Source organism: Dermochelys coriacea, chromosome 1 (assembly GCF_009764565.3).
Source record: "Dermochelys coriacea isolate rDerCor1 chromosome 1, rDerCor1.pri.v4, whole genome shotgun sequence".
NCBI lineage: Eukaryota > Metazoa > Chordata > Testudines > Dermochelyidae > Dermochelys > Dermochelys coriacea.
The window spans coordinates 199,063,212-199,187,084 of record NC_050068.2 but is presented as its reverse complement, the minus strand read 5'-3'; the positions used below and the strand labels follow the sequence as shown (position 1 = coordinate 199,187,084).

At 44.6% G+C, this 123,873-nt stretch overlaps 2 protein-coding genes and 15 non-coding genes across 21 annotated transcripts; 14 read left to right on the top strand and 3 right to left on the bottom strand.

Moving 5' to 3' along the window:
• Nucleotides 1–5,712: 5,712 nt before the first annotated feature.
• On the top strand, nt 5,713–43,124 carry TTF2 (transcription termination factor 2). Of its 5 annotated transcripts, none has more exons than XM_038422319.2 (23): nt 5,713–5,939; nt 6,275–6,386; nt 7,495–7,581; nt 9,761–9,827; nt 10,425–11,459; nt 12,694–12,823; nt 13,637–13,837; nt 15,450–15,607; nt 18,017–18,098; nt 18,426–18,542; nt 20,779–20,929; nt 21,185–21,290; nt 22,338–22,528; nt 23,600–23,753; nt 26,088–26,179; nt 28,857–28,942; nt 29,681–29,808; nt 33,904–34,074; nt 35,329–35,387; nt 37,381–37,534; nt 39,957–40,039; nt 41,974–42,048; nt 42,748–43,124. In XM_038422319.2, exons 1-23 carry the CDS (start codon nt 5,912–5,914, stop codon nt 42,890–42,892), a joined length of 3,612 nt encoding a protein of 1,203 aa, XP_038278247.1. In that variant the 5' UTR covers nt 5,713–5,911; the 3' UTR covers nt 42,893–43,124. The 5 variants fall into 5 exon arrangements, with proteins under 5 accessions (XP_038278247.1, XP_038278254.1, XP_038278221.1 ...); XM_038422293.2 differs by having other exon boundaries at nt 5,896–6,086; XM_038422301.2 differs by lacking the exon at nt 5,713–5,939 and adding an exon at nt 5,954–6,086 and having other exon boundaries at nt 18,429–18,542.
• Nucleotides 43,125–48,287: 5,163 nt separating this feature from the next.
• On the top strand, nt 48,288–48,370 carry TRNAL-CAG. Its single transcript has one exon. It is a non-coding gene; the product is annotated as a tRNA-Leu (tRNA).
• A 2,599-nt stretch (nt 48,371–50,969) lies between these two features.
• TRNAS-AGA lies at nt 50,970–51,051 on the bottom strand. The gene has a single exon. It is a non-coding gene; the product is annotated as a tRNA-Ser (tRNA).
• Nucleotides 51,052–51,592: 541 nt separating this feature from the next.
• Nucleotides 51,593–51,666, top strand: TRNAI-AAU. Its single transcript has one exon. It is a non-coding gene; the product is annotated as a tRNA-Ile (tRNA).
• A 638-nt stretch (nt 51,667–52,304) lies between these two features.
• TRNAI-AAU lies at nt 52,305–52,378 on the bottom strand. The gene has a single exon. It is a non-coding gene; the product is annotated as a tRNA-Ile (tRNA).
• A 2,828-nt stretch (nt 52,379–55,206) lies between these two features.
• TRNAH-GUG lies at nt 55,207–55,278 on the top strand. Its single transcript has one exon. It is a non-coding gene; the product is annotated as a tRNA-His (tRNA).
• A 640-nt stretch (nt 55,279–55,918) lies between these two features.
• Nucleotides 55,919–55,990, top strand: TRNAD-GUC. Its single transcript has one exon. It is a non-coding gene; the product is annotated as a tRNA-Asp (tRNA).
• Nucleotides 55,991–56,484: 494 nt separating this feature from the next.
• On the top strand, nt 56,485–56,556 carry TRNAH-GUG. The gene has a single exon. It is a non-coding gene; the product is annotated as a tRNA-His (tRNA).
• A 640-nt stretch (nt 56,557–57,196) lies between these two features.
• Nucleotides 57,197–57,268, top strand: TRNAD-GUC. The gene has a single exon. It is a non-coding gene; the product is annotated as a tRNA-Asp (tRNA).
• A 494-nt stretch (nt 57,269–57,762) lies between these two features.
• On the top strand, nt 57,763–57,834 carry TRNAH-GUG. The gene has a single exon. It is a non-coding gene; the product is annotated as a tRNA-His (tRNA).
• A 639-nt stretch (nt 57,835–58,473) lies between these two features.
• TRNAD-GUC lies at nt 58,474–58,545 on the top strand. Its single transcript has one exon. It is a non-coding gene; the product is annotated as a tRNA-Asp (tRNA).
• Nucleotides 58,546–59,039: 494 nt separating this feature from the next.
• TRNAH-GUG lies at nt 59,040–59,111 on the top strand. The gene has a single exon. It is a non-coding gene; the product is annotated as a tRNA-His (tRNA).
• Nucleotides 59,112–59,750: 639 nt separating this feature from the next.
• Nucleotides 59,751–59,822, top strand: TRNAD-GUC. Its single transcript has one exon. It is a non-coding gene; the product is annotated as a tRNA-Asp (tRNA).
• A 494-nt stretch (nt 59,823–60,316) lies between these two features.
• TRNAH-GUG lies at nt 60,317–60,388 on the top strand. The gene has a single exon. It is a non-coding gene; the product is annotated as a tRNA-His (tRNA).
• Nucleotides 60,389–61,028: 640 nt separating this feature from the next.
• Nucleotides 61,029–61,100, top strand: TRNAD-GUC. The gene has a single exon. It is a non-coding gene; the product is annotated as a tRNA-Asp (tRNA).
• A 494-nt stretch (nt 61,101–61,594) lies between these two features.
• On the top strand, nt 61,595–61,666 carry TRNAH-GUG. The gene has a single exon. It is a non-coding gene; the product is annotated as a tRNA-His (tRNA).
• A 22,045-nt stretch (nt 61,667–83,711) lies between these two features.
• On the bottom strand, nt 83,712–99,518 carry CPOX (coproporphyrinogen oxidase). The gene is given in 8 exon segments (XM_038403187.1): nt 83,712–85,602; nt 86,304–86,408; nt 89,285–89,503; nt 93,334–93,475; nt 94,834–94,944; nt 96,138–96,281; nt 98,748–99,290; nt 99,293–99,518. Coding segments are annotated over 8 exon segments (1,563 nt in total). The 5' UTR covers nt 99,504–99,518; the 3' UTR covers nt 83,712–85,514.
• Nucleotides 99,519–123,873: the final 24,355 nt, after the last annotated feature.

The following is a 123,873-nucleotide window of genomic DNA, read 5'->3' as shown; positions in this document are numbered from 1 at the left end:
GCTGTAATGCAGGTCAGAGCCCAGACATTTTGCAATCTGGATGCGGCTCAGGTCTGGATCATCAGACTTGGGTCTGGAGAGTCTACCAGCATTATCTCACAATCTCCTGGGGCTGTGCTTCCAAGCCCTTCAGTTACAAAACTTGTCACTTACTTCCTAGGAACCGCAAACAATCTTCTTAAAAAGAAAAGGAGTACTTGTGGCACCTTAGAGACTAACAAATATATTAGAGCATAAGCTTTCGTGAGCTACAGCTCACTTCATCGGATGCATTTGGTGGAAAAAACAGAGGAGAGATTTATATACACACACACAGAGAACATGAAACAATGGGTTTATCATACACACTGTAAGGAGAGCATAAGCTTTCGTGAGCTACCGATGCATCCGATGAAGTGAGCTGTAGCTCACGAAAGCTTATGCTCTAATAAATTTGTTAGTCTCTAAGGTGCCACAAGTACTCCTTTTCTTTTTGCGAATACAGACTAACACGGCTGCTACTCTGAAAACTGTAAGGAGAGTGATCACTTAAGATAAGCCATCACCAGCAGCAGGGGGGGAAAGGAGGAAAACCTTTCATGGTGACAAGCAAGGTAGGCTAATTCCAGCAGTTAACAAGAATATCAGAGGAACAGTGGGGGGTGGGGTGGGAGGGAGAAATACCATGGGGAAATAGAAAAGGAGTACTTGTGGCACCTTAGAGACTAACAAATTTATTAGAGCATAAGCTTTCGTGAGCTACAGCGATGAAGTGAGCTGTAGCTCACGAAAGCTTATGCTCTAATAAATTTGTTAGTCTCTAAGGTGCCACAAGTACTCCTTTTCTTTTTGCGAATACAGACTAACACGGCTGCTACTCTGAAACATGGGGAAATAGTTTTACTTTGTGTAATGACTCATCCATTCCCAGTCTCTATTCAAGCCTAAGTTAATTGTATCCAGTTTGCAAATTAATTCCAATTCAGCAGTCTCTCGTTGGAGTCTGTTTTTGAAGCTTTTTTGTTGAAGTATAGCCACTCTTAGGTCTGTGATCGAGTGACCAGAGAGATTGAAGTGTTCTCCAACTGGTTTTTGAATGTTATAATTCTTGACGTCTGATTTGTGTCCATTCATTCTTTTACGTAGAGACTGTCCAGTTTGGCCAATGTACATGGCAGAGGGGCATTGCTGGCACATGATGGCATATATCACACGGCTGCTACTCTGAAAACAATCTTCTTGTTTTTGTTTTACCAGGAGGTCAAGTACAAGGTAAACAGCCCTACACACTCTCCAGGGGTTGACCTCAGTGAGTTTACCTCATGGTAAAACTAAAGTGCCTGGTTTTCACTGTTTTTTTTACCCTAGGATAGCTCACCTGTTAGTTACGCCAAGGTGACAAAAAATACACAGAGTTGAGGCACAGTGGCAAGGACCAGCATACAGGAAGGTCTGCTGTTGTTGCTGTTCATGCTGTACCTTATCTTTGCCAAGGCTTTCAGTCTGGCACCTCAGCAGTATGAAATGTACTTTAAAAATGCTTTATATGGTCAAAAATTATACTACATTTACATTTACACCACTAGCCATTACCTTCAGCCCCGAACTAAAACCTCTCCAACGCATCATCAAGGATCTACAACCTATCCTGAAGGACGACCCATCACTCTCACAGATCTTGGGAGACAGACCAGTCCTTGCTTACAGACAGCCCCCCAATCTGAAGCAAATACTCACCAGCAACCACACACCACACAACAGAACCACTAACCCAGGAACCTATCCTTGCAACAAAGCCCGTTGCGAACTCTGTCCACATATCTATTCAGGGGACACCATCATAGGCCTAATCACATCAGCTACACTATCAGAGGCTCGTTCACCTGCACATCTACCAATGTGATATATGCCATCATGTGCCAGCAATGCCCCTCTGCCATGTACATTGGTCAAACTGGACAGTCTCTACGTAAAAGAATGAATGGACACAAATCAGACGTCAAGAATTATAACATTCAAAAACCAGTTGGAGAACACTTCAATCTCTCTGGTCACTCGATCACAGACCTAAGAGTGGCTATACTTCAACAAAAAAGCTTCAAAAACAGACTCCAACGAGAGACTGCTGAATTGGAATTAATTTGCAAACTGGATACAATTAACTTAGGCTTGAATAGAGACTGGGAATGGATGAGTCATTACACAAAGTAAAACTATTTCCCCATGGTATTTCTCCCTCCCACCCCACCCCCCACTGTTCCTCTGATATTCTTAGGTTTCATCCGATGAAGTGAGCTGTAGCTCACGAAAGCTTATGCTCTAATAAATTTGTTAGTTTCTAAGGTGCCACAAGTACTCCTTTTCTTTTTCTGATATTCTTGTTAACTGCTGGAATTAGCCTACCTTGCTTGTCACCATGAAAGGTTTTCCTCCTTCCCCCCCTGCTGCTGGTGATGGCTTATCTTAAGTGATCACTCTCCTTACAGTGTGTATGATAAACCCATTGTTTCATGTTCTCTGTGTGTGTGTATATAAATCTCTCCTCTGTTTTTTCCACCAAATGCATCCGATGAAGTGAGCTGTAGCTCACGAAAGCTTATGCTCTAATAAATTTGTTAGTCTCTAAGGTGCCACAAGTACTCCTTTTCTTTTTGCGAATACAGACTAACACGGCTGCTACTCTGAAACCTGTCATTTATTTTATCTACTCTCATCTTTTGGCCCTGTTGCCACCAGCATTCTGCTTCTGGTTACTCCTGAATCCTAATTCTAGCTGAATCTGTGGGCAGGTCTATATTACAAATTTACATCAGGTACGTATAACTACCTCGCTCAGAGGTGTGAATTTTTCCGTGTGTTTTTGGGCAAATGACTTCACTCCTGTGCTTCAATTTCTTCATTTGTAAAATGAGGATAAAAATACTTAGCTCTCTACTTCAGAGAGTATTGTGAGAGTAAGGCTTGGTCTTCACTACAGAGTAAGGTCCACATAATGCAGCTTACATCAACCTAACTATGTCCGTGTACACACTACAGCTATGCTCCCGCCAATGTAAGTGCCCTATTACACAGACATAACTCCACCTCCACAAGAGGTATAGGGCTTATGTTGGTGTAGTTAGCGTGATGTAGTGTCCCCCTGGACACTGTCGGTTACTTACATCAGCTGTTGACTGTCATTCTTGTCAATTTCAAGGCTCCATACTGGAGCCGTGAAATTGACAAGAAAGTCAGGCTGTCAAGGGTGGGTTTCGGGCTCCAGCTCCAGCCTGGCTGCCCTCGCAGGTCCCAGTCAGCCTAACTTTGATACTTGGAAAAATACTGGAACAAATGTTTAAACAATCATTTTTAAGCCTCTAGAGGAAAAATAGGTTATAAGGAATAGCCAGCATGGATTTGTCAATAACAAAAATTACTCCAGACTAACCTGATTTCTTAACTTTGACAGGGTTACTGGCCTAGTGGATGGAGGGAAGCAGTAGACGTGATATATCTTGATTTTAGTAAGGCTTTTGACACAGTCCCCATGACATTCATGTAAGCAAACTAGGGAAATGTGGTCTAGATGAAATTGCTATAAGGTCAAAAAAGAACTAGATAAATTCATGGAGGATAGGTCCATCAATGGCTATTAGCCAGGATGGGCAGGGATGGTGTCCCTAGACTCTGTTTTCCAGAAGTTGGGAATGGGCAACGGGATGAATCACTTGATGATTACGTGTTCTGTTCATTCCCTCTGGGGCACCTGGCATTGGCCACTGGCGGAAGATAAATGCATCCGATGAAGTGAGCTGTAGCTCACGAAAGCTTATGCTCTAATAAATTTGTTAGTCTCTAAGGTGCCACAAGTACTCCTTTTCTTTTTGCGAATACAGACTAACACGGCTGCTACTCTGAAACCTGGCGGAAGATAGGATACTAGGCTAGGTGGACCTTTGGTCTGACCCAGTATGGCCTTTCTTATGTTCTTAAGGTCAGTGAAAAACTGGTTGAAAGACTGTACTCAAAGAGTAGCTATCAATGAACGGTTCACTGTCAAACTGGGAGTGCATATTTAGTAGGGTCCCACAGGGATCAATCCTGGGACCAGTACTATTCAATATTTTCATTGACTTCAATAATGGAGTGGAGAGCATGCTTACAAAATTTACAGATGACACCAAGCTGCAAGGGTGCAAGTACTTTGGAGGATAGGATTAGAACTCAAAATGATTTTCACAAATTGGAGAATTGGTCTGAATTCAACAAGATGAAATTCAATAAAGAGAAGTACAAAGTATTTTACTCAGGAAGGAAAAATCAAATAAACAACTACAAAATGGGAATAACTGGTTAGATAGTTGTATTGCTGAAAAGGATCTGGGGGATACAATAGATCACAAACTGAATATGCACCAACAATGTGATGCAGTTGCAAAAAAGACTAATATCATTCTGGAGTATATTAACAGGAGTGTTGCATGTAAGCCATGGGAGGTAATTGTCCTGATCTACTTGACAATGGTGAGGTCTCAGCTGTAGTACTGTGTCCAGTTCTAGGTGCTACACTTTAGGAAAGATTTGGACAAATTGGAGAAAGTCCAGAGGAGAGCAACAAAAGGTTTAGAAAACCTGATCTATGAGAAAAGGTTAAAAAAAACTGGGCATGTTTAGTCTTGAGAAAAGAAGACTGAGGGGGACCTGATAACAGTATTCAAATATAAAAGGAGTACTTGTGGCACCTTAGAGACTCACAAATTTATTAGAGCATAAGCTTTCGTGAGCTACAGCTCACTTCATCGGATGCATTAAATATCAGTTTGTTAGTCTCTAAGGTGCCACAAGTACTCCTTTTCTTTTTGCGAATACAGACTAACACGGCTGCTACTCTGAAACCAGTCTTCAAATATGTTACAGGCTGTTACAAAGAGGACAATGATTGACTGTTCTCCATCTCCACTGACAGTAGGAAAAGAAGTATTGGGCTTAATCTGCAGCTAGGGAAATTTAGGTTAGATATTAGGAAAAACTTTCTAAGTGTAAGGATGGTTAAGCTCTGGAACAGGCTTCCAAGGGAGGTTGTGGAGTCCCTGTCACTGGAGGGTTTTAAGACAAACACATGTGGGATGGTCTAGGTTTACTTAGTCCTGGCTAGTATGACCCGATGTCCTGATTTTATAGGGACAGTCCCAATGTTTGGGGCTTTGTCTTATATAGGAGGTGCCTATTGCCCACCACCCCGTCCCGATTTTTCACCCTTGCTATCTGGTCACCCTCGTCCTGCCTCTGCGCAAGGGGATGGATGGACGACATGACCTATTGAGGTCCCGTCCAGCCGTACAGTTCGGTGCCATTTCTAGCGAGAGTCGGGGGGAGTTGCCCGGTGCCCTGGGCCAAATATCCAGCCCTTCCCCGGGGCAGATCAGAAATGGGGCAGGCAGGCAGGCAAGGAGCACTGGACAAGGCCGGCGTGAGCACCTTGAGCTCCAGCTGTGTGCGGAGGGGGCCCCACGCGCTGGGGACTCGGGGGGGGGGGCGGGGAGCAGGTTTCTTCAGAGGGAAACACGCACGCGACCCGGCCCCGGGGTCGGCCGGGGCGCCCCACGGGGTGTGTAAGCGGGGGAGGACAAGGAGGACTTCTCGCCAGCTCTCATTGGTTGGCTTCCCACCAATGACCTGCCCCCTTAGCTTTGCCCGCCTCCTCCCCACCATTCGAAAGCTGCGTGCCCGCGCAGAGAGAGAGAGAGAGAGAGAGAGAGAAAGAGAGGGCGGTGCCCCGCTGCGATTGGCTGGCCATCCTCCCGCCTCGCTCCTATTGGCCACTGTGTCAGCGACGGGGCAGGATCAATATGTCGGATTGGCTGACTCCCAGAGCGGGGGCGGGGCCGATGGGACGCGTTTTCCGGAGACTCTGCCAGGGCCGGGGCCGCGCGGGGGCTTTGGTAGCCTGGGGATGGACGCGGTGCGGTGCGCGGGGCACGGTGAGGGGCGGAGCCGCCGTGACATGCCTGGGGGGCTGCGGGGTCCCCCGGGCCGGGCTTTTCTGAGGCGGCCTCCCTGGGCCCGGACTTTCTTTCTTCCCCCCTCCCCCCCAGAGCGGGGGTGTCTCTGGCGGCTCCCCACTCAGGGTGTGTGTTTGGGGAGGGGCGGTGTCCCTGGCGCTGGGTCCCCACGCTGGGCGTGGGGGAGTCTCCTGGGGGTGTCCCCGGGGCTGGAGGAGCGCCCTAGCCCCGGGTCTCAGAGTGGAGCGGATGCTGGGAGGCTGAGTCTTACAAGGCTGCTTTTCTCTCCCCCCCCCCTCCCCAACCCCCACCAGGGTCTCTCTGTTTCCTGAAAACAGGCGTCCGCGATGGGCCAAACAAAGGGAAAAGCTTCTACGTGTGCGGGGTCCAGGACCAGGCGCCCTGCGGATTCACCCTCCCTGCACAGTAGGTTTAGGGATGAGGAGGTTCCTGTTCTGCACACGCATCCCCCTATCCTCTGGGGTGATGCTGAGCTGTCACGGCACAGCCTGGGATGCGGTGTTGGATCCGCTCTCAGATTACATTATATCAATATTCATTACTAAGCAAAGGCAACTGCTGTATATGTGTTCTGAGGGGCATTGCAGTTTAAACATATAATCTGAGTGTGGAATGGATTTATGGGAAGGCAGAAACATCCTAATCCCCAGAGAGAGTCTGTAGAGTATCCTATTATTTATTGTTTTTATTATCATAGTTTCTTGGCGTTCTAGTCATAGGCCAGGACCCCATTGCACTAGCTGTGGTACAAACACAGATCAAAAAGATGGTCTCTGACCCAAAAAACTCACAGTCTAACACTAAGATAAGAGATACAGATAAGTGTGGGGGGGGAAACGAGATAATACTAGTGGGGGAACAATGAGATAATACTAGTCATCATGATAGGCAGCAGATTGATTGCACCAACTGATTAACATTTATCAACTTTTTTGTAGTCATGGTAAAGGAGTTGTGTCAGGATGTAAAATGTCAGCCTGTATCTCCAACTAGCCTGCACACCTTCAACTCGGATGCCCATATGCATCATATACACTCATCATGGGCTACAAAATACTGTGGTTTGTAGACGTAGCCATAGACCATCCTGCAGTTCACCCACAGATTAGCTAGTAATATCAATATCTTACCTCTTAATCTTTCTGTATAGAAACCAGAGATTCAATTGTCTCCCATCTTGACTACCCCTTTATAAATTATACCAAAATAATGCAGAAGACCTGGGTTAATAATGGGTGCAAGAAAACCAGTGTTTTTGTTTAAATAACATAAATGGCATTTTGTGTCTTAAGTACTGGAAACAGAGAGAAGGTATTAGCTCTTTTATTAATTTTAAGTGAATTGGGGACTGTTTGGGGAGCCCCAACAATGAGCTATTAGTTCTGTGAACCCGACCTCCTACATTTCTCTGAACAAAGGTCTTTGAGATCTTCCTCTAAGGATTTTGCCTTAAGCATTTGTTTCTGCTATTGCTCTTACTCAGGCAGTTCAAATCTTTTCCCCCCACCTTCAGACTTCCTGCTTCTTACTGCTTGATCCATGAGAAGTACATGGTGGAGCTGCAAGTTCTGATTCAGCAACAGGACAGAGAAGAATACAAGTAGGTTTGTCCAAAGAGAACATGTACAGCATGTAATTCCCATTAATTTGAAAAGTTAGGATAACTCTTCTTTCTTGTGGCAGCACAGCCTGATCACTGTCCTGCTTGGTGTATACCTTTCTGCAGGTTTGCATATTATTTTTCAAATATGGCAGGTTCCAGTTCCTAAGAGCATAGAATGTAAATAACTGGATTGAGGTGGGATGTCTTTGTTGTACTGAAATTGGAATCATTTTAAAACAGTATGACTCTTACAACGTTAAATTGTATATATCATTGGATGGATTGTATGTGCAGGACACTGCAAGGCCTACAAAAAGCAGCTCTCAACAAAATTCAGTTTCTACTGGCTAGACATAGTTTGTATAGATAGTACACAGTGATGTGATATAAGAATTTTATTGGCATGAGTTTGTGATGATCACATTAATCATGCGTGGTAAAGCCATTTCTGAGTTATCCAGATCATCAGAAATGAGTGCTGGTATAACTTTTATAGAGTGTTGTCATGTAGTCTCTGTATGACACACATATTACAGGAAAATCTATTTTAGGAACATTACAGAGATTTAAAAAAAATCATAGTACTATTTTTTGTATCCTTGTGCCTGTGAAGCTGTGTCTTGGTCAACATGAGTCAAAGGGGCTGGGCTCAGACAGAGAGAGAATTAATACTAATGTAAAACCTCTTTAAAAATGGTGTAAAATAGAAGCCTGTACATAAAAATGTCATAATTTAGTCTAGCTCTGGCCAGCCTAGGACTAAAAATGAGAGCCAGGTCCCACTAGAAAGGCTCAGATCTCCTCTTCAGTGATGTCAATATCCCATTTCTAGTCCTGCTCGGTCATTGGATATTGGACACTAAAGTTGTCACTGGCCCAAGATCATCGTAGGCCTCGGACAGGTATGGTTTTTGAGGGAAATTCTACAGTAGGGGTGGGGAGGAAACATTTGTTTGGCAGGTTAATGATGTTTGTTTGTTTTTGTTTTTTAGCATCAACTGAAGCTGCTCAGCAGTTGGAAATGTTAAAATAAATCCTGGGGCGTTGGATTATTGGGCAGGTGTTAGTTATGTGATAAATCACACAGATGTGTGATTATTAATCAGATGCTGCCCCAATTTGTCACATGGGCATTTCTGTCATATAGGTGATAGATGTATCTATATGTGAATGTATAGATACAAACTATATGCAAGTTAATGCTACTTGTAGTTTTGACATTGATTTAACATATTTTTGTTAACTGCTTGTGCACAGTCTCCTATGAGATGGGTATTACCCCTTTTTACGGCTAGGAAACTTGAGTTTAAGAAGTTAAGCGAGTAGGTGGTGGAATGGAACCCCATTTTCTGACTCCCAATGCCTTACTTGAAAAACTTAAATAAGGCTTTCTTATCATTGTTCTTCCATCTTTGATTCATTTATTCAATAACTTTCAAAATTTTGGCTCCTTTCATGTTAAGGACCAACTTATTCTATTCAGTGATCCAATTATTTACTAGTAACAATGTTATCATAAAAGGTTTTTCTTTGGTACAATTTGGTACAATTATTTATTTATATTTATATCCCACATAAGCTCTCAACATGTGTTCAATTAAAATTCACAATGATTAAATAGAAAACAGCTGCAATCCAGTAAAAGCATCTCACAGAGCTCTGTTTGTCAGCTACCAATTTAAAAAAGAAACCTCCCTCTTATTCCATAGCCAAACGCCTTCCTTTCCCCCTGCCCCCGGCTTCAAAGAAACGCATTGCACAGCCCATCTCTTAAAAGGCAAATAAATTTGGGCTTTGGTAAACCATGAGGGGTTTCCAAGACTTTGATCATAATCAGTGACTGAATCATGTTGAATGTTCTGTGTCACCACACCTTCAGTTTTTGTTTCAAGGCAAGAGAGGAACTATAAGCCGAGGAAATGAAGGTATCCAGAGGATTTTAATATTATAGAAAGCTATGCATTGGGCAGTTACTAAATTTGATCTCGTTCGTTTTTCCAAAGGTCTTGAGTGATATACTAAATGCAGACAAATCCCTGTAAAGTGCAGATCCAGAAACTCTGTCTGGGACACTGCTTGTGCAAATTAAATATTTAAAGATCCTCTGTGATGGAACATACTGCTATATGTGTTAAACTTGCTTTTGCAGCTCATGGTTTCTTTTATTGTCCACTAGGCTATACTATCGATGCCTTAAAAGTAAGATGGAAGGGAAGAGGTGGTGTGGGAGCATCCCATGGCAGGTACATGTGTGTCATTTATATTTAAGCTCTCTGCTGCTCACAGCATGCAATTGTTTACATTTGTTCACTATGTAACCTGTAGTTCAACCTGCGACAGACTATGGGTTCCAGCATGCAGTGCTCCATCTGGATTTCAGGTGACAAGCCGCTGCTCTTAAAATGAGATATTTCATGCGGGGGCCTCTCTTTACAGGCTTAGATAAAACTAACTGCCTCAGACCAAAGTACAAGGAGTACTCTGCGTTGTGGGCAACTTGGGTTCAGTATCCAGCTATGGTCTCTTCTCTTTTTTCTCCTATCCCCATTCCCAGAGCCTGCATCGTTGATGAGACATCCTGCTTAGTCCCTGAGGTGGGGCAGTGGGTGCAAGAAGTCAGCTTTATGCTTCTCATTAGTGCCTTCTACAGCCAGGCACTTACTAGTATTTGAACAGAAGGATGGCGGCTCTGACGCAGCCTAGCTGGAGTTATGGGAAGGGTGATATTCCCAGAATCTGATCTTTCTTGAGTGGGTTATGGCATGGTTGAGGATGTGGATGGGGTAATATTCTTTCCTAATTCATGTTCTAAAGAATAACTTTATTTGAATATTTTGCAGGATTCCAAAGCCATCAAACCGCCAGTAGATGCAGAATCCCAGTATGCATCAGAGCTATTTCTTAATCCCAATGGTCAGCGAAATCCATTCAAAGTTCTAGACAAGAATTGTGAACTGTCCTCCTGGAAGCTACTTAATGAAGGCAACAGGGAAAAAAATACCATTGAAAGAGGGAAACAGAAGGAAAAGAGAGAGCAGGCATTAGATAAAAAGAAGGAGGAGAAACTGACATCTGAATCCCAGATGGGAAGAGAGCCTCCAGTGGGAATGAAGATTAAGAAAAAACAGTCTGGGGAGAAGAGGAGTGACACAGAACTCTGGGAGGGAGCTGGGACCAGAGCTAAATCAAGTCAGTCTGAGACTCAGAAAGAGAGAAACCTTTTTGGGGATAAACAAAAATACAGCACCAGTGGAGAGTCTGAGAAATCCTCTGAGCACATAGAGGAGGAGGCATGTGTGAATCCAGTGAAAGATGCCTTGCACAGAGAAAGGAAACTAAAGCCTTCATCCCCAAGCCTTGACTGCCAAAAAGCAAGCACTGAGCCACCGAGAGAGGAGCAGCTCAGAAAGGGAGACTCAAAAAGTGACAGGGGCAAAGGAATAGAAGTGAAGGTAGATGCTGGTGGGATGGCTAGAGAGAAGAATGTGACACCCAGAGAGTATGTGATTTCCCAGGAGGCTACAGGCTTGTCAATACCATCAGCATTGCTCCAAGTGCCCTCTGAAGGAGGCCCAGTGGCACAGCCAGCACCATCAAAGGCAGGAATAGAGCCAGCGGAGCGAAAATATGTGAATCAAAATACTAACAGTGATGAAGGTGAAGTTTTGTGTGTTTCTTCCAAGTCGGGCAAAGACCAACCTGATGGGTCAGTATTGGATTTGCAACAAGGGGAGGTTCGTGAGAGAACATCTGGGAAGAGTGAGCAAAGGATTTTCTCTTCTTCTTCAGGAGTTGCAACATCTTTGCAAAAGGAAGAAACCCTGGACACCAAAGCCCTTCAGAACCATCTTACAGTACAGCTGAAACAGAAGAAGGTTGTTGTTTCTATTATACACTTCACTTTTGCTCTTCCCAGTCTCGAGGCAGCTGTTTGCTCAGTCAGAACCAATAACTCCTACCGAGCAGTATACGTAAGGCAGTATTCTCTGGAGTACATAGAGAAAGGTGATCACTTCAGGCTTCTGAAAACTCAGGCTAGACACAAATCAGTTGGATCTATATACACTTAAAACACTGTGTGAGAGAACTTCATATCCTCTAGCTTGGGGGTACTTAGTATTTTCTTCTCTGAGGGCCATGTCAGCAACATAGTAGGAACATATGGGCTGCACCTTAGGCTGTGTCTACATAGGAGCTGAGGGAGCACTTTCCAGAGTGAGTAGACATGTGCTATCTTTGCTCGACCTAGAGTACTACAAACAGTCGTGTGGCTGCAGTGGGATGGGCGACAGCTAGGGCTAGTCCCGCAAATCCGTACCTGGGGTCAGGCAGGATTGTACTTGGGAGACTAGCCGGAGTGCTATTTGCAACTTTGCTTGAGAAGAGCTAGTACGCATCTGTCTGCCTACTTTGGAAAGCACCCAAAATTGCATCAAATGAAGGAGACTGCAGCCATGTTCACTTTTTAAAAGTGTGGTAATACTTTGGAAAAATGACTCTCTTTAAAAAGACATCATGGAGAATATTTATGATTCCAGCTTTGCACGCTTACTCTGGGATGGAGAAAACAAGATGTGTTCTTTCGCTTTTGTTCATAATTACTAATAATAAAGATCTGAAAACCTACAAATTCTGTTGATCCCGCATAAGTCAAAATAGAATTTAGATCTCGCTACTAGAACTATTGCTTCTGTTGGATAACATGGTGTAGAAAGGAGTAAAAATAATGAATAAAGAAAGCAATCTAGACTCAGTGCCTTGGAGAGCTGTTGAAATCTTTAGGCTATGCTGGTTGTGTGCCCCTTCTCATAATCTTAGGGAATCAGTGGTTCCTAATTCCCCTCCCCTAAAATGTAATAATAGTTAACTTATTTTCTGGTTAAAGACGCTCCAGAGATTGATATAATCCTTATATGAACTACGTTACGCTTACAAATATTTTGGAGATTGCAGAATTAGGTTAAAATATCTGACTTCCTAGAATGCAAGTCTTACCCTTTTTACTTCTGACCTTTTGACTGTCCTGCGTAGAGGAGACTGGTTGGAAGTAGTTGGGGGTGGATATCAGTACTGAGTAGATAAGACGTTGATTTTGGGTTTGTTTTTCAGAGCACTTTGGCGACAGTGAATGTTCAGGCCCTACCGGATAAAGGCAAAAGATTATTAAAGCAAGTGCAGGATTTGGAAGCTGCGCTTAGTGCTCTCAGCCTCTCAACAGCAGAAAGTGCAGAGGCGGCGGGTAAGAGGATTGGTCAGAATTTTGCCAAGTGGTGTGTCCGACTACAAGTGTGTATATAAAGTATAAGTTCATACATGGTGTGTTGCATATATAGAGCCATGGAAATGCTAGGAAGCTGGACACAGCATATTAATTGAAATACCTGAAAATGAATGAATGTATTAGTTGATTTTTTTCTTTAAAATTTTTTTTTTTTAAATAGAGAGGTGGTTTTCTCTAGTGACTTGAGCACATGACTGGACTCCAGAACTTCTGGATTCCTTTCCAGCTCTACCAGTAACTTGACTGTATGACTTAAGGCAAGTCATGTATGTTGCCTCTGTCTAACTGACCAGTATCCTAAGAGTTAACTTTTTCTCTCTGTTGAGAACCTTACTTTTTGTACAAGGTATTTCAATTATTTTGCCTCAGGTGTACAATGTACTAAACTTCATCTGCCATTTTGTGGCCAGATGTGGTTGAGCGGATACTTTTGGAGTTTCCTCACAATCCTTTATGCTAATTCACTAACCTAATTAACTGTATTAATCACCTGTGGATGAGATGGACCCTCTCAGATTCACTGGGCCATTTGTTCCTGGGCACTTGTACATGCTGAGAGTGTCAAGAAAGATAACCCCTTGTAACATGGACAGATCCTCTGGGAACAGAACTGAGACTCTCATGTCTCAAATACACCACTGAATGGTCCTTGTTAAGTGAAACCTTTTGGTCCCTTCCCACTGTGCCACACTTGAAATGTTGACCTAAAGCTGAGAGACTACGAAGTCCATTGCCAAGCGATTAACCTTGCATGTTTCCCTTCTCAAACAGGGAACAGTGTGAGTAGTGACAATCAGGAAGAATCTCTGTGCAACCCATTCAGCAGGACGATCACTGAACCATCCAAGACTGTGCATCTGAAAAACCCACAGCCATTCCAGGATCCTCTTGCTAAAACCTCTCTAGGATTGCATGGCTGCAGCTCAGCTCCCTCTCTGGGACCCAGTCAATACTACAGTAGTGTCTATGGAGGTAAGGTTGAGTGGGCAGCAAGAAACTAGGCCTACTTGCTAGCTATCAGTTGGCTTTTTTCAGATTAGGTACCATAATCAAGCAGCAGTTTGGAGGGAATCCTAAACTCTGTGGATGAGGAAGAGCTACTTACTCCAGTAAATTTTTAGTTGCTTTCTTCCATAGAATCTTAGTGTAGAGAAAAGTACAATAAGGTATCTTGAGGACTAAATCCTGATAGAAGGAATATCTGGGTACATTGGGGAGTCAGAAACTTTGCTTTATTTTGTTAGGTTGGTTTCTGGCAAGCTGCTGACATGGTCCTTCATTAAGCAGAGTGTAGATTCCAGTATGCTATTCTCCATGCTGAACCAAGTGGAGAACTCCGTAGGTGGGTGGGTTTGGTGACCTATAAGATGTATGAAAAAAGTTAGATCTATGTTGCCCATGGGGATTAGGTAGTGTGATCAGATACTAATTTCTTGCAGGGTGAATTGATTTAAATCAAGGTTATTTAAATCAGCAAGCCAGAAATCTTGATTTAAATAATCAGTTTTAATTTTGTTTTGCATTGTACTTTTTAGTTTTTCTAAAGAAAGGATTCTTATTGGTTGGTAACCATTAAAACATGTTTATTTGCAACTAAATATAGCTTTTACACTACACTTTGTCCTTTTTTTCTCTCTATATCTATACACATTTATTTAAGCATTTATATATCTTAATTTACATTTATTCAGATGTATAATTCATCATTTTTAATAAAAATGTAAAAATTAAGAATTTCTTATTTACTAGATTATGATTAATTTTACTTGTGATTTATGGTAAGCTCTGTTTGGATGGAAATTCAAATTCAGTCAAAAATACACAAAAGCATCATTTAATTTTTTTATTAAATAAAACTAAAATGTGGATACATAAGAAAAAAAAGTTAATCAAAAAGTTTATTAAAGCATGTTTTACATTTAAAACTGATTTATTAAACAAAGGAAGTATTATCTGTAGTTAGTAAATTGAACTGATTTGTTTCTGGTCACCGTGTCCTTCCAGATTTTAAAGCTAATAGATCTCATCCTCTAACACCTAGTTTTTATTCATGGATTGGAAGAATGGAAAACAAATGTTTCTGTTTTTTCAATGCCCAGTTGGCTTCTTAAGGTTTGAAGAACTAGTTGAATAAACTGAAATGAAGAAAATATTCTCTGTGCACCTGCTGACAAAAGCTGGTTTAGCACTTCAACAAACTTTGGCTCCAGTGCTTAGCCAGTAACTTCCACTAGTTCAATGGTTTGATTTTTTTTCTTTAAAACTTGGCAGCAGACATGTACTGCTTAATGTTTTTTGTATTTTATTTTTACATGATTTTAATAGATTTAAGCTTTAACCTATGTTGTCAATTTCACATTTAAATTTTTTAAAAATAAACCTCTATTTAACTTAAATTAAAAAAAATTTTATTTGTTAATTAAAAAAAATAAAACAATCAATTTTTATTCACGCTGATCCATGTTTGTTACTAGGGAGGTGCACTATGGTGTTTTCTGGGAGCCTGTAGCCTTTTAGCCTCTGAGCTTGTTAGTGGGAATTAGTGCTATAAACAATGCTCATTCACTATGCTGCCTTTTCCTAGCAAACGCCAGTGTGCAGGGACTGTATGGAGGCAGAATGACTGAAGATCGACTCAGGGCAGTGCACAGTGCCACAAGTGATGCCATTAACCATCTTCACAGATCTCTAGAATCCTGCCCCTCAGAGGAGACACTGGCTGAGGACCCATCTGGGTTGAAGGTGAGCCAGTAGCAAGAGAAAGCAGTACTCAATTTGATTCACAGTTTCATGTAATCTCCATTATGAAACATAATGTCAGGGATTATGCTATAAAATGGGCAATTCCAACGTATTACCTATTCCTAGACAAATGTACTGCCTTATGTATTCTGTTCCACTTAAGCCAAGAGGTGCATCAATAAAAAGCGGAGGTTTGTCCTTCACTTCTATCATTTTTTGTAGGAGGAGCAAACTGCAGTACCGTGAGTGACGTATGAATCTTCAGTTTTACCAGAAGACTTTTAGCATTCTGTCAGCTACATTGGAACCTTATCACTTTTCTTCTTCTCTAAGATTGTAAAGTCTTTGGGATAGAGGCTATGTCTATGTATATATTTACAGAGCACCTAGTACAATGGGGCTCTGATCCTGATTGGGTTCTCTGGATGCAGCTTTAGTCTAACTATGACATACAAAAACTATGCTGAAAGAATGTTATTTAGGATGTAAAGTCACTTACTTGACAGTTAGGAAATGCCAGATTAAGGTTGCCTGCACAACCATAATACATAATTGTGTGTATGCATTATGATACAGTTCTTAATACGTAATCACATATGGTTTTTTCCCCCACAGGAAAATAACTTGAGATGGTTTGAATAGTGAGTTTGGCACTAGTGAAAGATGTTAGGTGGACAGGCTTAGAGACTGAAGTTCTCTGTCTGTATGTGGCATGAGTAGTACAGTGCATTTCTCTTCACAGTTCTTCTACTACTCATTCTTCCTCTGATCATCATCTTAATTGTGATCCTCTGTGCTGGTCTCAGACACAGCTGTCCACTTCTTATTCTTTTTGTATGTACTCTAACCTACCATAGAATTTAGCCCAAGCTGTGTTGTAGATTAGAGCACTCCCTGTTGAATAACAGTGAAGGGGGGTAAGTACAGTTAGCTCCCAGATTTTGCAGCTATGTGCTGCAAAGCCTTTTAGCAATTCATAGTTTCATAGAGTTTAAAGATTGAAAAGATCATTAGATCATCTAATAGGACCTCCAGTATGTCTCAGGCCATTAAATTTCACCCAGTTACCTCTGTATTGAGCCCAAAGCATAACTTGGCTAAAGCACATCTTTCAGAAAGGCATCCAGCCTTTGAAGACTCCAAGAAATGGGAAACCCACCACTTCCCTTGGTAATTTGTTCCAGTGGCTAGTCACCCTCACTATTTTAAAAACTTGTGCCTTATTTCTAATTTGAATTTGTCTGGCTTCAGCTTCAAGCCGTTTGTTCTTGTTACACCTTTCTCTTCTAGAATAGAGAGCCCTTTAATATCTGGCATTTTTTCTCTGTGAAGGTACTTATATGCTGTAATCTATCTCAATCTTTTTGATAAGCTAATTTTTCAACATCCTCTTTTAAAATGTGGATATCAGACCTGTGTGCAGTATTCCAGTATCAGCGACACCAATAATGTATACAGAGATAAAATCACCCTCCTACTCACTACTCCCATGTTTATATAGCCAAAGATCACATTAGCCCTTTTTGACACAGTATTGCGCGAACCGAGTATGGGGAACCAAAAGAAAATCTGTCCCTGCTGGGCAGATTTAATTGTCATTCTTTAATGACATGAAGAACTACAGTGACAGCTACTCTATAAAAATGCTGATAGCTATGCCATTGCCAACTCTCTGCCACAATCAGATGGACTATTTCATTATTAAAAATAGCTTTTGCCTTACTCAAGTACAGAAATCAGTCCTATACAGTAGATAGTAGAGGAATACTAAGAGAATGAATAAATGGTCAAACTTGACCTCCTCCAGCATTATTAGGAGTTGATGGTTGCTAAATGTAGTTAGTCATGAAAAAATTCCTTTACTCTCAATAACATCTCAGATTTCCACTACAGGTCATATGATAAATTAGTTTGGTTATACAATAATATAACATACAGGGTCAGAAGTTGCATTATTTGCTAGACATGATTCCCAAGGATAAAAACTCAATTATTATTTTTTAAACTTTCCTACACTGGATAGATCTGTTTCTCAGACGGTGATCTCTTTCATAGTAAGATAAAGCTTTTAAAATGACATGCTCATAAAAGATCTTTCATATTTCTTTACAAATATTTTACCTTTAAACATTTCTTCCAGCTTGTGTGTGAAGTACTAGCACAAGTTAGTCTGTCTTATAACATTTATAGTGTCTTGCTATTGCAAAAAGTCTGATCTCAGAGTAACTAGTACCACTCTGAGATGTTTGTATTGGTTTGGAAAGAAAGCTGACAGACAAGTGCTGAGTGTGCAGTTGCACTAAAACAGAACTTGATTAATTGATCAACTTGGCATTGAGGACAGAAATGTCGGAGAGCAATGTCTCTGAACGGCAATTACACTTTACATTCTGTACTTAATCTTTTCAGATCCCATTGTTGCTGCATCAGAAGCAAGCACTTGCATGGCTACTCTGGAGGGAGAGTCAGAGACCCTGTGGAGGAGTTCTGGGTAAGTAACATAATAATGCAGTGTATCTATTTGGGGGTGTATTTTTCTGGCAAATATATGCCTTGTAATTAATTCTCCACCATGGTGGCAGTGGTGAAAGCGTATTTTAGTCAGGATCCATTTCTTTGAGAATCCTGGTTTCCTTGGCTCCCATCCAGATATGGGTCAGCAGCCCATAGCAAATCATAGCTTACAGTAGTAAGTTCTTCAAGATCAACAAATATCATACTATGTTACTTGTGAGTTTGAGATACTTCAGCATAGATTTGAGCTATGCAGACTCATTCCATGACGTAATCGTGACTTTCCTTCTTCTTTTTCTTTCAGCAGATGATATGGGCCTGGGGAAGACTCTAACAATGATTGCACTCATTCTGGCCCAGAAAAGGCTAGAGAAGGGGAAAGGAAAGGAGAAGAAATTAGAAATGTGGCTGTCGAAACACGGTATAGAACAATTATACTGCAAAACAATGCTGGTACTTCAAGTGTCTGGGCTCTCTAAAAGATGTGCACTCTGTGTGGGCAACATGCATTGTGGTACTTGGATGGTCCAAGTCTGACCCACAGTGTGATACAAAGTGACTGCCCTACACTTGGCTCTGGAGGTGCAGCCTGCAGAAAGCGTATGCTGGGATCATAGTACTCCACTCAATCAGGATAGAGATGTGAATGTTGGGATTTGTAGTCTGTCTCCATTTAGCCAGGATTAAGGCAGGTGCATACTACTACATTATGTGCAAGTAATATACAGTCTTGCCCTTGGATATGTATGCAGCTCCTTCTGAAGTCAGTGAGTTGCACATGAATATCAGAAGGCTACATTTTTCCCTTATGTTTGCCCCTGGGATTTCTGCAAGCTGTTAAATGTGCCCCTCAGTTGGGTGGAGTTTAGTAACTGTGTGTGGCCATAGTCTGCCCGCCTGCCCAGTATGTAGGAACTACAGGTCTTTCATAAATCTTCGTTGGATGTTATGCTATTTGGTTGGTCAAAGTCATAGCAAGATTGCTAAGGATGTGTCTATGAGAAATCCAAACACTGCTATAGAACTCATCTATTACCATTTACCCTTGGAGATATTCTTGGGATCCAAATGACTGTTCGTTTGTGAGGGTTTTTGTGTGTAATTCCCCGCCCCTCCTTGAATCTCAGTAAGGAGGATTCTGCCAGCACTATGTGGTACAGAGAACTAAAAACATCATTCCATCTCTGAGGATGAGGGAAAGAATCCCCTATGGCAGCAACGGGCAAACTATGGCCCGCGGGCCAGATCTGGCCCCTCAGGGCTTTGGATGCAGCCCACAGATTTGTCACTCCTGTGGTTCTGTGGGCCCCGCGCTGCTCCGGGAAGCGGCTGGCACCACATCCCTGTGGCCCCTGAGGCCACCTGCCCTGGCCTCGGTGCGGGCCGCTGCCGCCCCGGAGCTGCTCCAGGAAAGTGGTGCCAGGCTGGAGCCCACACCCCAAACCCCTTCTGCACCCCAACTCCCTGCCCTGAGCCCCCTGCCACACCTCATACCCCCACCTGCACCCTAGTCCCCTGCCCTGAGCCCCCTCCTGCACCCCTCCCTGCACTCCAACCCCTTGCCCTGAGCCCCCTGCCGCACCTCTCCTGCACCCCTGCCCTGAGCACACTCCCTCCCTGTACCACTACCCTGAGCCCCCTCCTGTGACCCAACCCCTTTCCCTGAGCTCCTTCCTGCACACCGCACTCCCTCCTGCACTCCAACCCCCTGCCCCAGCCCTACATTCAAGGCCCTGCAAGCAATTTCCCCACCCCGATGTGGCCCTTGGGCCAAAACTTTTGCCCACCCCTGCCGTATGGGTATTTAATCTATTCTTAGTTTTGAAGCATAGAAGCTAGGTAATGTTATGCATATCTTGTACTAAAGCAACTGGAGATTGCATATGTCCTCCTACAGTCTGGAAAAAAAAAACCCCAGCCCTTCAGACTTTTTCAAGTTCTGATTGCACTGGTGTATCCTGTATGCACATGTACACAGAACTGACTTGTATATGGAAACGTTAGTTGTTAATTTATTTTCTCAGAATGATGGCTCCATCCTCGTTTAATTTATGAGTTTTTTGTTGTTGTTGTTGTTCGTTTTTTATTCCTCCCAAAAATGTTACCAGGATTTTCTGTCTGTCTTAAGCAATCAGTATTTCTTTTTCCCAAAACAAAACTTAAATATTTGCATAGATGATTTTCATGAGATGTCACATTCTGGCTTTTTTTTTTTCTAGACTTTCAGCATGCTAAAACAGAAATAATTAAGTGTGATAACAAGGCACTTTTTAGTCTTTCAGTGCCTCATATTGAAATCCTTATTTATTATACTAGTAAGGCTTCATGCATGAAATTTGTTAATACAAAATAGCAACAAAAGAATGTCAAGTACATGAAAAATAAGCTGATCTTTAAAATATTTTGGTTTGCGTATGGTGTTTTTAATATTATACAGATTTTCTCCAAAATGTACAATTGCAGGAATACAATGAAGAACTGAAACACTTAAAAAAGACACATCTTGGTTTTGCAGAACCATGTGAATGGGAAAAGTGGGCCTGCTCCTCTAAATAGATGGAAGGTTTGGAAAGTCAAGGCAGCTGGTTGGGAAATCCCAATTGTACTCAAATGAGAAGATTCTGAAATCTCTTCCTTTTCTTGTCTTTCTATTTAAGATTCCTCTGTCATCCTCTCCCGAGGTACTTTAATTGTCTGTCCAGCATCCCTGATCCACCACTGGAAAAAGGAGGTTGAGAGACATGTAAGCAGTGGCAAACTGAGGGTCTGTCTGTACCATGGATCCAACCGGAACAAGCAAGTAGAGACGTAAGTGCAAAGCCATGGCAATTCTGCACAGGAGAAGCAAAGCGCTAAGCAGGAGGTTCATTGGCTGAGCTGTCTTGGGGAGAAGCCCCCAACAGTAGAACTGTAGGAGGCACAGGGAGTCAGGATTGATTGAAGCACTGGCTCTTACAGAACAGCATCCTACATGTTCATCCTTGAGTGTTGGTTTTGCTGCCTTGCAGAAAGGATTCCTGATGGGTCTCATTGCTGACAAGCATGTCTCTTCTTTTTGTACAGCCTCTCTGAATATGACATTGTTGTCACCACCTACCATCTTCTCTCCAAAGAAATTCCCACGAAGAAGGAAGAGGGAGAGGTCCCTGCTGAGGACCATGATGTGGGGGTGAGATGCATGCAGTTGACAAGGGGGCTGCTTTATACAGAGAGACTTAAAAATCATATTAGATTGAGAAGTTGTTCAACCTATTATTGTTACAAGAAACACTTAAGATTACTGAACGTGGAAAAATATTACTTTTTCTTTTTCAATCCTCTATTGCTGCGAGAGACTTATACAAACAGGAGAAACTGACTGGAGACAATCAAGTTGTCAAGTGCACAAAGTAAACAGAAAAAGTAGAGTATCTATCCTAAGCTTTGTTACAATAATCATGTTACTTTTAATAGTAGTAACTAACCAGGGCTTGGACTCCAGCCCAAGCCCAAATATCTGTCCACATTGCAGTTTTATAGACCTGCAGCCTGAGGCCCACGAGCTTGAGTCAGCTGACATGGACCAGCCGTGTGTGTTCTTGCAGTGTAGATATACACTAAAGTCAAAACTACTTTCAGTTGGCTGTATGGTACAGATGAAGTACACTTCAGTTCCCTGGGTGCATTTTGTATATGATATTAACTTTTATGCCTTACATCTGTATGCACAAGAGACCCAAATATGTCTCCTGCAGCCATTGGATCTCTGTATTTCCACACACTTGTAAATGTAAAATCTCCCCTCATGGATTAATGGGATGGGATTTATCTTTTGGGGTGCATTACATTTATCCTTTTGTCATAACCTGGCAAAATTCTGCTTGTCCAGAATGAATGTTTTTGGGTAGGATATTAAAATATGCATTTTTTTCATTATCCATAATCATGGTAAAGGACAGCCAAGGACACTTTGATCTGGGGCTAGTAGACTTTCTTGACAGTTTTGCAGAGCTACTTGACTGAAATAAGCAGCGGATGTTATAAAGGGGTGGAGAGAGACCCACAATAGAAGTGGTGACTGCTAAGACCTCTGCTCAGATTTGTGGGGACTTCCACCAGGGAAAGACTTCCTGCCAAAAAAAAAAAACCCTATCGACTTGTGGCTTTCCAGGATGTGGGTTTTTTTTCCCCCCAGCCTGATATAGAATTATAAATTCAAGCCTGCTTTCTCCTCCAGGATACATCATGTCCCTGCTCTCCTCTGCTCCGAGTAGCCTGGGCTCGGATTATACTGGATGAGGCCCACAATATCAAAAACCCCAAAGTTCAGACCTCTATAGCTGTGTGCAAACTGAGAGCCAGTGCCAGATGGGCTGTCACCGGGACGCCTATACAGAACAACCTGCTGGATATGTACTCATTGCTCAGGTGAGCTGACCACGTGGGAAACAATATAACCCTGGTAACCGTAGCTTTGTCTATGGGCATCGTCCAGTCATCTTAAACCAAAGATCCTGGTGTAGAGTAACTTTGCTAGTGGTGGGGATTCCCAATCCAGTTATTCTTTGGTAATTCAATACCACCAAGCAACTTATGGTAGTGCAGACTTCTCAGGTGAATGGATTTTGGCTAGGCCAGTAGTTTTACCTCAGTTCTTTGTATGGTATTAGATTCTACACCTGCAGATAAGGTGGTCCACAGCCTAGTTGCTCTGTATCCTGGGTCATTGACCTATTGCTTATAGTTTTGTTTCCATAATCAAGGGGGTTAGGTTAGTTATTAATCTATAGTATGTCCTTTATAGGAGAATTGAATTGATCATGGCATTGACTTTAATGAACAGCTGTGTTCACTCAATAGTCATTGTTTCTCTCCTGTGGCATTGCTAGGGCTTCATTAGAATGAGAGAGCATGTGCTTGTTACAATAGTTTCCAACAAATTAGTTATGAATTTAGATGGCTCTGCAAAAAGTGGCTCTAGTTGGGTCATAAGCGGGTTGAACACTTGTTTTTGATCACTGAGTTTAGCTTCAAGCTGGGTGATTGGAGGGGAACTTTTGCACAAACTTGAGATGAACAGATTGTTTGATTTTGAGAGATGGGAATTTGAAGCATTAAATGCGATGCCTTTTGGCAAATTCTTATGCTATTTTTCTTTTTGCCATCTTAAAAAAAATAATTAAAAAATGAGGTGTTCAGAGGTATACTAACTAAGAGGAGGTGATCCCTGGTGAACCAACAGTATGGCCCCCTAGCACATTGGGACCAAGATTTCTCGGATCATCAGGCAGTTTGTGTTTTAGTGTACAAAGATGTGTCAGTGCTAAGTCTGAATATAGATTCTGTTACTGTTGTGGGCTTTTGTTTGAGGGAATTTGATGTAAACAGAACACGAGGCTGTTTTGGATGGGAAGCAATTCGATTCTCTTCTGATCTTCTTGAGACTAACCAAAGAACTTCACTTAAACTGGCATTGTCTTTTCTGTCTTCTCCTGGTAGGTTTCTGCGTTGCTCTCCCTTTGATGAATTCAAGCTGTGGAAGAACCAGGTAGATAACAATACAAAGAAAGGGGGAGAGAGATTGAGTATCTTAACCAGGAGTCTCTTATTGCGGAGAACCAAGGACCAGTTGGACTCGACTGGCAAGCCCCTGGTAATGACCTCTCTTCTCTTCTGGGTGTGGGAATGGGATCTGTGCCCTCCATGTAGCAGTCAGATGGTAGTTTTTCATATATGGGCTTGTCACTCTGCAACTGGTTTTTCCCTTTGTTCTGCAGTTTAGGATGCAAGACCAGACCCTGTCATTCACCACAAGGAGGCTTGGCTTCCAATGGACTAAAAAGCTCATTATATATTGTTTGTTTTCTTAATGAAGTTAAACTTCCTGTCAATTAAAATATTCTACAGAGCAGAGAGTCAGTGAACTGAATTCTTACATCCAACAAATGGCCAGGTCAGAATGGTGAGCCTGGATACTCTGAGAAGAGAAATAATCAGGTATCAAATTTATCTTATTTAGGCTAGCCGTTCCTACTACTAGGATTTTAACAGCAATGAAATACCAAAGATGGCCTTCCATGGCTGCTTACAATTTAAGATAGCAATTGGTTTCCTCTAATGGATTATTTGGGGTATCTCAGCATACAGAATTTTTTTTAAATAAATGTATATATTTTATAAAAGGCTACATCTAGAAAGGTTGGGCAGCTAGCTTGTAGTATCTAATTGTGAACGGTGTACCAAGTAGCTGCTTTCTCAACCCAAGAAATTAGACATGCCCTAGTAAGCATGTAGCAATTGAAGCTTAGTTGCTTGCTTTGCCTTTTAATGCTGACTGATATAAACAGAGCATTTGACTTCCTTTTAAGCCTGAGTGCTAACCAAGCAGAGCTTAACAGCTCTCTAAAGAACCAGTTTGTACCATGATTGCTTTAGGATGATTAGGTTTAGCACAGAAAGAAGGGTGCCATTTCCTGAGATGTGTGCTACACTATGTTAACTCTTGGACTAAAAGCTGGGTCAAAATGCAGCAGCACGTTGTTGTTGGTCAGTGACTGGCAGGTGTGATCCTCTTTGGAACTGTAGAGCAGAGGAGAAACCCAGTAGTGAGTCTCAATATTCAAAGAGGAATACAAGGCATCTGATTTCTTTCCATGCAATATATTAGCAAATTAAACGTTTTATAGCTCAGTGTTATCAACTCTAGTGATTTTTGAGGTTTGTGATTTTTAGTGTTTTTCCTAAAGCCCCAGCTCCTGGAATCATGATATTGTATGAGAGTCTCAGCTTTAATTTAAAATAAGTAAGTTTCTGGCCCTCATGATTGCAGAGGAAAGCATGAAAATGTGAAGCAAGTATAACCTAAGGGATGAAAAACAGAAGGCTAATAAAAAGAACCCAACATTACGTTTTTAATCTTTTTTTATTTTGGTGGGGCTGGACTCAGTTTTTGAATGTTTGGGGTTGGCAATTGTGAGTTCATCCTAAACCTAGCTATTTGTTATGTGAAGAATGCCAGGGAACTTGGCATCTGGAGGGATGAACTGCAAGATGAACTACAAGCTGGTGGGAGAGGTTTTCAGCAATGGCGTTGGGGCTGGAGTTGGGTGGGACTGTTGCCTGAGGTGAGAAATGTTCAGTAATCTCTCTGGCATCTGCTTCCAGAATGATCACCTCATCTCAAGTTAGGCGTGTTCACTCTTAGCTGTTGAACCTGCAGGGAACGTGGCTGGGGTTGCATGTATGTGGGCTGTAGGGATGCCTATCCAATAGGATTTTTAAGTTTCAATGGACATAGTAGATGTTCCTTCTGTATATACATTCTCTAACTCTGCACAAACTACCTCTCTCCTTATCAGCCTTGCTTGTTAGCTACTGTGGCTCTGATGAGGAACCTGAGGGTGTTACTGTACCTGCAGATGCAGAGCCAACAGGGAGTGTTCTACATGGCTTAGCATCTTAATTTGAGTGACGGATTTTTTTTAATATTTTATTTTATTTTATTTTTTTTTAAAGATTCAAATCAGATGAGAAGCCTCATCCCATCCTTATCACATCCTACCCATTTAGGACCTGATGTGCTTGACCCATTTTAAATTATAGCGCCACCCTGTTAGGCCTGGTGATCCATGGCTTCTGCCACACGTCGGCTCATGGCTGCCATGTTGTGGTTATTGCTTGTCTCTTGAACGTTGTGGGGAGGATCACGGGAAACACTATTCTGTAGAAGGCCACAGGGGCTTCAGCATTTTATCCAAAGCAGTGTGAAAGATTTCCTCCCAGGGAGCTGAGCATGTTGCCTGCACAACATTCCTGGGCCATCTGGCCTGGGGAACAACAAGCTGTTTGATCTCTAAGACAGCAGAGTCTTGCATATGTTGTTCAGTGATGTTGGGTTCAATGAAGCTGAAGGAATCAGCAGTGATCATGGGGCTTTCTGAAATCTCTACACAGTAAATGGCTTACTCTGTTTGTTTTTTCTCTCTAGGTATCTCTGCCTGAGCGACGCACTCAGTTGCATCGGTTAAAACTCTCGGAAGATGAGCAGTCTGTGTACAATGTGCTCTTTGCAAGATCAAGGTATGAGTGTCTGAGAAGGAGGGAGGATGGCGACTTCCCATCCTTTCCAATTCTTGTTTTCATCTTACAGTGAAATCTTACTAAGTTAGGAGTTGACTGTCTGGGCAAATTCTGCTTTCCATATAATTTCTGGCTGTGTATATGCTAGACGCTTTTTGGATATCTCCTACCTTTGCACTCCCATCATTGCAGCTCCACCATTGTTGTAACAGTGGGATCACTAGTATAAACAGATCATTGGTGTTTTTACCACCATGTTAAACACTCCTAGAAGCAGCTCGCAATGATACAGTGGTTAAAAACTCCTATGACTGCCTGTGCCCTGTACTACCACTCTGAATGTTAGTGTAAAATGGTGAGAGATTTCTGTGACCTTACCCAGGGTACTGGACTGTTAGACAGCTGTGTCCCCCTCAGTTCTCCAGCCTGGGGTGCCTTTTACAATGCTTTGCTGTGAGAGCAGCCACTCCTGGCCAGCTCTCACACAGCCTCTAGCATGTAAACTATTCCCAGCTGAGTTATACGAGTGCTCTTAGCCAGCCACTCTGAACTATATTACAGAGTGACACCAGCAAATTTCCAGTCCCAGACTTGTTCCCAGACATGTGTGTCTTGTACTGCCCTGCTCTTTCCTTCTGGACAATACAAGCTCATATAAAGTTCATAATTTCATTAATAGAAAATAATATGCAAATACCTTATCTCAAATAGAGTTTCCTAAACACTTCAATCCAAACACACGGGTTTAGATAAAACAATAAAAAAAAGTTTATTAACTACAGAAAGCTAGATTTTAAGTGATTACAAGTAATGAGGCATGTAAGTCATAATTGGATACAAAGAAATAAAAGGTTAAATGCAAGCTAATACCTAACTTAACAAGCTAAGTGAATTTACAGCAAAAAGGTTTCTCTCAAACATGCAGACAGCAATCTGGCTAGATACCTCCAGCCAGGACCCCTCCCCCAATTCAGTTATGCTTTTGTCTTTCAAACATGGTTGATGCTGTGAGAGGAGAGAGGTGATTTGGGGCTTCTGTTATTCATTTTTATAACTTTTTTCCTCATTTTTAAACTGTTTCCATGGCTAACCCCAGCTGTTCCATTACCAAGAGGTAAATTTCTCACTCGCACCCTTCTTCCTGCCAAAGAATGGCCGCTTAATCAGGTGATAGTCCATTTGATTATCCTGACACCTGGTTGAGGTGCAGGCTACCCTTTTGTCTCTGGGGAACTAGTTTGAAGCTGTTTCCCTAAACTTGGAACATGTCTCAGTAAAGTCATACAGTAAAACATAACTTTACATACAATATTTCTACACATATTTTACAAGAACAGTAATGTTCAGCAGATTATGAGCTTTCAAATGATATCTCACAGGGCATACTTTGTCCAAGATTTGTCATAGTTTTTGTAAAAGTGGTGAACATCAGGGTACAGACTGTTACAATTTCCCAAAAGAATATAATGTAGACAAGCCTCTTGGACTTCCACAACTCTGCAGGTAACATCCTAGTCTTCTTCAGACTCTCTCTCCCAGACCCTTACTAGTTATCTGGATATCCTCCATCGTCCCACCTATTTTGGAGGACTTCTACCTTGTGACACCTCCACAAGCCTCCAAAGGATCTGTGTCTCAACAAGGCTAATTTTTCTCTGCCCATAGTCTTTATACTCATCAAATAGTTGAAGACTATGCTGTAGCTCCCCTGGCTTGTTGTTTACCCAAGCTATGAATACCCAGATTTTTAAATCTTTATTCAAGTCAGTCCCTCTGACCCCCTGATACTCTTTGTTGCCTTGGATGCTGTATTCATATGCTGTTGCACCAAAGAACTATATACAAGGGCGTTTCACCTCCTTGCATCGTGACAGGCTTCTGTGTACACAACCCAAATTTGCATTGGCACAAACCATTTTCTAACTTGCTGCCCACTATTGCCCCTACATCTTTCAGCATCACCACATTCCAGGTTTTTTCCCCTCCAGTTGGGTATTTTTCTCCAGATGCTTTCACTCATATTTTGCACAAAGCATTATCCATTGGGTCTTGCATTTCTAGGAAAATGAGGTTATTTGGGTATTTTTTGATGGTGAGAATTCTTCCTCCCATGCTCTCTAAAGTAGATCTCCATTCCAGCCTTACCTGTTTGCCTGAAACTCTGACACATGGGATTCCCTTGAAGGTGAATCACAAAATAATATTAACTAGAGACATGCTAAATTGCTTGCTGGTGAAGCTTATCTTGTTTCTCCTTCCTTACTCCAGTTTTCTTAGACCAGAGGTCCCCAAACCGTGGGGCACCGCCCCCAGGGGGGTGCAGAAGAACATTCAGGGGTGCAGCTGGGGCCTGGGCCAGCCTCCACAGGGGATGGGGAGGGAGCGCTCGCTGATCCTGGCTGCCGGCCGAGGCTCTGCTTCTGGCCCCGACTCCACCCAGCTGTGGCCACAGCCTCATGTCCTTACCCCTGTCTGCATTCTCCCCTCCTGGAGCTGTGGCCCTGCACCCAGCCCCAGCTCAGGAGGGGGGGGGGGTGGACACAGGTAAGGGGGCACCAGGTAAAAAGTTTGGGGACCATTGGCTTAGATTGAAACTGTTTGTGGGACACAGGTTGTGTCTAAATATTTATCTCTAATTTCTCCCTCGCATAACCCTGCTGTCTTTCATTTTTGCCAGGTCAACACTACAGTCCTATTTAAAGAGACAAGAAGAGCAGAAGAGTCATTGCAGAGAGTACTCTGGTGCTAACCCATTTGATAAAGGTTAGAATAGAGGACACAGAAATGTTCTGTGGGGAGTGGTTTTTTAAATTATTAGGAAATTCTCCCTTAAAATTAAGAGGGAGTACAGAGCGGAGAGGGGGAGCTATGATTCCTCAGTTCTCAGCACCTTGGGGGTCCTCTTTGGAAAACAGCTTGACTGCTGCCCTTGTGAAGATTGTTGCTGTAGAATATGCAGGGGGAAGGTTTGGTGTGCGTCTGCAAAGCCTTTTTCTGGCAGTGCTGTTGCCAGGCTCCCCTTTAAGGTATAGGGCTCTGTACGCTGCATATCTGTTTGCTCTGGGTAAGAAAGGAGGCGTGGTGCAAGTTACAAACAAAGTACTGGTGTGGCAGGTGGTGTTTTGAGCAATGTATTATAGTGGTTAGAACAGGGGACTGATTCAGGACTCCCAAGTCCTGTTCACATTATGTGGTGTTGGGCAAGTCACTTAACATATTTGGGCCTCAGTTTCCCCCTCTCTGAAATGGATATAATATCTGCTCAACATGGGTATTGAGGATTAATGAAAGGTTTAACAGAAGTACAAAGTGTTAGCATAATTTATGTAATCTCTTGCTTCTTGATGTCTTGTGTAGGAACATACCAAGCCTAGCAAAACACAAGTTTCGTGCTAAACTGCTGCAGTTTTACATTTCCTCTTGTTGAAATATGACTGGCTGGTAGAGCTGCTGTTCTGATATGCCTCTGAATGTTTTCTGTCTTTTCTTCCTTCCTAATAGTAGTACAAGAATTTGGAGCTAGTCAAAAGGATTCCCAAAGTGACTCTCGCGTCTCAAGTACTGTCCATGTCTTGTCCATGCTGTTGAGACTCCGCCAGTGCTGCTGCCATCTTTCCTTACTAAAAGTGGTAACTGTGCTGTCTTGTACTGTGATTAATGTGGTGTATAGAATGAATCGTGTATAGAAGGAGTTGTAGACCAAGCTGGATGAGCAAGCATCTTAGAGAGGTGATTATGAAGAAGCAGAAAGCATACAGGGAGTGGAAGATGGGAGGGATCAGCAAGGAAAGCTACCTAATTGAGGTCAGAAGATGTAGGGATAAAGTGAGAGAGGCTAAAAGTCGAGTAGAGTTGGACCTTGCAAAGGGAATTAAAACCAATAGTAAAAGGTTCTATAGCCATATAAATAAGAAGAAAACTAAGAAGGAAGAAGTGGGGCTGCTTAACACTGAGGATGGAGCGGAGGTTAAAGATAATCTAGGCATGGCCCAATATCTAAACAAATACTTTGCCTCAGTCTTTAATAAGGCTAAAGAGGATCTTGGGGATAATGGTAGCATGACAAATGGGAAGGAGGATACAGAGGTAGATATTACCATATCTGAGGTAGAAGCGAAACTGAAACAGCTTAATGGGACTAAATCGGGGGGCCCAGATAATCTTCATCCAAGAATATTAAAGGAATTGGCACCTGAAATTGCAAGCCCATTAGCAAGAATTTTTAATGAATCTGTAAACTCAGGAATAGTACCGAATGATTGGAGAATTGCTAATATAGTTCCTATTTTTAAGAAAGGAAAAAAAAGTGATCCGGGTAACTACAGGCCAGTTAGTTTGACATCTGTAGTATGCAAGGTCCTGGAAAAAATTTTGAAGGAGAAATTAGTTAAGGACATTGAAGTCAATGGTAAATGGGACAAAATACAACATGGTTTTACAAAAGGTAGATCGTGCCAAACCAATCTAATCTCCTTTTTTGAAAAAGTAACAGATTTTTTAGATAAAGGAAATGCAGTGGATCTAATTTACCTAGATTTCAGTAAGGCATTTGATACCGTGCCACATGGGGAATTATTAGTTAAATTGGAGAAGATGGGGATTAATATGAACATCAGAAGGTGGATAAGGAATTGGTTAAAGGGGAGACTGCAACGGGTCCTACTGAAAGGCGAACTGTCAGGTTGGAGGGAGGTTACCAGTGGAGTTCCTCAGGGATCGGTTTTGGAACCAATCTTATTTAATCTTTTTGTTACTGACCTTGGCACAAAAAGTGGGAGTGTGCTAATAAAGTTTGCAGATGATACAAAGCTGGGAGGTATTGCCAATTTGGAGAAGGATCGGGATATTATACAGGAGGATCTGGATGACCTTGTAAACTGGAGTAATAGTAATAGGATGAAATTTAATAGTGAGAAGTGTAAGGTTATGCATTTAGGGATTAATAACAAGAATTTTAGCTATAAGTTGGGGACGCATCAATTAGAAGTAACGGAAGAGGAGAAGGACCTTGGAGTATTGGTTGATCATAGGATGACTATGAGCTGCCAATGTGATATGGCTGTGAAAAAAGCTAAGGCGGTTTTGGGATGTATCAGGAGAGGCATTTCCAGTAGGGATAAGGAGGTTTTAGTACCGTTATACAAGGCACTGGTGAGACCTCACCTAGAATACTGTGTGCAGTTCTGGTCTCCCATGTTTAAAAAGGATGAATTCAAACTGGAGCAGGTACAGAGAAGGGCTACTAGGATGATCCAAGGAATGGAAAACTTGTCTTATGAAAGGAGACTTAAGGAGCTGGGCTTGTTTAGCCTAACTAAAAGAAGGTTGAGGGGAGATATGATTGCTCTCTATAAATATATCAGAGGGATAAATACCGGAGAGGGAGAGGAATTATTTCAGCTCAGCACCAATGTGGACACAAGAACAAATGGGTATAAACTGGCCACCAGGAAGTTTAGACTAGAAATCAGACGAAGGTTTTTAACCATCAGAGGAGTGAAGTTTTGGAATAACCTTCCAAGGGAAGCAGTGGGGGCAAAAGATCTATCTGGTTTTAAGATTCTACTCGATCAGTTTATGGAGGAGATGGTATGATGGGATAATGGGATTTTGGTAAGTAATTGATCTTTAAATATTCAGGGTAAATAGGCCAAATCCCCTGAGATGGGATATTAGATGGATGGGATCTGATTTACTATAGAAAACTCTTTCCTGGGTATCTGGCTGGTGAATCTTGTCCATGTGCTCAGGGTTTGGCTGATTGCCATGTTTGGGGTCGGGAGGGAGTTTTCCTCCAGGGCAGATTGGAGAGGCCCTGGAGGTTTTTTTGCCTTCCTTTGTAGCATGGGGCATGGTTGACTGGAGGGAGGCTTCTCTGCTCCCTCGAAGTTTTGAACCATGATTTGAGGACTTCAATAGCTCAGACATGGGTGAGGTTTTTCATAGGAGTGGGTGGGTGACATTCTGTGGCCTGCGCTGTGCAGGAGGTCGGACTAGATGATCAGAGTGGTCCTTTGTGACCTTAGTATCTATGAATCTATGAATCATTGTAGAAGCACTTGATTAGAGCACAGAGCAATTTTGGCTATACCTATCAGAGCTCTAATTCCTTGAATGGAACTTCCAAAGAACTTACAGGTACTAGAGGATGTTTATGTTGGTAACTCATTTGAGAGCATTCTTCCGTCTGAGGTCAGTCCAGTTCCCCATCATGGTTGACTGGGGGAAACCAGCATTTCTACATTAATTAATGCTCCTTTCTTGTTTGATGACTTACACAATTACAGAGGATTACAATGCAGACACTTACTATAACCTTGCAACATGGCATACAGATGTTATAAATAAGATGAATACATGCAGCATCCTATGAGCATTTCGTAATTCTAAACACGTTCTTATAAATCTAATGCCTATTTTAACAATACTAACACATAGGTGAGCCAGACTTGTTTCCAGCTATGCATTTGTCAGTGTTCAGTGAGGTGTAGGGGTCTTGCCATGAGCTGGCACCTGGTCTGCTAGTATCACAACAAACTTATAAAGTAAAGGAGAAGTGTGCTTTTTTGAACCAAACCAGTTTTTGCAGAATATTTGAAAGAAACCAGCAACAACCTAGTAGGAAACTTTTCCTGATGTTCAGCCCATACTTTTCCTTAAAATTTCTTTTATTTAAGCTTACAGGCCCCATGGTAAATTTTTCTCCATTCTTGCTGTTTACTTTGGCAAATATTTGTTGCCCTGTTGATGTGTCCTCTCTTCTCTCCTAGTCTTAGCCAGTTTAGTTGGCTGCTAAATTTTTTCCTTAAAGAAAATAAAATTATTAGTTTCTCTGAATCCACCTGCGTGTCTCTTTCTTGTATTGAGGTCCAAACACTGCACTGTAGAAGCAGTTTTACCAGAATCATATTAAGAGTCATATTGCCCAATCCATGACATGATCTTTTATTTGCTGTCCCCTACTACTCCCTTGGTCACTTACTGAAGCGTCATGCTTGTGAACGCCACAGTCCTTGAACTGGTCGGGGCATGTGGGCCTTCTGGTACTGGCATATATGCTAAATGAATTGGGGGCATTGCTTTAGAAATTCCTGGTACTAAAAAATTAATGGGTCTGCAATAGGCTGCATTAAAAAACTGGTTAAGCACTGAACATTGCCGATGTGGCCTCCACAACTGAGCATCTTGCCAAGAGGTCAGGCGCTGCACCTGACTTGTGTAATATGGAGTGGATTGCAACGTCTTTCGTGTTAGGCCATAATTTCTTGTGGTTCTCACCTTTCAGATTTAAGATAAAAGTGGCCGGCACAGGTTACATGGTAAAGTTCTGTAGGCCATACTTATGAGTTCCATTCCCAGGTCCAACACCACCCCCTTAAACATTGGACAAGTTTTCTCTTCTACCTCAATTTCCCCATCTGTAAAATGGAGCTAAAGCTTACCCATCTTATAGGGAGGCTTCAGGTGTGAAGCGCTATAGACTGTGCTTCTCCACCCTCTAAACTATGTATTTCAATGGTAATTTGGAACAGAGCATGGCTTTATCTCCTGATTATAAGAAGCAACTCCATCTTGTGGGCGTACAGCCCAGGGAGGAGAATGGTCCCTGAGGCAAGCTCAAGAAGTTCTGCTAATAGCACTCAGATGATGCTTTCTGGTTATCATCTGCTGGTGTGCATGTGGCTCTCATTCCTTATTATATCTTCTTCTTTACTCTTTTGCAGGCCCTGGATCAAGCTAACTTGAACAGTGAAGGCCTTTCTCTTTCCCTGGAAGAACACCTCAGTGCTTTAACGTTGTCTGAACTCCAAAGTCCCGACCCAAAATCTATCGTCTATCTCAATGGCAAGGCTTTCAGCATGGATCTCTTTGAAATCACCAGAGAAAGCACCAAAGTATGTTGGCTGTGGTTCTGTCACCTCTCTTGGGAGGCCTAGATTTCAGCATTTTCATAATTTGTTTTAAGTGAATTTTGGTAGCATGATATGTTTGCAGTTGCCTAGTTAAGTGGGTCAGCAGTTTGGGCATGAGTAGCTGACTGTACAGATGAACCTATTTCAGGGAGATTCCAACCTGTCAAACGACACAGGAGGCCTTAAGGGAAGAGTACCTCCAACAAAACCACCAGGACACACAGGATCTACCATGCTGGTGGACTCTCAGTGCCCATCTCAAACATTAGACCCTTGAGACAGTACAGAACTTCTTGGTCAAGGAAGGGAGCTGGCAGCAAAGTAGTTTCTAAAACCTTTAGATAACGGGTGGGAGAAGGGGAGCTTGGGTCCACACGGGAAGCTTGATTCCTACAAAACATGTTTGTAACTCTTGATTTCTTATGATGGTTTTTATGTCTTGAGGTCTTATTACTGTTACTGGATCAGACTTATCTAAAAAGTCACAGTAACTACAGTAAAAAGTTACAGAAACAAATTACAACTTGCATGCTTTAGCGGAGTTAAATTACCCTTTTGCAACATCCTAGAGTGAACACTTACATTTTTTTTTACTCCGTGTAACTTACCTCAGGGGTTCTCAACCAGGGATATGCATACCCATAGGGGTACACAGAGGTCTTCCAGGGGGTACATCAACTCATCTACGTATTGGCCTAGTTTTACAACAGGCTGCATAGAAAGCACTAGCAATGTCAGTACAAACTAAAATTTCATGCAGACAATCACTTGTTTATACACCATACACTGAAATGTCAGTACAATATTTACATTCCAATTGATTTATTTATTATTACATGGTAAAAATGAGAGAGTCAGCAATTTTTCAGTAATAGTGAGCTGTGACACTTGTATTTTTATGTCTGATTTTGTAAGTAGTTTAAGTGAGGTGAAACTTGGGGTACACAAGATAAATCAGACTCCTGAAAGAGTTTCAGTAGTCTGGAAAGATTGAGTGCCATTGCCTTACCTAAACCAATGTCTGTGAATTACTAACTCTTTAAAATAGCGCAAGTTTGTATATGAAGACAAAATCAGATTTGCAAAGCATCAGTTAACATCCCGTGTAGCTACCTCAGGCAGACAAGTGGGAGACCTCACTTAAGTCTGGATTCAGACTTTTCTGAGAATATCCAGTGGTAAAATGCAGGCTGCCTTCTGGCTCCACAGCAAGTCGACTAACTTCTTTTCCTGCAGCTATCGCATCTCTTGGCTGAACTGAAGACCATCCAAAGTCACTCGAAATCCCAGAAGAGGTAAGTGTGGTAATGCCTCTCTTTCTGGGGTGCATTTTTGTGGGCAGGAGGAAGAATGGGTAAGATGATCAGATACAAAAACCCCTCGGAAAGTGAAATGTGGACAGTATCACAACATTTCAAACTGTTGGCCGTGTGTGAAAGCGCGCAGAAAGCCAAAGAAGAGATTTGGAGGAGAGGAGACTTTGAACATGGTTGGGGAACTAGATGGATGTGAATTCAGGGTTAAAGCATGTGGAGAGTGTTTGAGGCGATCTGAAAACCAGATGGGCAATATTCTCCTGGGTATAATAGAATTATTTTGGTCATACCAAAGAATTTGGGAGAAGATACTTATAAAATTAAAAATTTTAATTTTTAAAAATTAAAAAAAAATTAATCATGGGATGGGGTAAATCTGTGCTTAAGGTCAGAATTTCCCAAACTTTTGAAAGCTGAGCCCCACTTCAGGAAAATGAAAACAATCCCACCCCACTTCAGCCTCGCTGTGTTGCTGAACTGCTACAAATCTTAACGTGCAAGTCTTTCATGGCCTTCCAGCCAGTCCGTCACACCTCCCAGGGAGACGTGTATCTCACTGTGGGAAATGGTGATTTAGGACGTGAGGCAAGGAGGTCTGGTGTGTGGGAGGACGCAAGACTGACATGGGGCGGGGCAGAATCTCTTTCAAATAAGCTATCTGATTCTCTCATGAGAGAGACCTCAGGGAGGAAGGAGCTCCCTGATCTATAATTTGTGGGAGATGATTTTCTTTTACATGAAGTGCCAGAGTGGGTATGGGTGGGAGATGGGAAGATTGATTCAGTTTAATCCCTAAGTGGTGCATGTAGGTGTTCAGATCCCACAGTGCTGCGTGCCTCCTAAGAACCTGATTAGAATAGAATGTAGGAACAATCATAACAGTTCTTCAGAAATATATATTTATATGCTGAGATTAGCACCTGTGCTTCTGAATACCCGACTGGTGCTCCGAAGAGCTGATATAAATCTCTAAATGCAGGATTTGGGCATCCTATTAAAAGGGTCACATATTTGAAAATACTGGAAAAACTCTTTGCAGTGGACTGTTCCAGAACCATTAATATTTGGTGCACGCTGGGGGGAAATCTCCAGACTATTCTGTGTCAGAACAGTCTTGTGGAAGGAGCTCTGACTGCAGTGAGAAACAGCTTGCTTAGTCTTCCTGCCTCAGAAGAAACACACTGTACTCAAATGGCCATTTGCTGGAGGTGAGATTGCCATTTAGTCACCCCTTGCTCTTTGGTCAGGTTGTTAGTAAAGAGGAATAGTCACTACCTGCTCCATCTGGAAACTGGTGCCTGATTTATTTATTTATTTATTTATTTATTTTTTGACAATTTGTGTGCAAAAAGCATACTCAGATGTATGAGGAAGAAATAGATTTGTGTATGCCGAAGTGCTTACTTGACTTCCAGGCACAACTGCCAGAATTGCACATGCAAATCAAGTGTCTGCTAGGTCTGATGATACAGTTCTGGATTTCTAGAATGCACAGCGGCCATCACTGCTCAGAATACCTCATCTCCATCTTGAATGTAAGCCACTTGTAGGATAAATTTCCAGACAAGATCAGATGAATCCAGAGTGTGCTTGTCTTGTAGGGAATACTGCAAAACTGCCTTCAAAAAAGCCTTTCCAGTGTAAGAATGACATGCAACAAGCACCTTTCTACCATTAAATCTCCCCCCCGCCCCCCCAAAACCAAATAAATCCAAAAACCTGACCTACCCTAAACAGAGTTTTGACCCCAAAAGGAAAGAGCCAGATTCCATGACGTCCCTCAAGGGACTTGGCTGTTGATTTTGGTGCGAAGCACTCCCATACTATGGTGACTGGCAGCAGTGTTAAACCCTAAGATAGAGAAGATAAACTGATTTAATTCACTCTTAATGTGTCGGGGGCAAGACACTACCATAGTAGGGTTGTTACAATATCTGATGCTTGTTTTGGACTCTCTGTTCTCTCTCTCCAGTGTCATTGTGTCTCAGTGGACTAGCATGTTGAAGATTGTGGCAGTGCACCTTGACCATCAAGGGCTGAAATATACTACAGTAGATGGCTCTGTCAATCCTAAACAAAGGATGGATTTGGTGGAAGAGTTCAACAACAATCCCAAAGGGCCTCGGGTATGAACTGGGATCAGGAAAGCTGTGTTCAATGCAGCTATTAATAGCTGGGGTAGTTACTTTTCTTTGATTGGATTTGTGGGCCAGATTCTATATCAGGCATCAAGATGTGTGTTCCTGGTGGGAGGGTGTAGGTGTAAAAGCCAGATGTCAGTAAACGGGAGCAGTTCTGGCACAGACACTATTTGGTGTTATGCTTGCTTTAATCTTCTATACTAAGAATGCCTGGCTCTCAGGCCAGTTAAAGGCTTGCTGGTACCCAATCATACCAAAGCCTCTGTTAACATTAAGCTGTATTGGCAAGATTGAGGGTGTGGGGGTTAGGCAATTCAGATCAGGCAGAAACTGTTCCTATCTTACCCCACTGCAGATTGATGACATAAAAGATGTATTGGGTCATACTCCTCCCATGATAGGATTGTTCCCTACAGCCTCTTCTCCAGCACATATGGTACTTCATGCAAAACCTCAGTTGTTCAGTCACCTACCACTGATTTATGGAAGGGAGAGGGGTATTAGGTTCACTTACAAACAGAGCCAAATGAACACTACAGTATTTATTAGACTTCACATGCCAACCCAAGTCTAAGGATAAGCATGCTAAGTCGGCAGGGGTGGGGGAGAATTCACACTTTACCTCTGTCTAAAATGGAGTGACCCAACTGAGACATTTGTAACTGGCTCATTCAGATTGGGCCAACATTTAGAAAAAATGTATCCAATGCCATGGCAGTTTGGAGATGAAGATTTCCATCTCATCTTTGACAGCTTCTGAAATTCTGTCTACTGGCACTTCAGCTGGCTGGGTAGTCGGAGTGCAGGTGGAACATTTCTCCGTGCACGGTTTTTTTTTCCTAAATGTTTTGGGGAGGTTTCTGCAATTCAAACTGGACTGGCTGTTCCCTCTAGAGTAAATCCCTCTAGAGTTCCCTCTAGAGTAAAGTAAGTGTTTGGAAGGGGCAAACACCACAGTGAATCTGATGACATTTTAACTAGTCTAAGGCCATGTCTGCACTACAGCCCTTACAGCAGCTGTGCTGCTGTAAGTTCTCCTGTGTAGCTGCTCTCTGCCAATGGGAGAGAGCTCTCCTGCTGGCATAATTAAATCACCTCCAACAAGCAGCGTTAGCTATGTCAGCAGGAGAGCGTCTCCCACTGACATAGCACTGTCCCCACTGGTGCTTTTGTCAGTGAAATGTATGTCAGTCAGGGGAATGTTTTTTCACACCCCTAATTGACAAACGTTTTACCCACAAAAGTGCTAGTAGAGACAGCCTTACTCATTGGAGGTTTGGGAGAGCCACAGGTTGATATCTGCAAAATGGATCTTTGCTCTTTCCAGTTTGTAACCTCAAACCAAGAGGCATTGGGTCCCCTGCTGGTGGAGATGTTAAAGCAGTGCAGGATACCAGCTTTCCTCAAACAAGCAGTTATTAGGTCCCGCAATCTAGCAGTCATCTCTTGATCTCTATCATCTGTGAACTGTTAGTGTCTTCAGTGAGATGAGTTAGAGGGGGTATTGATCGATTTCCTAGTGCACAGGAGATCCACACTGCCAAAACTCACAAAATGGATGGTAACTGAACTTCCTTCACACTTAGAGGTCATCCCTCCCAGTCAGGAGAAATATAGTGATGAATGGGGGAAGCCTGCCCTACTGTTGTCCAGGCTGTACAGTCTTCAAGATAGGTTCAGTCTCCAAGGTTGTCAATCCAATTTCTGGTGTACTAAACATACACAGACAAAGCAGTCGGTATAATCTTTGTCTTGAACCAAAATCTAGATTAAATGGGGCATTAACTTGTTTGTGAATGGACCCCTTAAAGCAGAGAGATTATTTTACCTTTATATTTGCACTGGTGCCACCCCTATTGGAATACTGTATCCAGTTCTGTTGCCCACAGTTCAAGAAGGAAGTTGATAAGTTGGAGAGAAGAGCCACAAAATTATTGAAGGATTAGAAAACATGTTTTATAGTGATAAACTCAAAGATCTCAATCTATTTAATTTAGTTTAACAAAAAGAAGGTTAAGGGGTGACTTGATTATATTTTATAAGTATCTACATGGGGAACAAATATTTAATGGACCCTTCAATGTAGGAGAAAAAGGTATAACAGGATCCAATGGCTGGAAGTTGAAGCTAGACAAATTCAGACCGGAAATAAGGTGTAAATTTTGAACAGTGAGAGTAATTAATCATTGGAACAATTTACCAAGGGTTGTGGTGGATTCTCCATCACTGACCATTTTTAAATCAAGATTGGATGTTTTTCTAAAAGATCTGCTCTAGGAATTATTTTGGGGACGTTCAATGGCCTGTGTTATACTGGAGGAGATGATCACAATGTTCTCTTCTGGCCTTGGAATAGATGAATCTATGAAAGTAACCTGTCTTTCTGTCTTATTATTCTTTGTTGAAGGTGATGTTGATCTCGCTCCTGGCTGGAGGCGTTGGCCTTAACTTAACTGGAGGAAACCACCTCTTCCTTCTTGACATGCACTGGTAAAGTGAGATGGAAACTTTGAGGGTAGACTGGCTCTTTACTTCAGCATGGGTAACATGAGTGCTTACAAATTGCATGAGAGAAGGATGTATCTGGTTGAATGGTAGAACACATGGTCCTACTTTTCCATCCCTGAAATTACTTGCCTGTCAAGGCAAAATGTTTTTAAAATGAAACTTTCAAGAATAATCCAACTCATGGCCAGTCTGACACCCACTACTGTGAAAAATGGCAGCAAAGCTCCACTTGGTAGCTAAAACAAACTATTAAAATGGATAAGAACAATACAGAGGATAAATGCTTAGTCTTTACCATGGAAACGATTAGAGAGGTGCCTACCCCAGAAGTAATCTGTTCTGAAAATAAAAAATATCTGAGGCTGGGGGGCTTGTTTTGGAACAAATTGATAAGTGATAGATTTAGAAAGCAGCCAGTCACCATGACTGGAGAGCATACCTCCAAGAGCGCTGTAGGAATGTGAGAATGGAGGATTGGAGCTACTAACGAAAATATGCCATCTTTCATATAGATCAGCTGCTTATATTGCAGGACTGTAGGGGAGCAGTCATTCTAAACTGTTAGTAGAATTATGGTTTGTATGATGGTAGTGCCCAAAGGCCCCAGTCATAAATCAGGGCTCCATTGTGTTAGCTGCTTTATAAATACAAGAGAGATGATCCTTGCCTAAGACTAGAGAAGACTTTTAAGGAACTTCGAAGAGATCTAATGAAGTGAAGTGAATGGTGACTCAATGGTAGATGAAAACTAATACTGACAAGTGCGAGGTAACATGCATTGGTACCAATAATTTGAACGATTCAGTCTTGTTGCAGGGTTCCAAAGTTGCTAACTGCTTGGGGGGAAAAGAACTAAGCTTGCCACATTGACATTTAATGAAAGTATGCAGCCAAATGTTAGGATGTATAAGGAGTAGAATGCAGAGCAACCCTAGGAATATTAAGTCTATTATGGAAGTCAGTGGTTCACCTTCCTCTGGAAGACTGTTCAGTTCTGTCCATCCCATCTCCAAAAAAAAAAAAAAAAAAGTGGGGGCTGGGGGATAGAGAAGAAATAGATGGGTTTCCGAGATAATTTACAGACTATGATGATGACAGTAGATACCTAGAGATAAAATAATTAGCGGCATAGAGAAAATCTTGTGTGGGGAGAGACTGGAAGGATTTGCACTCTTCAGTTTAGAGGGAAGAATGAGAGTGGATGCAGTAGAGAGAATCAAAACAAAGAATGGTATAGAGAAGGTAAATCAGCCTGTCCCATCTTACCCTCTCTCATAATACAAGAACAAAGGAGCAGTCAATGCAATTGAAAGACATTATATTTAAAAAAAACAAAAAAAAAACAGCCCCTTTTAATCTTCAGGATATAAGCCAACTACTAAGCAATAGGGGTAAGGAAGACCTTTCTGTCATAGGCAGGTTATATTTTAACTGTCCACTAGAGTTGGTCAAACAGAGGGATAAGTTTTTCATTAAAATATTATTGAAAAAATTGTCCCTTTTTTATATATATTAAAAAAAATCAAGATTTATAAATTTATAACCAGCCTTATTATTTATTATGCAATTTCTTGCACCTTCCTTTGAAGCACTTGGTACTGGCCATGGTCAGACAGAAAAACGTGACTAGATGGACCACTGGTCTGGTTTCTGGTCTAGCAATTCCTGTGTGTAATGCAAGCAGCAGTGGGGAAGGTGGTAGACCTTCAGCAGGGGCCCAGGGAGAATCTGATTTGCTGTGCATTGTCTGGTATTCAGAACAGTAAGGGAGCTTGGGAGGAGATCAGGTTCTTGTATAGAGGGAATAAGAAGCATAATAGGGAGGGGGACACATTAGCTGAGGATAAGGACGTGTCTTCATTGTTTCTAAGATTAACAAGCCACTAGACTGTCTGAGCAGTTTTCTTACCTTGCAGGAATCCTGCACTTGAAGACCAGGCGTGTGACCGCATATATCGGGTGGGGCAGAAGAATGATGTGGTGATACACAGGTCAGGGTCAGCTGTTCTAAACTCCTGAGTTAGCAGTGCACGTGACAGGCAGCAGCCTTAGAAAGCTTGGCTTCCATGAGGGGTGAGATGGGCTTGCTTTGATGTTTGTTTCTGAACTTCAGGGCTGTGCACAAGATAGAGAGGCCGTGTCATATGATTGTTTCTGGAATTTGCCTCCTGATTGCTGATCTGAAATTGATTTTCAACAAGTCAAAGCCCAATAGCCCAAAGCTCTTCCCCTTAATAGCTTGATGAATGCCTTGAGTCTCTCTCCACTGCTGAGTGCAATTCAGCCACCAGCCCGTTTGCTTTCATCAAGACATTCATTATAAGGACAAACAAATATAGTTCCATGTGTTTAATATGGTCTTCAAACTCTTGATTCCATATGGAGCCCTCTACTTTTGGAAACCCTTAATATCAATAAGAACGATGACTCAAGGAGGGATTGGTCAGGGACTCAGATTTCTTTCCTTATAATTAAAAAATTAAGTTTCAGATTACAAACCTATAAACGTTAGTAGGATAAATGGTGGTGGCTGCAGTGTGAGTCTGACATTGTTGGATGACGGGTGCTATAAAAATGATTTGCTCCCCTTTTCTTGAAAACTAGGCGAGTCACTGGAAGTTGAAAGGGGGTGGAAGCCTGAAATGCTGATGTTTCCAGAAATTAGGACGATGTTGTGCTTTGTGTTTTAGGTTTGTCTGTGAGGAGACAGTGGAAGAAAAGATTTCACAGCTCCAAACCAAGAAGAAAGATCTGGCTCAACAAGTGCTGTCGGGCACAGGAGACTCCGTCACCAAACTCACCCTGGCTGACCTCAAAATTCTCTTTGGCATCTAACTGCCTCTTACAGCAAAGAGCTTGGACACGATCCAGTGCCTGGAGGAAACCAGAGAGTTTTCATCAAAGGGCCTATATTTAAAGTAGCTAGTTCTTATGGGAGCAATAACTAGAATTGTTATAAAAACTGCTCCAGGAGGAGAAGCTACTGGATTTTTGAATTGTTTTGCATTCAAGTTAGAAGCAGTACACAGTAAAAAGCTAATAAAACTATACATAAATTGTTTTAATACTTCTGAGTCAAACTGATTCTCTTTAACTACAGTAACTCCTCACTTAAAGTTGTCCCGGTTAACAAACGTTGCTGATCAATTAGAGAACATGCTCGTTTAAAGTTGCGCAATGCTCCCTTATGTCGTCGTTTGGCAGCCGCCTGCTTTGTCCGTTGCAGCAAGCTGGTGGGGGCTTAGGGGAGCGGGGAGCTGATAGGGGGACTGCCAGCCCACCCTGGTTCTAAGTTCTCTGGGTGGCAGCCACCCAGCAGGTTATCAATTGCCGGCAGTTCAGCTGTCCCTCCCCGCATTGCCATGTGCTGCTCCTGCCTTCTGCCTTGGAGCTGCTCCCCGGAGCCTCCTGCTTGCTGTGGGTGGGTGGGGTGGGGAATGTCAGGATGTCCCCTTCCCCCCCTGCTCCTGCACCCCATTTACCGCATCTTCCATAGAGCAGGGGTGGCTCAGGATAGAGGGAGCTTCCTGGCAGCAGGTGCTATCTCAGCTTGCTGATCTACTTAACAAGGCAGTGTACTTAAAGGGGCAATATGCCACGCACACACCCCGCCCCCCCCCAGTGTCTCTGTCTGCCGTGCTGTCTTCCCTCCCTCCATTTGTGCTGCCTTGTAGAGTGTGAGGCTACATTAACAACAATGAGTTGACCCTTGAGGACTCAGCCAATTGCTAGTTCATCATTTAGCAGTAAGGCATTCCCTAGGTAATATTCCACCCTCTGACTTCACCATCTCAACCAAGCTTCACAAACATCATCGCTGTGTACCAGTATTAAATTGTTTAAAACTTGTACTGTGTGTGTGTGTAAATATTCTTTTGTCTGGAGAAAAAAATTTCCCTTGAACCTAACCCCCCCCATTTACATTAATTCTTATGGGGAAATTGATTAGCTTAACATCATTTTGCTTAAAGTCGCAATTTTCAGGATCATAACTACACTGTTAAGCGGGGAATTACTGTATCGAGAAATGTGTTTAAATGCTCAGCTTCCCCCCCAAAAATAGGACTAAAGAAGATTTTCTTTTTCCCCTTATTTGAATGAGAGAGAACTTGAGAGCAAATGGGACAGAAGAAGAGGGGAGCAAAAAGGAAAAGTGTGTGAGGTAGGAAAGAGCAAGAGGGTGGAGAAGAGGATGGGATGAATGGGAAGGAAGGAAATATGTTGTTTTTCAGAGAGAAATACCAAAAGGGAAAATGATAGAAATGGGTAGAATGGATCAAAAATGGAAGGAGAGGAGGGGAATAAAGCAATAGAAGAAATAAGTTTTAAAAAAACAATTTTTAGCTTAACAAATTTTATTTATATTCCTTTGTACTTCTCAAGCAGCTGTTTTATATCTAAGTGAGAGGTAGCTTCTCCTTCCTGCTAAAACACAATACATGTAAGTTGCAGGTGGCAGGAATTTTACCCCTTCCTTGGGTTTGTTATACTCATAAAAAGAAATCAAAATGAAATGCATACTCCAGACCAGGCCTTCTCCCCAGGCTTGGATTCTTGCAGGGTTCCTCCCTGAGGACTGATCAGCCTACATCCTAGGTCCTTCCCACTTTATAGTAGATGTAGTAATAAGCTACTTTCAATAAAGTATGTTTGCTGTCTGTTTTCTACTAGGATGTCATCTGCTAAATAGGGTTTTCAGGCAAACACTCCCAGCTTGTTATACTTGTTCTTCCTCTCCCACTCCCAAAGCCATGCACACAGCATACACTTCGATTTCCTCTCCACTGCACGTTTCCTTTGGGATTCAATTTCCAAAGATGCCTGCAGCCATCACTGCCACTTCTCGACAGGTGCCCTTACAGACTGAAGAATTCAGGAGATTTTTGTCTCCACTTTTACCAGAGACATAGTTTATTTCTCATACCATGTAATAAGGGTGTAATGCACAGGAGTGCTGGTATGAAACTGGGATTTCATTTCCTGTTCACACTCATCTCATATGGATGGGTCAAAGTGCTAAAAGATGAATACCGTCTCACATGAGAGTAGGCAATATCTATTGTCTCTAATGATCTCTGTTAGAAGCTGTGCCATTTCTGGAGTGTGTAGGTTGGCTTTGGCTCAAGTCCTTCTCTAGACCCTCAGATTTCTAGAGGATCAGCCTGTAGAATCCTCAGAACCTATGAGGTACTAGAAAAGACTACCTCCACACCTGTTCCCATATAATATGAGATTTGCAAAAAATTGCAGAGTTATTCCATCACACCCCAGAGCTAGAGAGGGGAAGGAGAGCTCAGTGGTGTGAGCATTGGCCTCCAAACCCAGGGTTGTGAGTTCAATCCTTGAGGGGGCCATTTACAGATCTGGGGTAAAAATTGGGGATTGGTCCTGCTTTGAGCAGGGGATTGGACTAAATGACCTCCTGAGGTCCCTTCCAACCCTGATATTCTATGATGGGAGCAAACACTTGTCAGTATTCACACACATTGACTGTGTGCCCATAGCTCCACTGATAGGGGAAGAGCTCTGACCTGTCTGTAGAATGGATGAGGGGTCGCTGTAGATTTAGAAATGTGCAAATGGCTTTATGACCCCTCCTTGTATAAAGATCCCTAAATCCCCTATAAGGAGCACAACACATCTCTTGTTTGACTTTTTCAGAGTCTTCAGGGAAATTTTTTCTATTTTTAAAATTACAAATGCTCTCCAGCAAAATGGGGAAAAAGGGATTAAAATCACAGAAACTTGGAAAGTCTGATTCTATTCCTGCCAATATAGGGTCACAATGGTGTATTCTCCAGGGTGAACTAAAAATGTCCCATCAGGGAGGTTCCATCCCTTTCCCTGGAGAGGGTATTAACTAGTCTAACTGGCCTCTCCTTTTAAAGGGACATTTCTGGATATACACACTATGCATTCTTTTGTTACACTGTATCCTGTTTGGATTGTCTGTTACCTTAACTGGGCTATTCTAAACACAGTGTGTGACGGCCCAGGGTGTACCTTGCTGGAAGCCTTGCAGGGCCTGAGCAGATCCTGCCACATCCCTCCTCTTTGAGGCCCCCTGCTGGAAGCCTTGCAGTCCTGCCATACCCCTCCTCAGAAAAAGGAGCAGTGAAGGTGGGTCCTTCAGGCCTGCCTAGAAAGGCTGCACGGAAGCAGGCTTAGGTAGAAGGAGCTGCTGGGCCTGAGCAGATCAGTTCCTGGCAGGGACCAGAAGAGTGAGGAAGGTGCTCCTTGCTGGAGCTCAAGGGATAACCAGAAGATGGGTCCTGGTGATGCTGGCATTCTGTGAGGAAGAACTTTAGCCCTGAGGTAAGAGTGAAGAGGAAGGGGCTATGTGGGAAGTGGCTCAGGGAATGCAGAAGCAGCAACAGAGTTAAAGGAAGCAGCACAGGCTAATATTTGTAGGGTCCCGGGGTGGGGACCCAGAATACTGAGCAGGCTCAGGTCCCTCCACCAGCCACTGGCAGGGTGGGCTAAGCGCCAAGAAGGGAATAAGACTTGTTTAGAGGCCCAAGTGCAGGCAGGACTTAAAGAATCTCTAGGGGGAATCTGGGGGCAGCGATCTAACCAGGGCAGACACAGACTTAAAGCTAGCCCCAAAGGGGCTGAGGCTTGAGCCTAGAGACTGGACTAAAGACAGTAACAAGGGCACAGGGACAGGCCCTTTTGGGCCTTTTACACCTTCATGTGTCTTGTTTATCCTATGTGTGAGTTAGGCAGGTCTTCAGTGGCTCAACCCTCCAGCTGACAAGGTTAGCAACTGGCAGGGGGAGTCATGAGCAGAAAGAGAGTGCAAGTTCACATCCAACTAACAGAAGGCGCCCAAGAGAGGTAAGTGCACCGCATCACGCAGTGTAAGAACGATATAAGTGCAGTATAATTCTAGTTATTTGTATCAAAGTGTATCTTTTCCTATTAGACATGTCAGGTCCTCACCTTCTCTTTGATAGAGGGCTCTGGCAAGTTTTTGGAAGAACAGAATGTGATGCCACATTAGGTGAAAAAAGCCTTCAGGTGCAGTCAGAGCTATGGTTGATATCTGTAGTTATCTTTTCCAAGATACCAAAGTCCTCCAGGAACAAGAGACTTGAGAATGTGATATTTCTTTATATTTCAGGTTAAAAAACAAGCAGGCAAAAGAAGCAGCCTTTGAATATCATTAAAGGAGCGGTAAAGCGTAAATAATGTTTGATGGGATTTGGCAATAAAGATCAAATATTAACTTTTTAGATTATTTCCTCAGTAATGGTCATAATAAAACAGGTTTTTGTGTTAGAGGCACAAAGGGTAGGAGCAAGATATTTATTTTCTAAAACTGTCACTAACACAAATGTCAGTCCATCTATAGGAGCCCTGGTGTTATCTAGATATTTTAATGAACAGGAGTGGAAAAATTATGAATGTGACCTTGCTTTCAATTTTTTACTATTACTTATAAAACAAAAGGCTGAATTAACTTCAGGTTTGAAATGCTCTGAGGGATGTGTTCAATTTTCTATCTACATTGTCAATAAGTGATCTCCTTCTGATAAAAATAAAAATAAATAAAATAAAAATTCTGATAATACTCCTCTGGAATCTTTTTCTGCAGTTAAGTAGAAATAATACAGAACACACTAGTCCATGCCAGGGCCACAATCACTAAAGGTCTTATGTAAACATTTCAAATCAGTACCAAATCTTATAGGAAATAAGAATTTGCAGGTGGAGATGACCAAATATGTGCCAGGAAGTGACTGGTTACTGTGTTTGAAGGATGAACTGAATCGCTGTTGCTCTGAATAGCAGAAAGTAGTCAATCTAGCCTAAAGAAGAAGTGCTTCCTAATTTCATTGAATGTTTCACATCCAAAGTATCTAAGTCCTGTGAGCTATAATCATGCCTGTAGGGTAGGGCAGTCAGCATGCCTGTATCTGTATCTGAGTGACAAAACCAACCCTAGTATCTTCCATACTAGGAACCCACAATAAACTGTCTTATGTTCATAAAGCGATACACATATACATTGTATGTTACTCCGGAAGACATATGGAAATGTGTGAGAGGAGAAGGCAGCAAGGTGGCAGCAGCACCCAGAAATCTGCCCTGCTAGAATTTACTCCTGAGGGAGGGTGCTTAGAAAAAAGTACAGAGATCATTCAGGAGCCTAAATGCTAAGAAAACTATAATTATCATGAACCGATTAAACATTTCCACCTGTAGAGCTGTCTTTTTTTTCACAGTTGTCAGGATGGCCGAGCGGTCTAAGGCGCTGCGTTCAGGTCGCAGTCTCCTCTGGAGGCGTGGGTTCGAATCCCACTTCTGACAGGATCATTCTCTTTTTCTTGAATTTGCTCTCTGAAGCAAAAATTTCAATTTATTCTAAGGTTTCAAATATTTTGACTATAGATTCTCTTTTTCTTGAATTTGCTCTCTGAAGCAAAAATCTCAATGTATTCTAAGGTTTCAAATATTTTGACTTTAGAAATCTGTCCCTCTAGAAATGCGATTTAATATTTTCCTCCACATTCTTTAAAATCTGCACATCAAGAGTCTTTGGCTGAAGGAACCTAGTTGGTGTAAAATAAGAAAAGTTGAAAAAGAGACAGAACTTTACTTCTACTTGTCTAGTCAACCTGAGCCAAGCAGGTGAGGTAGAATTTTAGGTTTCCCTAGCTCTCAGTTGGCGTTTTTATAACAGCAAAACTAGTAACTGTCTTCCTACAATGGCCAGTAAGGGTGTAGCTGGGCCACAGCTGAACCACTAGTATAGACAAAAAGAAAAGGAGTACTTGTGCACCTTAGAGACTAACACATTTATTTGAGCATAAGCTTTCGCGAGCTACAGATCACTTCATCGGATGCATTCAGTGCATCCAATGAAGTGAGCTGTAGCTCACGAAAGCTTATGCTCAAATAAATGTGTTAGTCTCTAAGGTGCCACAAGTACTCCTTTTCTTTTTGCGAATACAGACTAACACGGGTGCTACTCGGAAACCTGTCATAGTGCAGACAGTGCCCTGGGATTTTCACCAGTGACTCAGGCAAATCTGCTCATTGCTACCTATGTTGACCATTGGTACATCGATGGGCTGAACTATAGGTTCTCATTTTGCAAGGGCAGCTAAAGATGGTAGGACCAGCATGGAGAAAGTTGTCTCTGAGGGTATGTCTACCCAGCAGTCAGGAGGTGCAATTGCAGATCAGGTAAGTATGCCCGAACTAGCTTCTCAAATAACAGCAAATAGCAGTGCAGCCCTGGCAGCAGGGTTGTACTTGGAAGGGCAGCTTGTGCTAAATGTGTGATTTCTGCATTAAGGGTGGCTTGGGTGAAGTACTTCCTTAGGTATGTTTTAATCCTCCTGCCTATTAATTTCAGGGGGCCGCCCTGGGTTCTTGTGTTATGTGAAGTGAAAAATAACCCTTCCTGATTCACTTTCTCCTCGCCGTTCATGATTTAATAAAATAACAGAAAAGCCGCCGCAGATGGCATTGGGACACGACTCCTCATGCCAAGCAAACGTACCAGAAACCGCATTGCCCTCTTGAGAGCCGCCTATGGACGCGACGGGAGCGGGTGGGCGCACTCGAGTAGTTGTAGGGTGGCGCGAGGAGTGACCCCGTCGAGGGTTTCATCCCTGGACGCGTTTTGCATTATCCGGTTCCAGCAGGAAAGAAAATTCCATTTGCTTTTCATTTTGGAAAGCCCCAAACACAATTTCAGTCTCCTAGGTTCACAATCCGAGCTTCACCTCACATGCCTGTCTCGCCTGGTGCTTTAAGCTATGTATAGCCCGCTACGGAAGGAGGCAATAGGCACCGCTGGGCACGCCCCTGCTGCTGCCTTAAGGACAAAGCAAACCTTTGGCTAGGAGTCTAGATCGGAGAAACGTTAGCTCAGGAACTTTTGGCTGGTGCACAAATGATCATCAAGCGGTGAAAAAGCTCTTCGGTGTTTCGTTCTCTGGTTGCAGCTCAGGGTTTTGCTTGAGTGCCAGCGAACACCTGACTCTCCCAGCCGGGGTCAGGCCTGAAACCAGTGAAGTGAAGCAGCTCCCCGCTGTTGCTTTGCCTTTCCATTGATGAGAACAGCAGGCTGTGAGTGGGGCGAGTCTCAGCAGTCAGGGGCTGAGCCTTGCCTTTGTGCTTGTAGGGGGTTCTCCAGGCATTTGCAGACCAGAGGAAAAGAAGCAAGCTGGGGAACTGCTGCAGTTTGAACCCAAAATCTCCCGTTTATTAGACAGACCATTTAACCAGCTAAGCCAGAGTGCCTAGTGCTGACTATAGGGGCCACTAATTCCGATGGCCAAAGGATAAAAGCTGCTGAGCCCAAGACATTTACTGGTCTTTGCACGTGGCTTTTAATTCTCCCTGCCCTTCCAGTAACTCCTCATTCTGTCTGCAAATGCCATTTCTGGGCCGCAGAGCTGAGCTGAGGGGCAGGCAGGGGTTTTAAACCCCTAAGCCGCGAGGCGGGTGGGGTGATGGCTGCAAAGCAGCCAAAAGGGGAAAAAAAGGTGACATTGTTAAAGGAGAAAATCGGACAGAGAACTCAGGCTGCCAGCCGCCCCAGGGACTCGAAAGGCTGAATCCGAGGAGTTATACTTTCTACGAGCGCCTTGGGGATTCCCGGCGGAGCTCAGAACCTGCATGCAGCATCTGTTCTAGTGCCTCACATTCTTGCTTTTGTTTTCCATTGAATTTGTGGGCTTCCCTTTGCCATCTTTGGAGAGGTTAAATTAACACAATCCTCCCAACAGAGCTTCTCGCCAGGACTCTTTATTTTAGAGAGAAATTTTGTTGGTGTCATGAATGATACATTTATCATGAGGGTTTTGAGACGGGATCTAGAACCGCTTACTTCTGTGTCAAGGGCTGGAGGACATACAGCTACCGGTAGGAAAAATGGAATTCACTAAAGACTTGCCGTAGTCGGCAGGATTCGAACCTGCGCGGGGAGACCCCAATGGATTTCTAGTCCATCGCCTTAACCACTCGGCCACGACTACTTACTATGGAGAGTTAATGGGTTCTTTCTAGGTGATTAGCAGGCAATCTAAGGGCTAAATCCTAGTATTTTGGCCCCACCCCCAGGCTGTGTTACCCTACGAACATTGATGAAAATGCATCCGATGAAGTGAGCTGTAGCTCACGAAAGCTTATGCTCTAATAAATTTGTTAGTCTCTAAGGGGCCACAAGTACTGCTTTTCTTCGTACGAACGTTAAATGTCCTGCATTCTAAACACCCTGCACTAAGCTTTTCTCACAAACCCTTACAAGAAAATTGGGCCAGCTCCCGGTGTCAACCACCATTACTGTCCCCCAGCACTGTTGGTAACTAATTGCGCTCACTCAAGGCGTGTGGGCGTTCGTTTATTGCCTCACAAACATGGTCTCCAAAGCGTTATTTAAATGTTTGACGTTTCATAAGATGACCCAGAAAATCCCCACCTGAGGGCACAGATCCTTCAACCTTTGTCCTGGGGGAACGTGCCTGAGTCAGTGCTACTCTCCTGAACTACACACAGGGGAAGGCTGTCCATACGGCTGGCCGGTTAGCTCAGTTGGTTAGAGCGTGGTGCTAATAACGCCAAGGTCGCGGGTTCGAGCCCCGTACGGGCCACAGCTTTTGCGCTTCGGACGGAAGGAAGGCGAGCCTTTGCCTTTACCTTTGGCGACGGGAGGAAACAAGCATCTGCAGCGAACGAAAAGGCCGAAGGCAAACGTCTGCCCTCGCAAGTCAGCTCGATGCTATGGCTAAGCGGAGGAAGGCGTGAAAGCAGGAGCGAGAGCGCTCGCTCTGATCCCGTCTGGCCCCGCGGGAGGAGTTAGGAGTTCCCTGAAGCAGGCTCCGCTCTGGAAATCGTTCACCGACTTTCGCTCCCAGCAGCGTTTAGCCCCCAAAATCAACACTGCCTCTGCCAGCCGCGACTGGGACTCGGAGGGGAGAGGGGGTCACTGCACCTCCCGCGGGCTCCGGCAACACAGCCAGGGACCCTCCAGGTGTAGCGACGGGAAGGGGCTGAGCTGGCACCGCACATGCTGCCCTAGACCCTTCGTGAGCTGCGGCGCGGGCACGGCCAGGCCGGGGGGGCTGTAAGGGCAGCAGAGCGGGGAAAGGAGCCTTTACAGCGGCGTCTTGCAGCTCAAACGGCCGACGGTTCGGTTTGGCCTTTTCGTTCGCTGCAGATGCTTGTTTCCTCCCGTCGCCAAAGGTAAAGGCAAAGGCTCGCCTTCCTTCCGTCCGAAGCGCAAAAGCTGTGGCCCGTACGGGGCTCGAACCCGCGACCTTGGCGTTATTAGCACCACGCTCTAACCAACTGAGCTAACCGGCCAGCCATAGCAAGCGCGCTGTAGCTTTCCGCTGTGAAGAGCGCCACGCTAGCCCGGCGGCCTCGTCCTGCGGCATCACTTCGTCCCGCCAAAGCCGCTCTGTTAACCCTTTGAGGACAGGCTTTTGGCGGGAGAAGCAGACCTGCCCGCACAAGGGACAAGAGCTCGGCGCTCGGGGCTGATGGCAGGGGGGCGCGAGCTCCGAGCTCCACGCATAGCGGCTCCCAGGCGACCTCGCTTTTGAAAAGCTCCTCCTTGATTGGCTCCGAAAGCGCGCACGTCGGGTGTCTCCCGCGGGGTGCTTCTGGCCGACTGCTCTACGAAACGCCCTCCGGCGGAGCCCGGAGCACGACAGCCTGCGCCCGGCTCATGCCTTCCAGGCACGGGGCCCCAAGCCGGCCGGGCTTTCCGAAGAGCCGGGCGCTGACGTGTCGCGTGGGCGCCAGGGAGCCTGGAACGCCGGCAACGGGAAGGAGCGGAGCTCGCCCGAGCGCCTTTGCGAGGCGAGACGCCTGCACCCTGCAAGCAAGCGCAGCCTTGAGGCGGGGGGAGCGGACGGCTGCAGAGCGGGGAAAGGGGTCTCGTCACACGGTGCAGAGGCACAAACGGCATCCCTCCGAGTTGGCTAAAAGTAGCCGCTTCTACCAGGCCAATATGGCCTTTTGGCTCCCCGTCCGAACTTGCGACCACCTAGTCCGGGGCTATTGAATCCGGAGGGGTGGGGGTCAACGGCCACAATTTGCTGCCTCCTTGCCCACTTGCCATTTGATTTATTTGCCTATTGAGGCACGCCGCCTCATTGTGTGTGCGAATATGTATAAAGGGAGGTGAGCCTTGGGGGTACGAAGGGCAGACGTGATCCCAATGCGATACCATAGTGGCCCATTTCATTTGCAACTGATGTGTTTGATTATTGAGGTCCGCTGTCTAATTCTCTGTGCGAAGGGAGGTGAGACGCTGGGGTACAGCGCCCAGACCACACCCAGTCAAAGGGCTACTTCCCATGGTAGCAAATTGTGCCAAAAATGACCCCCAATCGATCAGTACTTGCTACCCGGGATGCTGCCCCCCCTCCAGTGAGAGCGAATTCGGAGGTTTGGGAGGACTTGGCAGAATTTGCTACCTCCCTTGCTAATTTCCGATTGCTATATTTGATGATTATTCAGGAGCGCGGTCTCATGTTGTGTGTGAGTATGTGTAAAGGGAGGTGAGACTTTTTCATCCCAGTCAACCCGCATGCCAACCCCTGCACTGGGAGAAATCTCCAGGGAGCTATTACATCCTCCTTTTTGCTGCCAGAGGCATCAAGAGCCTGATTAAGTGGATAAAGTCTCTTCCAGGGTGGCCTTAAAGCAACTGTATTCCACGACAGAAACCCGCTTTTGAAATCCTGATGATGAAGGAAATGCCATTATACCCCAAACCCCTCTATTGGCAAGCACAGCAGATGGCTCATCCCATGGGGTAACTATTACCCTGAGCTGAGCTCCCTGCAAAACTGAGCCCACCCATACTGTCCCCTTTGTGTTGTCACACCGGTGTCTTACCACACAAACTTCTCAATGCCCCCTTCCCCTCCCACTGTATCACTGACACAGGGACATTGAGGAAAGTCCCCGTCTTGCTCCTAACAGGCCCTACTGCGGTGTGTCCGGCACTTGGAAACTCCACTTCCTTGCCCCTGCTGCTGAGCGTTCCATGGGATATCGACATGCTAAAGTTGTTTGTAAGTCTGCTCACCTCCTAGCCCCCTCCACATGTCAGGGTGTGTCATGTTCCACATTGCGCGAAGGAATAAAGTAAATAAGAAAAAAACAGGACCAATGAAGAGGCTTGTGCTTAACTTAGGGTGCTGCTGTTGTTAGACGGAAAGTTGTTAAGACTGGTGAAAGAGCAAGGAGTGCTGTTGCATAGCGTGGATTATATACAGTGACATGGGCAAAGCAGGTCTCTTGGAATGAACACAAATTCAAAAAACAATCTCATTCCTCCTGAGTCCAGTGGTAAGAAACTATAATATTAGCAGCTGTACCTCATCATATAGACTGGTGCGGTGGGAGGGGCTCTGTAGCCCCCAAAGGCCACCTGCTGGGCAAGAGCATGCGAGGAGGGCCAGGGCTTTTCCCAGGCCTGTTGCTGCAGCCAAAGCCTATAGGAAGCTGACGAAAGCAAGGGGTGTTGTTGCCTGATGGAGCCCATGGTATGGGGTCCACTGCCTGTAGCTGATCCTTTGGTGCTCCGTGCAATGGCTACCTTTGCCCCCTTCCTCGTTACTATAGTGGTGAGTATCCCCACCTGTCACGTGGGAGACTGGGGTTCGATTCCCCGACGGGGAGGGTGGCCCCTTTTGAATGGGGGACAAAGAAATGCCGAGCCCGGCCAGCACATTCCTTGCCGCCTCCTTCTATGGCCACTTCCATTCACATCCCGCAGTGCTGATCTTCACCTCCAGAGAGACAATTACCTCGCAACGCCACCAATGCCTGCTTGCCCTAGCGAAAGCCTCTACATGGCCTTCCACCACTGGGCCCAACTTCAGGACCTGCACGTGGGGGCACGTTTCAGAATGGCAAAAGGAAATACGCTGGCCAGGGGCACGAGGACAATGGCCCAGCCAAACGGGGAGGGACCTGGTCAAGAGGTGGAGGAAGGGAGAAAAACGGACAGGCATCAGGCTGTCCTCCTGTCTTTTTTCCTTTTGTTACGATTTTACCTGTGACAGCAATGGGGAGACTTGAGAAATACCTGTGGCCGCGGGTGAGGTCGGTGGCCGCCCCGAAAGCGCAGAGCTGAGCATTTTCCGCTCAGCTGTAGCATCAGGCAGCAGCTGGCCGTGATCGTATAGTGGTTAGTACTCTGCGCCGTGGCCGCAGCAACCTCGGTTCGAATCCGAGTCACGGCATTTCTTTTTGGTAGGGGATACCTGGCCGCTCGCCCAGTGTCTCAGCCTGATGGGTGTCCCTTTCCAAAGAGAGCCAGCAGCTGGTCCCCAGTGTCTGCTTGGAAAGGAAAGTCCATGAGATGCATCCATGAGCAAAAGAGTAAGAGAATTCTTCCTGCGCGCAACTGTCCAAAAGCAACGTATTTCACTCCGGAAACCGCGGTGTTTCGTATGTCCGGCCAATGCGCATTGAAAGGAAGGATCTGTGGGCCTTAGAAGCTGCGGCCCTCCAGAGGCGCTTTAAAAGCCAAAGGGGCCATGGATGAGTTTGTGATTTGTGAGTTTGAGGAGTGCGTGATGTGTGGAAGGGGGAGGGTAGAAAGACCCGGTTGTGAGAGGAAAAAGGTGCTGAGCAGTTCGTCGTTGAGGGCAAGGTCCCAGGCAGGTGTTGTGGGTGGAGCTGTGTAGCCCCCAAAGGCCGCCTGCTGGGCAAGAGCATGCGAGGAAGGCCAGGGCTTTTCCCAGGCCTGTTGCTGCAGCCAAAGCCTATCGGAAGCTGATGAAAGCAAGGGGTGTTGTTGCCTGATGGAGCCCATGGTATGGGGTCCACTGCCTGTAGCTGATCCTTTGGTGCTCCGTGCAATGGCTATCTTTGCCCCTTTCCTCGTTAGTATAGTGGTGAGTATCCCCGCCTGTCACGCGGGAGACCGGGGTTCGATTCCCCGACGGGGAGGCTGGCCCCTTTTGAATGGGGGACCAAGAAATGCCGAGCCTGGCCAGCACAGTCCTCGCCGCCTCCTTCTATGGACACTTCTGTTCACACCCCGTAGTGCTGATTTTCACCTCCAGAGAGACAATTACCTCGCAAGGCCACCCATGCCTGCTTGCCCTAGCGAAAGCCTCTACATGGCCTTCTGCCACTGGGACCATCTTCAGGACCTGCACGTGGGGGCACGTTTCAGAATGGCAAAAAGAAATACGCTGGGCAGGGGCATGAGGACAATGGCGCAGCCAAACGGGGAGGGACCTGGTCAAGGGGTGGAGGAAGAGAGAAAAACGGATAGGCATCAGGCTGCCCTCCTGTCTTTTTTCCTTTTGTTACAATTTTACCTGTGACAGCAATGGGGAGACTTGAGAAATACCTGTGGCCGCGGGTGAGGTCGGTGGCCGCCCCGAAAGCGCAGAGCTGAGCATTTTCCGCTCAGCTGTAGCATCAGGCAGCAGCTGGCCGTGATCGTATAGTGGTTAGTACTCTGCGCCGTGGCCGCAGCAACCTCGGTTCGAATCCGAGTCACGGCATCTGTTTTTGGTGGGGGATACCGGGCCGCACATCCAGTGCCTCAGCCTCATGGGTGTCCCTTTCCAAAGAGAGCCAGCAGCTGGTCCCCAGTGTCTGCTTGGAAAGGAAAGTCCATGAGATACATCCATGAGCAAAAGAGTAAGAGAATTCTTCCTGCGCGTCACTGTCCAAAAGCAACGTATTCCACCCCGGAAACCGCGGTGTTTCGTATGTCCGGCCACTGCGCGTTGAAAGGAAGGATCTGTGGGCCTTAGAAGCTGCGGCCCTCCAGAGGCGCTTTAAAAGCCAAAAGGGCCATGGATGAGTTTGTGATTTGTGAGTTTGAGGAGTGCGTGATGTGTGGAAGGGGGAGGGTAGAAAGACCCAGTTGTGAGAGGAAAAAGGTGCTGAGCAGTTCGTCGTTGAGGGCAAGGTCTCAAGCAGATGTTGTGGGTGGAGCTGTGTAGCCCCCAAAGGCCGCCTGCTGGGCAAGAGCATGAGAGGAGGGCCAGGGCTTTTCCCAGGCCTGTTGCTTCAGCCAAAGCCTATAGGAAGCTGATGAAAGCAAGGGGTGTTGTTGCCTGATGGAGACAATGGTATGGTGTCCACTGCCTGTAGCTGATCCTTTGGTGCTCTGTGCAATGGCTATCTTTGCCCCTTTCCTCGTTAGTATAGTGGTGAGTATCCCCGCCTGTCACGCGGGAGACCGGGGTTCGATTCCCCGACGGGGAGGCTGGCCCCTTTTGAATGGGGGACCAAGAAATGCCGAGCCCGGCCAGCACATTCCTCGCCGTCTCCTTCTATGGATACTTCTGTTCACACCCCGTAGTGCTGATTTTCACCTCCAGAGAGACAATTACCTCGCAAGGCCACCCATGCCTGCTTGCCCTAGCGAAAGCCTCTACATGGCCTTCTGCCACTGGGACCATCTTCAGGACCTGCACGTGGGGGCACGTTTCAGAATGGCAAAAGGAAATACGCTGGGCAGGGGCATGAGGACAATGGCGCAGCCAAACGGGGAGGGACCTGGTCAAGGGGTGGAGGAAGAGAGAAAAACGGATAGGCATCAGGCTGCCCTCCTGTCTTTTTTCCTTTTGTTACAATTTTACCTGTGACAGCAATGGGGAGACTTGAGAAATACCTGTGGCCGCGGGTGAGGTCGGTGGCCGCCCCGAAAGCGCAGAGCTGAGCATTTTCCGCTCAGCTGTAGCATCAGGCAGCAGCTGGCCGTGATCGTATAGTGGTTAGTACTCTGCGCCGTGGCCGCAGCAACCTCGGTTCGAATCCGAGTCACGGCATCTGTTTTTGGTGGGGGATACCGGGCCGCACATCCAGTGCCTCAGCCTCATGGGTGTCCCTTTCCAAAGAGAGCCAGCAGCTGGTCCCCAGTGTCTGCTTGGAAAGGAAAGTCCATGAGATACATCCATGAGCAAAAGAGTAAGAGAATTCTTCCTGCGCGCCACTGTCCAAAAGCAACGTATTCCACCCCGGAAACCGCGGTGTTTCATATGTCCGGCCACTGCGCGTTGAAAGGAAGGATCTGTGGGCCTTAGAAGCTGCGGCCCTCCAGAGGCGCTTTAAAAGCCAAAAGGGCCAGGGATGAGTTTGTGATTTGTGAGTTTGAGGAGTGCATGATGTGTGGATGGCAGAGGGTAGAAAGACCCGGTTGTGAGAGGAAAAAGGTGCTGAGCAATTCATCGTTGAGAGCAAGGTCCCAGGCAGGTGTTGTGGGTGGAGCTGTGTAGACCCAAATGCCGCCTGCTGGGCAAGAGCATGCGAGGAAGGCCAGGGCTTTTCCCAGGCCTGTTGCTGCAGCCAAAGCCTATCGGAAGCTGATGAAAGCAAGGGGTGTTGTTGCCTGATGGAGCCCATGGTATGGGGTCCACTGCCTGTAGCTGATCCTTTGGTGCTCCGTGCAATGGCTATCTTTGCCCCTTTCCTCGTTAGTATAATGGTGAGTATCCCCGCCTGTCACGCGGGAGACCGGGGTTCGATTCCCTGACGGGGAGGGTGGCCCCTTTTGAATGGGGGATCAAGAAATGCCGAGCCCGGCCAGCACATTCCTCACCGCCTCCTTCTATGGACACTTCTGTTCACACCCCGTAGTACTGATTTTCACCTCCAGAGAGACAATTACCTCGCAAGGCCACCCATGCCTGCTTGCCCTAGCGAAAGCCTCTACTTGGCCTTCTGCCACTGGGACCATCTTCAGGACCTGCACGTGGGGGCACGTTTCAGAATGGCAAAAGGAAATACGCTGGCCAGGGGCATTAGGACAATGGCCCAGCCAAACGGGGAGGGACCTGGTCAAGGGGTGGAGGAAGAGAGAAAAACGGACAGGCATCAGGCTGCCCTCCTGTCTTTTTTCCTTTTGTTACAATTTTACCTATGACAGCAATGGGGAGACTTGAGAAATACCTGTGGCCGCGGGTGAGGTCGATGGCCGCCCTGAAAGCGCAGAGCTAAGCATTTTCTGCTCAGCTGTAGCATCAGGCAGCAGCTGGCCGTGATCGTATAGTGGTTAGTACTCTGCGCCGTGGCCGCAGCAACCTCGGTTCGAATCCGAGTCACGGCATCTCTTTTTGGTGGGGGATACCCGGCCGCACACCCAGTGTCTCAGCCTGATGGGTGTCCCTTTCCAAAGAGAGCCAGCAGCTAGTCCTCAGTGTCTGCTTGGAAAGGAAAGTCCATGAGATACATCCATGAGCAAAAGAGTAAGAGAATTCTTCCTGCGCACCACTGTCCAAAAGCAACGTATTCCACCCCGGAAACCGCGGTGTTTCGTATGTCCGGCCACTGCGCGTTGAAAGGAAGGATCTGTGGGCCTTAGAAGCTGCGGCCCTCCAGAGGCGCTTTAAAAGCCAAAAGGGCCAAGAATGAGTTTGTGATTTGTGAGTTTGAGAAGTGCGTGATGTGTGGAAGGCGGACGGTAGAAAGACCCGGGTGTGAGAGGAAAAAGGTGCTGAGCAATTCATCGTTGAGAGCAAGGTCCCAGGCATGTGTTGTGGGTGGAGCTGTGTAGACCCAAAGGCCGCCTGCTGGGCAAGAGCCTGCGAGGAAGGCAAGGGCTTTTCCCAGGCCTGTTGCTGCAGCCAAAGCCTATCGGAAGCTGACGAAAGCAAGGGGTGTTGTTGCCTGATGGAGCCCATGGTATGGTGTCCACTGCCTGTAGCTGATCCTTTGGTGCTCCGTGCAATGGCTACCTTTGCCCCTTTCCTCGTTAGTATAGTGGTGAGTATCCCCGCCTGTCACGCGGGAGACCGGGGTTCGATTCCCCGACGGGGAGGGTGGCCCCTTTTGAATGGGGGACCAAGAAATGCCGAGCCTGGCCAGCACATTCCTTGCCGCCTCCTTCTATGGACACTTCTGTTCACACCCCGTAGTGCTGATTTTCACCTCCAGAGAGACAATTACCTCACAAGGCCACCCATGCCTGCTTGCCCTAGCGAAAGCCTCTACATGGCCTTCTGCCACTGGGACCATCTTCAGGACCTGCACGTGGGGGCACGTTTCAGAATGGCAAAAAGAAATACGCTGGCCAGGGGCATGAGGACAATGGCGCAGCCAAACGGGGAGGGACCTGGTCAAGAGGTGGAGGAAGAGAGAAAAACGGACAGGCATCAGGCTGTCCTCCTGTCTTTTTTCCTTTTGTTACGATTTTACCTGTGACAGCAATGGGGAGACTTGAGAAATACCTGTGGCCGCGGGTGAGGTCGGTGGCCGCCCCGAAAGCGCAGAGCTGAGCATTTTCCGCTCAGCTGTAGCATCAGGCAGCAGCTGGCCGTGATCGTATAGTGGTTAGTACTCTGCGCCGTGGCCGCAGCAACCTCGGTTCGAATCCGAGTCACGGCATTTCTTTTTGGTAGGGGATACCTGGCCGCTCGCCCAGTGTCTCAGCCTGATGGGTGTCCCTTTCCAAAGAGAGCCAGCAGCTGGTCCCCAATGTCTGCTTGGAAAGGAAAGTCCATGAGATGCATCCATGAGCAAAAGAGTAAGAGAATTCTTCCTGCGCGCAACTGTCCAAAAGCAACGTATTTCACTCCGGAAACCGCGGTGTTTCGTATGTCCGGCCAATGCGCATTGAAAGGAAGGATCTGTGGGCCTTAGAAGCTGCGGCCCTCCAGAGGCGCTTTAAAAGCCAAAGGGGCCATGGATGAGTTTGTGATTTGTGAGTTTGAGGAGTGCGTGATGTGTGGAAGGGGGAGGGTAGAAAGACCCGGTTGTGAGAGGAAAAAGGTGCTGAGCAGTTCGTCGTTGAGGGCAAGGTCCCAGGCAGGTGTTGTGGGTGGAGCTGTGTAGCCCCCAAAGGCCGCCTGCTGGGCAAGAGCATGCGAGGAAGGCCAGGGCTTTTCCCAGGCCTGTTGCTGCAGCCAAAGCCTATCGGAAGCTGATGAAAGCAAGGGGTGTTGTTGCCTGATGGAGCCCATGGTATGGTGTCCACTGCCTGTAGCTGATCCTTTGGTGCTCCGTGCAATGGCTATCTTTGCCCCTTTCCTCGTTAGTATAGTGGTGAGTATCCCCGCCTGTCACGCGGGAGACCGGGGTTCGATTCCCCGACGGGGAGGGTGGCCCCTTTTGAATGGGGGACCAAGAAATGCCGAGCCTGGCCAGCACAGTCCTCGCCGCCTCCTTCTATGGACACTTCTGTTCACACCCCGTAGTGCTGATTTTCACCTCCAGAGAGACAATTACCTCGCAAGGGCACCCATGCCTGCTTGCCCTAGCGAAAGCCTCTACATGGCCTTCTGCCACTGGGACCATCTTCAGGACCTGCACGTGGGGGCACGTTTCAGAATGGCAAAAAGAAATACGCTGGCCAGGGGCATGAGGACAATGGCGCAGCCAAACGGGGAGGGACCTGGTCAAGGGGTGGAGGAAGAGAGAAAAACGGATAGGCATCAGGCTGCCCTCCTGTCTTTTTTCCTTTTGTTACAATTTTACCTGTGACAGCAATGGGGAGACTTGAGAAATACCTGTGGCCGCGGGTGAGGTCGGTGGCCGCTCCGAAAGCGCAGAGCTGAGCATTTTCCGCTCAGCTGTAGCATCAGGCAGCAGCTGGCCGTGATCGTATAGTGGTTAGTACTCTGCGCCGTGGCCGCAGCAACCTCGGTTCGAATCCGAGTCACGGCATCTCTTTTTGGTGGGGGATACCCGGCTGCACGTCCAGTGCCTTAGCCTCATGGGTGTCCCTTTCCAAAGAGAGCCAGCAGCTGGTCCCCAGTGTCTGCTTGGAAAGGAAAGTCCATGAGATACATCCATGAGCAAAAGAGTAAGAGAATTCTTCCTGCGCGCAACTGTCCAAAAGCAATGTATTCCACCCCGGAAACCGCAGTGTTTCGTATGTCCGGCCACTGTTCGTTGAAAGGAAGGATCTGTGGGCCTTAGAAGCTGCGGCCCTCCAGAGGCGCTTTAAAAGCCAAAAGGGCCAGGGATGAGTTTGTGATTTGTGAGTTTGAGGAGTGCGTGATGTGTGGAAGGCTGAGGGTAGAAATACCCGGGTGTGAGAGGAAAAAGATGCTGAGCAATTCATCTTTGAGAGCAAGGTCCCAGGCAAGTGTTGTGGGTGGAGCTGTGTAGACCCAAATGCCGCCTGCTGGGCAAGAGCATGCGAGGAAGGCCAGGGCTTTTCCCAGGCCTGTTGCTGCAGCCAAAGCCTATAGGAATCTGACGAAAGCAAGGGGTGTTGTTGCCTGATGGAGCCCATGGTATGGTGTCCACTGCCAGTAGCTGATCCTTTGGTGCTCCGTGCAATGGCTACCTTTGCCCTTTTCCTCGTTAGTATAGTGGTGAGTATTCCCACCTGCCACGCGGGAGACCGGGGTTTGATTCCCTGACGGGGTGGGTGGCCCCTTTTGAATGGGGGACAAAGAAATGCCGAGCCCGGCCAGCACATTCCTCGCCACCTCCTTCTATGGACACTTCTGTTCACACCCCGTGGTGCTGATTTTCACCTCCAGAGAGATAATTACCTCACAAGGCCACCCATGCCTGCTTGCCCTAGCGAAAGCCTCTACATGGCCTTCTGCCACTGGGACCATCTTCAGGACCTGCACATGGGGGCACGTTTCAGAATGGCAAAAGGAAATACGCTGGCTAGGGGTATGAGGATAATTGCCCAGAGTGATATTTGTGTGACTTTGAGGAGTGTCTGAAGTGTGGAAGCGGGAGGGTTGTCAGAGAAGAAGGTACCAAGCAACCCGTCACTGAGGGAAAGCTCCCAGGGAAAGGTGAAAAATTGGGAGAAAGGCTGCAGCCTCTGAGAGCGGTGAGATGAGTAGTTTTGTTCTGTATTCTGGATGGTGGCCATGAGTGCATAGTCATTAATACTCTTTGTTGTGTCCGTAGCAACCTTTAGTCGAATCTGAGGTATAGGCTCTCTTGATACATTTTGTGAGTGGATGCTTCTGAGAAGGAACAGGTCCTTTCTCCCATAGTGTAGCCTTGAGTCTCTATTTGGAAGGGTTACAAAGGATTTAGATACAAACATGTTCAGCTCTCTTACCAGATCTGAACTTCAGGGACTGAGTATGCAGATCTTCAGAACTTATCTCCAAGGAGGGTTCTAGCCTAGGTCAACATCAATAGGCCTTGGTGCTTATCTGGTAACTGATATGTTCGAAGACCTCAGAAATAATAACTAGTTTATTCTCAAAATCTGTTCTACAAATGGCAAAACTGAGGCACAAAATGGGAAAAGGAATCTCTGCAGGGCAAATAGGGAGGCAGTGGCAGATCTCTAGAACTCGAATCCAGGGTTTTCACTCCCACTAATGTGCTGTGACCACTTGGTCATGCTGCCTCTTCATTATGAAGGAAGAAATCAAAACAATTTTATGAACACAGGACAGAACCAGAACCCCTGGCCACTTCTCTGAGTTGTTATATTAAGTAATAGAGGTGTAGATTCGGTAGGCTTCCTCCACTATTCTCCTATGATCTTGTGGGGGTGTCCAGGTACAGCACAGGGGAGGAGGAGGTTATGCAAAAAATAATGAAAGAACATAGGGCTGGCCTACAGGATGTAGCTGGATGGCATATCTTCCTTGAGGTATACTGGAGATTGATACTTATACAGTTTTTTTTATAGTGCCCTGGTAATTGTCAGCTAAAAGGAGTAACTTCTTTCTCTGCACAATGAAACACTATAGACACTGGAAAGTGTGAACTCTTCTAATCAGCAAGGGACAGTACTGTGTAACGCACACACAAACACAATAGCAGATGCCACTCAGACTATCCATCCTAACATGATGTTGCAGCATTAGATGCAATACTGTAGAGGTGATGTTAAACTGAGCTCCCTTCAGCTAGGGAAGTGGTATTTGGTTTTCTACTTTGGTGATTGTTTGGGACAAATTTCACCCTCTGTGGGAAATGGGTTTTAATGCCTTAGCCAGGGTGAAGTGCAGAATGGCTGCAATATTGGACTGTATAGACTCTCAGTTAAGAAGTCATTCATTGTCCAATGCAACTCTGACCCATCTGCGTCAGAAGCAGTCCTTCTCCTAGCTGGAGATCAGGCTCTCTCTTCCTCATGTCTCCACAGGATGCACTCACCCACCTCCAGATGGTGTCCCCTGTTTCTGTAGGTGCAGGACCCATCAGTAATAACAACATTGCAGGAAGACCCTACTTGCTCGTAGCAGAAGGAAAGCTGGATTCAGACACATCAAACGCAGAGCTGGGGGAACATCCCTGGTTCAGGGACCAATGATGCATAGTTTGGTGCATAGCAATTTGATTCCTAGCAGCAGTTAAGTCATTGGCCGAGTTGTGCCTCCCCATCCCAGCGTTTGGAAAATATGGTACTCACTTTTCCCTCAGAGCCATTTGTTTTACTCTCTGTTTTATGTGTTTTGTTTTCTTCCTTCGAAGGCTGCGTGGATGCTGAGATTGACCAAACACACAGTCTGATATCAAAGAAAGGTCTGACAGCCCAGCTGATGTGCACACAAGCCTCTCGGTATAACAGCATGTTCTGGTCCTAGCAGTACGCAGGGCAGAGATTACAACTGTTCCCTTGCTTCTACTCTAAACAGCTGGGAAAGCCAACATTTTTAGCTGCTTCCAGGCTGACCAGCTACAGACTGAGCTCTTCAACTCAGATATCTCATCCAGGGAGTCAGAGGAGAGCATGAGGGGTAAGGACACCAAGTAAGGATTAGCCAGGGAAATGAAGCCTTCAGGAAGACAGGCTCCTCATGGGGATTTATGGTATGTCTGGATTAAGGTTTATTGGAATATGTATCTCCCAGGACTGGAAAAAAAAATGTCTAGGCTGCTTGTCTTTTTCCCATTATGAAGGTAGATGCTTAGTCACATTTCCACTCAGAGATCAGGGCGAAATGTGTGTCTTCCCAATGGTTCAGTAAAATTCTTTCTATGTGGTAAAGGGTATGAGGATACATTTTTAAAGAAAGGACGACACTGAGCATCCAATAAAGCACAAATATCTGCTGGTACTTGAAATCTCTTGTCTGCCCATCCTTGCAAAATAGTTTGTCTTAAGGTTTTCAGGACAACATCATTCTCAGTAGCTGCTTGAAATTTCTTCAATTTTTGTTTTGAAATAGGCAAATAAGACATCCTGAGATATATTGCAACATCAGCTTCCTCTGAACTTATTCCTGCACCATACAACTTTTATGCTTTGGATAAAGCATCAGCAACTGCTAACTCTTTCCCTGCGCTTTATCCAATTTCCTGTTAATATTAAGAAGTGTTAGCAACTGTCTTTGAATCCTTGGTGGAGAACTGTGCAAAGCTTTTCTGAAAATGGCCTCAAGAGGCTTGTGGCCTGTTTCCATAGCTACTTTTTTCCCTGTACATAAACTGATGAACCTGAGTACAGCTAAACACTATTGTCAACATTTATTTTCTTATTTGGGCATAGCTCTGTTGTGTAGTTGTTAGAGCTTTAGGGGCCTAAGAAACAGGAGCTCCATTTTGCAGCAATACAACACCTAATCTGGTAGAACTTGCATCCACTGATGCACTAACTGGTTCTTTGACATTAAAGTACTTCAGCATGGGTGCCCTTGTAAGCAATTATTTCAAGTCTTCATATGCCACCTCATGCCTTGGCATCCAGGCGAACTTGACATATTTTCCCAACAGTTGTCTTAAGTTGTTACTGTTGACATGTAGGGGATAAAATTGCCCAAGGTAAGTAACCATTCCAAGAAATCTTTGCAATTCGTCCTTGCTGGTTGGTGTGGCCATTTCAGTTATTGCAGAAATGTTTCAGTTGTCAGGTTTTAGACATTCTTTTGTCAAATGATGCCTCAAATATTTTATCTCTGTCAGAGCTAATTTGCATTTGCTCTTGTTCAGTCATAGGTTCCTTTCATGACACCTTTCTAGAATGCTCAAGGGCCTTTCATCGTGTTCTCATCTGGTATTTCTCCACACCAGCATGTCATCTATATAACATTCAGCACCTCTCAAACCTTCAGATGGCTGATGGATCACACTGGTACACTTAGGGAGCAGAACAGATGCCCAAAGGAAGTCTGGTGAACCTGTAACTGCCCATTGGGTGTTTTGTACATAGAGAGTCTAGAAATTTTGTCATCTAGCTGTATTTGCCAAAATCCACTACTGGCAATCAAGACAGTGAAAATTGCAGCTTTTGCTAACTTGCTGGTGATTTCTTCTACTGAAGGCAATTGAAAATGTTCCCTTCATATTGCTATATTCCTATGTCTTGGCTCCAAGCATACTCTTATTTCAGCTCAAACTGGTTTGTCTACAATTACTACAGACTTGACCAATTTTGTAGATTCTTGCATTTTTGTCATTATTTGCAACTGTTCCATGTGGTGCAATTCTTTTTCTACTTTGTACCTTAATGTCACTGGAACTTTTCTAGATGCATGAATTACAGGTGGTACTTGTGAGTTCATCTTTATGGTGTGCTTACCTGGAAAGCAGTTAAACCTTCAAATACCATCTTATATTCTTTAAATATATCCCCATGTCCTTCTGGTTCTTCCTTTACCGTACTCTTTGCACTAAGTTTAAACTTGTCACAGCCTATCCGCCCAGTATAGATTATGAGTCAGATTCTACTACCTGAAATTCCAGCAAATTTTATATCCCGATACACATAATCCAAGTTGCATTTACCACCTACTTGCAGTTTTTCTGCTGAATAGGTTATTGATACTCAAGATGTGAAGTGGTTTGGCCCTTAAAGTGCTGTATAATTTTACAGACATAACACTGGCCTGTGGTTGTGGATTGAAAAACTCATGGTTTTGTAATCATTAATGAGCAAATCCACATTCCACTCATGCTTGGGAAGCTCAGTACTCAGCATACTGAGGAACAGCTCTTATAAATGCTCATCTGCTTCTGTGAGGGTAAACATCTCTTTGCCATGGGACTCTTCCTTTCCAGAATTGCACATTTCGGGAAAATTATTGTGTTTGCCACATCTTCAGCATTCTTACCCACACGCATGGCAGTTCCTTATAGTATGGCTACGGCCACATTTCTAACAACCTTTAATTGCCTCTGACTGCTCTTTTTTAACTTATATTGATCTCAGGCTTTTATTAGCAGCAGGATGCCCTTCAGTCCATGACTGCTAGTCTGGGTGCTTACTAAAGGCAGATTTATGCTGCAATGTGTGCACATATTTTTCTGGTTCACCCAGCCCCTTTGATAGTGTTGCAGTCATTTCATCAGCATGACATATGTCCACAGCACATTCAAGGGTTAAATTAAGCTGTGTCTACACTACAGAGCTTTTAGCGACACGGCTGTGTTGCTACAGCTCTGCTGCTAAAAGTTGCGCTATGTACGGCTCTACTCACGACAAAAAACTTCCATCTCCAACGAGCGGTGTTTGCGTTGTCAGCAGGAGAGCACTCCTGCCGACAAAGCGTAGTTCACACTGGTGCTTGCCATCAGTAAAACTTTTGTCTTTCAGGGGATTTTTTTTTAACACCTCTGAAAGACAGAAGTTTTGTCATTCAATTGCCAATGTAGATCTAGCCTTAGTTTCCTTCAACAACCTAGCTTTCACTGAGAATGGCACAATACTACACACAACATGGTCTTTAATGAGCGATTCACACACTTCTCCAAATTTGCAAGATTATGCTGCCAGTTTTAATCAGTCACATATTGGTTTCTACTTTGCCCATCGGTCTGACTTCTGGTGAAAAATCGGTGCCTTTCACATGTGATATTTCTTTGAGGTGCACAGTATGCCTCCAACTTATTCTTTCAGACCTGTATTTTTCTTTCTCTGCCACATCTTCAAATTGAAAAGTATGAAACACCTATCTTGCTGCTTCCTCTGTCACATAAAGAAATAATGCTATTTGCAGCTGTTCATCTTTTTTGTCTGTGCCACTTGCAATGCTGTACTGCTCAAATCCTTGCTCCCACCTTCTCCTGTTTTCTGCTCAGTTTCCTTCAAACACTGAGTTTCTTGGAGGCTTTAGCTGCTCCATTTAAAAAAACCCCAACTCTTACCATTATAATATAAAAAAAGATGCTGAAGACTTTTTTAAGTAACAGTAAATATTTTATTTAACTTGCTGCTGAGAACTGTACAGAGTGGTGCTGGCCTGCCTGCCTGGCTCCAGTTCCAACTTGCAAGCAATATGCTTCCACTCGTAAGGCTTACTACATAATGATTCCCCCCATAAAACACCGGGTAACTTTGGTTTCTATGCCAAAGTTTCTACTACAGTAGAACCTGGACACTACGGTGCTAATAAGCGATGGTCACATAAACACCACCCTATATCGAAAACCTACTGACCGCTATTCCTACCTACATGCCTCTAGCTTTCATCCAGATCATACCACACGATCCATTGTCTACAGCCAAGCTCTACTATATAACCGCATTTGCTCCAACCCCTCAGACAGAGACAAACACCTACAAGATCTCTATCATGCATTCCTACAACTACAATACCCACCTGCTGAAGTGAAGAAACAGATTGACAGAGCCAGAAGAGTACCCAGAAGTCACCTACTACAGGACAGGCCCAACAAAGAAAATAACAGAACGCCACTAGCCATCACCTTCAGCCCCCAACTAAAACCTCTCCAACGCATCATCAAGGATCTACAACCTATCCTGAAGGACGACCCATCACTCTCACAGATCTTGGGAGACAGGCCAGTCCTTGCTTACAGACAGCCCCCCAATCTGAAGCAAATACTCACCAGCAACCACACACCACACAACAGAACCACCAACCCAGGAACCTATCCTTGCAACAAAGCCCGTTGCCAACTCTGTCCACATATCTATTCAGGGGACACCATCATAGGCCTAATCACATCAGCCACACTATCAGAGGCTCGTTCACCTGCGCATCTACCAATGTGATATATGCCATCATGTGCCAGCAATGCCCCTCTGCCATGTACATTGGTCAAACTGGACAGTCTCTACGTAAAAGAATGAATGGACACAAATCAGACGTCAAGAATTATAACACTTCAATCTCTCTGGTCACTCGATTACAGACCTAAGAGTGGCTATCCTTCAACAAAAAAGCTTCAAAAACAGACTCCAACGAGAGACTGCTGAATTGGAATTAATTTGCAAACTGGATACAATTAACTTAGGCTTGAATAGAGACTGGGAATGGATGAGTCATTAGACAAAGTAAAACTATTTCCCCATGTTATTTCTCCCCCCCACCCCACCCCCCACTGTTCCTCAGATATTCTTGTTAACTGCTGGAAATAACCTACCTTGCTTGTCACCATGAAATTGTCTCATTCCCCCCCCCCCCCCGCTGCTGGTGATGGCTTATCTTAAGTGATCACTCTCCTTACAGTACTTGTGGCACCTTAGAGACTAACAAATTTATTAGAGCATAAGCTTTCGTGAGCTACAGCTCACTTCATCAGATGCATTTGTGCATCTGATGAAGTGAGCTGTAGCTCACGAAAGCTTATGCTCTAATAAATTTGTTAGTCTCTAAGGTGCCACAAGTACTCCTTTCTTTTTGCGAATACAGACTAACACGGCTGCTACTCTGAAACCTCTCCTTACAGTGTGTATGATAAACCCATTGTTTCATGTTCTCTGTGTGTGTATATCAATCTCCCCTGTTTTTTCCACCAAATGCATCCGATGAAGTGAGCTGTAGCTCACGAAAGCTTATGTTCTAATAAATTTGTTAGTTTTTAAGGTGCCACAAGTACTCCTTTTCTTTTTACAAACATCTCGGGAATGGTGGTTGTCGGTAACTCTGAAATGTTCATAACTCAAAATGTTATGGTTCTTTCAAAAGTTTACAACTGAACATTGATTTAACATAGCTTTGAAACTTTACTGTGCAGAAGAAAAATGTGGCTTCTAACCATCTTAATTTAAATGAAGTAAGCACAGAAAGAGTTTCCTTGACTTGTTAAATCTTTTTTTAAAACATTCCCTTTTTTTTTTTAGTAGCTTACGTTTAACACAGTATTGTACTGTATTTGCTTTTTTTTTTTTTGGTCTTTGCTGCTGCCTGATTGTGTACTTCCAGTTCCAAATGAGATGTATGGTTGACTGGTCAGTTCATTATTCTGGTATTCGTAACTCTGGGGTTCTACTGTATCATTACAGTGGTGATCAGAAACCATTAGTTCAAATCATTAACTACAGATTAAAGCTTTATGACCATTAAACCACAAATTATCAACATCACATGTCAAAATATACAAAGTAAATAGCCTTAAATCAAATTCTAGTAAATTCTTAAGCAGCATATTTCTTTCTCTGCCTATCTGGAAATTTCAAATATTATTGATGGAAATATTTTTCATCAGTTTGTGTGCATGTGGTGAAATCAATATTTACTAACATTTACCAATAAATATTTAATCCTTCCAAGCCTAACTACAGACAGACTTCCTTTGTTTCATAAATCCATTAGTTTTAAATGCAAAACATGTTTTGAAAAACTTTGTTTCTTATCTATCCAGCACTTTTAAAGTAGTTTTATTTAATAATCTTTTAAAAAAATACTGGTTTTGTACATTTGTAATTGGGGTGACAGGGCACTACCAGCAGCACCCTGATCACTGCCATGGCTACAGTCTAAAGAAAGCTGCAGGCCCAGCTGGAGGATCCTTTTTATGGTGGGATTATGAGCACCTAGTGGTAATCATTGGCTAATAATGTAATTGGGAGGATATAAGTGGAAGGAACAGGAAGCAGATGGATGGCTTAGAAGGTGAGCCTGGACTGAGGAGTGAAGGCTATAGGGAAGCCTCCATTGCACTGTTACTTTGTAAGAAAAAAAAGAAATGCACACTTTGGTGAAAGATAACTCATGTGTGTTTGTGATCGTGAGACTACCCATGAATTGTCCAGGTGATGAAGTACAGTAGGTAGCAATTAAGGCACCCTGTGCCATGGGGGGGAGGGGCTTGTCAGCTGAGAAAAAGAGACGTGAGGGGGACCTGCACAAAGGCAGGAGATCTGGGCACAACAGATGAGATGCTGTGCTGGCCAGTGGAACAACAAAAGGGGATGCAGAAGACCCAGCAGGTGGAAAGACGAGCACTTCTGAGTTGGCAGATGGAGCAGCAGCGAACGTTGTAAGAGTTCATCAAGGAACCGGAAGCAATGGGGGGTCTCAGAGCGTGAGACTGGACTGAGGAATGAAGACTGTGCAGAAGACTCCTCTGGTGTAAACTTTCAGTGCATTGTGATACTTTCTAATGATGGAATAAATACACATATGATGAAAAAGCAACAACCTGGTGTGTGTGCTGTGCAAGGCCATACAAACTGGCCAGGCAGAGGAGTAAACTGGGGAGTGACAGAGGCGCCCTGTGACCATTGGAATTTGAATTTCCATTCAAATAGACTTTGCTGTAAATCTCAAATAAAATGAACCATCTAGTAAAGAAGAAATGCACCATTTGCTATTTTTGAATATATTAAAAATGTAAAATATAAGAATCTGAATAAATGTAAATTAAGCTACATAATTGCTTAAATAAATTGTATAGCTATTGTATATCCTCCTGGTTAGCAACAAGAAGTACCAAATGTAGTGTAAAAGCTATATTTAGTTGCAAATCTGTGTTTTTTAATGGTTACCAATTAATGAGAATCAACCTTTGCTTAAAAATAACTAAAAAGTACAAACATGATTAAAGTAAATGATTTTAATCAAGGTTTCTTGCTTGATGATTTAAAGCGTGCTTAAAATGGATTATTTAAATCACTGATTTAAATTAGGGCTGTCAAGTGATTAAAAAAATGTAATCGTGATAAAAAATGAATCACACTTAATATAGAATACAAAGTGTGCAGTGCTCACTTTATATTTATGTTTGATTACAAGTATTTGCACTGTAAAAAACAAAAGAAATAGTATTTTTCAATTCACCTAATACAAGTACTGTAGTGCAATCTCTTTATCATGAAAGTTGAACTTACAAATGTAGAATTATGTACAAAAAAAACCCTGCAAGTCCACTCAGCCCTACTTCTTGTTCAGCCAGAACAAACAAGTTTGTTTACATTTTCAGGAGGTAATGCTGCCCCTTCTTGTTTACAAATTCACCTGAAAGTGAGAACAGGCATTTGCATGGCACTGTTGAAGCTGACATTGCAAGATATTTACGCGCCAGAAGCACTAAAGATTCACATGTCTCTTCATGCTTCAACCACCATTCCAGGGGACATGCGTCCATGCTGATGACAGGTTCTGCTCGATAACAATACAGTAACTCCTCACTTAAAGTTGTCCCGGTTATTGTTGTTTCTTTGTTACAGTGCTGATCAATTAGGGAACATGCTCGTTTAAAGTTGTGCAATGCTCCACTCTTACGTTGTTTGGCTGCCTGCTTTCTCCACAGCTGGCAGCCTCCCTATGCCTCCCCCTCCCCACAGCCCCGCCAGACCTGGCAGATCAGTCTCTTCCTCCTCCTCTCCCACCTTCTGCCCATGGCAATCAGCTGGCTTGTGGTGTTTTGGAGGGAGGGGGGAGGAGCGAGGACTTGGCACGCAGGCTCCCCCTCCCTCCTCTGCCTCCAGAACGCGGCAAACCAGCTGATTGCCCCTAGCAGGACGCGGGGGGGGGAGCCTGCGCGCCAAGTCCTTGTTCCTCCCCCATCCCTCCTGCCTCCCAAACACAGAAAGCCAGCTGATTGCCCTGGGCAGGAGGGAGGGGCGCACCTCCCCCCTCCCCTGCCTCCTGCCGGTGGCAATCAGCTGGCTTGCGGCCTTTAGAAGGGAGGGGAGGGAGGGGAGAGGAGCGAGGATGCAGCAAGTAAAGGGGGAGGAGGTGGGGGGGAGAAGAGGTGGGTTAAGGGTGGGGGCTTGGCAGAAGAGGGGGGAATGGGCAGGCAGAGGGTTGAGCCCCCCCCCCGGTGCTTGCAGGGTAGGGGAAGCTGCCGCTGCTGTGCAACCTGCTTCTCCTAGCCTACAACATCTTCAGCCTGCTTGCCTGCCTCATCTCCAGTGCCAGTGGGCTGTGCCTGTGTAGGGTAAGGCAGGGGCACCTCCCAACTATAGTACTGTATGTACAGTATGTTTGTAAACACACAGCATGTGCCCACTACTTCCCCCCCCCCAGCGATTCACTATTGCTTTATGGCCCAATGGCCCTGCTCGGGAATAGGGCTCTACACCAAGTGCTTGTGAGGCCACCAGCTGCCTGCAAAGCAGCTGCGAGTGGTGCATAGCAGAGGCCCTGCCTTGCTGTCTTGCTACAGAATAAATAATGTTTTATCTGCTCCCATCCCTTCGCTGGAGGGAGGTAAGAACACCAGGGGCGGAAGCCAGCCCAAAGCAAGTTACAGAAATACTGTTCCAGTGCCTGCTTTGCTGTAGCAAGGGGGAGAAGCGGTGCAGAAATGCACAGAACCTGGACCTGCTCCCATGAAAGTCAGTGAAACCTTGCTTTTAGGTGGTAATGCTGCTGGAGACATGAAGATGAAACCTCTGACAGTGTACCAATCTGAAACACCACACGCTCTCAAGGGATTTTCAAAGGAACACCTTCCAGTCATTTGGAGATCCAATAAGAAGGTATGGATAACTGGAGCTATTTTTCAGAATGGCTGACTCTCCATGCTGTCCCTGCATGGAAGGAATACTGTGCCAAGGAAAAATCTTGATTTCAAGATTTTATTGCTTATTGATAATGCACCGGCTCATCCAATCAACATGGATGACCTGTGCGAAAACATCAAAGTTGTCTTTCTGCCACCTAACACCACATCACTCATCCAACCCATGGACCATGGAGCCATCACCGCATTTAAGGTGTATTATTTACACCGTACTTTCGACCAGCTCATCAGAGGCGCCGATGGGGAAGGCAAACCTAAGAGTCGGCAATTTTGGCGTGACTACAACACCCTGAAGTGCATCGATAACATCGGTGAGTCCTGGGCTGAAGTTACTCAGGCATGCATGAATGGTGTGTGGGAGAAGTTGTGGCCTGAAAGTGTCAATGACTTACAAGGATTTAAAGATGTTGTCCCCGCTATGAAGAAAGATATCCTCAGCTTGGCCAAGAAAGCAGGTTTTGATGAGATGGAAGAAGCCGACGTTCCACAACTTCTGCAATCACACAGAGAAGAGCTAACCAATGAAGATCTGATGCAACTAGAGGTGACAAAAGCAATGGAAGTAGAGGGTCAAGAAATAGAAGAAGAACCAACCCATCGAAATTTGACTGCCAAACGTCTTTCTGAAGCTTTCCAAATGATTGAAGCTGGCTTGCAAATCCTGAGTGATGACGATCCCGACAGGGAACGCAGCTCCAAAGTGATTAGGGAAGTTGGTCACCTAATGACTTGCTATAAAGAAATTTACCAAGAAAAAAAAAAAGGAAAGCAAAACAACAATCTCTAGATGTGTTTTTTCGAGTTCAGAAAGTTCAGCAAGAGGAGCAGCCGGACAATCCACCATCTTCCACTTTCCGACTCCACCACCTCAACCAAGCTTCATACTCAGCAATGATGATTGTAGTATCAAATTGCTTGTTTAAAATTGTTAAAAATGTATATAATACCTTTTGTCTGGCAAAAAAAAAATTTACCTGGAACCTAATCCCCCCATTTACATCAATTCTTATGGGGAAATTGGATTCGCTTAACATCATTTCACTTAAAGTCGCATTTTTCAGGAACATAACTACAATGTTAAGTGAGGAGTTACTGTACAAAGCTGTGCAGACCGACACATGTTCATTTTCATTATCTGAGTCAGATGCCATTAGCAGAAAGTTGATTTTCCTTTTTGGTGGTCTGGGTTCTGTAGTTTCTGCATCAGAGTGTTGCTCTTTTAAGACTTCTGGAAGCATGCTCCACATCTCGTCCCTCTCAGATTTTGGAAGTCACTTCAGATTCCTAAACCTTGGGTCGAGTGCTGTAGCTATCTTTAGAAATCTTTGTGTTTTGTCAAATCTGCAGTGAAAGTGTTCTTAAAATGAACAGCATGTGCTGGGTCATCATCTGAGACTACTATAACATGAAATATGTGGCAGAATGCAGGTAAAACAGAGCGGGGGACATACAGTTCTCCCCCAAGGAGTTCAGTCACAAATTTAATTAACACATTTTTTTTAATGAGCGTCATCAGCATGGAATCATGTCCTCTGGAATGGTGGCCAAAGCATGAAGAGGCATACGAATGTTTAGCATATCTGGCACATAAATACCTTGCAATGTGGGCTACAAAAGTGCCATGCAAATGCCTGTTCTCACTTTCAGGTGACATTGTAAATAAGAAGCAGGCAGCATTATCTCCTGTAAATGTAAACAAACTTGTTTGTCTTAGCGATTGGCTGAACAAGAAGTAGGACTGAGTGGACTTGTAGGCTCTGAAGTTTTACATTGTTTTATTTTTGAGTTCAGTTATATAACAAAAAAAATCTACATTTGTAAGTTGCACTTTTACAACAAAGAGTACTTGTATGAGGTGAATTGAAATATGCTATTTCTTTTGTTTATTATTTTTACAGTGCAAATATTTGTAATAAAAATATACACTGTGATTTCAGTTACAACACAGATTACAATATATATGAAAACGTAGAAAAACATCCAAAATATTTAATAAATTTCAATTGGTATTCTGTTGTTTAACAGTGTGATTAAAACTGCGATTAATCACAATTAATTTTTTTGAGTTAATCCTGTGAATGAACTGCGATTAATCGGCAGCCCTAATTTAAATAAATCCATGTTGGAAGAGGTAGAGTGAGCAGAAGAGAAAAGAAGGAAGGTTAGAGCACCTGAGAAGTGGGTGAGGGAGAGGGTGTGAGTGGAATGCATCTGCAGCAGAGCATATGCTCTCTGAGGTTTGCATCCTTTAGCTCAATGGTTTTCAAACTTTTTTTCTGGGGACCCGGTGCTCAGGTTAGGGGCAGCACAAGGAGCCCCGTGGCCTCCCCACCTAGGAGCCGGAAACTACTGCTGGTCACTTCCGGGGTGCAGCGCAGTGTCAGAACAGGTAGAGACTAGCCTGCCTTAGCCGGGCAGCACCGCCGACGGGACTTCTAACGGCCCCTGATCAGTGCTAGTAACAGTTCTGACCAGAGCCACCACGACCCAGTGCCTTACACTCCATGACCTGCAGTTTGAAAACTACTGATCTAACACACCACAAAATACTGAACAGATTCTAATGGACCTTAAACAGACTAGAGCAGTGTTTTTCAAACTGTGGGTTGCGACCCACTACTGGGTCGTGGCACGTCAGGCACTGGCTTGCCTTGCTCTGGTCAGCACCACCAACCGGGCCATTAGAAGTCCCATTGGTGGTGCTGCCCAGCTAAGGCAGGCTACTGCCTTCCTTTTCCAATACCGTGCTGCGCCCCCGAAGAGGCCAACAGCAGGTCCAGCTTCCAGGCAGGGGAGCCACAGGGTTCTGCACGCTGAGGGGCGGAGGTGAGCTGGGATAGGGGGGCGGGGCAGGGATCTTGGCTGCCAGTGGGTGCAGAGCACCCACCAATTTTTCCCAGTGGGTGCTCCAGCCCCGGAGCACCCATGGAGTCGGCGCCTATGACATATGACATTGTCGACGCCTATGACAATAACTATGCTCTTGAATGAACTCACACCAGAAAATGTTAAAAGGCAAAAAACACAACATCACCTGTGCGTGAACACTTTTCACAAAGTGATCACTCTATAGCCAATCTCTTAGTCCTCATTCTCAAAGGAAATCTGTACAACACTTTCAAAAGACGAACCTGCGAGCTTAAATTCATAATTCTGCTAGACACTAAAAATCATGGACTGAATAGAGACACTGGATTTATGATTTATTACAATAATCTGTAACCCACTTAACACCCCCTCCCAGCTGCCTTTGTCCGCTCCCAGCTGTGACAGAAGAGGTGTTAACGGGCCACTTCACCTTGAATGTTCCCTTGAAATATGTGTTAACTACTTATGCTAAACAATCTGTTCCACCTTGTTTTTTTTGCAAACTGGATACAATTAACTTAGGCTTGAATAGAGACTGGGAATGGATGAGTCATTACACAAAGTAAAACTATTTCCCCATGGTATTTCTCCCTCCCACCCCACCCCCCACTGTTCCTCTGATATTCTTGTTAACTGCTGGAATTAGCCTACCTGCTTGTCACCATGAAAGGTTTTCCTCCTTCCCCCCCCTGCTGTTGGTGATGGCTTATCTTAAGTGATCACTCTCCTTACAGTGTGTATGATAAACCCATTGTTTCATGTTCTCTGTGTGTGTGTATATAAATCTCTCCTCTGTTTTTTCCACCAAATGCATCCGATGAAGTGAGCTGTAGCTCACGAAAGCTTATGCTCTAATAAATTTGTTAGTCTCTAAGGTGCCACAAGTACTCCTTTTCTTTTTGCGAATACAGACTAACACGGCTGCTACTCTGAAACCTGTTCCACCTTGTATTTACCTGTGACCATCTGAGTAGGTTTTCCAGACCAGAAGAAGAGCTCTGCGTAAGCTTGAAAGCTTGTCTCTCTCATCAACAGAAGTTGGTCCAATACAAGATAGTACCTCACCCACCTTGTCTCAGCTAATAATGAAGGCATTTAAACTATCACTGTTGGCATTTGAGTCAGTGTCATTGAAATTAATGGGGTAGTTCACACCTCAGAGTTATTTTTTCAGGCTCTGTGCAAACTTAGGCAGAGGTCTCTACATTTATTATACTCCCTGTTCTGAAGGTTTTATTTTTCTCATCCATACCAGCCAGAGACTTAGTGCTTTTAAAATGAGATCAAAGACAGTAGGAGAGTTTTCAGAGTAGCAGCCATGTTAGTCTGTATTCGCAAAAAGAAAAGGAGGACTTGTGGCCCCTTAGAGACTAACAAATGTATTTGAGCATAAGCTTTCGTGAGCTACAGCTCACTTCATCAGATGCATTCCGATGAAGTGAGCTGTAGCTCATGAAAGCTTATGCTCAGATACATTTGTTAGTCTCTAAGGGGCCAGAAGTCCTTCTTTTCTTTTTTTAGTAGGAGAGTTGAGAACTCCCCACTCTGTCACTGCTGCTAGCCAGTCCTTTGCAGCCCCACGCTTTGGGAATGCTGTTTTAAAGTAAATATGTGGGGCTATATAGCTTCTATGAGGGGGTGGCATGCTTTTTAGCTTGTGTAGGCAGACCTAGTTGCACACACCAGGGGCTCCTTACACCCCTCCATTCCCCCCCGCAACTCCCGGTGTCCCACTCTCCCATCCCCCTCTTTCAGGGACTCCCCACTACTTCTCCCACTCTCCCCCCTAGCAGGTGTTGTGTACGCCCCTCTTCCCACATCAGGGTCCTCCATTCTTTTCCCCATGCCAGCAGCCCCACATGCACCCTCATTCCCACTTCCCTGCGTGCCCTCTAGTCCCCTCGTCCCCCCAGGACAGGGGTTCTGTGTGCCTTCACTCCTCTAAACCAGGGTCCTCCTATCTCCCCCCCCGCAACCACCAGAGGAATGTCCCCATTCGCCCATTCCAGTCACCCCCAGAGGTTCTGCCGGGGGTTGTGTGCCCCCTCTCCCCCCCGTCCCTCCACAGCAGGGTCCCCCATTCTCCCTACCTTGCCAGGTGCTCCAGGCGTCTCTCCACCTTTCTTCCCTCCCACAGTGGAAGGGAGGTGTGGCGAGCAGGCCAAGTAGGCCGCGATTGGGCTGAATGCCAGCCTCTCTATTTCCTGTTTGCACCGACCCTTCCCTCCTTGCTCTAATCCCCCTAATGGCCACCCTGAATAGTGGCTCTCACCGCACGTCACCCCCTTTCTGAGAAGGGAAGGGTGATCAAACCTCTATCCAAACTTTGCATGAAAGAACGACCTAGCGAAGGAATGCAATAGCAACACAAACCAAGACTCACCAGTGCCAGGGAGGCCAGGGTCGACTGCCTGAAACTTCAGCCTCCTTGTGCCAGCAGCATTGCCACCTCTGTTTTTTTACAAGCGACATGCTTTGGGCAGGGGCTGCAACGTGATGCTGGGAGAAGCTCCAGGCCTCTAAAACAAATTGGAGCCTTCCTGCTCCTCCCCTCCCTGCAGCACCCAGCTGGAAGTAGCAGAGAGGACTGAAGAAGAACCCCTGAAGCTGCCCACTCCAGCCTGGCAAGGGGGAAAAGGGACCCAGCTGCAACACCCAGCCTCGCAGGGTGCATGTGTGTGCTGATCCTGAGGAGGAACAGAGGTGAGGCTGGGAGTGTTAGGGGCCGGGCTGGGTGGGGGGCTGAACTGATAGCAGTGGGGGCAGAATTAATTGCTGATCAGGAAGTGGACAGCTGTGGGGGTTAGAGCTGCTGCAGAAGGGGTCAAAAATCATCTTACCCAATACCTCTGGGAGAGGGGACTACACTGATTGTCACACACACACTGGGAGGGATAGGGGGAGTTCAAAAATCCAAAGACGGACCAAAAAAATCCCACCATATAGTTTTTAAAAACCAAAAACTAATCATGATTTTATTGAGGTCCAGAGATTTTTGACCTTTTGAGGCTTGCAACAGTGGGACCTAGCTATTGGACCATGTTTCCTCTCTCCTAGCTGGAGATTTCCCAATCCTTAGGCTCTCTACCTAATCACCATCCACTCGCTGTTCTTTCAATCTCCCCCCACCCCACCCCTTTCCAGATCTGTCATTAAATCCTGATAGTTGGGTGCACGTCAGCCTCTCTTCTCTGTTCCCCCCAGGAAGAATCACAAACGTGGTCCTGCCCCAGCTGCATGAAGTGCAAGAAATGAGGTGCCCATCCCACAGGCAAGGTGCAGGGAGACTCTGGGCATTAATTTGTACAGACAACTTGCTAATATTGAAGGATTCAGATTTCAGAAAATGGAAGGCCAGGGCTGGATTTACACCTTAGGGCCCCTGGGCACAGGATCTTCAGTGCCCGCCCTGCCTACAGCTGACCTTTGTGTTGCATGCAGTTTTTGAGAGGTAAGGCGCCCCTAGAACACCAGCACCCCTAGCATGGGTGGCCGGTGACTCGGCCGTTGGGAGAAGCTAGTCCCCAGCCCCTCCCCTTGTGCCCAAGGCCCCTTCCCTCCTTTTCTACCCCCTCCTCTCCCCCACCCCACAGGAGCCAAGAACACCCCCACAGCGGCCCCCTTCCCAGCCCCAGCAGCTGCACGGCCCCAATGCCCCTGACCCCAGTGCAGCGAGTGGCATGGCTGCAGCTCCCCCACTGGCCCCGGTATGCTGGGCAGTGCGGCCGCAACACCCCCAGCCTCGGTGTGCCGGGTGGGCAACACGGCCTGAGCGTCAGCTGCCCCAAGCTCCACAGCCGGCCATCCAGCCCCAGCCAGCCTGGGCCAGAGCAAAACGCCAGGAATGGCAGGAGGGGATCTGGAGGCAGAGTGTGGGCAGGCCACGCCAGGCTGTTTGGGGAGGCACAGCCTCCCCCAGCCTACAATACTTGTCGCCCATGGCCTCTAGACACATGTCTACTGTGCCCAATTGGAAATCCAGCCCTGGGAAGGACTGAATATCTCTCCAGTCTCAGGGCCCAGCAATATGTCAGGGTTTTTGTCCATGTATCAGGCGGAAACCCCCGAAAGTTCCAGGCAGAATTGGAACCAAAAATCAAGAAACCCACTGAAATAGCTTTGCTCATGATGACAGCTTCTATAGGCTGTTTGAATTGAATTGCACCAGCTGAGAGTGAGCCTTGCTACTGTGCTGTCAGGGAGAGCTAAACTTTTTGTAAAGGTCAGGGGAAAGGAAGTAAGTACCATGGGCACTGGTGGGACTTGACCCCAGCACTTCCTGTTTATTAGGCAGGTGCCTTAACTAGCCACTCAACAGTGTGAAGAACTTCTAGAGCACTTGCATTATGGGCTCTAAAAGGGGTAAATGCTTTTGAATTCTGGAAACTGCCTTCAACTTTACATGTGCCTCTTATAGCCCTCCAAATAATGCATCATTGTGCCTTATACAGAAACTCAGCAACAGTAACACAATGGACAGTCTTTAGGGATGACATGAGGGACAGTTAGGAGTCTGAAGCTGCTGATTGAGTGAGTTACAGCATCCACAGTATTCAAAGGGAAAAAGCATGATGAAACTGATCTGGGGAAACACAGCCAATGCACTCAACCTTTGAACTGCTCCAGAGAGATGAGGAGGCAAAAGGCGTAGCTCTCTGGCTAGCCCGTTGTGGGTATTCCTGCCGAAGCTCACAGCAGTAGGTTCATGAGGACTGTTATAACCATCCAGATTTCCTTAGTGAAGGGATTTGGATTAACACAACAATCCCAGCAAAGTCTCTCTGATGGGGCTGGGTGACCCATTCTTTAGGGCTTGTCTACACTACTGCACAGGGGTCAATCTAAGATATGCAACTTCAGCTATCTGACACTCTCCTGTCTACTCCAGTACTCCCCCAGAATGAGAAGCACAAGCGGAGTCGATGGGAGCGCGCTCGGTGGTCCATTTATTGTGTCAATCGACCCCCGCTAGATTGATCACTGGCCACCGATCCGACAGGTAGTGTAGACAAGCCCTTAGATAAATTTGCTGATATCACTGATGATAAATTTCAGAGTAGCAGCCATGTTAGTCTATATTCGCAAAAAGAAAAGGAGTACTTGTGGCACCTTAGAGACTAACAAATGTATTAGAGCATAAGCTTTCGTGAGCTACAGCTCACTTCATCGGATGCATAAAGTTTCTTGAAAATTACATAGCAGCATGTGAAATGGCCTCTCTTTTGAAGCAAGGCCTCTAAACTGCTGGGTTGAAAATGGTTATGGGAAAAGCCAGGAGACGTGGGAATGGCTGCTTGTTTCTGTGGCTCGGGGGAAATAAATCTGCTGGTAGCAGAAATAAAACTAATTAGAACACACAAACTAGTAGAATTCAAACCTGTACCTTAACCCCTCTCAGCCATAACTATTTGGTACAAGCAGGTACTTGCTTCCTTCCTGCTGATGTCTCTGCAGCCTGATTCTTTCTGTGAAAAATACATCCATACTTTTCTTAGCTCTAGCTCTTACTAACCTGAGGCTACATTTCAGCAGATCAAGGAAGTCCCTGAAATTTCATCAAAATTCTCTTTTAGTTTGCTAATTTTAAATAGTCAAGACTAAAAATGTGGAATAAAATATTTAGGGGAAGGTGAGCTGCTGGCTACTTGGAGAGAATGTGGGGGTTTACAAGGAGGGAGGGAAACTGAGGAAATCAAATTAATTCTTCTTAATAATTCACTGAGTGATTGAAAAACTCAGATCTCTTCCCAGCTACCTGTCTCCTAGAGCAGCCTAGGAAATGCAGGGCCCCATGCTGGTAGATTGTGGCATTTTCTGTTCAGAGAATAGGGGACTTTCCTCATCTGTAATACTTGCTGGTTCCGTTTCCCTTTAATCAAAGAAATTAACAGGCTGCTCTTGCCTAATGCAATCCATGGAGTAAAATCCTGGAGTAATGGATAATTCTCTCCATAGTCAAGGCTGGGATGGAGCATTATCAGCAGTTTTATCCCCTCTAATTTCATATTAACTCAACTGATGGTCAACTATTTCTTCTGCACAGTTATGTCAGAGAAGAATTCACCCCCACAGTTTAGGGGTCCTTAAGTTGAACATTGGAAATATCAGAGGTTCTCTTTTGCTAAAGCTTCCTAATTTTAGCAAAGTGGGGGAAGTTGCATCTCAAGAAGAGATTGGTGCAGCAACTCTACCTTTAGCTCTCTGAAGGATGAAGCCTTGAATAATCTCTGGGAAGTGTGATAACCCAGGATCTCCTGTTTACTAAGCAGGGGCTTCTAGCGCTACCAGCTAGACCTTCTGACCTGGTATTCCATGGTAAATACTGCAAGCCCCAGATATTATTGAATGTTGATTGTGGCTGTTCAAAAAAAAAAAATGAAGAGTTAAGTTTTCATTATACTTAGTGCAAAGTCACATTGATAACACCTCACACAAATATCAATCTTGGTGCAGGGTCATGACAGTCAGGAACATTAAGATAAGTGGATGGAGAGGACTGATTCTGTGGAATAGATCACCCCAAAACAAAAAACATGGTGAACTTCATATAGGGGGAAAAAAAAATCAGCTAATGAAACCAACTTGTCCCAGAGAGAGCAAGGGAAGAATGTAGGGCAGATCTAGCCAATCTAGTCCTTGTGGTTACTGCCAAAGCTCAGAAACCCCCACTATCTAACATGCCTTGTTTTTGCTCCAGTTGCTGGGCTCCCCGCACTTAGGGCAATTAGATAGTATAATCTTCCCAGGAAAGCCTCCATCTAGAAGGGGCATCTTGTCTTAGAGTAATTTGCTCATAGCACTAGTTATGAAAATTAGACCTTCCTCCCTTTACAGCATCAGCCAATATGTAGCAAATCCTATACGTTTATTGCCAACCCCAAGTGATCAAAAAAAATGAGTCAGCTGCTAAATATCAGGAGTGGCATAAAAGTCACAGAAGTTGGGTTCTTTTTATTGGCATTCTGGTTTCTGAACCTTAGAATTACATTCTGTTCATGGTTTCAAGCTTTTCTCTGAAAGCAGAAAGCGGAGATTCTCCAGTAATCACTTGCCCCCAAGAGCCGGGGCTTTAAGAAAACCACCAAATATCATAAGCTTGATGATAAAATTGCAAGGGCTAACAGAGAACTCGACTTGTGCTTACCATGGCACTCGCACTCCTATTTGTGAATAGGATTAGAATAGATTGTTTAGTACACTAAAAAGTACCTGTGCTCTTTCACCATCAGAAACCAGTGACACCAACACATTTGCAGCTCTAGCCACTTTATTCAGTTTCACAGTAGTGTCAAATGACAAGTCAAATAGCAAACAGAAGAAAGCTGCAAACACCATCTTGCTAAAACAAAGAGGGCACATTTTTCAGATTTGGGTTTCTAAAAATAGCTTAAAAAAATGGCCTGATATTCAAAGATTCTGAGCACCTTTGAAAGTCAGTCCACTTGGGGTTTGCCCATTGATTTAATTTTAACTGAATTAGTAAACCAGGTTAACTAGTGCAAGTCTCTATGTGGACATTCATACCCGGTTTAAATTTGTCAGTGCAAACTAAGTTACTATAAGCAAGGTTGAAGTAAATATAATAGTGCCACACAAAGATACACCAGTTTAACTAAGTTGGTTTAAGATCAGACCTGTAGTTAAACAGGTGCAGCTTTGTTTAGACCAAACTACCTTAGATACCTGGACCTGGAAAGGGTGAGATTCTGTCACTTGTTCATACTGAGTAATGCCTTACTCTTCAAGTAGTCCCTCTGACATGAATGGAGTTACTCAAGGAGTAAGGTACTATTCCACATAATCAAGGGCTGGGGAGAGAGGGGGTTTGAATACATCCTGGATTTCAGTGCTTAACTTTAGACACCCACATTTAACAATGTTGGATGTTCTTCTGAGAGCGTAGCACGTCACAGCTTCCCACCTTTAGTAAGTGTTCTCTACAATCTTTGCCACCATCCCCTAAAGGCCTCAGATTCAGCAGCTAGTGAAGGACACTATCTCAGAAGTACATTCATGTAAATAAAACCTAGTGTAAAAATTAGTATATAGATGGATTTCCTCCTCTTTTGGGTCAGCACTTTGCTTAAACATATGTTTTGCTCTATTTTAATGGAAAGATGAATTTTAATACATCTTAGAGGATTTTTGATCTATAAAGCACATTGATAAAACACTTTTTACACTGCAGTCTTGATGGTTGGGATATGATTAAAGTAAAAACACCTTCCTTAAAATGTATGGCTTCACTATTTTGTCTGTGCAGTCTGTCTTTAACATAGCTCTACTTGGTAGGTCTGAATAAAGGCAAGGGAGCTAATCTTCCCTAGTTAGCCCAGAGTAAAATGTTTCGTACCTGCTTTCAGTGGATTTTTGATGTGTTTTTTAAAGTAACCACCACTCCATGGAATTGCATTTGTCTAATACATTTTTAGGAACGCAGGGCCAGATTTTAAAAAGTTATTTGGGTACCCAATCCAATTGTGTGCCTAACTCCCACTGAGGTCAATGGGAGTTAGGCACCAAAATACTTTTAAAAATCTGTCCCTTAGTGGAAAACTAACTGATATAAAGTATTTGAAACTGGATTTAAAAAGAGGTTTAATATGCACCAGAATAGAAACACTCATTTAACTATGAAACAAATAAGAACATTATTTTTAAAATGTTAAAATTTCCTGTGAATTTCCCAGCAGCAAGCAGTGTAATTTAGGGCACAATTCACCTTTAGCTTGGAAAACACTAATTCTTTAGGGGAACATTTTACAGTATATTATACCATTGTGTGTTTAGACAAATAGAAACAGTTACTGAACACATCGTTGGTCCTACTAATATCTCATGTACTCACCACAAGGCAACAGACAAAGATAAGCGTGCCAGCTAGTGAAACACTTCACCAACATGTAAGGATGACAAGTTTCAACATTTTTAAGGAACGTGATAAGAATATAAATCCAGACACTGAACTGCCAAGCAATGGCAGGTTGAGTGAAATGGTTGGTAAGACTTCATATTGTTTGCTTATAGTTGAGCATCCCCCTCATACTATTCATCAGTGCACCCAGTCTTTGGGATTGCGCAGGACTTCCAAGATTTCAGCTTCTCTGGACTCCTCTGGCGGCGTGTGCATGTATTGCCACCTGCGCACAACAAAGAGGGAATACAGCTATTAAAGTCTGGCTGGCTGGCTGGCCACCACTTGTCCAAAGCTGTGTTCTGACTGGATGTGGATGGCTGGGCCTTTCTGTGGCTGCATAGTCACGCACAACTGAAACTTCATCTCCAGTTAGGAATAGATATTCCTACGCCCATTATATTCAACGGATAAGGGGGGGAACCTTAGCTTTCAACTTCCCTCTTGCCCCAATACACCAAACTGCAGCATGTGGTCCTTTCTGCCACTGCTTAGCTCATTGTCTAGTGTCAAAGATAAATAAGGAGCTCTGCAGTAATCCAAGGTTAAAAATGAAGGTAAAATAGTCCACTGAGCAACAAGCTGCTGCTGAAATGGCAGGGAACCATAAAAGTGTATGGGGGGCTGTGGAAAAAATAGTTAAAGATATTCCAAACAGTAGAGAGTATTTAACCTTTTCCATTTTCTCATTCTTTTATTAAGAACTATTTTTCAGGTAGTGAAGGGAAGCAGTGTCCAAATACTTCAGCATATAAAATCAGTCCATCCCAGCAACAAGCTGGTTTCACAAAAGTAGGATTGGGGAGTGATATATGGTCTGCAGATATGTCTGAGGTACATTTCCTGCTGCCAATACCTGGCCAAGACTGGACAGCAGGAAAGAAAACAGTGATCTAGCATGTGAAAAACATGCAACTTTTCCCTTACCTGGCAGTCAGTGGCAGAGACATAAGAATGCTTTCAATCCTGGATCCTGGCGTTGCAAGGCCAAACTTTGTACCTCTATCATAAACAAGATTGAACTCCACATACCTGTGGGGGAATAACACAGACACAAAAAGTGTTAGCACAAAAACAAATTTATTGTCACATAGGTTGATGTTTGCAAGTAGCAGAAGGCTGCAAACAATAGTCTGTTTCAGTCTCCTTGACCCCGAAGACACCAGAACAAAGAGCACCAGTTTGGGGACCAGCTGTCCCACTGCAGCATATGTGTAGGAATGAATATGTACCCTTGTCCCCCTGTGAACAACAGGAAGCAGAGACTTTCACTGCACTCACAGGCATCACAAAACAAGAATGGGAGGTTTCCAAATAAGTCAAATGAATTCACTGTCAATTCAATGACTCAACAGTGAGCATCTACTCTATTCTTGAACAACTATTTGAGAGAATATTGGAACCAATCCTGCAAGCCACAGACTCAGTTCACTAATAAGCACAAAGGCAATGCACAATATGCTGTCTGGTTAAACTCTCAATAGAAACTCTTCACAGTTACAATCTGAAGCCATATTTTTGCCTCCTAAATAAGATACAAGATGGAGGCAGCAAAATCTTTAGCAAGGCTCCAGATGAAGTTTTCTAATGAAACAGCTACTTAATAAATTTACAGCCATCATGTTCTGGGCAACCTTTCTGTCCAAAGGGGCCACGTGCCCTTACAACACTGATCTTCCCAGCATGCAGTTCTTTACACAACAGGGGACATTTTCCAAAGGAGCTCATCCAGCTAGACTCCCTTTTGACTATTGTATGGATCTGTGGTGGCCCTGTCCTATAGCTAATAGGGAAAGGGTAAACAGTCTCCCTTTGAGAAAGACCTGCAGCTACTCAGCACTTATACAAGGATGCATAGGGCAGAGTCAGCTTCAGGGAATTATAAAATGCCCCGCATCCCCAGAACAGTGGCAGAGAGAGAGGCGCAGGGGATTTGGGAAAAGGAAGCTATATTGTCCAGTAACACCTGCCTCCCAACCCCACCCCAGCCCCCACTGCCAAAACTTGTCTGAACTCTGTCCAGGCTGTGCTGGGCTTGTCCTGCCAGAATTGCTGGGCTAAAACACCCACTCAAAATTCCAAGCATTGACCCCAAGAATGGCTATAGATAGAGATTTAAAAGGTAAAAGCTATATAAGACAAGAACTTCACTTTATGATTTAAAATACAGGAATGAGGTGCAAAAGTGGACACAACTCTTTTGTACAGAGTTAAGAAAGAAGGGAAGAAGGGAATTAAGATAAAACTTTAGTGGAAAGTATTCAAGACAGATTACAAAAAGCTCAATCCCCACCTAAATGCTAAAGCTCGGAGACACTTCCTGATGTACATGGTGTACTCCCTAAGTAGTGGGCAACATGCAGATTGGGACACCTGAAGCACTGTTGTGGCCCAGCTGTCTTTGTTATTGTTCTTTGCCTCAGCCCCTCAAATGGGAGAGTGCGAGGACCCTGCGTGGCACAAAAGCAGCCATTCTGCTTTCACTATCTTGCTCCAGCATTTACGGCACTGAAAAGAGCCCCTACAATTCAGAAGTGGCTATCTTAACAACCAGACACATTTAAGAGAGAGGGACAGCGAGGGAAAGGGCTCCTTATCTTCATGCAGAAGAGTGAAGATAACCTAGCGCAAGGCTCTGCAGGGAGATCAAACAGCAGCCTAGTAGGGCCTTGGCTGCAACCTAATGGAAACCCATTTTCCCACAACCCGCCAGAGATTGCCACAACCATTCTATGGGCCTGATCCTTTAATGCCCTGCTCATGTGAGTAGTCCCATTAAAGTAAGTGGGATTGCTCAGGTGAGTAAAGGCTGTAGGACAGGGACCTAAACTCAAATACAGTCTTATTCTTTTCTATATCTTCTATATTCCTTTACTGGTTCATTCACTTTCTTTGAAGAAAGGGAGGAAGCTGGACAATAAGAAATAGCAATACATGTTTTGAATAGAAATGGTGGAGTAAAAGGGTTGTTTTTCACCATGTAGAAGGAAGTAAGTACCACAGCAATTAATAATAGGATTACAGCTGACATTTACAGGGGATTCTCAGTCCCTTCAGATTTCTTATGCTACAGAGAATTTCTAAGTCAACAGAGAAGAAGTTTTGCCAGAGCAAGGTATTTAAGGAGTGCCATATAAGCAATAGCTCCTTTTCATTATGTATCTAGTGACAAAAGCCATTTGAAAGCCCACTACAGTATTATCCTGCAAGACATCTTGCCTCACTAAATTTCACTATTATAAAGATGGGCCTCTTCTAAGGTGAGAGAGAAATTAAAAAGGAAAGTTCTACATAAAGCACTTTATTACTTTTAAGAAATGCAGGAAATGGATGGCCAGATTTTTCCTACTCTGTATTCTTATTTACCATTGTCCCCATACTCACTTTATTACAGAACATTAAAACACAAGCACTATACCAGCAGGAATGGCCAATTTCCTCTTAGTTTAAAAACCTCATGTTTTAATAATAAGCATCATTGGCAGTGCTCAAGAGACTCTTTGAACTCTTGAGAGTTCCAAGGATTTCAGACTATGCAAAAGAAATCTCTTAAGGCAAAAAATACTTTATTCACTATGAAGAGTTCAATTTGTATTGGCAAAGAAGTATAGGACCCTATACTTCTAAAATGGAATTAGCCTGAAGACCTTGAAAAACAACCACCCTGAAAATCCTTCTTAAGTTGGTACAACTGCATTTTTTAGGTTTTCAAAATAAAACAAAAACAAAAAAACCCCATAACTTTGTGAATCTGCAAAGATTCAATGTGGGAATGTTACAAAAGAGTTCTTGGAAAAACTTTTCCAGACACATGCAAGTTTCCCTCGTGTCATGACATAGAGGAACCAGTCTCACTTTCTCCTCTTCCCCAACTCCACTATGTTACATTTTGTTTCTGCATTACTCACCTCCCTCTACGAAGCTGTTGCCACAACTTTTCCTCTGGTGTGAAAGAGTCATGGGAGTGTTTCTTCACAATGGGAACATAGCAAGGCACAATGGCTTTGGCACAACTCTGCACAAACTGAAATGCTTCTTCTTTTGAGGGAGAGTCCAGATCATCGAAGAATATGCCCCCAATCCCTCTTCGCTCTCCACGGTGCTTGATGTAAAAGTAATCATCACACCTGGAAGAAGCAACAACCAGATGTCAAGGCTAGTGCACTAAGTTCAGAGTAAAACAATCAAAACCCCAGACATTAGACTGGTGAAATGCAGATGAAAGGTCAAATCCTGCAAGATACTGAATGCCCTCTTCGCCCATTGACTTAAATGAAAGCTAAAGGTGCTCAGCACCATGTAGGACTAGGCTCTACATTAGCTGTCATTAAGGGTTAAATCATACTCTCAGTATAAAGAAGCATGAAACTGCTCATCTTGAAAAAAAAATCTGCTACTGCACATGTACGCACAAGCATAATAGCAGATTTTGAAATACGTGGCTATGTACGCAAACATTAGTCTTCCAGGGTATAAGTCCACACCTTTCACCTTACCAAGGAAACTGGGGGAAAGAAAAAAAAAAAAAAGTCTTACCAAGGTACATCTGACAGATCTCTGCAGCCCTTGTTTCCAGAACTGTATAAAAATTCATATTTTATTTTGTATAAGACTGCACACAAGTTTTTGCCATTTCACGTTCTCCCTAAAAAACCTCTCTCCTTTGCAATTTTACTAGTTCTTTTAAAAACACTTGAAAGATTCTCAAATTTTAGCAACATTTGCCCATGAAGGCAGGCCTAATTTCAAGTTTGAGACAGAATGAGAAAGTCTTAGTGTCAGGCTGTGCATTTTGAGACAAGAGGACAGCATTTCCTTTCCTGAGGGTTCCTCCAAGGAGATCCCGTCTCTCTCTCTCAGTACTAGAATCTCATAAGATCTGCCCAAAATGGCTGCTCTCAAGCAATAAAAACAAAAATATGTGGCCATACATGCATTGAGATGGAGGAGTTATTGTAAATTGAAAGACATTTCTCTTTTGCTGGGAGAATCAGCTTTTTATTCCAAGGTGGGTGCAGAGTGAAACTTGGGGAATGTCTACACTTACCTCTAGAGCGATTGATCCAGCAGGGGTTAATTTATTGTGTCTATTGAAGACGCGATAAATCGACCGCCGAGCGCTCTCCTGTCGACTCTGGTACTCCACCAGAGCAAGAGGCACAGGCAAAGTCGACGGGGGAGCGTCAGCTGTAAACCTACTGCAGTGAAGACACTGTGGTAAGTAGATCTAAGTACATCAACTTCAGCTACGTTATTCACATAGCTGAAGTTGTGTAATTTAGATTGATTCCCCCCCCCCCCCCCACACACACAATGTAGACCAGGCCTTAGAGAGTAGTGGGACAGTGTGTGAAACTCAACAGAAGAGCATAGAGTACAGTATAAACCTGATGAGACACTTAGGACAGAAATTAGCACAGCAAGTATAAGTGCGAGCTTTTCCATTTGAGAAAGTTGGGTTCGGGGCAGCATGTATGTCCCTAGACAACTGCTTCTTAAACCAAACAGTAGTGTTGGGCTGTTTGCATAGGAAGGAAGTGATTCATCTCCTCTCCTCATGGGAGGAGGAGTGTATTCCTCCCTGAAGCTGCCTTCTGAGTAAGGAACAAGGAAGTGCATGCTGATTCCACTAAATTCTCTCCTCCCCCCTGCATACATATACATCACTTGATAATGAGTAATGGTTGTACAGCCTTCCTTGTGGATATCTGTCAACGCTTTAAGCAGACATACCCCACACTACAGGCTATCCTCAACCTCTGTAGCTTGCTTGAATAGCTTTCTCATCTAGTAAAGGAACTGGAACAACCTGCACAGAAGCACTTAGATATAGCCTACTATACAAGAGATTCCTCGAAGATCATCATATAGACATTAACTAGCGTGCCTCCTAGATAACAGCAAAAATGAACTCACACCACCCACTTTATCTCTCATGCTCAGACAAAGGCTGGCAGCTTACAGAAAGAATTTATCCTTCCTCTGGATATCATAGCTTGTGGCAGATAAGACACTGGATGCAGAGCAGCAAGCAATCCATTATGCTTTAAGACTAAAGGGCGCCATCAGTTACGTCTTCCAAAGAAAGAGAGACAGTCAGTTTAAATCTACGTCTTTAAGTGATGCACAGCTGAACTTCCAATGCAGTTGTCATTGAAAGCTGCAGCTGTTTACAAAGCAGGATGTTCCCCTTGCATGCAGCAAAGACAAACTCCTTTCCCTCCTTGGCCCAAAAAAGCACCCTAATTAGTTCTGAGTAATATAATTTAGCCCAGTAATTGGCTACTTTGTCTGACAGCGAAGACACTGGGGTGGGATTTTCAAAAGTGCAGTGCTAGCCCAACTGATCCCACTGAAGTCAATAGGAGTTTTACTACAGATTTCCGTGAGAGCAGAGTTAAACTACCTCCGAGTTCTTTTGACAATTGCACCCGAGGGTCTTGCCCCAACGAGGAAGAGGAATTGTTTAGGAAGGGCTAACAAGGTACAGGATATCTGGGAGCGGAGGGATGAAAAGAGAAGTAAGTTTCTTAGCTTGAACCATAAATAAAATGTTTCTCACCAGAGAGCTCTGTGGAATAGTCTCCCAGGGGAAGGCATGAAAGCCCAGCTGCTTGACACATTCACAAAAGAGATTAAATCGGACAAGGCACTTTTGGTCTGCAATCCTCCATTGACAGGGAACAAACAAGGTAAACCAACAGGTCTTTTGCAGCACTGAATGTCTAAAATTAAGATGCCACATTGTGGCTCCTCACATCTAATACTATTTCATAAAAACTAGAAGAAAGTTGTCTACGGTTTTGCTTTCTGACATTCCCTCCTTCCTGTAGGCCTGCCAATAGCTGTATCTCCGGCTACTTTCCTCCATCCCTTCCTCCAAAAAAAAAAAATACAAAATAAATAAAAATATGCTTGAGTAGTGTTGTGTTACAAGGAGATATATAGATGGTCTTGTAATTAGGGCACTGGAATGAAGGTTTAGGTTTAATTGCTTAATATTTATAATGTGCTTTGAGATGCTCATATGGAAGGCAGTAGGCATGACTGAAAGGCATTGTTATCAATAAATAAAGCATTTGACAATTTCACTCATGTATAATTACAATTGGGAATGCTTTTGCAACAGAGGGTGAGTGTGTTCTTTAGAGTTATATCAGCTAAACCCTGCACAAGTTACATGTGTCAGACATTGTGCCATATTGTACAGTATTATTTATTAAGAGATAGGTTAGCAACAAGTAATATTATGAAAACAGAGCAGTTAAAAACATTATTAGTGCAAACAGTCCATATCATAGTAGAGAACTCTCTTTTCAATGAAGAGCAGCAAGCGAATTAGCTTGTGATTCTACAGCAGTGGCTCCCTTCAGAGGATCTCAGTTCTTTTCAGGGTGTAATAAGTTAACCCTTACCATCTATCTCACAGGGGCATTTATTATTTTCCTCCATTTTACCAATGGGAAAAAATGAGACACACAGATGTTAAGTTACTTGCCCAAGCTGACACAGGAGATCTGTGGCAGGGACAGGGATATGGGGTCACACAGCAACTCTGGAAAACAGGCTACAAATATCTACTTATGAGCCCAATTTTAGACGCTCAAATTTGAGATTTTTGTCCCACATGAATAATGGAGATCTCCAAGTGCTTTACAAACATATCGGGCCAAATTTTACCCATATACACATTGGCAGCTCCAGCAGAGGTTCCCTGGGAGCTGTTCATATACATCTCAGAGGGCAGAACATGGCCCTGATAAACCAGACTAATTATATACACCACTCTCAGATGCTTAACCAAGATTCCCAATAACTTTGTGAGGTGAGCGAATGACCAACTTAAAGCAACAGCATTAGCACGGCCTGTTGTGCGATACCTCTTCCTTCCCACAAATTAAAAAATATATATATCTAACCCAAAGTAAACAATTCAAGTACATCTCCCCACACATACCACTTCTTATACTTGGGGTACAGTTCTGGATTATGCTGATCACAAGCTTCCTTCAGAGTTTTGTGAAAATGAACAGCATCCTCTTCATTCAAGTAAGTTGGAGTCAGGTCTGTTCCACCACCAAACCACCACTGCTTAGTGCCTACAGAAGACAGACATGCAACAACTGCTTTATTTCCAAACATAAATCATATACAACGGTAGGTGTCAGATACCAACTAACAATTGCAACTACTTTCAAACATTAAATTCAAGAGTACCTAAAAGTAGACTGTAAATGCTTAGTTTAAACTAATATTATATGGGTGAAAATGACTCATGAATCCTGACAATATTAAATAAACCTCCAAGCAGTAAAGTTACTATATCACTTGCCCTGACTACTGCCCATTCTCATGTGGTATCAATTACACAAGGTTAGTCTTTTTTAGTTATTACCCTGAATGGGCTTACAAAAATATTTCTCTCGGGTTTGTAATGATAGTCAGGAGCCATTACAGTATATTAGTTTAAGTTAACCCTGCAGCAGGAAGATAGCAGGGAAACGAATCAATTCCTCTAAAAAGTTGTTTTGTAAATTGTGGTCCATGAACCACTGGTGACTGGTCACATGGTGTCGCTCCTCCTTGTGTTCTATTGATAAATTTAATTAAAATAAAAGTTAAAAATAACCTCAGTACTTTCCTAATATTAGTTCTGCCATGAAAGCAATTGATGTAGTCGCAACAAGGAAATTATGGGACAGGGAGGGGAGGGAAAATAGGTGGCATGATACTGAATGGAGAGGTGGTCTCCATGAGACACATTGCATTAAGATGAGGTCCACATCTGGAAACCCCTGCTCTACAAGGCAGTAAGTTTCCTCTATATCTATCTATCTCCAGGCAGATAAAAGTTAGGGCAGAAGAATTTTATATGAAATGAGGTTTATTTACAGAAGTGGCAGGAGGCAGAGCTTGTTTATATATATGTACAAGCTCTAATTCCTGCCATTTCTGTGAATAAACCTCATTTCATATAGAATTCTTCTGCCATGACTTATCTGTCTGGATATTTTAGAGTGCAGTGTCACATTTCAACATTTTCCATGCCCACGGTTTTTAAAACACAGAGAAGGACAAAATCAGTCTGGTCTGCAGTGATCAATCATGGAAAAGTATCTAGGAGATTACTGGCATTTATCCAAGTATTTATGTTTCATTGCAGTTTATTGACATAAACAATTATAACATGTACATTATATAACCACATTAGTCAGAAGCACTTTACAAACAGTAATTAAGTTGCAAAAACCTGCAAGATAGATACAACTATTTTACAGATGCATAAACAAAAGTTCAGAGGTTAAGTGACTTACTCAATGCTACACAACAAATTTGTGGCATAGCTGGAAACAGAATTAGAAGGGTTCGTAATCCTGTGCTTTACCCAGTAAGTCATGTTCCATCCTTAAAGTTTGACTCCATATTTGTACACACTCCAGACCATTATAAATCTTACCATCTGCTTCCTCAATTTCAAAGTATCTGTAGTTGAAGTGTATAGTTGGAACATGAGGATTCTTTGGATGGATAACAGAGCTTACACCCATGGCACAAAAAGGCAATTTACCTAGACAGCAACACATACATAAAAAGCAGTAGTTAAGAACAGGAACAATTTACATGCAGCACCTTTTATCCTGAAGGCGTCCAAACTATGGCTCCAATTCTGCAACTGGCTCTGCATGGTGCGTCATTGAAGTCAGCATGTCTACTAGACGGGTCTGACCACAGGAGCTAGCTGAAGAATCAAGATCTAATCTAGTGAATGCTGAAATGCAGTGCACAAGCACAATACCAGCTCTTGCAATTTTCTCCTCCAAACAAACAGCAACATTAGGAATTTGAGAAATGCAAAGCAAGCTCAAGTTATCAACAGTGAGCTGTCATTTATGAGTGTATTTATGGTCAGAAAAGAGACCGAAAAATAGCAGTGTAAATCCTTACCAGCTTGCTCCGGGTGCATCTTCCAAGTTATGCTGGCTTACTGCAGTGACAAAGAAGTATTACTAAGACCGCATGGAAACCAGGAGAAACTGGGTTCTACTCTGCCTTCTGTTTCAACAACAGAACAACTCAACAAGTTCTAATTGACTTGGGGGAGGGGAGGAGTTCCCTTTAGTTCCCTTGGAAAACCAGAAACCTAAATTGTACTTTTGTACTGGGGTTGTGTGTAATGGAACAAGATTTTTATTCATGAACAAATATGAGATGAAGGCACAATATGGAATACTATGGCATTTTTACTGGATCCTTTTTTGACTTGAACGACACTTCAGTGTTACTGCAAGGCTAATAGGAGCAAAGAGTTAAAAAAAAAAAATCTTCCGGCAAACATAACATGCCATCCTATTAATGAACGCTGTTTTCACCTTGAGGTTGTTTTAATAGTCCACATACCCTTTCCTCTTTAATCTGGATTTTGTAATTGCTCAAACAAATTTGCCTGCACCTCTTTTGTCCTCAAGATAGAGCAACAAGACAGGAGATGAAACTTATTTTGATATTCAAATCTTTGGAGATTTGAAAGCTTCCTAGGTGGGTGTTCATGTTTAGAACCTGTCAAGAATGCTATAGGAAGAGTTGAAGAGCACTGAGAAGAGAAACAATTTAATTCAGAAACGTGGCCTTCTTCAACATCTGTTTGAATAGGGTAAGGCAGTTTATAAAAACATAGATAAGAGAAGTCTGGACTTATTTGTCTTCAACACAATAATTCAGTAACACTGAAGATTCAATGAGGTTTTAAGTAGCATGTTTTACCATTTTTGGTCTTCATAGTTTTCCCTCTGCTTCTCATCTGTTGTACTGCTTCCTCAGAAAGATGCCCAGAAACTACAGAAACATTGACGCCTGCTTTCTCAAAGACGTTACCATCCTGGAGCACGCAACTGATACCACCACCACCTGTTAAACACAAGCCCAGGAAAGTTTTGGTCTCAGAAGCATCTTATCCTGCTAATTCTTAACACTGACTAATAGAGTACAGGTGACCATTAGATCTTCAAGAGCCATCTTGACTCCTTTGCTTACCTTGAATAACTACAAATGATGTTGATGATGATAAAATTATCTAGTTCTTTTACAAATCCACCTTTATTATTTGACAATCACCTCTTAAAGCAGTGAATTTTACAGGCTGACCGTAGATTGTGTGAAGTACCTAGAGAGCCCATATATTCTGTCACTGGAAACACAGACAAGTCTGGAGTTACTAGAACCTGGCTAGAAACAAAACTATAAACCAGAATCACTTGCAACTGTGAGTAGAAACAAACAGCCAGATTTTGACTTCAGATGTGCAGCAGAGTTTTTGCCATAAAAAACCCTCCCGATGACCCAAGTTACATAAGTGGCAAGACTAAACGGTCAGCTTAAGTACCATTAGTAGTCTCTTCTGAATCTGAATTTGTTTTAAGCAGTTCCACATCTCCAAAGTGAAACCAAAGACTGTAATTAATACCACACTTCATTCTCAGTCATTCATTGTCACTCATTAAGGGACACATTTTGTCAAAACTTCTCATTTTAAAATACTATGATTGCTCCAAATCATTTAGAAGCCTTGAAAAATCCATTCTCATTCTCCCACTTGTCAGCAGTAATAGTGAAATATTCCCTGGCAAGTACGGGGGCTTGTACAGAACTTAGTTTCATTTAAAACAAAAATCTAGGTCTTATGATTGTGAAGCCAATTTGTGAAACGTAAGGAGAATTCAGGAAGATTATACTTGACTTTCAGACAGCTTTTTTGCTTCCACAGCTATTCATAACTTTCCTAAGCAGCAGTAGTGTTTGAATAAGAAGGCTCCATTCAGATTCTCTGCTGCTATTCAGAACCCTGAATGGAATAACAAAACTGTCACAAACCATGACAGTTTCACACTTCATCAGATGAAGTGAGCTGTAGCTCACGAAAGCTTATGCTCTAATAAATTTGTTAGTCTCTAAGGTGCCACAAGTCCTCCTTTTCTTTTTGCGAATACAGATTAACACGGCTGCTACTCTGAAACCTGTCACTGCTGCTTGGGAAAGCAATGAGTAACCATATATGCAAGTACTGGAGTTGTTCAGGAGAAAGGGAGTAGGAAGAAAGGTTTCTTTTGAATCCTCCTTTCTTCCTACCCTCAACAGTCAGGAGGCTACTGAGAAGGCGTAAGTCTGGAGAGGGGGAAGAAAAAAAAAAAAAAGGATGGAAAAACAACAACTTCTTGCAATTAAAGGAAGAGGGATCTTCACATTTATCAGACATCTACTAATCAAAGGCAGATATAGAAGTTAGAGGTCCCCCCGTCAAGCAGGGTACATGGAAAGCATCCTGGTAGAAATCCCAGCAACCCTTCTCTTCCCTGGAGCTGGAGAGGACTGGGGGTAGAGCCAGATTTCTCACTAATACCTTTATTTTAGACTCACTGTTAGGGCCTAGCCTTCTTTTGTACAGTAGGTTGTTTTTCTACGTAGCATGCATGAGTCTGGTAAATTTTTCAAGCCTTAACCATTTATATCCTCCCTTTTAGAATGTGTGTGTGACTGTGAGAAATGCCCAGAATTTATGCCTTGGAAAGTAGAGGAAGAAATGTCATATCTACAAGAAAAGTATCATTATAAAACAGAATCTGTCCATACATCAAACAACTCTACCCTGCTTAGCAACAACTGAAGACTGTAATATTTTACAAGAGAGTTACTCAACTGCTTTTTGGCTTAACACAACACATTTTGTTTTACACTAGGCAGGAAGCGATTGCTTAATTGCTAGAGACACAAAGACCTGTTCCTTAGGAATTCCTTATTTATTTTCAGGGTGCAGCAGAGCTCTGATTTTGGAAAGGAAAGAGGCAAGAGGAAGGGTCAATCAGATACAACATTTCTCCACCAAATGCATCCGATGAAGTGAGCTGTAGCTCACGAAAGCTTATGCTCTAATAAATTTGTTAGTCTCTAAGGTGCCACAAGTACTCCTTTTCTTTTTGCGAACATTTCTCCAGATGATGCACACATGAGCATGCCTCCTTTTGGCACCCCTCTTTTTCTTTGAGCAGTGGTAATGTGATGGGCGGATCTGTTCCTGACCGATCAAATGATTAACACCGGGAGGATCCGCTTCCCACCCCGCTCATGTGCAGAAGAGAAACAATCCCCTCCGGTATCTTAGCGGTCGGGCACGATCTACCCAGGGTGAGGCTTCGCCGTGGGCTTGAGGTCTGATCGCCCACCTGTCAACTTGTTGTTATACCCGGAGTACGTGCGGCCGGGCACAGACACCCTGTAAGGATCCTCCGGTCCACCCACCGTGCGTGCAACTCACCCCCCAGGTGCGCGCAGCCAGACTCCCACTCCGGGCCCTGCACCCTCGCCCCCGCGGCTCGTCACCTTCTTTCCTCTCCCACCGGTCCACGGTGAAGGCGGCGCCGCGATCCACCTGGGCCAGGGCGCGGCACACCTGGCTCTGGGTCTCCATGATCAGCAACTCCATGCGGCCCCGCATATCCCGGCGCCGGCCCCGCAGCTCCCGCAGCCCGCTCACCGGCGGGGCCATGAAACCCCCGCAGCGCCGGGACAGCTCGTCCTCGTCCTCGTCCTCCGCCGCCTCCCGCGACACCATCTCCGCCCGCCGCACCAGCCCCAGCCCGGCCAGCGCCGCCGCGGCCCCCGCCAGCCCGGCCAGCAGCGAGCGCCGCCCGGGCCGGCCCCCAGCCCCGCCGCCCGGGAGGCCCCAGGTGCCGGAGGAGGAGCTGAGCCCCCTGCGGGAGGCGGCGCGGCCCCAGGGGCAGCATGGACGCAGCGCGCCCCGGGCGCCCCCAGCCCCACGCAGCAGCAGGGACATGGCAGCGGCAGCCGCAGCCTCGCGCCGCCGGAGCGAGCCAGCCAGCCAGCAGCGCTCCGAGCGCGGCATGCCGGGAAATGTAGTTCCAGCGCCGGCCGCTCCCGCCGCCCAGGGCGCGGCCCCGCACTACAGCTCCCAGCGGCGGCGGGGCACCCGAGAACGACGGGGCGGGGCCTCTCGCTCGCGCGCGACACGGGCCGAGGGGGTGGGCGCAGCGCCCGGCTGCAAGGGGCGTCTGAAGCTGGCGGGTGCTGCAGGGTTTGCAGCAGAGGGGCTGCGTAATAAGGCGCGTCCGGTGTCATCCCCAGGGGGGCGCCCCCTTTGTCCCCGGCAGCGGGGCTGCGGAGTGCAGTAATCCCCACGGAACCGCTTGGTGCCTAGGACGTGGGTGCAGGGCAGGGGGTCAATCCCCCAACTACCCGACGGTTGCGGCCCAAGGCAGGGCTGTTGTAGCGTTTACATTAATGACTATTGATCTCACCTGCGAGGTGACAACTGGTCCCCTGAAGACTTGGAGGCTGCGGAAAAGCGGCCCTTGAGATCAGATCCGGAGCATGCCCCCTGACCAAAACTGATGCTAGGCTAACTGAATGGCTCCTCCAACCCTCTGTGGGATAACACTCTCGGAAGTCCACAGCAGAGCTTTATAATGTATCTTACAAACAAATCAACTGATCAGAGAAAGCCGACTGTCAATGGCTGGTTTCAGAGTAGCAGCCGTGTTAGTCTGTATTCGCAAAAAGAAAAGGAGGACTTGTGGCACCTTAGCGACTAACAAATTTATTAGAGCATAAGCTTTCGTGAGCTACAGCTCACTTCATCGGATGCATTTGGTGGAAAAAACAGAGGGGAGATTGATATACGCACACAGAGAGCATGAAACAATGGGTTTATCATACACACTGTAAGGAGAGTGATCACTTAAGATAAGCCATCACCAGCAGCGGGAGGGGGGGGAGGAAAGGAGGAAAACCTTTCATGGTGACAAGCAAGGTAGGCTAATTCCAGCAGTTAACAAGAATATCTGAAAATAACAGAACGCCACTAGCCATCACCTTCAGCCCCCAACTAAAACCTCTCCAATGCATCATCAAGGATCTTCAACCTATCCTGAAGGACGACCCATCACTCTCACAGATCTTGGGAGACAGGCCAGTCCTTGCTTACAGACAGCCCCCCAATCTGAAGCAAATACTCACCAGCAACCACACACCACACAACAGAACCACTAACCCAGGAACCTATCCTTGCAACAAAGCCCGTTGCCAACTCTGTCCACACATCTATTCAGGGGATACCATCATAGGGCCTAATCACATCAGCCATACTATCAGAGGCTCGTTCACCTGCGCATCTACCAATGTGATATATCCCATCATGTGCCAGCAATGCCCCTCTGCCATGTACATTGGTCAAACTGGACAGTCTCTACGTAAAAGAATGAATGGACACAAATCAGACGTCAAGAATTATAACATTCAAAAACCAGTTGGAGAACACTTCAATCTCTCTGGTCACTCGATTACAGACCTAAGAGTGGCTATCCTTCAACAAAAAAGCTTCAAAAACAGACTCCGATGAGAGACTGCTGAATTGGAATTAATTTGCAAACTGGATACAATTAATTTAGGCTTGAATAGAGACTGGGAATGGATGAGTCATTAGACAAAGTAAAACTATTTCCCCATGTTATTTCTCCCCCCCCACCCCACCCCACCCCCCACTGTTCCTCAGATATTCTTGTTAACTGCTGGAAATAGCCAACCTTGCTTGTCACCATGAAAGGTTTTCCTCCTTTCCCCCCCTCCCCGCTGCTGGTAATGGCTTATCTTAAGTGATCACTCTCCTTACAGTGTGTATGATAAACCCATTGTTTCATGTTCTCTGTGTGCGTATATCAATCTCCCCTCTGTTTTTTCCACCAAATGCATCTGATGAAGTGAGCTGTAGCTCACGAAAGCTTATGCTTTAATAAATTTGTTAGTCTCTAAGGTGCCACAAGTCCTCCTTTTCTTTTTGTCAATGACTGTGAATGGTACTGATCTATCCTGGATGCTGAGAAAAGCAACTTTTTACTTGTTACTTTATTCAACTGTCCTGTGATTTCCCAGGCACAAGAATTTGGCTGCTAAAATACATAGTTTGTGTCAACCCAGTTTTAATAAAAGTAACTAGAGTTTTATGTCTCTGAGTTGCATCAAAAAAACTTCAAAGTAGATTTTGAATTCACTGAGAATTCGGATTACTTACTGTTGGCCTAACAATAACAAGTGCATCTACTGGAGCCCTGCACTGCTTTCTGGGTGAGCTTTGGTGGCCCAAAGAATTAGTTAATTGGGCTATGACTATATATTGTCATTATTATTATTTGTATTGAAGTAGTCTCTACAAACCATATTGTGCTAGACACCATACAAATATAGTGAGAGGCAGTCCCAGGCCTGAAGAGTTCACAATCCACATAGACAAGACAGAGGTGGAGTGACTTGCCCAAGGTGACACAGCAGATCCATGGCAGATCCAGGAATAGAACCATCCATGGTCTTCTGATGCCTCATCCAGTGCCCTATTCACTAGACACTGTATCTGTCGCACAGACTATTCAGTCACTACCATCTGCTGGTGTTTTTAATTTGAACCTCCAGAGATGATGTAATCAAGTATTTATTAAACTGTTAAGTTCACAGTTTACTAGCAAATTACTATTGTATATTAAATGCAAAAGAAACAAAAAATAACCCTGTTAATTTTGTTAAAGCTGCACAGATAAAAACCAGTCAAGAATGGAAAAATTAGTTTCAGTGGCATCTTGATAATGTTGTTTATTCTATGTAGTAATTTTAATAATAATGATCACATAGCACCTTTCATCATCTTCATTTTGCAGCTGAGGAAATGGAGGCACAGAGTTTAGTGACTTGACAGAACCAGGAATCGAAGGCAGGGATAGCTGGAGAGGCAAGAGGCAACATGAACTAACCGGGTGGGGACAGGGCTGGGAGACAGGAGACTAGTCTTTTTCAGGTGCTGCCATTGTTAAGGAAAAGTTAGTATATATAAAAAGAAAAGGAGTACTTGTGGCATCTTAGAGACTAACAAATATAGGCATCCGATGAAGTGAGCTGTAGCTCACGAAAGCTTATGCTCTAATAAATTTGTTAGTCTCTAAGGTGCCACAAGTACTCCTTTTCTTTTTGTGAATACAGACTAACACGGCTGCTACTCTGAAACCTTAGTATATATGACTCCCTTTTGGTTTGGGGCCCACCATTGTCTAAAAGCAAGCACATCATGCCCCAGGAGGAGTGTTCCTTAGACACTGCATTCCCGTGAAAACCCTCCCCCTTGTTTCCAGCCTGTCTCGACTCCTGGTTTCTGTTCTTTGTCTGTTCCTAACTCCCTGCCTCCTGGCCTTGTGATGTAGGCCTCCCATCCTGATAAGAAAGGTTACTGATTCATTGCTTTAGGACCATGTTGTGTAGTTGAAGCAATAGTTTAGCACGGGGAATGTACCTAGCAGGGATAGGTGGTCGATAAGGAAAGGGTTTGTCTATTGGCTAAGGTTTCCAATGCACGAGGGCAACATGCTTTGCTAAAAGGTATATAATCAATGTATAACCTGCATTCGGGGTCCCCTTCTGACTAGCAGGGGGGTACCACGCTCGAGCGTAATAAACTCAATAACTTTGGGAACTCTGCAGTTGTGGACTTTGTTCGTGTGCCTCAGCCTAGACTCGAACTGCGCATGACCTATCAGGTATAATTCGCAACAGTTCTTGGCGACCCAGATGGGATTCTGGGCTCGCTCTGATGAGCAAGACCGCACTCCTCCTCTCGGACAGCTCCAGCCGGGACAGGGTGAGTTCACCTTTGAGAACTCCGAGGAGTGGGAGTGTGAGCCATCGCTGAGGCGATAAGGTGGCACATTTGGTGTCCTTTTTGGTAGTCCATTATGGGTTCTGGGCAGAGTGTAAGTAAGGGGACCCCTTTGGCTGAAATTCTTAAGAATTGGAGGAATATTTCTGGTACCTATGGGTTAGGTAAAAACAAGGCTGTAATCTTGTGCAAGGTTGAGTGGCCAGCACTAACAACTCAAACACCTCTCGAATGGCCACCAGATGGGTCCTTTGCTGGGGAAAAATTAACAGCACTTAGGAAAAGGCTGGAGGACAAAGTTTCAGCCCAGATGTATTATTGGAATGTCTGGGACAACTGGGCTTATGCGCGTGCGAAAGGACGTTCTCTTTCCTCCTCTTCTTATTTATTTCAGGGGTCTCCAGCCCCGCTCTGTGCTATGCCTGCTTCTGCCCCTCCTCCGGCTTACCCTCAGCTTTCTGACTTATGCCCATCACCTCGTTGCTTGCCACCCCCCAACCCGTACAGGCCCACTATTGACCCGCTGGTTGCTCTGCAAGCCCCCCTCATTCAACAACCCCTTGTTAGCCATGGTACGGATGGCGGTGAACAGATAGTCTTCCCCCATGTTCACCGCCTCTTCGGCCCAGGCGATTTAGTAATATGGCAACAGCAGATGCCCCGCCTGCGTGACAATCCAGAGAAGGTTCTGCAAACTATTTGGTCTGTAATTACTGCGTTCAATCCTACATGAGGAGATGTTCAGGTAATTGTGGACACGCTTTTCACCCCTGATGAGAAATATTCCATTCTGGATGCCAATCGGCACTGGGCAGGGGAGGATAATACCCGGACTCCTTGGCCCCTGACTGATTCTGATTGGAATCCCAATATGGCCAACCAAATGGGCCTTTTAAAGGCTGGTAAAAACGGCCTTTTGGAGGCTATCTGCAAAGCTGGTAGTAAAACGGCTAATTGGTCTAAAATTCGTGAATGCCAGCAGGAGCTTAATGAGCACCCCTCCGCCTTTTTGGCTCGGTTGTCCAAACAGGTTCGTGTATATGGGGGCAGTATAAACCCTGAGGTGGAGGAAAACCGTCCTATGATGGTCTCCTTTTATGTCGATCAAGCAACATCAGATATAAAAAAGTATTTCTCTAAACATGTTCCCGACTGGCCGGGAAAGCCCTTACATGAAGTAGTGTGCCTGGCCACTTTTGTGTTCAATAGTAGAGATGAGGAAAAGGCAAAAGAAAACCATAAACAGAAGAAGGAAGAGGTTAGTATGCTGGCAGCAGCATTGCAGGTATCCTTTGGCAACCAGCCCTGGCAGGGTCGGGATGGTTCAGGAGGGAGGGGTCGTGGGCGAGGAACAGGTTGGGGAGGAGCATGGAATGGGGGAAGGAACGGGAACTGGAACTACTGCAAACAACCGGGACATTGGAAAAGAGAGTGCCCCCTGCTTCCCTGAGGGACTCCTTGGAAAAGTCAGGTAGAGACTAATTCTTCCTTTCCCCCTAACGCTCCCCAGGACCTTGTTGACCCCAGTGACTAGAGGCATAGATTTTGGGAACCTTGGGAGAGCTGGAATGGGATTTGGGGTTACAGTCGCAAATTTATCTAAAAATTGGGGAACAGCTTGTGCCTTTTTTAGTAGATACCGGTGCCACCCTCTCCATTTTAACTTTTGTTCCGGGCTCTCTTTCCGATACCAAAGTTTGGGTGCAGGGTATAGAGGGCAATCCATGCCCGGCTCCCCTATCCTACCCTGTCCCTGTTGAGCTTGGTTCTTTAAAGTTGTCACATAGATTTGTTGTAATGCCAGAGGGCCCCGCAAACCTTCTCAGGCAGGATGTGCTGAGCAAACTGGGGGCACACATATATTGCGCCCCCGAAGGGCTCTGCATGTCTGTCCCGGACTCGGCTGTTGCTTCTCTTATGGCATCGGTTACCCCATTCCTGATGTCCTCTCTGAATTGTCCAGTGTTCCACACAGTTTGTGGAGCACGACTTCTACCGATGTAGGCCTTAAATCAGCCGTTCCAGTTAGTCTGGAAACAAGGGACGGACCGTTTCTCTCTGTAAGACAATACCCCTTGCCGAGGGAGAGACGGAGGAGGGCATTTCACTTCTTACTGACAGCTATTTGACTCAGGGGGTTCTAGTCCACTGCAGTTAGCCCTGTAATACTCCCATTCTTCCTGTTAGGATGCCTAAACCGGGACAGGACGGGCATCCAGTCTATTGGTTTGATTTACGGGCTATAAATGGTTATGTTATAGCCCCCCATTCAGTTGTCCCTGATCCGAGCACCATTCTAACACTGATTTCTCAGTTGGCCACTTGTTTTACTGTCGTAGATTTGTGTGCGGCATTTTTCAGTATCCCTTTGCACCCCGATTCTCAATATTTGTTCGCGTTCTCCTGGAAGGGCCAGCAGCTAACGTGGAGACGTCTTCCCCAAGGGTTTTCAGGATCCCCCACTATTTTTTCCCGGATTCTCACTGAGGATTTAAAAGATATTGTCTTGCCTAGTTCGTCTGTCCTAGTTCAATATGTGAATGATTTGTTAATTGCTGCCTCTGATTATAATGCATATTTAATTGATTCTGTTGTTTTGCTTACTGCCCTAGCCAATAAGGGTCATCGTGCATCTCCATCTAAATTGCAGCTGTGCAAAAATCAGGTAATTTATTTAGGCTTTGTGATTCAGCCCGGAGAGCGTTTGCTCTCCCCTGACAGGGTGCAGGCAATTCGGGATTGCCCGTGCCTGGTTACAAAAAAGCAGTTATGGGCTTTCCTGGGGGCTGTGGAGTTCTGTCGACTCCTGGATAGTGGCCTTTGGGGAACTGGTCAAACCCCTAGTCCAGGCCACCCACAACATCGACCCCCGATCCTGTCTCCTGGACCCCGGAAATGGAAGCCGCTTTTGAATCCACCAAGAAGGCTCTGATCTCTGTGCCCGCCTTGGGATTCCCGGATTACGGTAAACCATTTTCTCTTTTAACTCACGAATACCTGGGGGTGGCCAGTGGCGTCCTTTTGCAATATCTGGGAGATCGCCCACGCCCCATAGCCTATTACTCAGTGCAGCTGGACCCTGTCGTTCGGGGCTCTGTCTCCTGTGTGCTATCCATTGCTGCTGCCGCTGTCATGGCTGAGCGGTCACGACCTATTGTTTTGGGGCATCCTCTGACTGTCTGGATCCCTCATGAGGTTGAGGTTCTCTTAAAACAACATTCTACACAGGCATTGTCTCCACAGCGGGCTCATAAATATGAACTAATCCTGTTGGCTGCTGACAACGTTACTTTACGCCGCTGCAACGTCCTCAATCCAGCCACGATGCTACCCCTCCTAGAGGACGGTACCCCTCACCGTGCATGTATGGATGTCGTTGCACAGGATGGTAAGCCTCGCCCAGATTTAGCTGACTCCCCTTTAACCAAGCCCGATTTACTCCTTTTCACTGATGAGTCCTAGTACTATTTAGATGGCCACCGGGTTTCAGACTATTCGGTTCCTCTCAGGCAGACGTTATCGAGGCTGCCCCCCTACCACCTTCCTTCAGCGCCCAGGGTGCAGAGTTATACGCGCTTAGCAGGGCTTGTTTGTTGTCTTCAGGAAGGATTGTTACTATTTACACAGACTCTAAGTACGCTTTTGGTGTTTGTCATGCTACGGGCCTGCTCTGGAAACAACGAGGATTTTAACCTCCTCAGGCACAAAAATTGCTAATGGCCCTCTAATTTCTGCCCTTTTGGATGTCATTCAGGCCCCTTGCCAGGTGGTGATGGTTCACTGTTATGCGCATAGACAGCCTAACACTTTTGTATCCCAGGGCAATGCATTAGCTGACTCAGCCGCGAAGGCTGCAGCTCTACAGCCCCTCCTGGTTTCGGCTTCCCTCCCCCTGGATACACCTTTCCTGCCTGCTGACTGGACGCTGTTATATGCTGACATATCCTCGGAGGAGCTTCGAGACTGGAAACGCTGGGAGGGATCCGAGGGCCCCGATAAGGTTTGGCGAATCGGGAACAAACCTATTCTCCCCCGCCGTTATCTACTCCCAGCTGCTTATTATTTTCATTCCTTGGGTCATGCTGGTATCCAGGGCACAGCAGCTGCTATACTAAAATCTTGGACGGTGCCCCATGTTTATCCAGCGGTGAAGCGGGCTCTCGGCTCCTGCCCTGCTTGCCTGGCCTTCTCTGCTAAGACTTGGCTCGATGCTGATTCGAAGCGGGGGAGACCCTGGGCAAACTTCCCATTTCAACACTTCCAGATAGACTATGCAGAAATGCCTAAAAGCTCAGGGTTTCACCACCTCCTTGTCATAGTGGATCAACTTTCCGGATGGCCTGAAGCAATACCAACCAGAAAGGCAGACGCAAGATTTGTGGTAAAGTTTTTAATGAAAGACATTGTACCCAGGTTTGGTGTCCCTGAAGTCATCGATTCAGATCAGGGCTCACACTTTACTGCAAAGATTTTGGAGGAATTGTACCGGTGCTTGGGGATTATCCAACAATTGCATACTCCGTACAACCCCCAGTCTGCAGGTCAGGTGGAACATGAACCGAACAGTAATGACAATGGTAACGAAGTTCTGTAAGGAGACCAGACTTAAGTGGCCAGATGCCTTGCCTATAGTCTTATGGCACATAAGACGAACACCATGCATGCCCCTAGGCCTGTCCCTGTTTGAGGTGTTGTTGGGGAGACCAGCTTTAGTCCAGGGAACTTATGTTCCTGCACATGCTAGCCTCTTGGATGGAGATGAAACTTTGGCCAGGTATGTTGCCAGACTGCAAAAAGAACTGACTGACAACCAGTCTGAAGCTCCATTGTTTCAAACTGTACCCTTAGGGTTACAGGTTCATTCTTTTAACCCAGGGGACTGGGTAATGGTAAAAAAGATCCCCGCACTGACCCCCTGGAGCCCTGGTGGGAGGGGCCATACCAGGTTCTGTTCTGCTTTAAAAGTTGCAGGTAAAGGTTCCTGGATCCATCATAGCTATGTTAAGTTGGCGCTGGGACCCCCACCTGACCCTGACAAGCCACTTCACGAATGAATGCCACTACCAACCCATGGACTGAGCTTTCCAGCTATTGGGACCTTTACAGCCCACCAGGACTTCTTGTGTTCCTGTTTTATTGGACTTACAGTGGTGGTAGTGGTTTTGGTACGGTACAGAGGAGGATGCTGACATTGGTATGGTTTGCCTGGGGGGTACTCTCCCTATTCCCAAGTCCAGTACAAGGATGGGAGGGCAATAGCTTCTTGAATTTAACCCGCGCTATAAAACGGGGTATGAATCGAACACAGTGTTGGATTTGTATTCATACCCCCACATATTTGGGTTAGGGGGTCCCGATGGTAGGGGTACCTATCTTTCTTAATCGAACACTCCAAGCTAAGCTATGAGCAAACACTACATTTAACTGGAATGTTACGATCCAAAGATGGTCTATTGATATGGTGGCCCAGGGTAATTATGCTTTATGTGTGTCACGACGTAAGGGCATGGAAAATACAGTTTTTGTGGGGAATTTTGTGGGGTGCAAGGACACCACCCAGATCAGCTCTGGTGTGGCAGGCCCCTCTACCTACTCCGTGGCCCCGTGGCCAGTCCCTGAGGGGTCTGGCTGGTATTGGTTATGCAATCACTCAGCCTATAAGGTTCTCCTGGCATGATGGTGTAGTACATGTACCTTAGGGGCTATAGTACCCGCCGTGACAGTACACCAGACCATGACCCAGGGAGAGATCCACAATCTAGTATGGAGAAACCGACCAAGTATTCCTTTAAACCCTCTTTCACAATGGCCCACAGGCTTTCACTCCTTTGTGCGTTGGTTTCTGCCATGGTTAGGAGTAAGCGAGCTAGAAAAAGCTATAGTTAACATTTCAGCTGCTTTGGATTAATGGCAAATGCTACTGCAGATGCCTTATCTGCCCTTCAAATTGAAGTAACTCAGTTATCCCAAACTACATTGCAAAACCGCCTAGCACTGGACTATCTCCTTACAAACCAGGGCGGGGTTTGTGCTCTGGTTAACTCAAGCTGTTGTGTATTTGTAAATCCACACCATAGGGTGGAAACTGACATCCACATCCTCATGCAGCAGGCAACCCTATTCCACCATGTCAGCCTCGACAATACCAGCGCTGGATTCCAGGAGGTCTGGAACCAGCTCACCTCATGGCTACCAGATGTGGGTGCTTGGGGACAGCATATTTTGTGTTTAATTCTTTTGGCTGTTGTTGCTTTTGCGTTATTTTTTGTATGCCTACAATGTTGTAGTATGTGCTGTTGGCAACTGCTAACCCTGCATCGCGGTTACTCAGCCCTGATATAGCTTACTGACATACAAAAGAAAAGGGGGGACTGTTAAGGAAAAGTTAGTATATATGACTCCGTTTTGGTTTGGGGCCCACCATTGTCTAAAAGCAAGCACATCATGCACCAGGAGGAGTAGATACTTAGATACTGCATTCCTGTGAAAACCCTCCCCCTTGTTTCCAGCCTGTTTCGACTCCCGGTTTCTCTTCTTTGTCTGTTCCTAACTCCCTGCCTCCTGGCCTTGTGATGTAGGCCTCCCATCCTGATAAGAAAGGTTACTGTTGCATTGCTTTAGGACAATGTTGTGTAGTTTAGTTTAGCACAGGGAATGTACCTAGCAGGGATTGGTGGTAGATAAGGAAAGGGTTTGTCTATTGGCTAAGATGCATGAGGGCAACATGCTTTGCTAAAAGATATATAATCTTTGTATAACCTGCATTCGGGGTCCCCTTGACTAGCAGGGGGGCACCACGCTTGAGCGTAATAAACTTAATATCTTTGGGAACTCTGCAGTTGTGGACTTCGTTTGTGTGCCTCAGCCTAGACTCAAACTGTGCGTGACATATCAGGTATAATTTGCAACACCACTGACTTCCTGTGTGACCGTAAGCGAGTCACTTTGCCTCTTTTCCAACTGTAGTCTGTTTTATCTATTTAGATTGCAAGTTCTTGGGGCAGGGAATGGCTCTGATGATGTGTATGTACAGTGCCCAGCACATGGGGCCTAGTATGTACTACAATAATGCAAATTATTAATATACATAAGATCTAATTTATTTTGGCATCTGTCCATTTGTTACTACTAAACATGGGGTTATGTTTCAAAATCCAATATTGTATTAATGATGTAACCACAAAAAAGGGTAAGAAAAACAAGGAAAGGCCATGTTTTTTGTTTGTTTGTTTGTTTTTTTACTCCTATAAGAAAAAAGCTGGAGAGACTAATGTTGAACTGATTGAACATGTTGATATAGTTCCACAGGGCCCTGGATTTCACTTGTGTCTCGCCTTCTGTTAATTTATCTTTTGTTTTGCTTTTCTTAATATCAGGAAAGGGCTGTGCTAGGGAGCTGTGAGTAACGAACCTAGATTCCACCAATATCATTGTAAGTTCTACCTGATACAGAAAAAAGTTAGGACTCTTCTTCTATAACCCTTGCTCACCTAAGTAACACTTTTCCATGCAAATAATCCCACTGAAGTCAACACAACTACTCATGTGGGCAAGGGCTGCTTGTTTGAGTAGAGGTTTCTTATTTTGTTTGGGCCTGTCAAGGTTCCTTTCCCACTCTGAACTCTAGGGTACAGATGTGGGGACCTGCAAGAAAACCCCCTAAGCTTATTTTTAACAGCTTAGATTAAACTTCCCCAAGGTACAAATTTATTACCCTTGTACTTTATTGCTGCCACTACCAAGCGTCTAACAGATATATAACCGGGAAAGAGCCCGTTTGGAAACATCTTTCCCCCCAAAATCCTCCCCAAACCCTACACCCCATTTCCTGGGGAAGGCTTGACAAAAATCCTCACCAACTTGCATAGGTGAACACAGACCCAAACCCTTGGATCTTAAGAACAATGAAAAAAGCAATCAGGTTCTTAAAAGAAGAATTTTAATAGAAGAAAAAGTAAAAGAATCACCTCTGTAAAATCAGGATGGTAAATACCTTACAGGGTAATCAGATTCAAAAATAGAGAATCCCTCTAGGCAAAACCTTAAATTACAAAAAGACACAAAACCAGGAATATACATTCCATCCAGCACAGCTATTTTATCAGCCATTTAAATAAAACAAAATCTAACGCATATCTAGCTAGATTACTTACTAAGTTCTAAGACTCCATTCCTGTTCTGTTCCCGGCAAAAACATCACACAGATAGAGAGAACCTTTGTTTCTCTCCCTCCTCTTCAGCTTTGAAAGTATCTTGTCTCCTCATTGGTCATTGTGGTCAGGTGCCAGCGAGGTTATCCTAGTTTCTTAACCCTTTATAGGTGAAAAGGTTTTTCTCTGGCCAGGAGGGATTTTAAAGGTGTTTACCCTTCCCTTTGTATTTATGACAGGGCCTAATCCTGCAAAAATGTATTCTTCTGAAAGATCCCATGGACTGCAAAGGGCCTATTCATACGGACATGTGCTTACAGGATTGATCTTTTTATTGTGAACTGGCAATATCATTCTATATAGAACATGACTTCTTATTTGAGAACACGTTTATTTAGCATATTTACAGGCCTGCTCCTGTTTAAATTAATGAGAATTCTTCCATTGACTTGAGTGGGAGCAGGAGGAAATCTTTTTATCTGTAAAGTTCAGGCACTGGATCAGAGGTAGGCAAACTATGGCCTGCAGGACCATCCTGCCCGGCCCCTGAGCTCCCGGCTAGGGAGGCTAGCCCCCGGCCCCTCTCTAGCTGTCCTCCCTCCCCCGCAGCCTCAGCGCACCACGCCTCCAGTACTCTGGCCCGCTGCTCCTGCCGGGCAGCGCGGTGGCATGGCTGGCTCCAGCTGGGCGGTCGTGCTGCAAGCTCCTGCTGCTCTGAGTGGCATGGTAAGGAAGCAGAGAGTGGGGGGGGGGTTGGATAAGGGGAGGGGAGTTCCGGGGGGCAGTCAGGAGACAGGGAGCAGGAGGCACTTGGATGAGGCAGAGGTTCTGGGGGGGCGGTCAGGGAATGGGGAATGGAGGGTTGGATAGACAGAGCCCCAGGGGGGGCCTGTCAGAGGGTGGATAGAGGTCGGGGCAATCAGGGGACAGGGAGCAGGGGGGGTTAGATGGGGGTGGGGTCCAGGGGGCGGTTAGAGACTGGGGGGGTCCCGGGAGGGGGTGATCAGGGAACAAGGAGTAGGGGGGAGGATTGGATGGGTCAGAGGTTCTGAGGGGGGCAGTCGGGGGCAGGAAGTGGGAGGGAGTGGATGGGGCCAGGGGCCAGGCTGTTTGGGGAGGCACAGCCTTCCCTGCCCGGCCCTCCATACAGTTTCACAACCCCGATGTGGCCCTCAGGCCAAAAAGTTTGCCCACCCCTGCACTGGATAGTTCTAACAGAACAAAAAGTTGGAACAGTAAGGGAATGGGTCAGTGTAGGGCCAAATGCCACACCCTCTTCAACACCTGCCACTGCCACACCTAATATCTCCATATATTTTAGAGGTTCATTTTATTACAGCTGAATACAGAAAAAGGAAAGTACATCTTGGCCTTGTTAGTAAAATGATAAATCCAGTGTACTGATTAGCTACTTTTTCAGCTGACTTGAAGTCAGAATGGGAAGCAACAACAATGATCAATTAGTACAATGAACTGACTAGCACAAAGACAAAAGACTTTAGTTAACAATAAAGCCACATTTTCCCCCAAGCAAACACGTAAGTGACAGTATAACAGTGCATAATGGTACTGGGCTAAACCGATCTACAAGAGTTTTGTTTTATTACAAATAAAACAGATTTGTTACCTGTACTTTTTAAAACATAAACCTATTGTTGTTTTCATCATTAATATGATATATCCATTGTTAGATGAGAACCATGAAAACACACATCTGGGCTGGGTGGGAACAACATATAAGAGCCAAATTAACATTTTTTCCCCTTGAACTTCTACTCGTGTCTGTTTTTTCATTGGGTCAATCATCCTAGTGAGCAGAGGCACCAATGTAGAGGCTTCTCAAGAGGACACTCTTGTTTGGTGATGTTCATTGGTGGAATAACCTCAGGGTCAGGGACAGCCCTAGACCAAATGGTGCCCAAGGAGAGGAGCGTCTTTGGCGCCCTCCCCCCCATTTGTTAAACTTTTGAATACTTTTTTTTTTATTGCATTTGTCCTTTATTAGTTGCTACTTATACTCTTTAAGTTGTAAAACACAAGCACGTGTTCATAATTACATAATAAAACAAAGTTCACAATATCATAGCTGGGCTCTCACTTCACTTCGTTCTTATATCTCATTGACTGACTGGTGGTTTCCTGCCCCTTATATACCCCCGAGGGCATGGCTGACCGTTCTAGGAGGTTCAAGGAAAATGAAATTCTCAGAAAGGCTGGAAGGTTCTATGAAATTCTACAAAGGTCCAGAACATTCTAGGAGATTAGTGAAAAATGACTCCACATATGGAATGCCTGAAACATGTTACTTCAAACATTCTGTTTTCCTTTTTGTTGCTAACAACACAAACAGCACCCTGAACCTGATGCCCCCAAAGTCTGGCTCCCCAGGTGGTCGCCTGGGTTGCCTGCCCCTAAATCCGGCCCTGCTCAGGGTTAATTCAATGAGGAATAAGCAGAGCTAGGTAGATATAGCCCAGGATTAGATGCTTTAGATGTTTGCACTGTTGAACAGACCCCACCATCAATTTCTTCATTGTAGAATGCTATCTGGGGGAATGTGCAAAATAGAATAGCCCACTTGGGGTGTATGGCTAAACTGCAATAAAACACTCGCTACTGGCCCATGTCAGCTGACTTGTGCTCTCAGGGCTTGGGCTGCAGTGCTATAAAATTGAACGTCTACACTGCAGTTTTAAAGCCCCACAGCCTGAGCCCCGTGAGCCTGAGTCAGCTGCCGCCGGCCAACCATGGGTGTTTTATTGCAGTGTACACATACCCTTGGAGCGCAATTCCTTCTCTTTTCCTTTACTCGTATGGCTCCATTCTTTAGCAGCAGAGAGTGCTGAGAAGCTGCTCAAACCATATGTTGAGGGAGGGGAAAAATCTCTGAAACATGCTCTGTCTTCTTGCTATCAATCATGGGACTTGATCCTACGGAATATTGTAGAGAAGAGTTGTTAGACAGCAGTCCTGAGGTGCTGATGGGATTATTGAAAGCAGTGCATTCTTACATTCCAGTATAGTAAGGTTAGGTGACGGGAATGGACATTGCAATCTGTCAGGTCAGCAAGAATCCTGTGCCAAGCCTGCATCATTAGGCACTAAGCAGCTGCCTGAGAGATACTGTTCTTTGGAATGCTTGGACACATTTCTGTGTCAAATGGTGACACTGAAGACTGCTGGAGCTTTCATTTTCTTCTCAAGTTTCACCTAGTAGCCAGTACTCCAGATTAGCAATAGAAGTAACTGAAAAAACTAAATCATTATTTATCATAATCATAAACTAAACTAGCATTCAATGGATTGGATTGGATTAAAATGCCTTTGCCCTAGTCATGCTCAATCACCAGCCTGCAATGCCCATGACCATACTACTAGCACCTAGTACAAAGGGGTCCTGATTCCTGAGTGGAGTTCCCAGGCATTACAATAATAATAAGATCTCAGTTCAATGAAGGTGTGAATGTCTGCTCACATTGCTGAGCATCCATGCATATTTCTCTGCACTATGTGGAAGTGCAAACACTGAGTGCTAGCAGTTTGGCCTTCTCTATGTTATGTTTTCCATACAGCAAGATCAAATCAGGTATTTTAGTCTGATGATTTATTGCTGATTAAAGAAAACAACATACAAAGATGGGACAAATATGCATCTCATTTTGTAGCAGCCATCCTGAATTGTTTGCAGACTGTTTACTTTGGTTATCATTATTCATTATACTAGATGAGCAACCTGCAGGATTGAACCCTTACGGACTTCTGTGAAGTTATTTCAGTATTAGATTGATTCTTAAACCAAGAAAAAAATCTTCTGTCATTTTAAGCACCAGGGAGATGACTGTTCTCAGGTCTTTTTCTATTAAATGTATTAGATTTTTCAGTGCATAGCCCAGCTAGGCCCTGTTTCCTTATCAGAGCCTCTGGGTGATATTGTTATACTAATGAATAAAGAAATAATAATAATATAAAATGTGCCCATCAAAATTCTCAAAGCACAATTGGAATAATTAACCCTTCTCTCTCCCCATAAAGGACAATATTACCAAAACCAATCTACCCAGTGGTCTAGATTCTATTGTGTCATTTTAATCTGGTATATGAAAATTTGAAAATACTGTTAATACTACTATTAGTGGACTCTTCTTTATGCCAAAACCTTCTGAAATCATTATGGACCTGATTTTTAAAGAAGTTTCACTACAACCACTAATTTTGCACCAACAATGATCACTGAAGATTATCACTGAAAAGGTATAATTGAAAACTCTTTTAAACTACTCTTACACTTTACAGGGTTCTAAATTAGTTGTATCAAACCAGGACAAGGACCCAGGCATCAATGAAAATCTCAACCTCTGCTCCATGTGCTACTGTGGTTAGAAAAAAAGCTAACAAGTGGTGTGCTCCAGTCCAGTGGGATAGCATGGGTTCATCATCATATTCAATTTCCACAGGAAAACTGCCACTGTTGTGTTGTCTCCTCCCTCCATTTGTGCTGCCTTGTACAGTGTGAGGCTACATTAACAACAATGTGTTAACCCTTGAGGACTCAACTGAGTGCTAGTTCATCCTTTAGCAGTAAGGCATCCCCTGGGAAATATCCCACCTTCTGACTTCACCACCTCAATCAAGCTTCACAATAATCCTTGCTGTGTACAGTATTAAATTTTTTGTTTAAAACTTATACTGTGTCTGTGTGTACACACCTCTACCCTGATATACCGTGACCCGATATAATACAAATTCAGATATAATGCAGTAAAGCAGCGCTCTGGGGGGGCGGGGTGGGGCTGTGTGCTCTGGGGGATCAGCGCGTCCGTGTGTCTGTCTCCAACACGCTGCTCTGAGCAGCATATTGGGGTGCTGGGCCAGGGCTGAGGGGCTGGATATGGGGCAGAGGGTCTTGTTGGGGGGAGGGGGTTGGATGGTTTGGAGGTTCTGGGGGTGGTCAGGGGACAGGGAATGGGGGTGTTGGATAGGGTGTGGGAGTCCCGGGGGGCCTGTCAGGGAGAGGGTGTATGGATAGGGGTTGGGGCAATCAGGGGACTGGGAGCAGGGGGGTTGGATGGGGTTGGGGTCTTGGGAGGGGTGGTTGGGGTGGCTGGGTCTCTGGAGTGGGTAGTTGGGACAAGGAGCAGGCGGGGTTGGATGGGTGGGGAGTTCTGAGGGGTCAGTTGGGGTGGAAAGTGACTATTAATAACAGAAATGCTTGAGGCCAAAGCAAGTTCGATATAACACGGTAAGATTTTTTTGGCTCCCGAGGATTGCATTATATCTGGGTAGAGGTGTATATAGTCTTTTTATCTGGTGAAAAAAATTTCCCTGGAAATAACCCCCACTACCTCTATTTACATTAATTCTTATGGGGCAATTGGATTTGCTTAACATCGTTTTGCTTTAAGTAGCATTTTTCAGGAACGTACCCACAATGTTAAGTGGGGCGTTGCTGTATAGGAACCAGGGTTAGTTTCTGTAGTTGGCCCTTCTGGAGTAGGGGGAGGCTGGTTGGCCTTGAGGGAAATGGCCTTGTTTGTTGGTATCCTGACAATATGAAACGGGATAAAAAGAACTGGAAGATGCTGAAATCTCAGCCCTGTATAGGAGGGAGTGAGGTGATGGTGGTATTTGTCTTCAGTCACTTGGTGAAGAAACGGGAACTGACATAAAATCTCAGGGGAGGCAGAAGACTTCTTGGTTTGCTACATGTGTTAATATTGGTGAAGGATGCTATTCAGAATGCTGATGGCCTGGAAGAGGCCAGACTCCAGAAGGGCTTGGCTGGGGGGGCCAAATGTCCCACTGCATGAGACTGATGATGATGCCACAAGGGGATGCACTAGGATTGTGAGTAATGACAATGCCATGAGTGAGGGGCTGCTTGGGGATGCCAGGTTGTTACAGAGGCCAATGAAGATTCCTCTTGAATGAGGTGGGTTCAGCTATCAGTGTTGGGGAGATGGCGAAAAAAGGAATATGGTTGAATAAATGAACAAATTTTGCTTGCATGAGAGAAGCACACTGATTTAACTTACTGTGACATTTAGATCAATTTAGTTAAACCAGTGCAATGGGCTGTGTGAACCCTAAATACTAAGTCAATTAGGAATTGACTTAAGATAACAGTAAAATGACACACTCAAACCAAAATTGGGATGTCAACATGGGTTTTCACAGGTTTCACTCAATTGGTTTAAAATCTGCCTTAAGTTAAACTTTCTCATGTTGACAAGGCCTGAAATACACTATTCCTTGCACTAGCGGAGTCTGGTGGTGGATGCCAGCCCATGCATATATTCAGTGCTATGAGTTGCATTTTATACTACCTCAGCTGGCAAAGGGTGTACAGGGTGCAGTTCACCTTGACCAAAGTACCCCATTTGAAAGCAGGAGGCCTATGGCTGTTTGGGAAACTTTAAAAATTATACCATGTGCTGCACCTAAAGGACAAATAGGTTCTGCAGTATGTGTCTTTTACACAGTTGATTCCTCTTGCTACTGGGAATAACATCTACTTTGTTCTATTTAGATAAAGCACATGAAGAGATTTGTATAACAGTGTGAAGTACTTCCATCTTATTGTAAACTCTGGACCTAAATATCTACCCTTGATTAGTGATTTTGTCCTCCTGCCTTACTTTGACTACCGTCAGTCTGTCCCACCTGCTGCTGTGGCCGAAGTACTCTTCTCCTACAACTCTGAGTCCCTCACTCTTCAAATACCTCCATAGGTTTTGGTCATATTTAAGCTCCTTGTCCTTCCCTACCTAGTTCTACAAGGCCATGAGTTTGCTCTGCCTGCTCTAGATCCCTGTTCTCACATCACCATCACGCTACATCTTCCCAATCCTCTTGCCTTCTCCTATTCTTCACCTTGTGCCTCCAACATGCTGGCCTCTATGCCAGGAACACTGTCCCTGTCCTCACCTATGAAGTGCCTTTTCTCTCCTCCTTTGAATCCCTCCTTAAAAACCCAACTCATTAAGTAAGCTTCTCCTGAATAATCCCCATGCCTGCCCTCTCCAGGGCTGCCCTGTGTGCTGTCTTGTACATGTTCTTGCCTAACTTAGATAGTGAGCACTTAACCGGGAATATCTGATCTGTGGTTGTAATGTGCCATGTAATTTTAATGTGCTACAGAAATGTTAGCCAAATGAACTACAGTATGTATCTGAAAGATCATATATTACAGTTGATGTTATTATTGCTATGACCATTAGAGGGCATGCAGACTCTACCAGTTCTGTTTAGCAAGCTGTGGAAAATAACTCATTAGCTGACATTTGAAAGAATGATTTTACTCAGACTAAAGTTATTGGTCCCAATCACAGGGTCTATCTGTAGCGAAGACCATGCTGACCTCAGGTAGGTGAAGGGGAGCTCCAAAAGGCAGCGCAAGACTTTGGTTTGCACTCTCCCAGGGCTGAAGCCACCATGTACCGCACTGCAAAGGCCTGATCCCTCTCATGTAGCTTAGGGGTGGGGGGAAATGAAACTTCAATCAAAGATCAGCACAGTACATGAGGCATACATCTATATCCGCTTTCTTCTGGACATGTTGACTGTGCCAGCTAGGTTTCCTATACTGAGGTACAAAAAAAAAAAACTGAGAAATTTGAACCACTTCATCTGGGACAGCTACCTCAAAGGCATGATCCTGGTAAAACACTGACAGGTGGCAACCCTAATGTGGTGTGTGGGTGTGTATACACATAGACAGTTGACATAATCACCACCAGAAAAGGCCACTTGAAGTGGAGTGATCCTTCTAGGCCTGACTCCACTGGTTCTACAGACAGACTACGCTGACTGGAAAACCAGCATTGTAGGGAAGTACAGAGATCTGAAAATAAGTGTGATCTAACACATTGCATCATATCCTTTGAGCCCCTCAGCCACATGCTATGCAATGTGACTGTGAGGAATGATTAAAAACAAGGGCAGGGCAAATACTGGTATCTTGTGATATGCTCAGATAACCCTGATAGGAGCCATAAAAGTACCTAGACAAGCTATTTGACAAATTACACTTTATTAAACTTAAAATGTGTTTTGTCAACCTGACAAATAACTGTCTCTAGTATTTAACCAGTTCTATCATAAAATACTGGGGAGGTGAGGGGAAGGGGACACCTAACTTATTTTATTTATTTATTTTTTGTAACCAAAGGTTACCTCCTGGAATAGGTTTAATTCCAGAATTAGGGATTAATTCTTAGAATTAGGGGACACTACAGGTCCCAAGGAAACGAAGCCTGAGCAATTGAGAGAGGATTATATAAATCTCCCCCACTGTATTTTCCACCGAATGCATCTGATGAAGTGAGCTGTAGCTCATGAAAGCTTATGCTCTAATAAATTTGTTAGTATCTAAGGTGTCACAAGTACTCTTTTATTTTTTTTTTAGACTAACTTTTTGTTAACTTCTTTAATTCAACTCACTAACAAAGAACAGGAAGAAAAGAACTTTGTTAAATTGGACTTCCTGGCACTTCAATTAAAAACTGGTCCACTTCTCTGGCTTCTCCTAGGAAATGTCTAACAGAGCCAGGGAATTCAGGACTCTACATTACTGTTACCCCCTAATAATAAAAGGGCCAACTCTATCAAATTCCTTCTGTCATGAAGTACCTTGATTGTGACCTCAAACTCCCTTGTCAGCAGATCAAGACACTTGATTCACACAGTATTCATTAGGGAAATTATTCTGTTTTAATATTGTTCAGGTATCCATTAAGGTTTGGCATGATGGAGCAAGCTGAATGACATTGGGGTAAATCATGTTTTTCAGTATGTGCTGGAGAGGGAAGTGACTGCCTTTTGGTGTGAGTTGTCAACATTATATAGGATTCAGAGTAGCAGCCATGTTGGTTTGTATCCGCAAAAAGAAAAGGAGTACTTGTGGCACCTTAGAGACTAACAAATTTATTTGAGCATAAGCTTTTGTGAGCTACAGCTCACTTCATCGGATGCATTCAGTGGAAAATACAGTGGGGAGATTTATATACACAGAGAACGTGAAACAATGGGTGTTACCATACACACTGTAACGAGAGTGATTAGGTAAGGTGAGCTATTACCAGCAGGAGAGCGGGGTGGGGCAGGGGGGACAGATGGACCTTTTGTAGTGACAATCAAGGTGGGCCATTTCCAGCAGTTGACAAGAACGTGTGAGGAACAGGTGGGTGCGGTGGGAGGGATAAACATGGGGAAATAGTTTTACTTTGTGTAATGACCCATCCACTCCCAGTCTTTATTCAAGCCTAAATTAATTGTATCCAGTTTGCAAATCAATTCCAATTCAGCAGTCTCTCGTTGGAGTCTGTTTCTGACGGGTTTTTTTGTTGAAGAATTGCCACTTTTAGGTCTGTAATCGAGTGACCAAAAAGATTGAAGTGTTCTCTGAGTGTTTTGAATGTTATAATTCTTGATGTCTGATTTGTGTCCCTTTTTATGTAGAGACTGTCCAGTTTGACCAATGTACATGGCAGAGGGGCATTGCTGGCACATGATGGCATCTATCACATTGGTAGATGTGCAGGTGAATGAGCCTCTGATAGTGTGGCTGATGTGATTAGGCCCTATGGTGGTGTCCCCTGAATAGATATGTGGGCACAGCTGGCAACGGGCTTTGTTGCAAGGATAGGTTCCTGGGTTAGTGGTTCTGTTGTGTGGTGTCTGGTTGCTGGAGAGTATTTGCTTCAGGTTGGGGGGCTGTCTGTAAACAAGGACTGGCCTGTCTCCCAAGATCTGTGAGTGATGGGTCATCCTTCAGGATAGGTTGTAGATCCTTGATGGCTGGAGAGGTTTTAGTTGGGGGCTGAAGGTGATGGCTAGTGGCGTTCTGTTATTTTCTTTGTTGGGCCTGTCCTGTAGTAGGTGACTTCTGGGTACTCTTCTGGCTCTGTCAATCTGTTTCTTCTCTTCAGCAGGTGGGTGTTGTAGTTGTAAGAATGCTTGATAGAGATTTTGTAGGTGTTTGTCTCTGTCTGAGGGGTTGGAGCAAATGCGGTTGTATCGTAGAGCTTGGCTGTAGACAATGGATGGTGTGGTCTGGATGAAAGCTGGAGGCATGTAGGTAGGCATAGCGTTCAGTAGGTTTCCAGTATAGGGTGGTGGTTATGTGACCATCACTTATTAGCACCGTAGTGTCCTAAATACTGTAGAATGGCAGTAACCAAAATGTCTGATGCATAGTATCAGTTCTCAACACAATGAGAGGAGACAATCATTTGTCTTCAGCAACATTGTGCTGACATAATCTATGCTGCCATTATAGGTTGTCATCAATAACAATGCTGATCTTGATCAGTTATACTAAACCAATATTGCTGTTTAAAACAGTCACATTTTAAATTTAAATAGCTACCTTTGCAAAGCATAACATGTTCAGTCTACTCATAGCAAAGAATCTCAACCATTTAACTTTGAATCTTTATTTTTTAAATACAGCAACCAGACCTACAAAGAAACATCGCACTAGAAAATATGTAATCATGCCACTTTTCTAAAATATCATTTAACCATACATTTGTCCACTATTAAATGCTACAGAAAATCCAAGCAATTTAATAAACTACATTTAGAGGATCAATTTCAAATACTTAACTCAAGACACACATTTCATACACTTTTTATATATTTCACTCCTGTTTAAAATGGAAACCCTCATGCAACCTTAATTCTAGTGGTGCTGCTACACTGAAGACCATGTTTTATTTTTATTTTTTTTGTTTTGTTTTCCCATCAGACTGCAAATTTAGTTCTTCTTTCACATTAAGTTAGATGCATCCCTCAAGTGTCCACATTATTTAGTGAAACACAATTGTCTTAAACTACAATTTGTCCAATCCCCAATATCAGGAAGGGAAGCACTACATTAGCAGTAGTTCCTCTTGAAACCACCTATCTTCCTGTTTCCAACAATAAGTAATGTGTGTCAAATTGAACAGATTTTGCAGTAAAGATGCTAGACAGCATGTTCCTTATCTTAATTACTTATTGCCAATAGCTAACTAATATGTAGAGTAGTTTCTCAAACTCTTTAAAGCTGAGCCCCCTCCTCCTCTTGAGGAAAATAATCCAACTGCAATCCCCCCACCACTCCCTGAAATCCCTGCCATGTGGTATTGAAGGCCTACACATCTAAATTTATATATCTTTCAACTAGTCCTTCAATTGCCTCCTCCTCCTCAACATCCTCTCCCCCACACACACTGAGGCATGCTTGCATAGCTCTTCACAAAATAGCACTTCCTCTCATTTATTAAATACTTTGAACAGTGAAATAGCTAACATGCCCTAATAAATGTTTAGTCTCTAAGGTGCCACAAGTACTCCGCATTCTTTTAGCTAACAGTGCTGACTTCTAAAGGATCTTCTGTGGCCTACGAGTTAGGACTCATAGTCATGAATGAGCCATTAATGCAGACACCACAGCAAAGTGAGGACAGCCACATGCATGGAATTAAGTGGCAGGCTGCAACTTTTATTAAACTTTAACACAGGGGAGGGGCACTCTCCTATACCAAGCATTTAATTGGTTCCAGTGTAGTCATTACAGGCTCTTCACCATAAAACACATAACTTTGGCTAGGCTCTCCTCAGCCTATCCTCTCCTACCCTCCCCTGGACTCAGTTCTTTGAGTCCTACCACTTCCTTCCCCAGTGAGGGTGCAGGAGGGTGGGGACCTCAGCCCACAAGGCCTTCACAAGATCTGACTTCTGCCCATGAAGGCCACAAGGTCTCACCTTCTCCCATAAGCCCAAGGCCCATCACCAAAATTCCATATCTCTTGCCCCTGGGAACAGTTTATTTTATCTAAACTGCACTGAAAACTGACCATGGGTTGCCAGTGACTAGCTTGGTCACTCTCTGCCCCACTCCAACCAGGCTGTCTGGTATCACAATTCCTGCCAATCTATCCCCTCACATCCCATAGCCATATGTCAGTACCTCCATCTGACAAATGTACATCACCACCACCCCTGAAACCTCTGGCTGATTGTACCAGATGCCCCTATGCTGTATCACTGAACCCCTGTCACCAGGAATATCTTGGTGACCTCTCTATTCACTTTCTTTTTAGCCTTGTCCATGCAGACTGGGTCTGCAGCTCTCCACCAGACCCACCTTGTGAGCATTTCTTACCATACCAACCTTACCTCCAGCCATGATTGCTTAACCAAGGTAACAACCTAAGAGGCAGAATCCAGACTAACTTCTGTACAGCCCCTGAAATAACTGTCCTGGTTACTCACCTCAGGGCGATGAGGTGGCTGTGCATTGCTGGTCAGTGAGCACAGACATGCCATGAGCTGATCCCACTGCAGGCCTCTTCTGTCAAACCACTGGATGCAAATGGCTTTGGCCCTGAAGCCTAGCTCAGATCCAGCTGCCCTCTTGTGGGCCCAAGGCCATGTAGAATGCCTGCAATTCCAGATATTGCATGGGCACTGGGTAGCTTCTGAAACGAGCACATAGGAGGAGTTAAGTTTTGCCATTGCTTGTCATCTTTTTCTTCATGTGGACATAAGTTCTGGACTCCCTTGATTTCCTGGGCCCTGTTGCCTGCATCTGCCATGGGTCAAAACACCCTAAAGCTGCTGATGTCTCTGCCCTGATCCTGAAAGAATGAGTACCAAATTC

Coding starts and splice junctions, on each gene's coding strand:
- TTF2 (XM_038422293.2), top strand. CDS start 5,912: ATGGACGCGGTGCGGTGCGCGGGGCACGGTGAGGGGCGGAGCCGCCGT. Junction 18,099..18,425: donor ACCCTGTGGAGGAGTTCTGG/GTAAGTAACATA, acceptor TTTTTCTTTCAG/CAGATGATATGGGCCTGGGG. Junction 34,075..35,328: donor TCACCAGAGAAAGCACCAAA/GTATGTTGGCTG, acceptor CTTTTCCTGCAG/CTATCGCATCTCTTGGCTGA.